Source organism: Pempheris klunzingeri, chromosome 11 (assembly GCF_042242105.1).
Source record: "Pempheris klunzingeri isolate RE-2024b chromosome 11, fPemKlu1.hap1, whole genome shotgun sequence".
In the NCBI taxonomy this organism is placed as follows: domain Eukaryota; kingdom Metazoa; phylum Chordata; class Actinopteri; order Acropomatiformes; family Pempheridae; genus Pempheris; species Pempheris klunzingeri.
In genome coordinates, this window is record NC_092022.1 from 16,308,520 (window position 1) to 16,413,783 (window position 105,264).

General features: G+C 43.4%; 2 protein-coding genes across 7 annotated transcripts; both read left to right on the plus strand.

Annotated features, from left to right (window-relative positions):
• The first annotated feature begins 2,576 nt into the window (after positions 1-2,576).
• Positions 2,577-43,698, plus strand: tmcc1a (transmembrane and coiled-coil domain family 1a). 6 transcript variants are annotated; one of them, XM_070839511.1, is made up of 8 exons: positions 2,577-2,632; positions 3,697-3,769; positions 12,608-12,678; positions 13,853-14,127; positions 36,832-37,089; positions 37,351-38,042; positions 39,749-39,884; positions 41,260-43,698. In XM_070839511.1, the coding sequence occupies exons 3-8, from the start codon at positions 12,651-12,653 to the stop codon at positions 41,572-41,574; spliced, it is 1,704 nt and encodes a 567-aa protein (XP_070695612.1). In that variant the 5' UTR covers positions 2,577-2,632; positions 3,697-3,769; positions 12,608-12,650; the 3' UTR covers positions 41,575-43,698. The 6 variants fall into 6 exon arrangements, with proteins under 6 accessions (XP_070695612.1, XP_070695613.1, XP_070695614.1 ...); XM_070839512.1 differs by lacking the exon at positions 2,577-2,632 and adding an exon at positions 2,723-2,891 and having other exon boundaries at positions 3,688-3,769; positions 12,608-12,657; XM_070839513.1 differs by lacking the exon at positions 2,577-2,632 and adding an exon at positions 2,723-2,891 and having other exon boundaries at positions 3,688-3,769; positions 12,608-12,653.
• A 1,870-nt stretch (positions 43,699-45,568) lies between these two features.
• plxnd1 (plexin D1) lies at positions 45,569-104,912 on the plus strand. Its single transcript, XM_070839886.1, has 36 exons — positions 45,569-46,939; positions 48,728-48,904; positions 52,086-52,217; positions 52,656-52,756; positions 57,085-57,214; positions 59,327-59,504; positions 59,777-59,885; positions 64,226-64,325; positions 65,798-65,896; positions 67,414-67,503; positions 67,749-67,857; positions 69,015-69,172; positions 72,870-73,015; positions 78,673-78,778; positions 80,136-80,275; positions 81,362-81,541; positions 81,918-82,002; positions 82,397-82,666; positions 85,373-85,522; positions 88,357-88,471; positions 89,018-89,125; positions 90,709-90,821; positions 91,874-91,978; positions 92,990-93,120; positions 94,265-94,463; positions 94,566-94,712; positions 94,870-95,026; positions 95,400-95,503; positions 97,325-97,388; positions 98,688-98,722; positions 99,339-99,443; positions 99,638-99,801; positions 99,892-100,039; positions 102,562-102,702; positions 102,819-102,893; positions 103,874-104,912. Exons 1-36 carry the CDS (start codon positions 45,728-45,730, stop codon positions 103,988-103,990), a joined length of 5,700 nt encoding a protein of 1,899 aa, XP_070695987.1. The 5' UTR covers positions 45,569-45,727; the 3' UTR covers positions 103,991-104,912.
• Positions 104,913-105,264: the final 352 nt, after the last annotated feature.

Below are 105,264 nucleotides of genomic sequence, written 5' to 3' on the forward strand. Positions count from 1 at the left end.
CTTGCTCAGCATGGGGTACAAAATATTGCTGAACGCCTAGTAGGCCTACAGTAATGTGCTTTAAAAGGGCATATAGGATGTGCAGAGCAATTTCTTGGACATGGGAGTATAACAGTATAACAACAAAAAAACGTATGCACCATTAACATTAACTTTAACATACAGCACATAAAACATTAAGGGCACACAGAAAACAAAATATAATTAATACAAGAACATAAAATAAAGGAGAAAAGATACATCCATGTACAATTAAAGTACAGAGCGTTCAGTTTTCATATAAGACACAATCACTGTGATATTTAAATTCTAGGTAGGAAATGTTCACAGACAGACCGCTATCAAAACACATAGGCACACAGTGCAAGTCTGTGTAAGTGCTGTCATCTAGTGGAGAAAAAGTAGAGATCAAGCATAGCAACAAATGCCAAACAAATCAGTAGTGTTGGATCACAATAATTTGAACAAATTAAACATGTTGATGAAAAGACTGTAGCTACAGCTTTAAGTTTAGGTATTTTTTGAGCAATTCTATCATAAATGTATTTTGACTGAGGGACAAACTCTTTACTCTGATGACGGCTCTTTCTGAAAACATCGAACATGATAAATTATATAAGATGTGTCTTTAGATGCTACAACAGTCTATACGGCAGACAAATGTGCTTTATCAAAAATGATTTATCTTTGACAGACAATGCATGCGTTACAAGCTGTGGACTGACATCTCAAAGGCATGGATGGAAAATATCAAAGCGTTGATACTGGAGATACATTTTACGTTGCCATAGCTACAAAAGCTATGTGAAAGAGACCTTGCACTTATTATCAAGAAATGAAACACTTCTTCCGGCACATCGTGGCATCTTCAGAGCAGATGAGAAAACAGAAATGCTGAAATCATTTCCTTTGTCATGTTTCTAGCTTCTGTCTGATTGCGTTGAATATGGGTCCCTGAATAAAGACCCCCACTGACCACTGTATGAGAAGTAGTGAAGAAGAAACGTGAGAATGGTCTTTGACAGGTAATAATCAGGGTGAACGTCCTCTGTGCTAGTTTTCACAGGATCCTCTCTGTCCTCTCTTTTGCTTCGTCAAACCCTTTCAGTCAAGACACTTTTTTCCTGTCACTGCTGACAACTGAGGACCACCTCAGGATCAGTTAGAAGTGAAGAGGAGTCTTGATGAAGGACATCTTGGTAGTGATAATTGCAGGAGGGAAGAGCAAGTCTTATGATGTTCTCTCCATTCACTCTTGCCCAGTCAGTCTTTATTAAGGCCACTTTACTGCTGCTATTTCACTAGAGCAACCCAGTGTCATGTATAATCGGTCTAAATACTTTACAAATGCATAGGAAATATGACCCCATGATATTGCATCACAGGTTTTAGTAATAGGGTTAAAATTGAATGTCCCATTTGAAAAATATGGGGAAGAATATAACATATGGGATAAAGGGGATGTTTGTATTACCTTTTTCTTACTGTGTATACAACAGTCAGTTTGGTTTAGTATTTTAGTTAAACCATCTTGTCAAGGAAGCTCACTCAGTCTAAAGGTTAATTTTAGGTGAGGAAGTCACCATTTATGATCAGGCATTGTAGAATCTCACGGATAACCTTCTTTAATACAAAATCCCTTAAGATTTCAAATAGTGCATGCTGAAAATAGAGTGAAAAGTACTAGTTATCAAACATTTAGTTTTATACATGCTAATTGCATGGTTCAGACATTCCACTGTAACTTTGAACTGCTGGTTATACTCTGTCCTAATCTACTGAAAGCTTCCTGTATTTGAAAATAGCATGTATCATGGTTTTAAAAGCCTTAAAAGATTGCCCCACCGTTCTGTTCTGCAGCACAGTTAGTTTCTCAAACTAAAGCTATTAATTATGATATGCACAATTATAAATTATTTTAAATTATATTAATTAATAATTGATTAATCTGTCAATTCTTATTTTAATAATTTTATACCATTTGATTAATCGTTTGGTCTAGCCCACATAAAATGTCTATCAGCACAAGGCGACATCCTCAGATCACTTTCCCCCGTTTTTTCCCTTTCAGATCAATAGCCCAAAGTTTTATTCAGTTTAATTTCACAAAAAGCAGAAAAGGCTGAGAACTGAGAAGATGTAACTGGGCAATGTTTGGCATTTCTATCTGATAAATAACTTGAATGATTATCAAAATAGCTGCTGATGAATTTTCTGTCCAATCCATTAACCAACACATTTTTTCCACTGTAATTGGAAACACCAACATTAATGCCATCCTAATAGATTAACACATGTGCTAATTTTTTTTTTTACTTTTTTGACACCTTTTGAACGAAATCATGCACAACTTCAAGTAACCTTGCTGGGTGAAGCTGTGTGTGTGTGATTAGCAACTGCTGAAAGTTTATTTTTCTTTTGCTAATGTACGCTGAGGTGTGGGTATCCGTTTTAAAACACACGAGCGAGTCTTCTTACAACAATACGATCTTTGACTCCTCAGCTTTAACCTACGTCGTGCGTCATGACGTCAGAGCGGGACGGGACGGCGGACAGCGGGGTGGACGGCGCTCAGAGGAGGGGTGCCGCTCGCTGGACGACTGTCAAACCCCTACAGTTTGCTATCACCCTCGTAAGTGAGAAGTATTTTCTTAGTTTGCTTTTTTTTGCGGGTGTTGTTTTACCGTCAGTTTATGCGTGTGTGTGCGGTGCGTTGCGTCCGTGTGCCGCGAAGGAAAGCTGTTAAAGTGTCGGTGCAGATATTTCATCGTATTAGCAGCTCTGGTACAATGACACACTAACGGGACTGTCAACCTGAGTCCGTTAACGCACCAAATGACAACACTGGGCAAACATTTCTGCCACTTCTCGCTTGACACGTGTTGCTCCAGGTAAGGTCACAGCATACATAAAGGCTCGACTGTTACTACTTTAATTCTATGGGACGTAAAGTATGTTGACTAACCTATGTGTTTCTCAATGGGGAATATCCAGACTTACCTTTCGTAACAGTCGCTATATTTCATCTCCTGGGGTGTCATCATAGCGTCCAAATGCGGGCGTTTTGCTGTATTACCTCAATAACAACATGAATAAAATGCTGTAGAATATCGTGGCTATGCACAACAGGTTGGTCTCTGTAGTAGGAAATAGAGAGCAAGCATTTGAATGTAATTCGTGGCATGTGGTAGAGTGACCATTTTATCTGACATTATCCTCCAGTTTTAAGGCTTTGCTGGCTTGTCATTGACTCTGAAGCAGAGTAAAAGTTGTGCAGCAGGTGTTTATTTCCAGCTGATTCATGTAACCTGCATTAACCATGATCCTGTCCATATTGATGAGGCCTATGAGATTATATATATATATATAACTTTTAATAAACCCTCAGCAGGGTTTATTTAGTCTCTGCAATGGCTAATAAAATCTGATGAGCGAAAAGGCAGTTCATGGAAAGGATGGACGTACGCAGCCTCATTAAATGTGATGCTCAGTACTCTCCACAGAGGAGCATTTTTTTTCCTGCAACCTATTACTATCAGTGTCTGGGAGACAGACAGACAGAGACATACGCACTTTCTCACGCATGGGAATACAGCAGGCAGGCAGACAGTCGCAGAGAGTACAATGTGCCAAGGAAGCATTTAGAGGATTACAGTTTCCACCTCACTTTCTCTCTTCTCTGTTGAGGACCTGCAGGCCTGATGTGGCATGTTGTCATCTCCTCTGCAATGAAGGAAATCCACTCCAGCATCAGGATTATGAACTGAAGGTGTGTTTCATCCACTTACTCATCCATCCTGATAACTGTTTCTATCCCTCTTGCTCTGTCTCTGACCATTTTTATAACCTGGTGGCTTTGATGTGACATGTACAGTAGCTACACATGCATCGCAGAGGGTTTGAAGTGTCCAGGATAACATGATGTATCTGTTCAGCATGCTCTGCTAAGTGGCTGAGAGCTTGGCTGCCCCTTCAGGGCACTGCAGATGCAGCCATTCATGTCTCACTCCGGCGGTCAGACCACCACGATGACGCTGCCCTCCTCCTCCTCCTCCTCCTCCTCCTCCTCCCGCCGCACTCACATTGTGCCTCCCCTGTTAGGAGCTGAGCTCAGAATTGAAAGTCTTTGTACGAGTGTAGTGTGTTTGTGTATATGTATGTGTGTTTGCATGCACGATGCTTACAAAACAGAACTCTGTGGTCTCTAAAGATGGAGTCACCATCTCTTCTGACTTGCGCTCAGCTTCACGCAGCTCTTCAGCATCCGACGTGGTGAAGATATGCTTATCCTAGATCAGATCACAAGATTAACACAGCTTGCTGAAGGCTCGCCTAGCTGTCACAGGGCCTGATTAATTGGCCGTGTGTACAGGAAGCCTGCATTTCTCACAGCACCGATGCAGACACTGGATCAGAAAGATGACATGAAGTGGGTCATAGTTACAGTTATACACATGATTTTTGTTATTATTTTTAGCTTTATTTATTTGCCATATTTGTAAAGACTTTTGGTTGTTTACATTAGATAATATAATATGGTATGTGTGTCTACTTGGCTATGTACAATTTAGAGTTGGCTGTAATAACACAGTGAAATTATACTTGCAAAGAAGTATTGGTCTGCATTCCAGTAATATGTCCAGAAACATCAGTGTCCAATACAGTGGTTTCATTTGTTTTAATGATCAGCATGAAACTCCTACATGAACAAATTGTTAATGATATTATGGTGTTTGTTTAAGTAATTGCATCTCCTCTGGGTGGTCTGATTTGGCTCCCTAGTTCAAAGACATGCAGGTTATGAGAACTGGTCCTAAACTGGTCTTTATTTTCCCATAGGCGAGACTGTGATTGTGTTTGCCTGTTAATAGGAATGTGTCAGACTGAGCTGTGTCCACGCTGTACTAGACTTTCTCACCCAATGTGTACCATGCAAAGGCTTCTGCCCACTGCATCCCTGAATAGTATAGAAGATGGATAAATGGATACTTTATATGGCGTTACAGAGCATTTAATAATTCATTAAGTCAAGAACATATAAAGGCCTTTTTCTCTTGCTTAGAGCCTAATGTGTGGTGGCTCCCCTCTGCTGTAAATGACAACATGATGTGTTTTGCACAGTAGAGACAGACACAGTTCTTGGCAGTCTTACGGTTCCTCAGGCAGTGTTTGTGAGTGGGAAGCTGGTGAGGGATTGTGTCTTTGTTGCTGCACTAGCCTTCCTGGTTGGCAAGGGCACATGGACGGATGTCGTGGCCATGTATACACACTTCCTGGTGAAACCGGTGGTATGGACCACAGAGGGAGGGAAATGGCCATACCAAATTGTTGGTGAGAGTGGGGTAAATACTTGATAACTTAATACTTATCAGCTCACGTAAAAGTCTGAAACCTGTTAAGTTCCTTAGATTATCAATAAATCACTGTTTAAACACCAGAACTGGCACATTTATCATCATAATTCTCCTGAGAAATGTGGCTGCATATAAACAACACTGAGGTGAAAAAACCACGTCATGACATTACGACATTAGACAACTCATCATCTAGCGGGTTGTGAAGTTTTGGATTTAATATACATAGAGTGATGGATTGCAGGTTTACTCTTGTTGTCCCTTTTCCCCCCGAACAAATGATGCAAAAATGCTCAGTAAGAGATTCAAAAGGATTCAGATAATCTGTTTTTTGCCCTTTGGACTAAAGCTCAGCATCGTTCAGGCTGTGATTTGGCTCTGTTTTGTCAACCAAAGGCCAAAGAGGAAGTTTTGTATCTCAGAGAGGAAACACTCTTTTCTCTCTTTTCCCCCCTCTTCCTCTCTGTCCCTCTCTCTTCTTCTCTCTCTCTCTCTCTCTCTCTCTCTCTCTCTCTCTCTCTCTCTCTCTGTCTCTCGTGTTCTTCCTTCTCCAGCAGGGCTTTGTTGTTTGTAGAACCAGAGTGTAGCAGAGGTGTCATAGTGCAGCTTAATTTAGATGCCACGGAGTGAAAACATTCTTTATCTCCACTACAGTGAGAGGTTTTAAAATGTTTGGTGCTGCCATCCTGCTCATCCTGTAACTGTGGACAGACTGGGTTTATTTTCTCCAGTCGGACTGACTCCCACACGTCCATGAATTAAGGTGAAATTCCTCCATAAAAGTTGCGGTTTCTAGTGGCAACGAGCTGCCTCCTTCCCTCTGATCCCTTCCTGTTTGAAGACAGAGGCAGAAAAGAAGCAAGGGTCCGGTCACAGCATTACCTAGTTTGCACTTTAAAATAACCGAGGTGCATGTTTTACCAAGTCTGTCTTAAAACGATAATGACGTGAATACTGAAAAAGACAAAATCCTGACTTCATCCGTCAAAAAATCCCTCCCTGTGTGTCCTTGTTGAGCAGCAGTGGTTGGACTGTAGCAAAAGGTTGTAACTTTGGAGGATGGCCACTAGATTTGTTTAAGCCAGGCAGCTGAGAAGGAAGAAAGACCGTGGACCAGTGTGACATTGCATTCAGCACAAATCTGCATTAGTGTGATCATCCCTTGGTTTCAGTTTAATTACATCTTCTTGCCTTAAGATGGTGGACTTTAGAAGAGTGGATATTAAAGTTTAGAGGTCTGGAGGAATATCTTCTTTAAACTTAAATCTTTTCCCACTGTGCTGACTTGATATTGCTGACCCACCGGCTACGTGTTTAGCCCAATATCCCGCTCATAGTAAAAGCCAGAGCTTGGATGTGCTGATCCACACTAACCCCCCTAGTGGGCTGTAGAAGTGTCTGGTTACCTGAGCTCAGAGATCTGACTGAGGGGTTATTTAAATAGGTGATGATGCGGATGATTTACATCTGACTGCGTAAAGTTGTTCTCGCCCGCTGGCACCACAAAGAGCCAGATGCCCTGTGGCCTGATAACCCGGCAGGTTTCTGTCCTCAGTCGCACAAAACGTGTGTTGACCCTGACACGCATTCCCTTTCCCATTGCTTATGGCTGTGTGCCTTTAACACAATCTCTGGTATGAGATTTCAGCTGGTGTGTAGGTGGTTTCCAGCATGTTGACAGTGGATGATGCCCGGCCAGAGCAGGTGGAATATGAGCTATGTCAGCTTGGGGATCTGGCCTCGGTTAAACACCTATCAGGTTAGTAAGTGAAGACCACTTTGCAGGGCTTGAAATGTATTGCATACTTTACTGATTCTCCCCTTGTCCACAAGTAACCCCTTCTTGAGAACATCTGTCCGACTAGTAAACAGCGAGAGAACGAGATCCTCTGTACCACCATCATGCTGTTGTAGTTGTAGTCAATGCGGACCAGTGTCAGTTCCATGCACACGGTGATTTATTCATGAAGGCACTTGCTGTGATGTTAAGCACAGATACAGAGGTGTTCCTTAAACAAGGCCTCTCCAGTAAATGTACAGTCCTGTCCATAAACTATATATAAAGATGGACGTCATGGTAGCCAAGCTAAAACATTGGAAGGTATGTGAACCAAACGAAAAAAAATCAGTAGTACACTTCAAATACATTTTTCCCCAAAGATGGTTTCTGTCATTTTAAGTAGTTGTTAACACGCTGATGTGTGTGCCAGTGTTCATTTTTCTGGTTTTCAAGTTTTCAAGTTTGGTTTTAATTTGTTACATGACCCTCCAACTCCTATCACCACTGCGCAGACTCTGGCTCCAAATGATGCCAGCGCAATATGGCAGCGTCCGTATCCAGGATATTTTGGCTTAATTTTCGCTCAGTGGGAGGAAGTGGAGACATGTCAGCCATCTTTATTTACGGTCCGTGGCGCTGTCCAGCATAATGTTTAACATGCAGCCTGATGACTCACCCAGTATCAGACCTCTCTGTACAACAGAGATACATGTGATACTTGCAGCCCTGCGCTACCATAGAAGATAAACACAATAGATCCTCTGTGGAGATGAAATTCGAATAAGTGAAGTTGTTGCTTTGTTTTTGCAGCTTTCTGTCTCACAGCCTCTGTTGGGTAGTCTTAGATGACTCAGGGGTGCTTAACACCCAGTATACCACCTGTTGTTCCCTTGTATCGGGAGTGTGTTGTGTGAGTGTGTGTATTGAGTATATTTGAGCACGTGTATATTGTCAGTTTGTTTTGTGTGATGAAAATTTTTATTGGTTTTCACAGAAGTCAGTGTGGGGTTGGTGATGAGGGATGAAGTTACCGATGATCCCCTGTTGCCTAAGAGACAAAGTAAAATCAGAAATATTAGGTCAGGCAGACCTCTATACTCACACTTAAAGGTTTTGCTTTACTTTAGCTAGTAGACATATATATTTAAGATTAAAACTATTTTGGAAATTGAATACTCAGGTCTAGTTTGAATATGTCTCTAATTGTATTCTTCTTGGCAGCTGAACAGGCAGACCACGTTTTTCTTTCTTCAGCTTTTGAACACAAGTCTGTGTAACATGATGTGTGGTTGCTTATGTCTGCATGTGCGAGTAAATGATTGCGTGTCTTCTGGTTTGTCTTGTTCCTGGAAAGCTGAGCACAACTTTGGCAGCGGGGCCTCCCCGTGGGTTTCATCTTGCACAATAGGGTGTTGTGCCTGCCTCTGTCAGGGAACTACCTGCCATTCACCTCCTCATTCAGACACACTCGGAGCTGAGCGCCCGAGCTGAACCCAACAGGCCAGGCGTAACACACCTTAGACAGGTGCCATTGATCCAAGTCTGGCCTTTTTCACTCCGTCTGTAACCCTCCATCTCTGTTCCCTCACTCACTCACTTTCTCACTCTCCTGTCTGATAGAAAGAGTTGTGTCTCATATCACACTCTTTGTAGTATGCTGAAGTCATCTCCTGCGCTGTCAGAACTGGCACCACTGTGTTATTCTCTGTCTCCCTGCCACACACACAAACACACACACACACACACACACATAAATACAATAACGATTGTTCCTCTTTCCTGCCTATGCTGTCATTATGCAGCTGCTGAATGAGATATGGTCCAGTTTCCATCGGTCAAAGACACATAAACACACACACGCGCACATACAGTGTGTATGTACACATATGCACATTTCCACACAATATAATTCCAGCTATCTCTCTCTTTCTCCTTCCTTTTCTGTTTTTGTCTGATGAAAACAGAAACACACTCTCCACACACACATACACACACACACACACACACACACACACACACACACACACACGTGCGTGCACTCACACAAACATCGCTGCCAGAACTCTCTGGCCTAATTCCCCTCTTATTGATGTGTGTCTGTCAGTGAAAGAGGCGCAGCACAAAGAGCAGCGATGGGCCTGTGTGTGGCTCAGAGGGAACAAAGAGTGGTCTATTCCACGCCAGCTCTCAGACTTTTCTGGAAACACTGCATGGGCTTGTTTAAGCTATGGCCATATTTTGACTTAAATGACTGTATGTTCAGCAAGGAACAACAACATGGCTGCTTCAGTGTCAAAGAGCACAGGGCAGATTGACCTCAAACTTGTTTTATATCAAGACAAGAATAGAACAGTCAAGAAGATGTTTGGTTTGTAACTACTATGGCAAAATTTGCATGAAAAGACTATAGTACTGTACACAGTAGTGATACACGATTTATCTCACGCCATGCTATATTGCAGATTGTGTGCTTTATCACTTAGCTATTTGAGCTGTCACTCTGGGGCTTAATCACCTTTTACATAATCACCTTTGATTGTCTTCTTTGTTCAATAATGATAATGGCTTCTTTGATTCTCAAACATGTCACTGTCACATCTTTCTGCCCCAATAAAGCTGCAGCTGATTTCTACCCAGAGAGCTAAAGAGGGCATTTGCAGGGAGCGGTTATATTGTGATTCATTGTTAAACACTAGCACTTGACAGTGCTTGTTTACATGAAGCAGAGGAAGCTGACTAACTATTCATCAGGATAGCTCTTTGTTGTATTAAACGAGATCGATCATATTAATTCAGACACGTATGTCACCATTTGCAAAATGACGAATAGCTAGTGTGAGCTTTTGTGTTTTTTTTTTTTTTTTCCAGTCTGCCAATGCCAGATCTCTGCTGAGCTTTAACCATCTCTCTAGTTTAGCTGGCCAAAGACAATGAGAGCAGGACTGCACGACTGGCAGCTCAGCTGAATGGAATGAGCTACAGAGCTAAGGACAAGGATGTGTGTTTGTGTCTGTGTGTGGTTGTGTATTTATACAAGGGTATAAGTGAGGGTGACACGGTTCCAGAGAGGCCATTGTCCATGTGGTTGTTTGTAATTCACCTTTGACAGTATTGTCAAATTTCTGAGAAGCATGCTGACTCACTGAGCCCGTTGACCCTGGCTGTCACTGACACATGTTAAGCACTGATAATCACTGATCTGTTTCTGCAACAGCCAGGGCTTAAATACCCCACGATACTTCGAGGAGCAAGTGAAAGTAGCGAAAGTAATTTTTTATCTTCAATACTGTGAGGGGAAAAAAGGACAGTGAACTTGAGATTTCTTACTCTCTCACATTATTCTTCAGAACTGAAGTAGTTTTAAGCTAATGGCTAATATTTTGAGAAATTAAAAGAAAATCCTGTCTCTGATACAGAAGAATACGGAGTGGCACATGTTCAGCTGTGCAGTCTTTTGCTGTAGTATTTCAGTGCACTGTCAGAGTAGTATAATGTGGTGAAATGAAGTAGTACGGGGCAGAACAGGACAGTCGTCATTCAAAGATCCATCTGGTGTTTGTTCTTTTGCGTCACCGCCTCATCAAGGTGGAACGACAAGCCTCGCTTAAATTAAACAAAGATGCAGGACCTCTCACGCATGCACAGGCATACACACCAAGTCTGACAATAAAGCTTTGTCCTCTAAAGGCTCCTGAAAGAGGATTTAGTTTGAATATAAACCGTAGGCAATCAAGAAAACATCCAGTCCAGCATTGGGATCAGCCTGGGGATGAAGGAGGGGATTTACAGACACAGAGGGAGGGATGCGAACTGGGCTCTGGACAGGGCTGCAGGTTCAGCTTCAGCTTGAGGACAGAATTAATTTAGGTTTACTGCCCTACTCACCAGCTCCGAAAACAACAGAACCTCATTGCTCCATAAGAATCAATTACACTTCATTGTCACTGCCAGAAAATGCCACGCCCTGCCTCAGTGTGAGTGTGCATGCATGCATATGCATATTACACGTGTGCATGACTGTTCGCTTTCTGTGCACATACAGGAAGTTCAAAGTAAGTTCAAGAAAGAAAGAACGATTAAATCAATGAAAAAACAGATGCTCAGTCATTTTAGATAAGAATGGTTTCACTTCATTGATGGAAATATTGACTGATGTTAATATTAAACGCTGTTTTTAAAAATTTGCATTTCTAAGTAAGAAGATTCTATTCATATATTTTTAGAGAGATCTATTTAGTTGAATGTTTGCTACAGAATTGTCTATTATGATATCTTCATGTCATTTATTTTCATCATGCTGACTGTATGAGGCACTGCCTAGCACAGTATCTTAACAACTGCAGGCAGCAGCTGGCTAGCAGGTATCTAAAGTGAACCTGTTCAACACCTGCTCCCTCCCTCTGGCAGGCAACTGTCACGTTTAACTGACAGTAAAATTCACGCACAGCCTCTGAATTAAGCACATCAGTATCTGCTGGTCTGAATCTGCTCATTGAACAGAGAAGATTAAACACAACCAGATTTAAGATCAGCTTGTACAGAAAGTATAAGCTGCTGCGAGAATGTGTTTATGTGCATCAATGTGCCTATTTTTGGCAGCGACAGTGTGGCCTTTGTGAATATTGTACCTGCAAGTAGCCTCATGCTCATTCTCCTTCTGTCTGTGGACCTAGTGTACACTGAAGAGTATTGTATTCGTAATGGTGTGAATCAGCATGGATTACATTCTTGCAGTTGTGAGAAATGTGTGTGTGTGTGTGTGTGTGTGTGTGTGAGTGTGTGTGCGTGTGTGTGCCTGTGTATCTGACGTTGTGTTATTCTTCATGACCTGACAGTTCCGCTGAAGGAATATAGTTTGAGTAACCGGCCCTCCCCAAGGCTCTGAATGTTCCTGCCTCGCTTGTTTTGCTGCCCTCAATGGGAGCAGCTATTGATGCTGCAGGGAGGCTCAGCCTGACTGCCTGTCTGTCCGTGGGTCTATCACTGAGGTGATCACTGTTCCACCAATAAGGTTCCCTCTTGAGGAAGACAGCTTGATTCTTGTCAGGTGTCTCTGTTGGGCTTGTCACTGACTTGGATTCAGCCAGGCTGTGCAAGGCTGAAGGAGGCAATCATGCACTGAGCGCTGTGTTTATGGTTCTGCACCGTATGTTGTTCCTGGTGAGGAAACCCTTGTCTCATGATACTGCCACAGGATAAGGAAAGGATGCCTTTGAGAATACTAAATGAGCTCCGTAAGGAACACAAACACATACACAAAGTTGTGTCTCACGGTATCACACATGTTCTGTTCAATATTCCCATCACATTCACAGTTCACAGTGAAAATTATTATTAATTGCAAAGAGTATGATGTTTTTGATTGTGTGAGTATATTGAGGTCAGTGAAGATTAAAGTTTTGAATAAAAAAAATGATTCTCTGTTTTTCTTTTCTCTCTCTCGGCACCCTCCATCTATCCACGCCCCTCACAGGTAATCCACAAGAGTGAGTCACACTAGGCTGACAGTTGGGCTGATGGTAGGTGGGTTTTTCCTCTTCTCATGTGAGTCATTATCTCTTCACCTCTCTCATCCCTACTCCTCTCTGCATCCTTTCCTTTATTCTCCGAGCCTCTTGTACCTTTCTGACTCCATCCTCCGGCTGGCTGTTTATTTTTTTGCCAGCATGTGCCTGCTTACTTTTGAATTAATTTATGCATCATTTTGTGATCTTTGTATCATGCTAACTTGGATCCAGCTTTTTTTTTCCTTTTATTACTTATTTGCGTATTTGCTCATGAAAAACAGGCCACAGCTGTCATTGAGGCAGCCTGTCTGATACCATCTTCAACTGGTGATATAGTATTTATCTTATATTATTTGTAAACTTCAATTACAAAGTCGCTCATTCATTTAGGTACATCAATACAGATTAATGTAGTCTAGCCTGCAGACTGTAAACACCAGTGTGGTTATTGTGCATCCACATGTTCTGCCAATTTGCATAAAATTTCAAAGATGCACAAGTGAAAATTAGTGATTGCATGTCACTGGATCTAGGCATCATTCCAGCCTCTCATAATCCATCTCTCTCTGTGTGCTAGAGCAGCATGGCTACTTGTTCCTGAATCAAAGATGCATGCTCCCTCTTTGGATTCATCCCTCTGACCTTCACTGAGCCGATCCAACCCTTCATCAGACAGTCCCATCTCCACTTCCACTTCCACTGTTCCCTACTGTGCTCTACTGTTTTCTAGTCTGTCCTCCAGTCATTGCCCCGGTCTGACCCTCTGCATGTGGAGAGGGAAGTGTTGCAGACTGTATTATTGGACAGTTTCTCCCTGCTTTTCATGAGAGGTCAGCAGGGCCATATGCAGCAGGGGGATGATAGTCAAAGGGAGCAGGAGGGGGTGGGCCCTGGAGCTAGGAGAGAGGCAGGGAGGTCACAAGGCCCAGGGTTGAAGAGGGCCTCATCCCAGTCAGAGCACCCCTCCTTCAGTAAGATGAGCCAAAACGCCAGGGAGAGCATGGGGGTTCTTGGCCAGGGACTGAAACAGCTGTTCCAGCAGCAGCGCAAACGTCTCTCCCTCTCTCGCTCCACCATCCCCTCCTCGTCTTCCTCCTCATCTTCCTCTGTAGTGTCAGCTGGTGGCGTCTCCCCCTCTTCCCCTGAGGACACCCCAGGGACCTGCTGTCCTGAATCTGACCGCCTCTCTGCTCCTGTGGTTCCCTCTGCAGCTGGGCAGGGCTCAGCCGCTGCAGGCATGATGAGGCGTGGGACCAGCCTGCAGAGCCGCCGCAGTAAGGGATCCGGGTCGGGAGACCGCGATCCTCTCCTGAGAGGTAGCCCACAGGCCCCGCACCGCCGCAACACCCACGATCCACAGCAGCATACGAGCCGCCCACGCTCCTCCTCCACCACTGACACTACGCCCAGCAGCCCCACACCTGGATACACTTGCGGCGATGTGGTGCTCTCATCGGGGTACCAGTCCACGGAGGAGACAGACAGGGTAAGTGACAGCAGTCTGGAATCATATTATCACCAGACAGTCTGATCGATGTGTCTCTCTTACCCTTTTGCTGGTGTCAGGCCTTGTTTGTAAGTGAACTGTCAATCAAAAGCTGAGGTTCACCTTGCTGCTGATGTAACATTCAGCAACCTGCTGCATGAGCTATGAATGCAGGGAGAGCGTCTTTACTGCTGTCTCATTTTACCCAGTGCTGACTATTGATCAAGTATAACGATACTTTTTATGACCAAACATCATTAATCCTGGTTGAGGCCAGATATCCTTGATGCAGCTTGCTGGTAAAGCAAACACACAAACACATGCATGCACACTCGTACAGATACACAGTATTACATACCAGAATCTGTCTTATAATAATAGTCAGATGCTCATATAAACATTAAAATTGGTTTTGCGTTCCATAATAATTCTTGTTCATATCAGCCATGAAGAGGTCCCCTCCTAAACTTGCTTCTGAAGCCTCATAATAACTTCAGATAAGCTTTGGAATATATTTTTGCATCAAACAAAGATTGGACTCTCATCACATCCTTTAGAAGCACATTAGGAAAGGATTTTTGTTTGGCCAGAATAAACTGGAGGAATGAAAATTGTTTTATTATAGGTATGGACACCTGACTATGGTGAAAAAAACATTTCTTTTATTTGTGTTCTGCTCTGACAGTGATCCAGTCATGTATTATTCTATTTGAAATATATTTGATTGGAGATCAGTCTTTCACAATCTTTTACCTCAAGTACAAATTTTTAACCACCTTGGGCATCTCAGACATCAGTGTGTCCTGTCTGCCACCAGGGGTCACTGTCAGACCAGCTAACCTGCTGTGAGGGCGCTGGGCTTGGTTCATATGGAGGCTGTGTTTGCATTATGAGCTAATGTTGGTATAGAGTAGACTGATCTTTGGGTTAATGAAATAAGCTTTGCTCAGTGTCAGTGTGTCACAGATGGAGTGATGGCTGGCCGTCAATCCAGTGGCGGGCAGTACGTCTAGACCAGTGGGTGTTGATATTCATGTTAACTGACAGCTTTAATCTCTGAGCTAAATTTGATATACCCCTTTCCCTCTTACTTCATCTGGAAAATCAAGTATCCTGTGTGAATGACCTCACCTGAGATGACGGAGCGGGGCTGAGAGCCAGACATCTGTGCTCCATTAGTCTTGCAGCTTTGATTGACGACCATCAACCTTGCTGTGGTCTGTTGCTCGCCCTGGGCGGAGATGATAACCTGCCTCTCGTCTCGTCACATCTCGGCCCTGTCTCCATGCAGCAGCTCAGCAATGTCATTCAGGTCATGAGAGCGGTCGCCGTGGTTACCCTGAAACTTGCTGCAAGCTGCCTAGAACTACGCCCTGCTTGGGTTGCCATAGTAACAGCAAGGTCGACCTTGGAGGTGTGTGACACCCTGCTGTTACTGGAGGTCTAGGGTTGCATAGCTTGTAAATTTGAGTTTGTATCAGGAGTTATGAATCTTTTTGTCTTTCTTCCTTTTCAATTCCTTTTTTTTCTCTTCTCAACAATTGCCCTCCTGCTCTCCCCTTGCCTTTTCTTCCTCTTTTTTTCTCTCTTTCCCTCCATGTCCCCCTCCCAGTGTCCCTGGAGAGAGTTAGTATAGACAGTCAGCTGGTCCTTCCTCCTCCCCCATCTCTACCACCACCCCCTCCTCACCCCACCCTTCGGCTCACTGACAGGAAGCAGGAGGCAACCTTGCCTCGTCCTAGATAAGTGAGAGCTGAGCAGTAGCTGTGTGTGATGTGTGCTGTGTGAATGTGTTTAGAGGGAGGATGTGGCAGGGTGTGTATGTGTGTAAGACCTCATTTTTGTCTTCTCACTGTGTGTGTGTTTGTGTGTGCTGGTAATCATTTGTGTGTTGACGGCCATGTGGTGTGAGCATCTTGTGTGAGTGACTGTGTCTGTGCGAGAAAGAGACAGAACTCCGGGGATCACTGTGAATATGTGTAGAGGGCAACACAGCTGAGCTCCCTTTATTTCTGCTTGCTCTCCCTCCCTTTTTCACCTCCCTCTCTCTCTCTCTCTCTCTCTCTCTCTTCACTTGTGTTTGCATTGTAGACGAAAGCGGCGTGGACTTGAAATGTGTGTGCACATGGATGTTTGGAGAGGGGAAGACGGTGTGTGTGTGCCTTCAGTGTGTGTGTGTGTGAATGTAGAGTTCACTATGTGAGGCAGTGTGTACTTTAGAGGGATATCAGTGCAGAGGAGTAGAACAGGGGTTCCAGCTGTGGGTACATTAGTCAGTCAGTCAGGATGGTGCAGCGCTTCAGTCTTCGTAGACAGTACTCCAAGGTAAGCTTGAAACACACAGGCTTGTTCAGTCATTAAAGCCATGTCTGTGTCTTCCCATCTCCAGTTACCTTAATTGCTACTGCCTTGTGAGATGGTTTTGCATCTTTTTCCACCTGTCTGTCTTTCTTTTTTCCAGGCTTTTAATTTTGCGTCAAGAACTTGTGTTTTAGCTGCTTGATCAGTGAAAATGTGAAAAACGGACTCTGTTTTCAGTTGCAGAAACAATGTGTACACTAATATATTAGCCAGCTGGCAACTTGGGAGAAAGCATTGTTTGCACTTTGTTTGCATATTAACTTTTTTTGATATACAGAGATTTTTCATTCACCTTGAGGTGCTTCGATCCATACTGTAACTGAGTGGTCTGTCTGTGCCCTTTATCTTAACTCTTGTTAAACAGTAACTCGTCCTACAGCAGTAATAGCGGCAACCTATAAGGTTGATCGGAGCCGTTGCCAAGGGATGTAACAATTGTAAATGTCATGTTTGATTATTGCTGATTGGGGAGCATTTATGACTCATTTGCTATAACAGCCTAGTTTACTGTGCTTTACTGTCCATGATTTTGATACATCTGTCCCCTGGTGGTCATGCTGCTAAAGACACCAGAGGGGCTGTATTCGAACTCTGGATTAGGTCTGTTAAGAGTCCTCTGTTCTGCAGCTGGTGCCCAGCCTGTGTGATTAATGACTAGTAGCAGCTGATTAATTGATTGACCACATTTTCCCTATTCATCTTAAGCTCTGTGTAATGGTGTTGATGGATGTTGATATGCCTGGAAGCATCAACATGTACATGAACAAATGCGCACACATGGGCAGACAGAGAGTCACAGTCTCACTCTGAGACTGGAAGGCCTGATCCTAGACTGATGATGGGCGATCCAGTCTGGACTTTTTCTTCTCTCTCCACTGGGATGGGTGAGATAAAAAGACAGAGGAAGTGAAGGGCTGCAAGGTGCAAAATGTTTAGTGTCAGGATGGGAGACTTGTTTAAGAAAGGAGCTGGGAAAGAGCCAGGAAGTTGGCTCTGGTGGGATCTGTGCTACTGAGTTGAGATAAAACAGACGCCAAGTCTTGAGGCTAGTCCTCTCATGCAATTTTTTTTGGTATGAGAGAGACTAAAGCTTTGTTTGTTTTTGGAGAGCATATCCTCCTCTAGGGCCTGTCTACAAATGTTCACTAACCTCGTCTCCCTTATGTAGTTGACCCCGTCTCTTTACCTCGGGCCACGTCCACCTGTCTTCCTGTTCATCCTTTGTCTTCTTGTTTTGGCTCATATTTGGATTTCTATATCAGAGATAACTTCCTGCTGTTCTCCAGCACCAATCCATAACCAGCTCAAGAGGAGCAACATCCAGCTGAACTGGCATCATGCAGCTGTACGCAGACTGAAAATGCTCTCAGCGATGTGGCTTCAAGTTAAATGCTTTTGGAATTTTTAAAACTTATTTTATTTATTCTGAGCTGAGCATCCTATACATTGCAAAACAATATCTCATCTAAACATGTACATTTTTCTTTATCCTGTCTTCAGCTGATTTCATGTAGTTGTAACTTCTTAAAATCAAATAATAACATCTGTATCGTTGCGTTACAATCTGGACAAAGGACAGGAGACCACACATGAAGTGTAACTAAAAACAAGCTTATTTTACATAGCTAAAAACAAAAAAAAAAAGGTAAAGACAAACTAAATACTACAAAACCAAACAGAGGGAAAGTCAGGAGAGAGAGAGAGAAAGAGAGAGACTGGGTGCTGCCAGGTTAAATAGTCAGACCAGGTGAGAGGAATCTCCCAGACGACCCAACCCCACCCACCAGGCTCCTGCAGGGAGGGGCCTGCTCAGAGAGGCTTGCCACAGTTAACTCGATTATGTTTGTTATGGCCTTTGGATTGAACGCATTAAAGATTGGAACTAATGAATTGTAATTTGGGCTGATGAATTGTAATTGGGATGAATTAGAGAAAAATTAAAAACACTGTCCATAATGACATAATAATTATTATTTTCAAGAGAGAACAAAAAAGAAATGTAATTGCTTAATTCTCTGTCATAAAATAGGAAGAAAACACATTGTTTAAATAGATAAATTGTATTTACACGAAGTTGGGATTTTTAGGCCTTTAATCAAACGATGTTTGCTTTATAAGGCCATGTTTTGTACGAGGGATTTGCTTTTTACTATCAGATTTTAACCATGTATTTATACTACACTTGCCACAAATAGGATTTGTAACAAAAGTAATTAATTTTCAGTTCTACAGTTTGGAGTTTTGTTCCTCTTTTGTAATTTCACCAGTGCTGTCCTGTAAGAGAGCAGTGAGGAGAAGTGTCAGTGGGTGGCGGCGCACATCACCTGGTCCCCTGGGGCTTGTTCCGTCCCTGCTAGTTTAACATCCTCATCACTGCGCTCTCGTCGTCTCTCACCTCCCCAGGCTACTGGCACTGTGTTGATGAAAGCGTTTTTGCCCTTTGCAGCAGGACACCGCGGCTCGTGTGGGAACTATTTTAGTGACACTGAGTTGTTTGAAAAGCAGCAAAAGACAAGCGGGGTGTATCGCTAGGTCACATTCACTGATGCACAACCAGGGCTGGACATGCATTTGATAACTATCAAGTCATATCAAAACACTGCCACGGCAGATTGCCCTCTGGTCATAGTTAACACTGTCACACCTGTGTATAATCAAACAACTGAGTTTCGATTGACTGTCAGCAGTGAGAGAGAGTTGCTGTGTTTACCAACTACCAGCCCGTAGCAAAGTGTCTTTCAGAAACAGTGTGTGTTGCTGTTGTCAGGGCACCATCATGGCTGTCTGTGGCCTAGAGTTATTGAGAACTTATTACAGTGTTACAGTCATGAGGAAGCATCGTAAAGCTGCTAATGGGTTTCGCTAACTTGTGGCTTGCGGTTTATACTGAAAATTTTGCTCTTCTCAAATATTTTAATCTCCTCTCTCTACTGAGTAACCTTCCCCCCTCTCTTGTCCTTGCCTCTTTATCTACCCTTTAGTCGTTTTCCCTCCCTGTCTTTTCACACATCGTCTATCCCTCGTCTCAGACAAAGGAGAAACTCCTCGTCTTTCGTTCACCTTTTTCATTATAAGTTCAAATACTACCTTGCCTACTTCTCTCCCTACAGCCAGTTGGTCCAATAAACCACAGTGGTGTGTTTGTGTGGTAGTCAATGTGTATTCTATAGAGAGGGTACACGTGTGGGTGTATGTGTGACGGGGCCAGTCATTGATCAGAAGAACAAACACCAGTATTGACTGTGAATTAAACACAATGGATCTCCTGTTCTGGCCCTTCATCATGCCCCATTCTCTGCTCTCTCTATCATATTACTTGTTTCCAGTGGGTTTGTGTGTGAGCTCTGTGTGTTTGGACTCAGATGTGTGGTAAGTCAAGCAAGGTGTTGGGCCACCATGAGGCACCACCTTTTGTTTGCAATTGTTTTTATGATGGTGGTGTTAGAGAGCACATGTGCATTTGCTCTACACACATTACATCATGTTTTTCCTTCAGTTTGTCACCTGCCTGTATGTATTTGTGTTAATACTGTTGCATATGTTTGTACATTTGTGAGAGAGCATATGCGGCTTCACCCAGGATCTGAAATCAAACAGGACGTTTTTTTTTCTCACTGAACAAGGATCTCAATCGGTCCCTCTCTTCTTCAACTCTGTCTTCCTTCTCTCTACCCTTAACCTTCCCACTGTTTGTCTTACTTCACGTCTTAGACACAGTCTTTCTTCATCTCTCACCCTCTCTTCATCTCTCTCCCTCTCATCTGTGTCCAGTGCTCAGACAGTGGAGCTGGTCGCCCATCTCCATGGTAACAGGGTGATGTTCAAAGAGGGCCGTGGCGGCTTTACCCAGCTGAATGCTCGCAGGTTCAGCGTCTGATGTCGCAGCCACCTCATCAGCCTATCTGGTGGAATAGCAACCTTTTAGATAGGGGAGAGTGTCTTTTAAAATCATACTCCTGTGCAATTTGCCGCGTATGTGCGAAATAGTCTTTGTCCTAAACCTTGTAATTAATCTTTCTCTTTCGTCAAAGTATTTGCAATTCCAGTGCCACACAGGAAACATGCAGGAATGACACCCCCATAGCTTAGATCTCAATGCTGAAGTCACACCGCTGTTTCCTGTTCCTCTTGTGACGCATATTTAAATCACTCAAAGACCTCTGAATGACATACAAAGAGAGTTGTGAACTGTGTGGCAGTGTCAGTAAAGCAAAGTTTGTGCTTGATAGTTAACAGACCTCAGGGGTATTCTTGTCTTCCACTTCAAAGAGAGTGAACAAAACAAATAGATGCAATGTAAATGTTTTGTTGTAGCATGTAAAATCTGGAGAGTAGCCTTGAATCAGATGCTTATCATTTGTGTGCAGGTGTGCTTGTGTGTGTGTGTGTGTGTGTGTGTGTGTGTGTGTGTGTGTGTGTGTGTGTGTGCGTGCGTCTTTGTGTGTGCTTGAACTCTCCACCCAACTGTTTGTGCTCCCTTTGAAGCTTAGCCCTTGCCTGTTTAATTAGGCTGTTGAATATTCATATGTGATTATACATATAGGCCAACGCCCTTATCCAGTGCTAGTTGCTATTAGCATTCACAACAGTGGGAGCACGTTATGCTACTCCACACACATTCATACAAACACACATCACGGCTTCACAGCAACTGGGCGTGATTGTGTGAAAGGAAGGACTAAGACAAGGGCTCAGAAGAAAGATGGGGCAGAGGAATGTTTGAAAGATAAATGTAGGTGTGTGTATATGTATGTAAGGGTTGGTGGGTGGGTGTTGATCAGCAGGAGGGATGGAGTCATGGCGAAAGAGAGGAAGAAAAAAAACTGCAATTTGGATTTCATTCTTCCCTCTCTGCCAAGTTTTATAGGTTTCTAATCTGGGTCTGAATGAGGAAGCGAGTCTGCTGCAGTTCACTGCCTGCTATTAATAGACAGATGTCTGAACCAGTGCTGGTCAAGTTCGCTTTTCAAGGGCATTTACATGTATTAATATATCTTGGGAAAAGGAGAAGTAATAGGTTTCAGCTGATCGATTTTTCCGGGAAATAACTTAAAACTATTGTGGTTATGCTTTAAGTGGTTATTATAACAGATACAGGGGGTTGCACTTGTAGCCTGAATGCATATTTTTAAGTTTGTGTTGCACGTCTGTGCAAGAGGTCATGTGCATTTATGTGTTCATGTCAGCAGTGAGTCACTATGGGTCGTCCTTTGTGTATTTATTTTTGGCCTGCAGCTGGTCCTTCCTCTTTAGACTGATGTGTGTGAAAGAGGACATTAGTGTGGGCATGCACGTGTATCTGTGCTGTTTTCTCAGCCGTTGCAGGATTGCCACATACTTGGTTACTCAGTCACTGAGGATGTTCTTGTCAACCTTGACCCACATGTCTGTTCCTCAGACACTTTCCTCTGACTGGGTTTTGTCGGTCTACAGTGCGTGATTTTACTGAGGCAGCTGTCACTATCTGGCCTGAAATTAACCTCCTTTACGTGTGCTGTAATAATACACAACTGTGCACCTTTTATGAAATTGATGTATTTGGTTTTCCTCTCTTTACTCATGCTGATCAGTAGATTGTTGTCAACGGGAAATTGCTCATTCTGAGAGAGGGAGAGGAGAAAACAGGCAGACAGACTCAGAGAGGGCATGCGCTGCATCCCTGCCACTCCCTGCTCAGTCTCTATCAATTGTATGACTGATGAATTATGGATGAGGCTATAGATCGCTGAGCTCAGCTCTGCTCCACTGACCCACTTACAACACACATGCACACACAATTCAAATCTGATTCCAACCTCTTGGGAAATATCATCATATTTTCTCTCCACTAATAACCAAAGCCATTACTCTCATTCTCATGTGTGTCAGCCAGCAGGAATCCCAGGAATCTTTTTTTTTTTTCAAACTTTTTCCATACCATCGGAAAGGCTCACCTCCATCCATCCATTATCTATATCGCTTATCCTTCAGGGTCACAGGGGGGCTGGAGCCAAGGAAAGGCTCACTTCCACTATGGAAATGTACCTCTTTAGCACTTAAACAACATTGTAATGTTTGTGTTGTTGTTCAGGCAAATAATACAATCCACACATAGGGTTTTTTTTTTAAACACAGACATAACTGCACTTCCTTCATGATTTAACATTATCTGCCCTTAACTGCCGCTTTTCTAATCTCTTCCTATGAACTCCTGTCTTGGAGTATTAAATAACCACAAGGGTTGCACCATTTTGCCCTCACTCTCGTCATTTCTGGTGTTCGTCTACGTGACATATCCCCCCTTCCTCCCTTTTCAGCCCAAAAAGCACCTGTGTGCCTTGATGCGGCTGCCACATCAGGTCTGAATTATGTTACGCAAAGGGCTGCATGTCTGTCTGTAGGAGGAGTGATAATGAAAGAATGCTGTACAAAATAAAGGTTATTGACAGGAAACCTGTCAGGAAATGGTTGCAGTGAAAAACAGACCAGTAACAGAGTCAGTTGTCTATACAGCAGATGACAGGTATTGTGTAGCATGTTATGTGCTCTAGCTCCCCCTTGTGGATTCAGGCTGTAGTTGGTTGTAATAATTGTAGACTCAGTAAATTGGCTGGTTGTATTTTTGTAATAGTCTCTACGCTTCACTGAGCCTTGTGCAAGAGAATGTGATATGGACTGTGACAATTTCGTATCGTTATAAGGACCATTGATCCGGCCTCAACTCATCAATGAGGTTGATTCTATGGGGTGAAGCCCAAGAATAAACCCGTGTGTATGTCTTAAGCCAGTATAATTGTGAGTAGTAAATAGCTTTTGAAGTTACTGAGTACATGAGAGAGTCTCCTTTGCACTGTTAGATAATCTGAATGAGAGAATGTTCACAAAGATTTTCATTAGATAAAAGCCATCAAACACTGATGAGCACTATTAGCCAAATGTCAGTCTTCATTATCTGTCCTCCTGTTATGAAATCTCCTGCTTCCCATTGGCCTGATTCACACAGTGGCATTGCTAAAACGTCCCAAACGGTACCCATCCAGTAAGTCTGTTTCAAAGTGGGTAGGGAGGTCAACGTGGGGCCACAATGTGTGCTATGGGGTTTGGAGAGAACAAGAAAACTGAGAGGGGGCCAGACCAAATAATCTTTCAGGGCCAAAAAGCTGGGACTGTTTGTTCTAGATTGTTCATCTTCCTGCTTATGAATAGGCTGGCACTGTGTTTAGGCCCGCATACTGCCCCATGGTACTCTGGGTATTGTACAGCGTCCAGCCAGACCAACTCTGCATTTTTGGTCCAGCGTCTTTTCTATGTCCATGTTGCATAACCAGGATGGGCTGAGTGTAAACAGAAGCAGCTTTAACAAATACCAACTACCACAAATGGACAAACATTGTTTCTCCTTCACGTACCCACACGCTGCTTTGCTGCATATACACACTTTGTCCCACCCTGTGTGCTCTCACTGTTTACATGCATATCACACATATAACTCCATCACATTAGCACATTATAGTCGCAGTTCTAGCTACTGTTACATTATAGATCATTTTCACACAAGAAAATAACAGAAACAAACACATTATCCATTGGTTTCTTTATTTAGATAACTGTGATCATGACGCATGTGGAGTGAGACATAAATAACCTCTAAATTACTCCAAATCTTTCTTTGGCATTTCTGCACTTGACGTTGTTGTTATTTTATAGCCAATATGTAAGATTTATTGGCTCTACTAGCTCTGTTGTAGGAAAATTAGCAGGTCGTATGGATGTGCCTTCCGCTACCCTTTCAAAACATACAGGCAGTAACATTATTTTTTACCTTAGCAAATATTCATACTGTACATGTGCTGTATATTCATGAACACTGACATGCAAACAGCTGTACTTGCTATAGATCAGCTGTGGGGTTTTTACACTGTCTATTTGTTTAGTAGAAAGTGGTGTGAAAACAGTTTACGCCAAGCTTTTTGGATTCTCCAGGGTGACCTGGCATATTTTTTTTTCTAGAAAGGCATATTGCCGTCAAGTTATACAAATGTCGTTCTTTAATGCTTTGAGCACCAAAAATGAAAATCCAAGTCAGCAAATTGGACAGAATCTATCTGCATAGCCAGATACCACAAGTGGTGAGTGAGAAAATATGTTTTTTCATGATTTGGGTGAACCAACATTTTAAATATATGAATACTTATCAATGGCGCAGACATCCTTACTTCTCTGACGTAGAACTAGAGCTGTTCATCGTTATCTAGGCATCCAGACAGGCAATAAGACCAACAACAATTAATTGTTTGGGTTGTTGGTATTGTCGTTTGTTTGTTTTCCTTCCTGCCTGGCTCTTGGAGATGCCAGTATTGGGCTGGCTACTAAGATTTTTCACACTCTATGACCTCGTCAGTCATAATGGCCCCTGTGTATAAAGTGCCCAGTAATTTATGTAACAGCTAATAGGGCCATTGATCATACCAGAGCTTAGACTAGGGAGGACAGGACAGCCAGAGTTGGACAGGGGGCTTCTTTTTATGGGGAAAGTGTTGTTCAACTAGGCCTGAGGCCCGAGTCATGGTTGTCTCCCCTCTCAGGCTTGAATTACCCCTGGTCCGTGCAGACAAAGCTCTCGCTCTTCTGCCTTTACGTAACCTCTCACACCCCCAAACCATGCCACAGCATAACCCAAAGCAATTTACGATCACATGGAGGGGACTGTGGCGTCAGCACAGGAAACTCATGGTTTAGTTAAATCTACACTTACATGTATAATCTTAAACCTTATAACATCATGAAGTCCCAATTTTAAAAGCTCTCACACTTAACTTAGCTTCAAGTTTTATTGTGTTACTCTCACGATCTATATGGCTCCCTGTTTATAATGCTTAATTCATTCTTTCTCCGTCCGTCGTTATGTCAAATCCAGTCTCTTCCCTTTCTCTTCTGGATGCTTCCAGAACTTTTTTGGCTGTGCAGCACCCGCCTGGCCTCAGTTCAGCACCAGGCACTGTCCTCCGAATGACAATGAGTATTATGTATTATGAGAATCTTGCTGCCTCTGTCCACGGACTGAGGAAACATCTCTGTACAAGTTGTTCTCTGAGCCTTCTTGTGTGAGCTCATTAGTCAGACCACTGTCCACTTTAACACTGCCCATTCAATAAGTACATCTGTTATCTAACCAGAAACAAGAAAGATATTATCTGTAAAACATCTGATTTTTGATTAACTTTACTGCAGTAGTTTGATGCAAAAGGATGGCAACACGTATAGAGTGTAGAAGCGCTCATATTTAATGGGATGGGCAATGGGTGAAGCTCGCCGCTGTCATAGAAATAAGTAAACTGCCACATTCTGATAGCCGGGAGCAGTCGACGTTGGAAGCAGCTATAATTGAAATAATGCTCACATTAGCATCCTTAACAAGTGCCATGCATTCTCTAAAATGTATATTTACTGTATCTTAATTTGAGCTCTCTATTCAAAATACATGGTTTTCATCAGTATTTGGATTTTTTTTTGCATCTTCCCACACATAAAATAGACAGGCACAGAAATGATTAAAAACACATTAGTTCAGGTCCGTCACTCTTAATTTTCCATAACAATATTGAAGCTGTACAACTGATGCATCATTGTCCTCTTCTTAGGTGCATTGTTAGTTGTTTTAGTGCATATTGTAGGGTAAGTATGTGTATGTTCTCATGTAAAATAATGACATTGTTTTGTTCCAAAATGTTCAAAGTAAAATGCAGGTGAACTGGACCTTAGAATTGCAATTTATTACGAGAGTGGGTGAGTAGGTGCCTAAAGCTATTTATCATAATTGTTTGTACTCAAGCATATATACTTCATCTATGTCTTATAGAAAAATGCAGAGATGAGAATGAGATGGAAACATTTCCAACAAATTGAATAAGAATAATGAAGCGCGCTTATGAGTAACTGGCCTTCAAAGTTTAATGTTACTCCAAAAAAATGTTTAATGCAATACTGTGCAAGTGGTGTTTTAAACAGTGATTTTTACGTGGATATCATATACATTCTGTCTTCTTATCATTGTCGTAGGAGCTATAAACTATAGATTATTTGATACAATAAAAGTCTACTAAGCCTAATAAGTCCTACCGCAGGGTGTGTCTGACTGTATAACTAGATAAGCATGCCTGCTCCGGATTGGCCACATACATCACCAGTTCAGCAGGTCATGTCCTCTTAACGCATGCGTAAAGTGTAAGTGGGAGAGAGAGACAGACAGACAAAGAGAGAGAGGGGGAGAGAGAGAGATTGTAATGTCATGTATTCATCAAACTGGGTCATTGTTTTGTCTGCAAAGCACATCTGTCTCAAACCCATTAAATGAGACACTACCAAAGGATCTCAAATATTCTTGATATTCTCACATACTCGCACATAAATACTCCTCTATTGTAAATGCTAAAAACGAACTTAATTGCCAGTGCAATGCAATTCTTATTCGAATGTTTTCAGGACTGGGACACAATTGAAATCCCAGATGTGTCGCTGTAGAAAATTTCTCCATTCACCTCTGTTGTCACAAAACATGACATCTAATAATAATGTGGTCAGTAACAGAATGCATAGTCACTCCAAATCTTGTATTAGAAAATGGGCCGCTGTGTCTGAGAAATCGCATTTCATTTGTGTTGAATTTCTATTTTAATTTTCTGATTTAATTTGCATACCACATTGCAGCAATAAATCATTTTGCCAATAAATTCAGTTACCATCTTAGTTAAGATGTAGCCAACATTAATATCAGCTGATGTAAATAACACTTCCGAGAGGTCACAGCTGTTACCCCAGCTTTGACCAGCTAATGTGGCACTAATAATGTAAAACAGCCCTTGAAGCCAACATATCCATTTTCTATTTTGTTTTTGAGCATCAGTCACTTGTCAGGGCATGAATATACCCCTCTCTGTGAATGTGTCATTGCGGAGCCACTATGCTATTTGAGGTATGTTATTAAGGCATGCTACCAGAGAGGGTGTAAAGATGCCTTGAGTCACCCTGAGTATCGCTGGACTGACAGGAGCTGCTGGAGGCCACAAAGCCTCCATGGGAGACTTGGACCTCAGGCTGGAATGACACTTAGAGCAAGGCAAAGAATGAATGTAATGCTTTCATGTCTGAAAGGGACCTGTTAGTCAGAAGATCCAGTGTGGGAAGTGACTACTGATTGACAGTTGGGTCATCTGTAAAAAAAAAAAAATACCGTATGATGATTTTAGCTTTGTTAGTTAACTGTATTATAACTCCAGTCCAGGAACTAGTCGTGCCAGCTGTTCTTATGGTTAAACATAACTTTATTATAATTGAAGTGTTCGTTAAGTGGAGATTTACCCATCTCTAAATTGATAACAGCTTGCACCACACAAACTAGTTCATACATAGAGGTTAATTGTTACTAAATATTTACCCCTACTAACTGCCAAGTTTACCTAGCTATATGAAATCGCTTTATAGATTAGCTGACAAAAATACATCTGACGTTGCTAATTTTGTTTTCAGTGTAGATTGTAAAAAAGAGGTGTCATGGTCAACATTTCGGACCCAAATTGTTAACCTAAATTCTGTTTAACAATGACGTAAACTCGGAAGACTTTAAATTACACATGACAACCTCTGTATTTCAGAATATAATACCAGTGACATTAGATTAAGCTAAATGCCAAATGGCGTTTGTAAAATTAGCTTCCCATTAATTAAATGTTTCTCTTTCACGAATAGCACAAACTGAAATACACATATTTTATACATGCATACATGTGTATGCAGCAAAGGTATACCTACAGTTACAGAGGATTGGCTCTTAGGTTTAAAATATTGTTTGCACTCTAAAACTTGATTTTCAGCAGTTATGTTTCAGCTTGCGATTCTAGATTGACTTCCTGTTTCATGTAGTTGATTGCTTTTGATTAGATGATGCTGCATGTTTTCTAGCAACTAAGATACCAGATAAGCCATTTGGTAAATGCTAATGGAGTAACCTGATTCATAAAATCACTAGTTTGAAACTAGCCAGTCGCTACTAAGATCTGAGAAAGGAATGTAGCTTTAGTGATGTGCAGCTTTGGAATAACGGACTTTCTTTTGGAATACAACTGGGCTCAGACTTTAAACTGAGGCTGCCATGTGTCCCTTTGATTCAGTACTGGGGTCAAAACTACATGTCACACACTTCCACTTCCAAGCAAGCTGGGTTTATTCTTATATAAGCAGCCTTTTCCCTAAATCCTACCCTCTCTTTCCCGGTCCCCTAACTCCTCCTGCTCTCTCATTAAAGCCTGTATTCATGCTCCCCTCTCCCCCTCCCTCCTGTCGGCTTCTGCACAGAAGTCCTTGATAGCCCCTGTCCTGCCTTACCCCCTACACTCCCTGCTTTGCTTTTTCTCCCTAATTGGTTTGTACACTTTTGGAAGTGATGGCTCACAAACACCAAGACTCTATCATGGAGAACAAAAGAGAAAATGGTGTTTGTGTGAGCATTTGAATATGAATTTGCAATGAAGGTGATCAAGGTCAGACTGTTAACCACTGAGTTTTGATAGTGACCTCAGGTAAAATGAAAATATCCAATGGATTGTTTAATTAGATGATTTCCATCTGAAATTTTGAAAATCTTTAGTGACTAGAGATAATGGTGCCTATGAACTGTTTTCTGTAAACACGATTCACTCTTTTAATTCATCTGTGATCTCAGTGCTGTGAAATTGCAATTTATTACCAAAACATTGTTGAAGCACTTTAGTCAGTGGATAAATAACGCATGGATGAGGCCGTTGGCGATAGTCATATGTGCACACATATGCACAGCTTTGAATAGTAGCTTTGTAATCATCATATGACTGTGTAATCTGTGTAATCTAGTTTTTTTTTTCTTACTTGGGTAAGTTTGTTCTCCACCTTAAACCAAAGCTGTCCACTCCTTTGCATGTGCATTTTTCATTTTATACAACTGAAGGGGAAAAAAAAAACACCACGTTAAGCACAGTTCAGGCAGTTCATTATGTGTTATTAGTCAGAAGCAAACCTTGGTCTAACCCTGTTTTTTAGCACACACTGGCAGTAAAAGGTGATTCATTACAGCATGATCCCTCAGGGAACTGATTGGCTGCGACAATCAAACTGTGTGATAATTGAAAGGCGGGAGTGCAAAATCTTTCTCCCTTTCTTTCTGCCTGAGCTAGCCACTGTTTTGGAGCTGAGCTGGCCTAGAAACTCCAACAGAAGAAAAGCCGCCCCCCCCTCAGCTCCCTTCACAAAGCTTTCTCACAACCCCTCTCTCCTTTGCTCCCTCTCGCTCCGTCTCCCTCTCAGTGACAGCTCCTGGTGGGCTCTTTTTTTCCTGTCTGCTCCCTCGCTCCCCTCACATCCGTCCTCTGGGTCTCTGCCTCTCTTTTCTCCCTCTGAGGATTTTATCCCAGACCGACTCTTTGAACACTTAACTTCACAGTAAACTCTTCCTTCTTTTAACCCTGCCTCCCTCCAAACCTGCGAGTCTTCATCCGATTAACCTCCTCGGCTCTGTCACCCTAAACCTGCATCAGACGGACCCGTTGCTCTAGAGGAGTCCCACTGATGCACGCTGTCTGTGGGATGTCATGCTTGGCGAAGCGCAAATATGTATGTTCCATAGGCTCTCTGCCAGTTGCTGTGCACTACGGAGCGTGTGTTAGCACTGAAGCGTGGTCACGGGCTTTGAGCAGCGGTCGCTCTGTGAACCAGCAGCGCAACAGTCTGCCTAGATTCTGCGGCTATCAATAGTCACGATGCGTTGCTGGAGGGACTGAGCACTCTATGGATTCTGGATATACAACCAAGCCAACAGTAATTCTCAAGAGGCTCTGCTTCTTCATTGTCAAGTGGAGCCTTTGTCCAGTGGACTTTGAGTCAAGTGGACTTTGTTTTGGAGAAGTATCCTGAGTGATGAGGGCTATCCCAGGGCCACGCTCTTCCCCTCTCTCCCGGCTGTGGTTGTCTCCCGAGGGACGCACAAACAGATAGACAGACAGACCAAACAAAATTCCAGTCAAAGCCGTGCGCATGCGTCTCCCCGCCATGGAGGTCATCCTCAACCTGGTAACCGCTGACACCTCTCCACTCCCTAGTCCCACCACTGTGAGTCTCCACCTGTGTGTATAGTGTGTGATGTGTGCGTTCATAGTCATCGTTTTACATGTTTTTTAGGCTTTGACTCATTTTATTCACTTCCTCGATGGTTCAGGCCAATCCAGTGCATGTGTTTACATTGCTGTGGTGTTTATGTGGCTCCTCACCTGTTGAAATGGTATGCTACGTTCCTTGTGTTTTTTAAACAAACATGATACTGTGTTGACCATAAAAGGCGTTTCAGAGGTTAAGAAACCAAAAAATTGGGTAGGAGAACAATCTCTTTGTGTAAAAAGGATTTTGTCTTGAAATCACAGGGATTGAAAGTCTTTGTTGTGATAGTGGGCCCTAGAAAAGCCTCTGTTTTTGTTTTTTTTTCTTCCCCCCTCTGTCTCCCCAGACCTGCACTCAGCTGCTTATGTGTGTTTCTTTTAGATGTGAGCATGAAGTGCTTTTCTCACACTCTCTAAATTCCTCAAGAAATGCGCTGACAGGCATCGGCTCTGTGCGCATGCGTGCATACGTGCATGTGTGTGTGTATTTTAGTGCAACTTCATGTTGCGTGCTAATTCATGAGTGCATGTGTTGAGTAAACTGCTTCTTGTCCAGCATCACATGGAGTTATGTAATTTTCCATATCTGGTGAATGGGGTCCATTGTTGCCACATTGGATCCCCTTAAAGGAAACCAAAAGAGGATTTCCATTAAGAACATCTCTTTTGTGTCAATATCAGCGCTGCTTAATTTGGCATTCCTGAGTGGGAACTGAAACCATTAGGAAATGAGAAGGGGATGGCAAAAACAGATTTAGGGTTAGATATGTCACTGACACGCACTGATGTTTTTGATAGCTAAAACAATAAATAACTAAGAGCTGCTACACACAACATGGGGCCACGGGCTTCTCCCTGCATGCTTATGCCATCTTTGCTCTACCACCCCAACCACACAAAAACAAACACCATCAGGTGCATACTAAATTTGTATCTATTTATTGAAGACGGGGATCTGGACCAATAAGTACTGTCACATTGTTGCTATGACAACCACTTCCTGATCCCCAGACTGCAGGGTTAAAGATCAGACCAACTAATCAGGAGTGTGAGGTTCAGTCAGTCAGAGATGATTGGCTTGGACACCTGGTGAGTGATGAGGTCAGAGAGATACAAATGATATAAATGCAGAGAAGACGGCTGTAAAATGCAAAATGACTCTTTACAGGTGGATGGATCACAGGCATCATTTAGGCACAGCACAAAGCATGAACCTAAAACCCCTGTTTCTTATGTCCACCATGGATCTAAGGTCCAGTCTCTCATGGATATTGGACTCTGTAGATAAGCAGGATCTGAGAGCCTGCTAACACCCACAACTGCTTAAACTCTGATGTGCCATGATATATCGGCACTGCACTTTCTCCATACTTTAGAGTATGCGGTACTAGGAGAGGTGTAGAGCAGAACAGATTCTCCAGAAAGAAACTTTACAGTATCCCGGTATTATCACTCATGTATCTTGGAACGTGCCTCACAAGAAACACAAGCTCACATCACAGGAAGCTCACAACCACGCTGCAGGAATGCGAGGCATAACAACCAACAAGGTACTGTACTTTTGCACTCACACATACAAATAGCAAAAACCTGACCTTGACCACAGAAAACATTTTTTTTAATGTATGATAGAAGAAAAAAAGGGTAAGTTAACTTGGGCGTTTCAGACCAGAATGTTTATATACAAAACAACCAGCACAGCTCAATGCTGTGGTTTACGATTAGCGTATTTATTCTAAATAGTGTATTTAAGACCATTATATAAGTTAGTAGTCTGAAACCCAACATGATCATTTTATTTCATTCTTAAACATGTTGTGTAAAAACCTGTACATCTTAAAACAATAAGCAGTAGTCAAGGGTGAAAGTGGGGTTTGAATTCCACTCTACCCTGGTCATGGTACAGATTTCAATCGATGTGTGGAAAGAAGCTTAAGATTGTGTCTGTTTCCACTCTTTGGTCATCAAAACATCTCAACTTAAACTGAACCTGAACTCACCTGAGGCATCTGACAAAACAATAAACTCATATAACAGGACCTGGAGGAGAGGGAAACAGAGGATGGCACGTCTGAAGTTATGGGGTAGAGAGAAAAGGATAACTGGGAGATTGCCTTCTAAAAAATCGGGTTGTATGACAGCAGCAGTCCATTTCTCTGCTCTATGACCTACATTGAGCAGGCAGGAATTTGGGGCATATGTGTGTCCTGTGTGGCTGAGAGACATTGAGATGGGGCAGTACAAGATGTTCTTGTTGCGTGTATCTAATTATGTGTGATGCATATCTAACAACATTACCCGGTAATGCTCTCTAAATGCCTGTTTGTGTGAGACGTATGGCTGGAGGTCTGAGTGTTTTGCTGAGCTTTTCCCAGGCCTCTGATGGATCTGAGGTAAGTCAGGGATGCCCTTTCACGGCTGTAACCAGCTTTACGTGGATCAGAGGTTGTTGCACAATCAGCCCACCAGCAGGCGGACCCAGTCTTGGGACATGGGTGGAGTGAGAACAGACTCCTGTGTGTGTGTGTGTGTGTGTGTGTGTGTGTGTGTGCGCGTGTGTGCGTGTGTGCAAGGAGCCATACTGCAAGGGACATGTCCACGCAGACCCTTTTGTCTTTCTTACTGATAAAGTCTAATCAGAGTGGGATCAGGCAGCACCCTAATTACACACACACACATACACAGCTTCCCTTATTAGGCTACACAAACTCCAGTGATGCAGTGCCTATCGCTTCTTGCTTCAGTGGCTCAGCGCATCAACATGTTTGGCTCTGTTAACCCTGGGAAATTAGCCTAATCCTTCAGCTCACCATCTTTAATTACATGCATGATTAGTCACAGAAAAAGTCGACCATTTGGGGATGACACTGATCGCACAGACAGTTTGTTCGGTAACTGGAACTCTTCATCAGAAAGCTGGGGATGAAGCATTGCTTTGCTACGCGTGGTAGCATAGCAGTAAGAGTGTGTAATAAATGAGATCATAACTGCATTGACCAGTCGTTGAGCACACATGAGCTGTAGAAGAGGACACAACTATGTAGACCTCCTGACCAATCACCTGTGTGTGGTTCCCTCACTTTACATAACTGAAGAACTCTGCTGACAGTGATTTTTGATCAATTAAAGGGTGCTGATTTGGCGCCAGTGTGTACAGGTCACCCTCTTATCACTCTATCTAAAACACCTATCTGCTCTGTATTGCAGGGTACTCCAGTTCAGGGTCCAGCTGACTCGTCCTTTGCCCTCTTTATCTGTATCTATAGTCAGAGGGTACATGTTTGATGATTCAGATAACTGTGTCATCTGTTAGACAAGAGCAAACTGTGGAATCTTTCCATTTACTCCATGGAGTGTTCACGTGGATGAAATGGGCACTTCATTCATGCTTGCCTTCATAAAGCTATTAATACTGTTTTGTTTATAGACAAGAACAGAGCAGGTGCTGCTCTGAAACGTTACCTCTTAGTTCTCAGCTGTGCCAGCCCAGCAGGCCATTCTTGTTCTCTGATTCATTAGATCGCCTTGGCTTCCCGACAAGAGGATTTGATAATGATTAGGTTTACTGTACACAACATTTGTCAGGTAAATTGACTCATGGATGTGGCCCTTCTTGTATTTAATGCTGGCGTACAGTAATTAACACAATGCAAATCAATGCCATTTTAAAGTCAAATCACCTAAAGCTTAAGGCACCTAAAACTTTTATGCCAAAGCACCTGAAAATTGCAAATGACTTGCCAAATCTGTGGTGTTTCCCAGTGCCCAGAGGAATGTGCCCTTGGCTAAGTGTCTGTGTGTGAGTAGTGATGGGATGTCAGACTGGTTTTTCTTGCCCTCCCTCTATTGGCTGGCACAGACAAAGACAGAGAGACTTTGAGTTGATGTGGTCTCAGATTGGAGAACCAGCCTCCAAGTCTAACTGTTTGATTGCAAAAAAAGAGATCAATTACTAATGATAGTCCCTGCTAATAATTACTTTGTTGCACTTCATGCACTATGACCAGGTACATAAAGTACATGATAATCGTATACAGATAATTTGCTTTTATGTAATAGCAGTATATTTTAAGTTAGCTGCTCTGTTTAGTTTGATATCTTAGTTGTATGTATGTAAATTTCCTGTAAGTGTGTCCACTTTGCTTATGGTGGAAGAAGTAAAGTAGCAATGCGGCAATGTAAACATCCTTGATAATAAAAGCCCTGCATTTATAACGTCACTTAAGTAAATGTACTATTATCTGCAAAATGTACTGAAAGTATCAAGAGTAAAAGTATTTATAATTCAGAAAAATGGCCCCTGTGAGTGTTATATGTAAGTAGCATTTTAGTTTGGTCGTTAGTTAGTGTTAGTATAATCTACAACAATTCGTCATATGTTATAAACCAATCATATATTGTGTATGTTAAATATTAATCTGAAACTTTACGAACTATAAGAGATAACTGACAATGTTACATGTCACCACTGCTCTGCCGTGTGTGTACATAGTACTTTATTCTAATGACAGTGGAGGCACACTTCACAGTTGTAGCTGAGTAATATCACTAGTTAGGTGTTGTATTATTAGTCCTGTTTGTCTGTGATTTTTTTCCTCTTAGTGAACCTTATATCGTAAAAGCAAAAAGTCCCTGACTGGCGAGCTATTTCTGCTCGTGGTCAGGATGACAGACGGCTGCCTGCAGCGCAGCTCAGAGGATGATGTCATCCTTCAGCTCTGAGGGGTGAGGAGGGGTGAGGAGGGGGCGGAGCCTCTCGGGCTGCCCAGTTGACTGGAGTTTCAGGTGCGCTTCAACTTTCACAACAAGCCCGGCGAGTTGGAGCGACAGGACCGTCCGGCGAAACCTCAAGGAGCCGGCTTCAGGGGGCTGGGATGTAACTGCGTGAGTCCAACAGAGTGTCAGGACAGATGAAAATAGTCAGCTCGGCTTCACTCTCGGCACAATGCACTGGGAACAACTTCTCCGTTTGACGAATGGAAAGGTGAGCCGCTTTTTGCGCATGTTAAGGTCGCTGTTATGACAGAAGATGACTTATCAGAGAGAGGCAGAGTACTTTGGACTGATCTCTCCGTGCTTGAAATCACTTGGCACAAAGTTTTAGTTTCCCCCGGATGCGTTGTGGTTTCTGTTGTTGACTGTGGTGCCTGTCATCAATTAGTCACGCTTTCGCGCGTGCAGGTGAGCCTCTGGTGCTTTTGGTTTTTCCCTCTTATGGATTGATCGTGATGACAAGCCTACTTCAGACGCCGAGTGGTGTGTGAGTGGTGGACGCCAAGGTGGATATCTGTCACCGTGCCCTCCGCTCTCTCGTCCTGTGCTTTCCGTTTTTCTGGGTGGCCTCTGACCCCCCCCACCCCACGGTGTTCTGTCAGGTTCTGCTTATTTTGCGTGCATGCTCGGTGATGAGAGGAAGATTTTGATCACAGTCGCTCCCTGAAACTCATAGCTCCATCAGTGACACAACAGTGTTCTATGTGTGCTTCCCCTGAGGAAATGAATCACATCGGCTGGGTGTGATTGAAGGTGCTAGGTTCATCATCTTCTCAGGTAGAGTTTATCCACTCTTAGGAAAATACAGGAAAAGCCCAATTTAGATAGCTCTTTGATTTTTACACAAATGCTCTGTGGCCTATTGACAAAATCAGGTCAGTATCTAGAAAAAGCAACACAGACAAATATCCTTAATCTGTGAAACTGTTGTAAACAAAAATCTAATATCCTGTCATTCTTGTCCTATATTGTCGCTCCCTGCACAAACAAAAATAGAGATTAGGCTGATACTCTTTTCATTCTGTTCTTCTCTGTTTAACCAAAGAAACAGAGACTTTGGATAGCTCTTGATTCACACCTGGAAGTGTCCAGTTTCGTATGGTTGCGCTGAGTATTTGCAAAACTTACTGTGTTCCTCCACTTTCTTTTCTTTGTAAATCACTAAATGAAAAAAATCTATTTTGCATCTTCCTCTTCAGACGCTCTGACCGCAAGTGGCCCTTTCAACTGACTCAGTTTGCCCTCCTTCCAGGCAACTGACTGCAGAAATGCAGACGCCTCTGTTTTTACTATGTGTCAGCAAAATGACCAAAACCCCTCAATATGCAATTCACACTTTTTCTTCCCTATTTTTTTTATTTCCCTCATTTCCTCTTCTGACCCTTTGCCTGCCCCGATCTCTTCACTTCAGATCGACCGGCTGGAGGTGAGCGGGCTGGGACAGACTCCCCTGGCCGTCTCATGTGGGGCGGACAGTTCGTTCCCGGGAGGTGAGGATAGCACCCCAGATCCTCAGCGCACTAAGCAGGCCATCGCCCAGCTGCAGCAGAAAATCCTTAAGCTCACAGAGCAGATAAAGATCGAGCAGACAGCCCGGGATGACAACGTCGCAGAGTACCTCAAGCTGGCCAACAATGCCGACAAACAACAAAGCACACGCATCAAACAGGTAGAATGAGGAGTCGTTGCACTCTACATAACTATTAACATGTATATTCAAAGATTAAAGATTAATCCAGGGGACTACTTGTGTTACTTTGTAACAGGCTGTTAAGCTTATATGACAATTTGTGCATTAACACTAAACTTGTTTGTACAGGTTCTTTGTTCAGAGACTTAGGGAGGAGACTTACTAAATATACTGAACAGGAGTGAGTTATTGTAGCGTAATGTTTATTGCACTAATGAAAACCTGCTCTGTGGCTGTCAGGTGTTTGAGAAAAAGAACCAGAAGTCAGCGCAGACCATCCAGCAGTTACAAAGGAAACTGGAGCACTACCACCGGAAGCTGCGTGAAGTGGAGCACAACGGCATCCCACGCCAGCCTAAAGATGTTCTGCGGGACATGCAGCAGGGCCTGAAGGACGTCGGAGCCAAAGTCACGGGCTTCAGTGAAGGCGTGGTGGACAGCGTAAAGGGAGGCCTCTCCAGCTTCTCCCAGGCCACCCACTCTGCTGCCGGGGCCGTCGTCTCCAAACCCCGGGAGATTGCTTCGCTGTTTCGCAACAAATTTGGCAGCGCTGACAACATCCCCTCGCTCAAAGACTCTTTGGACGACCCCTCAGTGGAAGACGGTGTGACAGGGGCTGGCGGACGTTCGCTGGGAAGCACTGGGCATCACCTCCAGCCCAGTCCCAAGTACGGCAGTGAGGACGACTGCTCTAGTGCCACGTCAGGCTCAGCGGGGGCCAACAGCACCACAGGGGCCCCTGGAGGTCCCCCCAGTTCCAAGGGCAACACACTGGAGAGGAGCCAGAGCTCCAGCCTGGACATGCTGCTGCAGGAGGTCCAGGAGCTGAGGGAGGGCCAGGCAAGGCTCGAGGAGAGCCTTGATGGTTTGAAGAGCCACTATCAGAGAGACTACACAGTTGTTATGCAAGCACTGCAGGAGGAACGCTTCAGGTACAGACAGACAGAACATACGAGAATGTGTGTATTATACATTCCAGAACCAGTTCAGCACGAGAAATCCCATAAAAGTCCTGCAACACATACTGGTCATTCGTATCGCTGTGCAGTATGATCACAGACAGCACTCGCTCTGCTGGTGCTCCAGAGAGCTCTTTCATCAAAGCTGGCACGCAGTAGATAACAAAACAAAGCCATGATCTGGACCTCCTCTACATAAAATGTGTGAAGTCTGCAGGAAGGTGCTGTCCTTATTAACCCAGTGTCAAAGCCTATGTGCCATGCTAAATACATTATGCAGATCTTGATTGGCAGTCTTATTATTTCCCGTGTGTCTTCCATAAACAGCACTGTTATTAATACTAACTCTTTTGCCCTAACAAGTTACTTTAACATTTAGACTGAACTGTATATTAAAATGCTTCTAGCCTTCAGCCCTGCATATAAGAAAATTAGTTTTGTTGTTTGAGACAGCAGCTGATATTTAAATGGGGCACTTCGCCTAAGTGACAGACACACCTGCACAGTCCACAAGTGTCCTCTAAGTAGAAAGACCTTTGGCAGTATTTCAGCCCTTGTCTAAGCCCGTGTATCTCATCTTAGACTTAGACGTCTCGGTGCAGCTTTTGTTTTGGTCTGTCTGTGGGCAGTTGGCTTTAAAAAACACACTCGCATTCCTCCAGAATGTTTTGACAAGAGGGCACAAAGATTAAGACACCGGCAAGGAGGGGAGATATAGTGAGCAGCGTAAATAGTGAGAGAAACATGAGCATTTTTCTTCCTAAAATGTCCATCTGAGTCCAGAGCGGTTTGTGTTTGTCCTTTAAGGCCAAAATAATAGCAAACAGAACAGAACAGAGCTCTTTTTAGCCTCCCCTCAGGGAGTGATCATTAATAAACTAAGCATATTGCTAAATAGCTTTTCAGGGACTGAATCCATCCATTAATCATAAGAAAGAAATAGTGAACATTTGACTTTCTTAACTTGGGCTGCAAATAATGATTATTTTAATTTTGATGAATGTAGAGCTGAAATGATTAACCGACTGACAAAATTAATCAGCAACAATTTTGATCATTGAATGATTAATTTATTCCAGCCTCATTCTAGCCTCTAAAATGTGAACACTTTCTGGTTTCCTTCGTCTTCTGTAGTAGTAATCTGAATATCTATGGGTTACAAAGACATCGCCATGGGCTCTGGCAAAAACAAGATTTTTGTAATTCCTTATTTTCTTACATTTTATTGGCCAAACAAATAATCAATTATATGTAGATTAATTGATAATTTAAATAATCAGTTGTTACAGTGATGGATTAATGTCTTCAGTTTTTCACAAGTACTGAATCACTCAGTTCAGTAAAATTCTATTCAGCAGGAAACACAACATACACAGGGGCTGCCTATTCTTGTCCTATGTTTTCCATCTAACTGTGTGGGCCGGCCAAAATAAACAGCAGTATAGATCCCTCTCCTCCTGCTGGGTGCCTCCCATTGGCCAGGCGCGTACTGCCAACTCTCTCTGATTGGCCAGTTGAATCAGCAGATGAGCAAGCATGTCCTAATCTTGTCAGGGCGAGTCATCAGTTCAGTCAGATGCCGTATGGTCAGATGCCTTCAGGGTGTGTTTTTACTAATTCCTGCGCGTGTTTCTTTGTCTAAGCTAATTACACCTCTAATTACTCTCACATGTGTTCAGGTGCGAACGTCTGGAGGAACAGCTGAACGACCTGACGGAACTTCACCAGAATGAGATCCTCAACCTCAAACAGGAGCTGGCCAGCATGGAGGAGAAGATCGCCTACCAGTCCTATGAGAGAGCCAGAGACATACAGGTCTGTCCGTCAGGCCGGCGTCCACAAGCACGACATGTCAGACATAAATCCATGGCTGTAAAAATCAGCTCAGTTCAGACATGTTCTTATTCTCTCATTGTACTGGAAATTGGCTGTCTCCAAAATGTAAAAATGAATGGTCAGAAAAGGGTGATAATAAGTTTTAGAGGATAAGGCAAAGTGTCCAATTAAATGGCCAGCTCTGGTCCTCAAGTCTGGCTGATTGAGTCAGTGAAAGCCGCTGAAAAATATGTGATAAACATACAGAAGTAACTGCCTCACATTTTATATGGAGTTGACATTATAATTTCTTAGCCTCTGTTTTTTTAACTGGTATATATTCATGGGAAAAAAGTCAAATCAGTATTATGAAATATTAATTTGTCTTTTGTTTTTGCCCATATGTAGTAGCTTTTATTTCAGTATGTCACCATCAGAAGTGTTCTGTCACAGTGATGCTTTTGTTGTCATAATGTCACTTAGTGGCATTACTAATCGCTGCTCCCTGGCCCGGCAGACGGCGTCATGCTCCCAACCTCTTTGCACATCTAGCAACTGCTACTAATTTAAGCCAGTTGACTCCTGTTAGCTAAGCCAACAACAGGGCCAAGGTAATACTGAACTGCTGTCAAACTGTGACTTAAATGACATTTCATAAGCACTTTAAATGTTGTCACAAATTAATGTAGTTTTCTGTAACTATTCTTATCTTTGTAATATAAGGCCAGATTTATTTAATTTGGGAATTTGCACTTCCACATGAAGAGGTCTTCCTGATTTATTTAAGTAATAAGCTGATATGGCAGCTTAGACTAGACGTCATGGTGTCAGTGTTAAGTGAGCTGAAAGTTTAAGGTGGTCACACAGTTAAAGGCATTATGTCACTGTGAGTGTAGACACTGTAAACAGGAAGGTGAAGCAGAGAATCCAGTCTGTCCTTCGTCTTTTCTGCTTCTTCATAACATAAACATTTCCTTGTAAATGACTCATATTACTCCTGTCCTTTCCTGTGAGGGCTGTGTGTGTGTGTGTCTGAATGGAGTGTATTTACAGTTCAAGTTGCCCCTTGAGTGCATTTATGTTCCCTTGCAGCAGGGGGCGATAAAGGTCCATGAAATCCATGCTTATTGGCCGCTCTTTCAGGGACATCTGTTGAATCTAATGCAATCCGATACAACAAAACCAGAAGGGCACAAATGTCAGAAACACATTTCAAAATAACATAGTCTAGTGCAGTAAAGCGGCCACGGAGTGTAATTTTATATTTAGGGTTGATGCAGTAAGTTCTTGTTGATGCTTACATGTTTATCTTTGAAGAAGGTGACTTTGCTGAGTGATTTTTCTTTTTTTTCTGTCCTCTGCGTGTCCTCTGCAGGAGGCACTGGAGGCATGTCAGACCAGGATCTCTAAGATGGAGCTCCAGCAGCAGCAACAGCAGGTTGTCCAGTTGGAGGGGCTGGAAAATGCCACCGCCCGGACCCTCCTGGGAAAACTTATCAATGTGCTGCTGGCCCTTATGGCTGTCCTTCTGGTCTTTGTCTCAACTGTGGCCAACTGTGTGGTTCCCCTGATGAAGACGCGCTCTCGCTCGCTCTCCACCCTCCTCCTCATCCTCCTTCTGGCCTTCTTGTGGAGAAACTGGGACGCTCTCTCTGGGTACACGCACCGCGCCCTGCAGCCACCAGGATGACCAGATTGAAGCCAGCACTTGTTGCTTTGTTGACACCAGGCAAATGTAACTGTAGCTGCAGTCATGCAGGAAGTTTGAAGAACGTGATTGCCGTTAGGATGACTGTGCGGCCGGGCACTGAAAGTCCGGCTGAGCACATCCGGACACGGCCTAGAATCAAGAAAAGGAGGAGGAAACAGTAAAGTTGAGAACACTCATGATTGTCATTTAGGAAGGACGAGACTGTTTACATTTTTGAAAATGAACTGTTGTGTTGCTATCCCTCACAGAACGCAGCATTGTACTGTTTTTAGAGTTTAATCAATTATAATGTTATTTCTAATAATATTATTTTTTATTTTCAGCGTTATTTTATTCAGTACCATGTAGCATTACGCTCCTCTCACTCTACCTGAAGGGGAGTTTAGTCAGGAAACTGGGTTGGCTATTCGCCCAAAAGGCCCAGTCTAATTGTAGACATGCAAATGTGAAAATGTGGTTGATTGCCTTTAGGAAGAGAACTCTTACCTAGCTGTGATTGGTAGATTTGAACCGTGGCTGAAAACCTTCCTGGGAGTTGCTCCTTTTTTTTTCCTGCTGTGATGAAATTTGTTCAGACAGAACATTTTGAAAGGACTGACCATGACCTTTTGAGTGTCATGATAACTAGAGACGTTTTGTGCTTCCTCACCATTACTAATAGGAACGATCACATGCTTTTACTTATTTCCTTTTTTAAGTAAAACAAGAAAAACCGTGTTAAACATGAGAGGTTATCAGTGAAACAAAGACCGTATGGGCCAGCTTCAGAAGGAAAAGTTACTGTGGGCGGCTCACTGTAGAAGCAGCACATAAACACACAGAGAACGTCTGGTTTTTGTTAAGTGTCTGCCATATTTGCAACATGTAAACATAAACGATGCTGCATGTTTTCATTAAGAAAATTACAAAGGAACCAACTTTGCTTTTAAAAGCAATGACAAAAGGCCTTTGTCCAAGTAAAATCAATTTGCCAGGACAATTGCTTCCCCCTGCCACATTTGATGTGATCAGGCTAGGAGAGAGAGAGAGACAGAGACCACTGGTGCTTATCCAGCTCCATCTCAGTTGGATCAGGAATGCTGCTGCTGCTTCATATCTACAGTGCGTGTCGTCTCCACTGCCATGCCAGTCAAATGCACACTGCCTGTACGTAATATTGTACCATTCATCTGACTTTCTCCCTGCATATTATCTCTGTAGCTGTCCTTCTTTTTCTACAAGTACACTATCTTATGGTGTAATCACCCAGTGCCAAACCTTAGTCTGCCCAGGGGGACACGTGAGTACCCAAAGGATCCAAGCTGAGAGGAAAGAAAGGGGAGGTGGCTCAGCAGCTCTTGCTTCTATTCAGATATGTCACGAATGTCTTGCCTGGATGTAAGGGGTGTATCTTTTTGGGGAGACGTCACTCTTGCAATGGAAAATCTATTAGAGAATTCACAATCTGAACATGAACTTGGCTCCAGGTCATCGGTTGTGTGTTTCTGCACCTTGCCTGCTTGAGTACAGTTCCTTGGCTCAGCGTTCTTGTCTTTCTTATAGTCTTTCTCTCTTTTCAAGGACACAACAAGATGACCTAGCACATTAAATATAGTTCACCCTGCATTTCATGCTGAGAAGCTGATTTCCTAACAGATAGTGAGATCATTTGAACTGTACAGTTGCACTTTAGCACACGGAAAGATAACACACACAGGTCGGGCTGAGGCTCGGAAAACCCTTGAGAGAGAGGCTTCAAAGGTTGCCGCTCTTAAGACAGCAGTCCTCTGTGGGACAAGAGGAGTTGACTCGGGTCAGGATCACTGTCACCCTTGTCTAAAGATAAAACTCACAGAGGGGAATTTAACTCATTTCTTGTCACAACATCGATAAACTCGATTCCTCTGAAGTCGAACATGCAATTAAAACGGCAGTGAGTAGATATAAGGATCTGTTTCAGTTCTGCCGTCGCACATGTATCAGACGAGTTGAGAGTGAGCTGACCTTTGACCTTAGCTTGACCTTGCAGTAACACCTATGATGTAGGTTGTGTGCTAAACCACTCCAGTGCCTTCTGATGTCCTTTTTCTAAGTGTGGAATAAATAAAGTGCATTCCTGACTTACTTGCCACCCGTGTTTTTTAAAAATGACTCGCTTTAATTAATGTCTGTGTCGTTGATGTATTTTTTATTTTTTTTATTTTGCCTGCGCACTCTCGGGATTTACCTCACACGTCCTGCAGGTTCGTCATGTAGCCACTAGATGGAGATCTTTTGCCTTGTGTGTCTCTAAATTCATCTGTATTATCTCCATAGCTGTGGAAGGTTGTGTTTAGTTTGTGAATGGTCTGTTGTAAGGGATGTGGGGCTCTGAGGGCAAGGAGGTGTCACCCCTTATCGGGAAGGAAACAGGTTGGGAGGAAGGCCCCTTTAACCGCAGTCTTACTGCTAGACAGTGGGCCACCAGGGACAATATTTACTTAGTTTCTCTGTCTCACACACACACAGCTTAATTCCGTTGAATGCTGTGTGTGATTGTGCAGCACCAAACAGCAGCACTCAGTCGCACCTCGCCGGTGATATCTGATGCTGACAGCTCTGACCCACTCTTCTCCCTGCAGGACCTCATGTACGCCTCCTCCCTGCCTGCTGAGGCTCGCGCTCACTTGCACGCACACAGTGTGGACACTGGAGGTGGCTCAGGCATTGTTCTTTGCAGTTGGGGGTCATTTTGCTGCACTTTATCGCAGCGCTTTCCTCCTTTCCTACGCTGCCTGATTTGATGCGCATGGCTGTGCGCCAAGGTAAACACGGGGCGCACTTATCAGCCCTGCTGAAACCCGCAGGTGGTGACGGAGAGAGCCGCGAGGGGAGAGAGTGAGTTTGTCCCCAGAGGAGCCCACAGTAAATTGGCACAAGCGATTGCGCACGATTTAGAATCAACTTTAATTATCGCATGTATTCAGAGATAACACTTCTCGGGCTCGCCTGCAAACTGATTTATGCAGCGTCTGACACGTTGCTGGTCGTTTCCCTACTAGAGATCATTCATTTCTATTCAGAGATGTGAGCATATGCATACTCCATCCAGAGACAAAAAATGCAAACCACATTCGTGCATTTTTGAGTGGGGGCGCATGTGTTGTGCTTGAATATTTATGAGGTAAAGCGCGCACGAAAGCTATGTTGGATAGATGTGAATGTCAAAACCCGGAAAGGTGCGCTGATGTGCCCATCTGGTAGCACTTTCACGGTGCTTACCGTGCCGTATGCGCCCAAAAACAGAACCCTCCGGATCTGCAGAACTAATCTGAGAGTCGAGGGACTGGGGAGCACAGGAGGTGGACGGTGACCCGTCATTAACCCCGTGATCAGTGGAACCACGCTGAGGTGGGGATTCATCAAATGGCCCATCTTGAAAGGAAGAGTTCATGGTCATTACAACTTCAAATGGCAGAATGAGCTCACATTACAGCTTAAATGAGCTCACATATGAATTAAGTTAATACTAGAAATAGCGAATATTTGACCCTGATAATGCTTCAGATCAAGTTAGTTTTAAGTGACTCTGGACAAAAGGAAATTTGGGATAAATTAGTTCTACTAATTTAGTGAGCTAAGTCTAATAATGGTACAATGATCAATCACAGCAGAGTGACTGACTGACTGAGCGCTTTAATGTGAAGTGGCAGTGCCACTCCTCGGGGTTAATGAGCAGACGCCCTTAAGCGATAGGATTTTACTTAAATCTACACTTTATTCATGCGAATTTATGAATAAGCCGGACCATCACATGACTGTAAACACCCCTTTGTGCGGGCATGCCACTGCCCAGAAATTGTTCCTCAATAAATCAACTTTAACTGTTTGTCTCTAATAGGCTGCTGCTTAAAGATCATAAAAATCTCTCCGTGGTATTGTGGCTCAGTGTGCCTCGGGAGAGAGGCTGCTGAGCTGCTCAGTGGGCAGAGAGGGACAGAGGAGGCAGCCTGAAAAGGAAGCACGACTCGCTTATCGCGTCATTCTGGGTTTAGGCGTTGAGCAGGAAACAGCCTTTCCTCTCGGATTGTCGCAGTAGGAACAAACACACAATTTTGTCTTTGCTCAATGCACCCCTCGGCACAGAACACGCGGAAGCCGGTCAGAAGGAAAAATGCCTCCTTCGATAGAGATAGCTGTTCTGCTCCTCGGCGTCCTGGCTTTGGAGACGCGCCGGAGTGCCAGCGCGCTGCACATCCAACAGGCATTCGCGTCTCCAAATGAGACCAACAACTTCGTGGTAGACCCGGTGTCCAGAAAGGTCTACCTGGCCACCGTCAACACACTCTACCAGCTGAACGGGACCTTGACCATGGAGATGGAGAAGAGGACCGGGCCGGTGGAGGACAACCTGTTGTGCCATGCGCCACAGCTGCCCCAGGCTCCGTGCGAGCATCCCAAATCCCTCACTGACAACCACAACAAGCTCCTGAAGCTGGACCGAGAGCAAGGGGTCCTGGTGGTGTGCGGATCCGTGTACCAAGGCTTCTGTGAGCTCAGAAGAATGGAGAACATCTCGGAGATAGCGGTGGAGTTCCCACCCCAGGGCGAGAAGACAGTTTTCCCCAGCATGCTCAACATCGCCGCCAATCATCCAAACGCATCCACCGTCGGGCTCATCTTCAAGAGCCACGGGGGAAACACCCGGCTTCTTGTCGGGGCCACTTACACAGGGGCGGGTACCCAGTTTTTCCCCAAGAACCACAGCAAGGAGGACCTGCGCTTTGAAAACACCCCGGAGATCGCCATCCGCTCCCTGAACATTAAGGATTTATCCCGACTTTTCACCTATGACATTAACCCTTCAGAGGATAATGTATTCAAGATCAAGCAGGAGGTTAAAACCAAAAATAAGCTGAACTTCGTTCACGCTTTCATCCAGAAGACTTATTCCTACATCGCCTTCAATAATGATGCGAAAATGGGGCACAAGGAGAGCCAGCCCAACAGCATCCTCTCCAGGATATGTCTGGATACAGAGAGCCCCCGAAAACCCTCCGGGCCGGAGAGCAGGAAGCTCACTGAATCCTACATCCAGATGCCTCTGCAGTGTGGATTTAACGGGAACATTTACAACCGGATGCTGTCCGTTTACCCCGCGGAGATCCAGACAGACGACGGGAAGGGCTCCGAGCCCTACCTGTTTGGGGTCTTCTCCAAGGGGGACAGAAAGTCCGCCCTGTGCGCCTTCAAGTTTGGAGACATCGAGGAGGAGATCCGACAAGGCCGCAGGAACTGCTCCAACTCCCCCAGCAGCGACGTTCAGGTGCTGGACAGCGTTATCCAGGGATCCGGAGCAGCCTGCATCCAAAAAGGAAACCTGGTGGTGAGGGCTCATACCTCTCTCTTCTATTAGTCTGCGTACTGCGTAGAACTGGGACATTAGTTTAATTTGACTTCATGTGGGCATGTTATGTACATTTGATAGAGTAGCACACATCTAAAAGTCTAACTTAATGAACAAAAAGTTTCACTTTGACTTTTTGAGTTTTCCATAAACTAGTGTCAGTGTGTTGATGGGACAGAATTGAGTGACAGCATTTACAACAAAACAGACAAATTATTGACCTCACAAAAAGATTTTTTTCCACTTTACTGATAAAACTCAAATGCTTGATTGTTTTATCATTTAATTAATGTTTTGTTTTCTTATCCGAGCCTTATTTTGTGAGCATTATTGAATTCTTATATCCCCTTTGGACATGGGAGGCGATGAAAACTGGAGCTCCAGTGTAATTATTTGCCCACAAAATAAAACAAACTCGCTCATGACTGCTGTGTCTCTCCTAGGCAGTTTGCGTTTTTGCCTACAGTAGTCATCCTCTTTAGCCCCGAGGCTCATGAGTGTGAGAGAGGATCTCCCATGTCACGGGCAGAGGTCATGATAGCTGGAAAGATGCTCCAGAGACGCTCTGGGGGTTATGGGAAGGGTGAGATTCTTGTCACATCCAGCAGCTCCCTATCTTCTCAAATATGAGGAGGAAAAGGGGGGTCAGTAGGTTTTCAGTGAAACCCCATTCTTTATTTCATTGAGAGGACACTGCTAACTATAACTCAACCACAAATTTAACATGATGTCAGTGAATCAATGGCGACTTTGTTATAAACACATGGTGTGATGTTATATTATGTTTGTAACTGCATGCTTTCCGCTTGCATACTAAACAAAATATTTGCCCTTGAGAAAACTTAAGCAAAGCACACTGTATTTGCCCGTTGTGTGCGTTCCCTCTGTGTTGATGGTGTCTGATAATAAAGGCAGAGAAAGCTTTGCACAGTTTCAGTGGAATGTGGTGAAATCCCAGCTTTTCATTGTGGTGGTTTTGATTGACAGGCCTGAGGTCAGAGCAGGTTGTCCCATGACCGCTGTGCTGTCAGGTCACAAAGTTGCCCTCCTCCCTGGCACTGTCTTGTCAGCTGTGGCCCCGGGGCTACTTCTCCCGTGACTAGTTTTCTGAATATTATCTCAATTGGCCCACAAACCTTCCTGAGACAGACGACTGCTCAGTTCAAAGTGGTTTTGTGTGTTTTTATTCTCTCGCTGTAATCCAGCCTCTCAGAATAAAGTTAGTCTTTCTTAAGTTTTACATTTATGTTGCCATGGCCACTGAAATGTGATCTTTTTGTAGTCGACAGTCTGAAGGCCGGCATTGAGGGAAAGCCAGACACAATTTATGATAAGAGAGACGAGGCCGCGAGCAGAAGGGCCCGTGGGAAACGACTCTACAAATATCCACTGTGCTTAATTCTTTTTTTTTTTGCCTCTGCGTGCTCTAAAATATTCAAAGAATTCCCAACAGATCCTGGTGCTCATCCAAGCATGGCACTAATGTTTTATCATTGCCCGCTGAGGATTTGACAAAAGCAGAGTCTTATGAGTGTTGAAGACCCTTGTAAGCCCTGTTCAAGCATTCACTGAGATGTCTAAAAAGTGATTTAGAAGAATGAGCAGCACCGTCGTGATAGCGACTATCAGCTCTTGTTTTCCACTTCACTTTCATCATGAGGCGCTCTTTTTTTTGGCTCTGCTCTCTCCTGTTTTCTAATCTCTGTGTGTGCTTCCATATGAGAGCTAATGAGCATTGATCTCGATTTCATTTTGTCTGTACTCTAGTTGCAGCCCGAGCAGCTGGACTGCGGTGCGGCCCACCTACAGCACCCTCTGGCCCTACGGAGGCCCCTGAGGGCCATTCCTCTGGTTGAATACTCAGGTCTCACTTCAGTCTCTGTGGACAATGTGCACAACCACACTGTGGTTTTTCTGGGAACCAGTAATGGACGTCTTCGTAAGGTGAGACTCATAATAATGACTACAAGCACACACACACGCACACACACACGCACACACACACACACACACACACACACAACTTTCTAAGCTAACATAACCTCGGGTCAAAGCACAGTTGCAGAAGATAATAGTCACCACTGAATGGAGTTGATATTTTTAATGTGATCAAGCCCTTAAGCTTGGAAAAACTATAACAGTTACGTAGTGCTGCTCTGATGTGGCCGCCGAGTATTTCAATAAACCAAACTTAGGTGAGTGATGAAACACTCAGAGCTGTAGCAACACCAGCAGGAATGTCTGCTTTCATCTTGCAGGTTCTCAGCACTGTCACCCTCTCAACCCCCTCGCTCCATTCATCCATGACCTATCATGGCCCATTAAGTAGCCCTAATCATGTGCTCTAATGTTCCTCAGACCTGGTTATTGTCTGAGAGATCACCAGAAAGCTCTTTAACAAGATCGGCTGACGACATATGACTCAGTCCTGCTGCGTGTTGGTGTGCGACCTCAGCTTTAGAACATCTGCAGAGAGTCCGGCTTGTGAAAACTTTTTCCCGTCCAATTAACAGCATTCCTTAATTCTGTCTCACCAAATTCCTAGTCACCCCTGACTGAGCTAAGCAGCAGCGTGCCTGCAAGGGCCACAAGCTGCCTCTCAGCTGTCTGCGGAAACAACATAAACTGACTGTGAAAGCTCTCTGACCCTATTGTTTTGCATTAAGCTGGTACCTTTTACAACATTAAATCCATTCTGCTAGAGGGGTGTCTCATTTTGGGCCCACTGAAAGAGCTCCTTGTTTTCCTCCCCAGATGAAGGCACTGCTGTAACCTCGTCAGAATATGCAGTAATTGGTTTTTGGGTGGTTTATACTGGATGCACAATGTTGGTTGGGATGGAATAAGTAACTGTGTATAAGAGTGTGTTTGTGTCTGTTTGCTTGATTGCAGGTTTGACTGTGTTTTTAGGTGTTTGACTTTGTCTGTAGTCCAGTGCGAGTGGTTTAGTGATTTCATGTGTTTACTCCGATGAATGTTTACCCTGTGATTATGTGCTATATGTGTGTTCTCTCAGCATGCGCGTCAGTATTGTTATATAGGGACCATTTTTTTTGTGACCTTGGGCAACAACATGCACTGTGCTTTTTAGCTTTATGTGTCTTTTAATGGTTGTGTATGTGTCTGTGTGTGTGGCAGCGTCTTTCTATGTGTGTGTGTGTGTGTGTGTGTACCTCTGCGTGTGTGTGTGTGTGTGTGTGCCCTGAGGATAGAGCTGTTACAGAGGTTAATGGTGCTGTTAGTGTGTGTAATGTGATTCTGACTGTGAGTTTGGCTCAGACTAAACACAGGGGAACAGTGGTTGAGATTAAGTTAGGCCTCTTTTACTGTCTTTGAGAGAGCCCTCAGTGAAGTAATTTGTAATTACATGCATTTTTTAATGAAGTCTCTCCCTCCCCATTACCGCTGACTTCCATTTTCTGCCTCTCCGCCTTTATCTCACTCACTCCCGTCCAATTTTTCTCCCTCAGTCAGTCCACCCCTCCACTTCTCAGTTCATCGCTTCATTGTCTCCTCTCTCTGTTCCTCTCCTTCTCCATCTCAAATATAAAAGGCCCTTTGATTCATTTTGCAAACAAACAAAGTTTATCTCTTCTTCTTTCTTCTTCTGTCTCTGCTGACCCACCTCCATCTTTCTTTATTCTCTCTCCTGTACTCCCAGGTACACATCCACACAAGCACACACACACACACACACACACACACACACACACACTCATGTAGAGAATGAGTGCACAACAGCGGAGCACTCCTTGGATGAATAGGGTCTTTCATCTGCAGGCAGATAGACAGAGAATAGAGTCAGAGCGACCTGCCAGTACGGCAGGTGTTTTGTTGCTTGACCTGGTGGTGCACTGTGTTACAGCTCTCCTCACTTCTCTGCTCCTATTCTGTTCCCCGTCCAGGTGTGTGGGCTGCTGTTTACTCACTCTTCGCATTGTCACTCTGCATATGTGTTTGTAGTCACTGGGGTGTGGGGTGAAGGCATAGCACAGCTGCTTACTATCACCAAGGCAGAGGAGCATGTGTGTGTGCAGATGGGTGGGTGGTGTTATAAAAAAGACAGTGATATTTAGAGGCTTAGATAATGCCTCTCATCACAGGTTAAGCCAGTTTACTAAGCTTCTGTCTGCTCTGGTTTAACATTAACCAGTGCGTCTCAGTGGGTGGTGATGGTTTTGTGTGTGTGTTTGTGTGTACGTTAGAGAGAGAGAGAGAGAGAGGGTGTTTGTGTGCTCAGCAGATGGAGAAGTGACACAGCCCGTGCTTGTCAGCAGATGCCGGTCAGTTGGCCGGGATGGCAGGATGTCTCCATTGAAGGGAGACCCAACAAATCGCAGGAATAAGAGCTTTCACTGTCTGCGTGACAGGAAGTCTCACTCAGCACAGTTTGTTTTCCTATGCAGCTCAGTCTGTGTGTCTATGTGTGTGCGTATATTTGTGCGTACGTGAGAACATGTCACCCATTTTACTATCTTGAGCTGTAGCAAGGCCAGTGTGTAGATAAATCACTGTTCGGAAAAACAAGATTAGGCACGCCTCCTGAACAAAGGGCCTCCTAAAATACATTTGATGTTTGAACATATAAAGACATTTTGAAATAACAGATAGGAATATCTGTGATTAAAAAATATACTCAATTAAATCTTGCAGTTTTTGTTTCTACATACAAACATTCATTTATTAAATAATTACATTTTTTTGTGCTGTCCTGCATATCTCAGTCAGGTTCAGAGGAGCAAAAGTTTCCATTAAAAAGAATGAAAAATGTATCTTGCTGAAACAAGTTCTTGCATCCTTCGAGTGATTGTGATCGCTGATGTAAATCCTCCCCTGCACACAGGTGGAGGAAGTGAATAAAAAAACATGTTTCTTCTGAGGTGTTGCTGAGCAAAACACCTGGATTTGCACTAACTGAGCTGTTTGATCAACAGAAAACCACTGTGGTTGCTTTGAGCATTTCTCACTGTTTGAGGAGTTCTTTTATATGAATGTGAAGCAAAATGTTGCTCAGTTGACCTTTCCAAGTTGAATTAAGCTTGAGAAAGTATTTATTGCACCGTTCTGCACCTTTTCCAGCTCTGCGATTCAACCTGTGTCCTTTGCTCTGATGTCTTTTTCACAGCTGACCCTCTTGGCGAACATGACTTTGGCCAATCAGTGGACACTGAAGCTGCCAGCCAGTGAAGCAGTCCACCACATCATGACCTTCGACCCCAACGACAGCAACTTCCTTTATCTCATGACCTCTCACCATGTAAGAATGTGGCTGCATCTGAGGTTATGGTTTCAAGACGTCTGTGTTAATTTTCGTGACTTCTGTCACTGATCTATTCACGTCAGCATGAAGAAGACTCATAATAACAACAATCAGACCGCATTTCACATCCTGACAATCCTCCTCAGCTCAGGTTAGCTGAACACTTACATATGTGTGGCCACGTATACGGATGTTTCTGTGCTGCATTTCTAAACCCGTAGGTTTCATATGAGCTATATGATGTGACAGGATGTATGACAGGATGTGGCTGCACCTCCAGCACTTGAGTTTGTTTAACCACAAGGCAGAAAAATCTTCGATATCAGTTATCAAAATTGCTGTTTCAGCACTAGTTCTCTGTCAAGGCCTGCATGAATTTTGAAAAATCTGTTGTATTCACCTGATTCATTCTTTTGTTTGTGCTGTGTTGTGCAGATGCTCAGGGTGAAAGTGGCAGAATGTGACCAGTGGAGGAGCTGCAGTGACTGCTTGCGAGCAGGCGACGCCCACTGTGGCTGGTGTACTCTGGAGAACCGGTAAAAAACCTCACACATGCTGTTTGTTTTTGTCTGTGTTCCCTCTATTGGTTCTCCTTCTCTCCAGCTATCTGTCCCCCTCAGACTCCTCTGTCCCTCTCACCCTGTCTTCTACTGCCAGCTACAAATATAATTCAATCAAATTATCATATGCTTTGGTGTCACGCACATACCACATGCTTTTTTAATGTAATCTGTTGAGAAAATGTGGAAATGTCCACTGTTCGTATTTGAGCAGCGACCCAGCTGTAGCTGTTTATATGAGTTATTGACTTAAGTTAATGCTCATTCTAAAACACCAAAGATCAGATTTAAGGCATAATGAAATGATCTGAGCTTGTTGCTTTGATACTTCTAGCGTTTGAATCAATAAAACCACTGGGACTTGTTTGCTGGTTTTCATCATCCTCATTCTTAATCTCAAAATGTCGCCCGGCTGAATGAGTCTTGGCAGTAACAGAGTGTGTTTTTGGGTTGGAAAGCTGTTGCTGGATCGAGCAGAATTGATTTGCTTTTCATTAGGCCTCAGACTGGGGAGTAACATCATTGTTTACAGCGGTCCCCTGGTTCCTTGGTAGTGTGGGGAGGGAGTGACGGGCTGGGAGCGCCCAGCGAGGAGTGACTTGGCTGAAGTGTTACTGTGAGCGAGCGAGAGTACACTGTGATTAATGTGGCTCTGTCAGGACCAGCTCTCTGGCTCTGTGCTCACTGGCTTTCGGGGAGAATGCGGGTGGTGTCGAGCCCTGTTTGTTTGCGTGTAGTTGTGTGCGTGTGTGTGAGTCGGTTGGTTGCTTGGTGATTAAAGCAGATCAGACGAGATAGTGAATTTTGTGATGAGTTGTGCTGCAGCTCTGAAGGCTCTGGCATTGCCAGGGGCCATTCAGAGCTAGAAGAGTGGAACTGATGAGAGAGAGAGAGAGGGAGAGAGAGGGAGAAAGTGTGCTTGTGTGTGTGTGGTCAGACTGTCTCGCTGTCATCTCCCTGTCTCCTCTACTTATTTATCTATCTGTCGTCTCTTTATCCCAGTCCCTTTCTCGCTTCACTGCATTTTTTTTTACCCTCGTGATTCTCTCTCCGTCTTCGGCTTCCCTTTTTTTTCCCCCTTTCTTGCACTCGTATTTTCCAGTAGCTTTGAGAATTTAGCCATCCCTCTCTCAACCTCTCTCTCTGTCTTACTAGTCCTTGTCTCCTCCTCCCCCAGTGCCCTTGTCCTGCTCTCTATCCCTCTACAAAGGAGCGTTGATTGTGATGATGGTGGTGGGAGGGAGAGTGCACACTGGTTCTTTTGACAAGGAAATGTCAAAGTGTGTAAGCCTGTGTGTAAGTGTCAGCGTGAGTGTGTGTCGCTGTCTGGCTGTCGGAGGCCAGGGAGCTGATGTCATGAGTGTGTGTGTGTGTTTGATGCACTGTTTGGCCAGTCATGCCAGCCGCTGGGTTGGTCCTGTGGCCTCAGAGCCCAGGGGATCAGGGGTTGATGTGTGGGGGTGGATGGGCTCCTCCATCACTTCACTGTCTGATACAACTACATGGGAGAGGGGAAAAAAGGACAACTAGAGAACTATCTTGCAATCTGTGAAGCCACAACTGTCTCTGTGGGTGTCTGTTTGATTTTATGCATGGCTCTCTGACGTCTCTCAACACGTCTGCGAGCATGAAAACATGTCTGTTCGCTTGTTGGAGTCGGCATTGTTGTCTGAAAAAGAGAGAGCTAGTTTCTCTGCCAGAGATAAAGCTTAGTCCTTGATCACTCTTTTCATGTTGGAGCTGGTTTAATCTGCCACATGTCACAAGAAAGCACTTAAATATCTTTATTTGAATCAAATTATGCGTCATGTGCAGTCTTTGCTATTCACAAATTATCAAGCTTATCTGCATGTGCTTGTCTCACAGAGGCTTTGTGTGTGTCAGTGTGTGTTTCTGTGTCTGTGTGTGCCGTTAGAAACTCATATGTTCTCCTGCTGTGTAACAGTCTCACTGGTTTCCCACTTTGGAGGTGAAGACTTTTCTCAGGTCATATTTTAGCTGCATATGTTGGAGAGTTTATTTTAAGCAGGTGTTTGAAAACATTTTAAATAAGCATGCTGTCAGGAGACAGGTAAAGAGTGTATTTGCGCGCGCGCGTGTGTGTGTGTGTCCACTGTATGTTTATTGTATGTAAATGAGTTGTCCCAGCTTTTTAAAGAAGAGACAAGTGCTTTGAGTTTATCTCTCCTCGACGCTACACTTGATCACACTGTTGTTTGAATTATCAGGCAAGTCATGAGTGTATTTTAAGAAAGAATTGGAAAAAAATAGAGAAAGGAAAAGATATAATGTGAGTGACTTGGTGAGTTTCTGGACAGTTCTTACAAATCACTCGCTGTTTGTTGATCTTCATCTCAGACTGCATGTCTTTTTCTTTTGAGATTGTAAAATGACGTTTCCTGGCTGCCTGCTTTAGTTTATACCAAGTGGCATCCATGAGGTAACCGGTACTTAAAGATAAAATCTGGAGTTTACTTGATAATCTAAATATATTCTTCTAGATGGAAAACAAGGAAGGCACTTTTTATCCAATGTAACTGAAGAGGAAGCTGTGTTTTACTCTGTGATTTCAAAATGAAGTCCAAATGAATCTCAAAAACGTACCATAATTCATGGTTAGCTGCTGGGATATCGAACCTCACTGCTTTGTGAGTAGTGACCGAAATGTCATAGTAGCATTTAGTACTGAAAGTTGGCACTGAACGACTTGTCAGGTCTTGTTTATGCACTCAGATATGTCTTGATATGTTTTAAGCCATAACTTTATGCTATTTTGTTCTTGCCCTAGAAGTTTGACACGGAATTGCTGTAGTTAAATTAAAGGTCTTGACATGATGATGGCGTTCGATGAAAAGTTAGAAGGTCATCAAAGTTATAAGAGGATGAGATATTTCAGTCTGGACCAAAGGGTGAACCGACCAGTGGACAAGACTTTATATTCCTCACAGAAAGGTGTCAAAAAAAAGGATCATAATGTATCTGTACAGAAACTCAGGTGTCATACTGGTAGCAGTATCAAAAAAATTCAAGCAGTACTGAGTTGCACTCAAAGAACAACTTTCAGAATGAAATTTAAATCAATAGCCGAACATTTCCAGTGTTAGTTAGTTTATCTGTAACTCAATTTTAGTGTGACTGTTGAGTTTACTGAGAATGTGGTCAGAGATGAGAGAGAGAGATATGAGTTTGTTTGCGTCTAGGTGTTTTTTTTTTTGGGGGGGGGGGGCATTTAGCTCTATTTTTAGTTCAGCAGCTGACCTCATGGCCCCTCTCAGTCGCTCATGTGCCAATGGGACTGAGAATCTGGACATTCGCTTTCCGGACACAAATACTCACACTTACAGGGCACACAGACACACACTTTATTTTAAAGCAACCATGAACGTGTGAGAGGGAAGTGGGATGTGCCAAACTCATTATGTGGCGTGTTAGGACGTTGCTAAATGGGGCCTCTTTGGTTTCTCCTTACTCTAAGGTCACATTGTCCTTCCACTGTGCACTGCAGATAAACTGAGCTCTGTGCCAACGGACAGTGAAGTTCATTAGTGAGGCAGAAGTCAGAGTATGAGGCCACCTTGCTTGTTGAATGCCCTCTTACAATTCTTCTGTCCTACACATTCATTATACTCACAGATGGGGACACTGTGTGCTCTGTGCATGTTCACACAAACAAGCACGTTTATGGGTGCACCGTTGGTCCACGTAGATTAAAAATCAGTGGCGTGTTTATTCAACTATCTGTAACTGGCCTCTGATCTTAGTGCCTGCCGGACAGGTTGCCATAGCAATTTGTGTGACCTGTAGTCAAGTAGTCTCTTGGTGTTGAGCCAGACAAACTGACAACCGAGGTCTGAATGTGGCATTACGGGGACCACAGCACCTCATAAATCTGTGGGAAGCAGACCATGAAACCCAACAGTGAGAATTCGTCAAGTCCTGGAATGAAATAGAAACTCAAAAACTCTGTCTTCTCCTCACGAAGGATAACATTTTGACCTTAAAGCTCTGCATTCACACATCAGTCTGGTTGTCCAGACTGATGGAAAATCTAACCCCAAAATGTTACGCCAACCTGTCAACTGTAGCCAATCTTTCTGTGCCAGCTAACAAGAAAATGTGTTGATGAAATTCTGGATTTCAGTTTCTTGAGTTTCTTTCTTTCTTTTTTTGTCATGTCATCATAACTTTTCTATGAAATATTCACTCCACGAAATCTCCAAATCTCTTTGTGCTGTAATCTAATCTGCACCTAAATATCTCATAATGCATATGATTACAACATTTCTGTCTGTCACTTTGTCCAGATGTACCATCCAGAAGGAGTGTGCTAATGAGCTGTTGCAACGCTCGTGGATCAGCATGGGTGAAGGTCCCCAGCAGTGTCCGTCAATGACCCTGACACCTCCAGAGATCAGCATCTCTGCAGACATCAAGGTAACATTAACTCCCTCCATATTCTTGTTCTGTTTCACCAACAAATCAAATAGAAGTTAATGTTCTTCTTCATCGGGTTATGTAATGAGGCCAGTGTATTTAAAGCTGGTGAAATGTCTCATGACCACGGATAAAACCTGACACCTCTCACTATTATTATGCTCACTATTATTATTACTCTGCTGATAATGTCATGCCATGTCATGCCATGCTGCAGCAGCTCCATCCACCACCCCTTCTGTTACAGTATGTGCAAAGTTGACTCAGATGTAATGCTAAAGCGGCCGTATTCAACACTTTTTTTAAAAACAATCTGTGAAATGGCAATGTGAAATGGCAATGTGAAGACAATGTGACAACAATGTGACAACAATGTTTACTGGTTCATTCTTACTGCTCTCATTGCTGGTCAGATTCTTTGAGAACTCAAAGAGCAAAACCACTTCATCCAAATCTAACTGTATAACCACTGACTTTTAATGTTTAGTCCATTGATTCCCAGTAGTGTCTCTGACTGAGAAACATTAATTGGTCTGATGGGCTGCAGTATTGGCATCTGTTGTTGTACCCTGAATCGACTCTACACAGTTCTAAATAACTGGGTTTTGAGTATATCTGAAAAAAAGACCAAAGCATGAGCAGAATGTCAATATGCATACCAAATTTGATGTTGATGGACACTATTGTCGCTCAAAGAAAATGGAGGCTCTATGCATACCTGGAAAAAATTACAGCAAATTTATGACAGTGACAAGACAGCTTTGAAATTAAAAAAGAAACTTAATCTGATGAAAAACATTTTGCTTTGTCCTTTTCTAGATTTGATTTGCAGTGGCTTTCCAAAGTGGCAATTTGATTGCCGTCTGTTGTTGCTGATGCTCTTTCATTTTCCATAAAGTCATGTTTTAGTGGAGTAATTCATTATATTGGAACTGCAGAAATGTACGGAAAAGTACGTACTTGTATTGTCCTCTCATTTGCAGCAACAAACCAAACTCAACAAGTAAAAATATTGTGGAAATTGATATTAACGAGATAAGTAATACTATCAAGAAGATAAATGATTGATACTTTACATTAGTTTCTGTTGTGAAAATGAACAAACTTCTTTACTTCCATGATGAGCACCATCTTTAAAATTTCTCATCATATACACTTCACCTCTATCTTGTAGTGTTTGGATTTGGGACATGGTCTGATAATGAGCGCAACATATCACCACCAGTGTGACTGTAATCCAACCTGGCAGGGTAATAAACTCTGGGTTGAATCATATGTGGGGTATGACATGTAAACTGTTGTTTTCAATAATTCCTTCCAGTCAGTATATCATGTAACAGAAGCATAATAACAATATGATAATTAGCTGACAGAATTTTGACACTTGGAATGTATTTGACCTTTAATTACAGCTCATAATTAGACGAGGCTGAGAGACGACAGGTCATTAATTGGTTCATTAACTGTGGATATTTGCTTGTTATGTAGGTCAGTTTGGCTGAGCTCTAATAGATCTAGCAGCTGCCCGATGCACAGGCACCGTTCAGAGCCACAGGAAGCTCGGCTCAAGGTTGTCTCTACAAACAGGAAGCAGCAGGCAGGAAGTCGCAGCTTTAGCCAGGAAATGATCAATTCCAGCGAACAATGGAACAGATTTTTAAGACATGTTAGCACATGTCGCTGGCCACTTCAGCTCCTCTCTGCTGAGCTGCAGAATATATCAACCTTCTCTTCCCCTCTGCTTGACAATCTTCGCCCCCCTCCTCTAATTTTTCTCTCACATTGAAATCATTTAGCTGAAATTCAGTCACGTCAGCAAGGTGTTATGTTTCTCATTATACGTCTGTCATACTTTATCACATAGCCAGATTTAGATGTGAATGTAACACACTGCCATCTGTTTCTTCATTGCACATTAGTTTCTCTATTTGTCTGCCTGAGCTCCTGAACAAACTTGAAGTAATGCCGGTACCCTTTGCCCTCTACCAAAGACTGCACATTCTCTTGATTTCAGTATATGTGTGTGGGCATGTGGAAATTGAATTTGTAATTCATTTTTGTTAAGATGGACAGTTATTTATATTTATACGTTTAAATTTATTTCTGTCATAGGACGTCGGCATTCTGATAAATGGCAGTGTTCCTGATCTGGTCGGCTCCCGGGTGGAGTGTGAATATGGGCCGGGGGTTTCTACAGCTGCCACAGTGCACCTGGACTACGGTCCCGCTCAGATCCAGACCTGTCCCCTGCTCCCTCGAGAAAGCTACCAACCAATCCTCCCTGGAACAGGTGAGACTGAGAACAGGCGTCCATTTGGCTGTTTGCCCATGCTGCCAGGCATATCTCTCCACACAAAAACGAGTACAGTTACAGTTTTTTTTTTTTTATTTACAAGATCTTGAGCTGTATTAGAACAAATGTAATTTCCCCTCTCGTCTTTCAAAATGCAGCAAAGTCAGTGTAGCATGAGCATGTCTCGCTGTCTAGTTCGTGTTATGACTGCGATACCATCTCGAATGCTTGACACAAGCAGCATTGTTTACATGGCTTTGTTTATCCAGATCATCTGACTGTTTCTGTGGCGATAAAAGTGAATGGCACATCTGTGGTATCTGGGAGCTTCATCATCTTTGACTGTGAGAGGACCGGAGCAATACACCCCAAGACGTCGTGAGTCACACATCCATTGTCACAGCCGTTTATCTCAAATCCTGGATTTGTTGAGGGTTGGTGATGCTTGGCCCACTTACAGCATCATTCTGATCCCTCATGTCCAGATTCATTCATTAGATATGATGGTAGAAAGTAACCACATTTTAATACACTTTTAAGGTACTTGTGCTTTACTTGAGTCACATTTATATTACTTTGTGCCTATTCTCCACCCCATTCCACAGGGTAATGTTTAATTTGTTCCATCATTATGTTAATTACCACTACGTCACACCACATTTAAAGATTAAACCAGTGCCTCCCAACCTTTTTGGCTTGTAACCCCGTACAAAAAGCCATTGTTTGGTTAGGGCTCCCTGTCATGTTTCAGATGTCTTTAAGTTGTTAGCAGTTCTGCCAAAGAGCGAGTTCCCTTCTTAACTTTTCAAGAGGAAACAAAAAGCATATATACAAATATAAGTTTGTGCAGCAGATGACATCCCCCAGGTTGTTTTCGTGATCCAGTATTTTTGTACTTTAAAAGCAAGATTTTGAATGCAGGACATGTACTTATAATAGATTATTTTTACATTGTTTTATTTGTATTTCTACTTAAGTACAGAATCTGTGTATTTCACTTCTTAGACCTTCATCCGCTGACAACTTAATTTGCAAGTGATCCCTCAAAATAAACCTTCCTAAAGGAGACCTAAATACCAATGATCTACAATTAACAGATGGCTCTGTCAGGCTATAGCATAATTCATATGTCATCGTGTGTCTCTATGGTTTAGTAGCATGTAGCTGGATGCAGAAGGGACAGCAAAGCTTCTCCACTCTGTCTCTCGAAGGCCTTTCCACTTTGTCCCTAACCTCTTCCTCTCGTGTTTTTTTCCCTGCTTCCTATTTAGGCCTCAGCGAGTAAATATTGCCGACACGTCCTTTTGGAGGGCTTATTGTGTGTTTGGCTTGCTCAAGGTTTTTCAGTGTAGGATCAAATGCGGGATTAATATGCTGTAAACCTTAAGCCAAAGGAAATTGGATATGTATGTCTGGCTGGTCATGTTGATATTTGTCTTTGTGAAGGACTGCGACTTGTATGGCGGCAATCCAGCTGGCTTCCTCTCGCATGTTGGACCATGTCAGGAGATCCACTTTATCTGATGGGCAGATCTTAGGCTTAGAGGGGCATCAGTGTGTGTGTGTGTGTGTGTGTGTGTGTGTGTGTGTGTGCGCGCGCGTGTTTGACTGATTCACTTAGATTGAAATCGTTTGGGTGTGTCCCTTTTGTTCACTTTTTGAAAACAGCCTGTAGGTGTGAACACAGCTGTTGCAGGTATATGTGTGCAAGACTGCACCCAATATGTGCACGTGGCCTCGGTGCTCGGCGAGGTCCAGGAGTGTGAAATTAGACGGTGGTTTGTTGAAGGTGATAATGAGGAAAGTGCCATTCTCACAGGATGAGCATTGGGCTGCAAACTGCGGAGCTGCTGTACTCTATCTGATTTTAATCACTTCAAGCTGTTTTTTTTTTTTAATAATCCCTAAAGAGAATCTCATGAGCCACTTCTCCTCAATGCAACTAGATAGTGGGGTCTTTTTGTTTTGTGGATTATGAAAAAAATACATTATAAAGCAGAAATCATTTTTTATGGCACCTGCATGATTGAGTGTTAAGAGACAGTGATGGCTAATGTCATAAACTATCAATGTCACATGGGAATTATCATAATCAGCTACTGCAAAGTTATTGTTATAGTAGAATATTTGTCATCCCATGCTACTTTAATGAGTGTCAATTACATAGCTGTTAAAAGTACAAAGGTTATTGCTACTAATAAATCAGGATAAATTATTAGCAATGAGTCAACAGGAGGAAATATCACCCACTGATGTACTAAAAACTCATCGTTAGATTTGTCATTATCAAGTTAAATGTGACAAAATATCACAGTTGTTTTTGGTGGAAGTTTGAACGGTACCGTTCCAACGCAGGAGAAAGTTTGGATTTCAGCTTTAAGAGGTCTTTATTCATGATATGACATTTATGTGTTGAATCTGTTTGTGTGTTTTTCAAAGAATCTGTGTGGCTGTGTTTGTGTGTGAGAGAGTGTTTAGACAGCTCTCCCATGACCCATTCAAAGTGGTCACTAGGCAGAGTGTTAATGACAACCAGACGATAGCATTCCTGTCTCACCAAGCAGCCCAGTAAGACAACCACTGAACCTGCCCTCTCACTCCGCTTCTCTCCCTCTCTTTATGTCTCTCAGACACACACACACACACACACTTTCTCTGTTTTATTTGCTTTTTATGTCTCTCCTTGTGTCTCAAGTTTTGGCACTTCTCTTCTCTTTTTACCCCTTTCCCTCGTCTGTCTCCATCCTTTCTGCGTTCCTCTCAGTCGTTCCCCCCTGAAACTGGTCTTTTCTTCTGGACGTATTTCTCTTTGACAGAGACGTGATTGAGGATGTGTGTTTAACCGCTGTGTCCACTGAGAGGCCCTGAGAGTGCGAGCCTGATTGTGTATTTAGTGTGTGTGCCTATGTGTGTGTGTGTGCATGGTCATAATGACTCGGGGTGGGCAGTGTCACAGGGTATTTACTGTCAGTGTTAGGTCAAGCAGAGAGAGAGAGAGAGAGTGTGTGTGTGTGTGTGTGAGTGTGAACATCTGTGTGTGTGGTAGTGTATAGGTGTTTTAGTAGGACAGAAAGGGAGTCAGGGAAAACAGAAAAGCTGCAGCTGATAAGAGCCTTGAGGGGGCCGTCTGCTTCTAATCAGAACACACACACACACACACATGTTTCGATTACATTTCTACACCCATCCCACTCCACGTCCCCCAGTCTAAAGACCCCCTCAGAGTGCTGCTATCACCGGAGGCGCTATCAGTCCTAGTGTGGGACATCTGTCTCTTCCCGGAGGCAATACAGTGACACACACTCGACTCACACACATACTGCACCGTGGACGTGTTCTACTTAAGGTAGTTTATCTGGAAGACACACACACACACACACATTTGCACTCCATCCACAGCGTGGACGAATAGAGCACGGTCCATATCCACAAACACTCCACTTTATCTCCTCAATTACACGTGTAACCTTAACTCATAGGCCATCTCAGAGGGTAGTTCACTTAAATCACAACAAAGCAATAAATTGAGGTGGGAGAATAAATCTCAGAGATTGATATCTCAAAAGCTCAGGAAACAACACCAAAACAATACTATAAAACTATAAACTATACTTAATATGGCTAGACAGTGCTAGGGATGAACCAGCTCTCCCAAGCTTGACTCTAAGCTTAAAACGCAATGATATAACTTCTGCTAAATAACTGCCACTGTGTCAATTATGAAATAATGTCTAGTTTCATTCCTTAGAAATAACCAAAAACAGCTCAGTGCTGTACTTTATAGCAAACATTACTCAAACAGGAGTAAACAGTGCACTAACTGGGGATTATTTTTAGGTGTAGAGTTTGTGAAGTAGTGAGTATTAATGCCAGAGGCACAGTGGGATAGACTCAAAATAATCTACAGTGCCCATGTTATGGGTAATGAAGGAATATATCACCCAGTGCAATGGTGTCTGATGTATTTTGTGATGTATTTGAGGTTTTAACAACAATGCAGCTCTACGACACAGAGGAATAATCTAAATCAGGCCTTGAATACACAGACAATACTTGTTTTAGCTGGATGATTTTTTGACAATTACAGATTGAAGATAAGATAAAATAAGATAAGATCAACTTTATTAATCCCGAAGGAAATTAGATTTGCCAATAGATGAAAGGATTTGCCATAAGTCACTCTTAATAGCAGTTTCAAAGGGGGTGTATTTTTAACCTGCATATGTGGGTGTTTCTTGGAAAAATACATTTTAAGAAGTCTACAAGCTGCTGAGGGAACTACTTGCCAAAATGTCCTCACTTAGGTGGTGTAAAAGTCAAAATGGTCCTCACGAGGATAGAAATACAGGAGGCAGCGCTCACACACACATCATCATTTACCAGCCTGAGTTTATAGTGTTTATAGAGAAGTGCTTTGTTTCATCTCAGCAGATTTGGCCCACTTTGACCTCCTGGCTGGCTGTGGAATGAATGTGTCTACTACTGAGACTAATCATTGCTTCCTTTTATTAGAGCTAAACTTTAATGGCTGTAATCAGTTCAGCCTCTCGGTTGCGTTACACTCGAAATGAATCAGAGTTGGTCACATACTCAGATTTTCAAAAGACTGTATTGACCACATCGGAACAGATCAGAAAGAGTAACCAGACAGATTTGGCCACTTTTTTTTTCTTCTTGTCTCTAAACTCTTTCCATGTGTGTGTGCCTATCTGTGTCAGATGTGTGAGCTGCTTGAGCACCAGGTGGAAGTGTTATTGGGACCCCGATCAGCACCTTTGTGTCTCCAATAAAGATGAGTCAGCGCACAACCTGCTAGAGGTGAGTAATTCTCCTTTTTCTTAATCCGCCAACCAAACAGGCGCCTGAAGGATCTCATAATATTAACCCCCCCCTAGTCAGAGCCTCAAAACATAATCCAGACTCTTCTGTCCACCCACTACAAGTGTGCTGTAATGATCCGAGTCCAGACAGGTTAGGCAAGAGCAATCATGTGGTGATTCAGTGTGAGGTTTCAAGTGTCTCAACTACAGTATGTAGAAATGAAGAGACCCACTATAAAATCTCAGGAGGTTCTGGTTTAACAGACTCCTTCCAGGGTAATGCACCATTTAAAGCTCCTCAGACCTCCTCTAAAGTTCCTCTTTTTGGCAGTTTAGCTCCATATCCCAGCATGTGGAAGAGTATATTCACTGTGTCCCTATTACAGGGAATTATTACTAAATGTTAAGAAAGCTTGTTGCCAGCAAGGAGAATAAATCTACACCTACATTTTCACTATGGTTTTATATCCATGCCCTTATTTTACGTAGGTGACTGTACAAATGGATTATCTAGATGTGTATTTGGCAATGTAAACCCCCATGAGGGTGTCGACTACTCAAACAAACCGAGTAGTGTAAAAGGCTTGGCACGAACGTGTGAAAAGGCTGTGAAACTGGGAAAATTAACCCAAACTAGAATCCATCCATCCATCCATTTTCTGTACCGCTTATCTGTCAGGGTCGCGGGGAACTAGAATAGCCTCATTGAAACTAATCACAGATCGCCAGATAATAATTGTTTTAGTTTTATTGCCCAGCCAGGTCCCATGGCTCATGTCAGGATGCATCCTCCCCACAGACTTTGGCCCTGAGGGCGCGGGTGTCTGAGTGTGTCCAGTCACAGAACAGGTCCCTGTTAGAGGGGAGAGGATGTGACTCACAGTCCTGTGGTCAGGCGCTAGTCAACAGTCTTGTTCTGGCGTTTAAGTGTTTAATTGCTGTAAGTGTTTAATGTGTAATATCACAAGACCCCCTGAAAAGGGAAAGAGCTGTTTATGTTAAACAACTGAAGTAACAGAGACATCATTGCATTTTTCTAAGCAAACGCAGTAAATCCTAGTCAGGCGTGCTGTTTCAGATCCCAAGATACACAAAAATAAACATATTTAAGCACGAGAGGCTTGTGCTCTGTATGTCACTTTTAGTTATTTAAATTTAGGGTACTTTTTAAGCATGAAAGAACTTGATTAGTTCTTTGTAATGTAGGCCATAAGGAGATGTGTATGTGTGGGGGGGTTTCCTGTTCTGCTGAGCAAATCACAGTGTCCGGTGGGTCTGTTTTTCTAATCCCTCATCATCTCTCTATTTGAAGCTATTGTTGTTTCCCTCTGAGCAGGACTTTACCCTGTCATTTCCTCCTCTTCCAGATAAACAGGACAGGTATTTTGGGTTGCGGATGTGTGCTGGGGAGCCATTGTTTTTTTTAACTCCTATATGTCACTTCCTCTCCCTAAACCCCCCTCACCATAGAATGCAGCTTCCTGTCCCAGCCTGGTTGCCTCAGAGGTTCCTCCATCACCATCAGGAATGGCCCAGGACTTCACCTTATCCCTCAGCAACATCCAGGAGGTACGACAGACAAACTCCAGTTATGGAGCCTGACTTGGACTTTGTCCAAAATGCATGTTGTGAAAATGATAGAAATAAAACTGAAGCATATGGTGTGCTTGCTTCAAACTGAGTTGAACACAGATGGATATTTGTGTGCTCTGTTTTGGGTCAATAAATGAATGAAAACCTGAGTTTTCCATATTGTAAGAAAGATATGAAAATGACAAATGAGAGAGTATCATCATGCTTATGTTGCTCACTACTCAGCTGTCTGGGCCTGCCATGCGTCTGGTATCAAACTGTGACTAGCTGAGTTGTGCCTTCATCAGCACTGTGTACAATGTGCAGTCGGTCTGAGGCAGCACACACGGCGGGAGCTTTATTTCACTCGTGTTCATTTTAAATTCGGCTAGTCCTTCCAGATCAGTTTTTTAAACTCCTATTCTCATCCTTAATCCACGCTGAGCGAGTCAGACGCTGATCCTGCATCACTGATAAGGACACATATGGGACCTTCTAAAAATTCCAGTGCTGACTAGTTGCCAGGCTTGATCAGTCACACGACTAACCCTGGCTGGCCTTTAGAGGCCTCTCCCGGTGTGTTGCTATGGTGACAGACGTTGAATCACACACACACACACTTCCTCATGGCAGCCTGAATGTGGTTGGCTATTCATACTACTCTTTATTATGAAAGTTTATACAAACTGATGTGATGAATAACGTCTTCATCTTGTCAGCAAGTCAATACAGGAGGAAATGTGGTGTCACTCATATGCGTGTTCTCCAAAGAGCATCGCCATCACTCAGACCCCAGAAATTTAGATTTGGTTCTCACACTTCTTTGACAAACCTAAAATAAATAGTTTTTACTTAGCTTTAATAAACAGTCATACCAAAACCTTTAGTTTGTGCTCTAGCAGCTTTTAGTTCTCAGACTGAACAGACTGTAAGTCCAGGGTGCGTTTCATTGTGTGGTCTGCTAGAGTTTTCTGGGGGAAAAGAATCTGCCAGATGCCAAAAATAATCAAGCTTCTCTCGTGTCAAAAAGCACAGAGAAATAGCAAAGTCCTCGAGAAGGCGATCAAAGTAGACCAATTTAAGCTGGCTGGATTCACAGACAAATGATTTCTTCCACTTAAAGTACTTATCTTTCATTGCTACCTTAGCTTCTTTATGGTCTTACCCTCACATAGTGTGGCTCATTTAAACTCTGGCTGTGATTTTGTAAAGTATTCATATTCATTACTCTGGCCCACAGATGACTAGCCGAGGTGTGGGAGTCCAGATGTTTATGAATATGAATTTTGAATAGATTGCATCTTTTCCTGGCAGGGACAATTATTGTGGGTTATTTCGGTTTCCTGATACTCTTTCGGAGATGTCAATTGTTACCAGACATGTTTGAGAGAGCATTTCTATGCAGATTTTATTTGGGGTATTTAAGCAGCGATTATCTCATTCTGAGAACAGTTTGTTTGCTTGTTATTTTTGAAATACTACTTGCTGTTGAATATAAGTGCTTTGCATGACAGGGGGAGGAGCTGGAGTGTGACTTTGGGACAGATCAGCGATATGAGGCCACATGGCTGAACAGCTCGACAGTCAAGTGCAGTGGAGTAACAGTAAGTATAGCAGCGAGTTACCAGAAATTTCCAAAGCTGAATAAAGATTAGTTAGGTTGAATGTGCTAATTATTGTTAGGTTTAGGGCTTGTTTGTAAGCTGTTTTTATCACAGTTATTTCAAACCCTTGTTTATAATTTGACTAAGAACCCATTATTATCTAGAGGAGGCATAATGACAATACACACACATTCGCACTGAGGAGATGCTCAGCACAACCTGTTTTATTGTTACGTCCCATACAGCTGTCCACTAATCAGAGGAGTCAGGTTTACCACCTAAACCTGAGGAGGGGAAGCTATTTCAGTGGACAGGGATCGGATGTTTTTGTCGACAGCCCTCAGCCAATGAGAGGTAAGACACTCAGGGTTATGTGGACGTGAAAAAAATATAAATGAAGAATGTATTTGCCATCTTCTACGCTTCAGTTGTTTGTTCAGCTCGCCTGTATTTCCAGCATAATTATACACTTGCAAAAACAAAACAAAAATCTGACATAGCTGCCACTGTTCCTCCCAGAATGCATTTCACCTGTGTACAAATGTTTTCTGATGAGATTGGTGGATTTAATTAAACCTGGAAAAAAATAAAGAATCGCTCACAGGGACAAACAGTGTTAGACCGCCTTTCATTGACAATAATAGTGGTCCGTGTATTACAACACATAATTTGCCAACAGCTAGTAATTTACCATAATATCATATTCTGCTACCGTCTAATTACGCATAATGGCTATAAAAACATAGGGAGCTGCAATTTAAGGTGTTATCAATCCCTGTTACAAGCCACGTCCGCATCTATTGTTGAAAATACAGTTTGAGCTCCATGACAACAGTGAGATGATGAAAAGTGACGTACGTGTTGTTGAACTTGGCGTGTTGTCTGTAGTGCAGCTACAAGCCAATCCTTGACTAGCTCAGTCCCAGATGTGCTGTTCACAGTCCATGTGGCGACCATGTGAACAACAGCCCTGGGCCGCTGCCAGACGCTCTGCACTGTCGACGGACATGATGGTTGCTTCATAACATGCAGAGTCATCAAATTTTGAAAAAACACACACTTTATCTCACACATGCAGGCACACACACACACACACACACACACACACACACACACACACACACACACACACACACACACACACACACACACACTGTAATGTACGGACAAATGCATGCACAGATGCACATGCAGTGATACAAATGGGACTTCTCTCTGGGAGGCACATTGGAACATGAACATAATCATCTGTTTCTCACCGGCTTTGTTCTCCTCAACTCCACTAGCTCTCTTTTTCCCTGATTTTTTTTATAGCCATGAATGGATCATCCCACTAATGCTTATGCTGTTTATTTAAAGCATGCAGCCCATATGGTTTATATGAGCTATAAAAGAAACTTAGGAATTTAAAGTACTTTAACTTAACCAGACAAGGCAAACACAATTCAGTTAAGCTGTATTGCAATTGTAATTGCCTCTCTGTCTCTCCCCAACCTCCCATATCCCTCTAGTGGAGGTATACAACTGTAAAGTGGGTAGTTCAGACTGTTCCCAGTGCTGGGGCCGGGAGGACCAGGGCCACCTCTGCGGCTGGTGTGAAAACAGCTGTAGGCCGAGGGATGACTGCCAGCCAATCAGGGATCAATGTCCGGCTCCTGAAATCCACAGGGTAAGATTACGCGTTAAACATGCATGGCAGGCTAAAAACATTCACATTCATCCTCACACGCTCCCCACCTCCTTTCTTTAGCCTCCAGTTTCTATTTTCAGGCCATAAAATGGTGAATCCTGGGGTCACTCACATGGTGCGGTGCCCCCATGACCTGCCTGTCCAGTGTCAGCTGCTGAGGGAGCGTTCAAATAAAGTCTCATTAAAGCAGTTCATTCAGTAATAACACTAACACCCACTTAGCCACAGTTCTCAGGGGACACGGCGGGTTCAATCTGCAATCACTCAGAAGGGCTTGGGAACACCTTCTGCCCTGTGCTACTACAGTATGTGTGTAAACTGTGTGGATGGTGTACGAAAGCTATATTGGACTCTTTGTGTAGAAAAACCACAAAAAACTAAAAGAAAGCAAACAAGAACCATTAGGGGGTTTTAGAGTTGAGACCATATTAAGAGCAAAACCACACTGGTAAAATTAGTTCAGGAGTGTTTATCTTACACAGGATCTGACCGCAGTCACGTCAAAATGGTGATCGCGATTACCGGCAGAGCCTTTTTCAAAACTGTTTAGGGGGTTCATTTGCATGATCATATTCATTTGTTTGTCCGACCGTAATGGGAGTGTGTTTAGAGCTATCATCTAGGCCTTTTCTGCCGCTGTCGAACGTTGTATATCAGCACAGCCACGGTAGGCGGTCATGGGAAGCACGGCTCACATGAGACCCAGTCGGCCTGAACTTCCTGTAGATAAAACCAGGAGAATAAGCAAGCAGAACAAAGCAGGCGAACTCACACACATACACACACACACACTCTCACACTCACACACACACTCTCACACTCACTCTCTCTCTCTCACACACACACACACACACAGGCCCGCAGTATGTCACACAAATAGGCCATATTGAAGCATTCACGATTATCCCTCATTCTTTGTAGCTGTCAGCATACTGTGACTAACAGGATGCTCTGCGAGAGTCTAACTTATGTGGACTTCTTACGTGACTGAAGTTGGGCTAAGACACCGTATGCGTGGGTAGACCATTGTTGCAATACTCTCTCTCCCTCTTCCCCTCTCCCTCTCTCTGCCTGTCTCTCTCTGTCATGCGCACACACACTCATGCACAGACACAGGCACGCACACATACACACAAACTCCCACTGGCTCTCTCAGGAGAGCGGGTTGCAGAAAGGATACTGGGGCTGTGGTTCTGTGGGGTGTGTGATGCAATGCTTTGGCAGCCATGTTTTCCCAGAGAATCCACAGGGGTCTGAGCCTGAGTACTCCGGCTTACAGAGGAAACGATCCGCTCTCCCTAAACATTCACACACATACTGCAACAGCTCTTTGTTGTATAGAACTTTCAAATGTGTGTACAGCTAAGATAATGAAATTAGTTTTTTTTCTTGGGCCGCTTTGTCACACGCAATCATCTATCACACTATACTTACACCAAAATATCAATAATATGGAGGATTTCATTACTTCTTAAACTTGACCGTCGGCCACCTAATTGTGAAAGATCTCTCTCTCTCTATCTCTCTATTCAAAGCAGTGACGTAAGACAATGGAGACATTTATTATCTCAGCAGGCCCTTTATTCTCATGTCATGTGTGGGCTGGTTCACTGTTTCTTAAAAAAAACATTGATTAGAAGTAGTTTGGCGTCCAAAACAGGAACTGCCAAACACAGTTTATCCACAACATGAAAAGAAAGAGAGACCAGAAAGATCTGGGTGAGACATAAATGGTTTGGTAGAGAGGATAGAGCGCTATTTGGACAAAGAAAGGGTGGAGAAAGGGTGCAGTATAGTGAGAAGTCTTTTCCTGTTTTTGTCCTCATGTCCTCCTTGATTAGTGTGAAGCTGAAGAACTGGAGTGAGGAGAGGAAGATGAAAGCCCTGACCTCAAAACGATCTATTCACAACAAGAAATGACAAGAAGAAAACATATGGATTTTATCAGTTAGGTAGTTTATCTGGTACAGGGTGGATATCTGCATGTACATTTGGAATATCTGTGAATTTACAAGGATTTGGAATAGTTTAGTCCTCAAATGCGTTTAATAGCACCAGCATTCCTTGTGAAGGTCTTTTGCATTTTGAGACATTCATACTGCAGGTTCTCCCTGGGGGCTTGGCAGAGTATGTGCTGTAAATCAAGACTCACAGACTTGTAAGAGGTGTAAATGAACAGCATGCCAGCTGATGTTGATGTCAATGCTCAATGGCACCGCAGAGACACACTAGGTGCTATAAGACGCATAGTGATAATAAATAACTGCTTACTGCTGAGCTCTGTAGAGAGGGTGGGTACTTGTGTGTGTTTGTGTGCAGTATGTTTGCATACATGCACACACACATACATGTATATGGTGCTTGTACATTACATGTGTATGAAACAATGTGGGGTGTGTGTTTTTGTCAAAAGAAGTATATATATGGGGTGTAAGTAGGCACAGGGTGGTCACAGTTAATACCCAAAAGTGTAATATAACCACAAAAACATTTGCATCATTTCCTGTGGTGTAGATCCCCCAGAAATACTGTAAGTAATAGGTTGGGTTCCAACAGTTTGTTTTCACAGTATATTAAAAGTAATACACTCTTTCTTAACTGCCTCCCGCTTTTAGCAGGGAAATATATGGTTTATTTATCTGTGCTGTCACTCCAGCGGGCTTCAAATCATCTGAATGCAAAGCCAAACCTTGTCCTCTCACCTAGACCAAATAGAAGAGCTGTTTTCATTCTTAAGCTCGGTTCCTGTTAGAGCCGGAGCCAGGCTAATAACAGAGAGGGTCACACTGACCTCGGCTCAGCCATGGGGTCATTCAGGAAAGCACGCATGCTGCTGGGCTAGCCATGCTACAGTGGCAAGATGATGGTAGATTGCTTCTGTCTGGGTGTCGGAGATGCTATCTCCAAAGCTGTGTTTCCGTGGTGATCTGGGGGGGGGGGGGGGGGGGGGGGGCAGTCGGTCCTCTCTTCTCTTTCCACGGCTCCTGAGTGGAAAGTTAAGAGACCAAAGGCGAGAGCTGAAATGATGTGTTAGAGTACGCCTCTGAACAACAGCAGAAATGGGACTAAGGAATTTGACAGAGCAGACACAGGAAAACAGATGAAAGGGAATAGCACAGTGCATTAATTCCCCTGTTGAGGCTTTGCTCTCTCTCCACCACCATCAGCATTCACTCTCCTCTCGACACTCAGTTCCCTAAATTGCCTCCCCACTCATCCACCTTTCTGCTGTGCTCTCCACCTCGCCTCTCCAGCCCTCTCTCTCTCACTCTGTCTGTCTCTTGTGGGATGTGAAGGAGGCTCTTAGCGTGCTCTTTATTTGCATGTGCTGTAGGGGATTAGAGGCTGAAGAGTCTCAGACTGGCACAGTTAAGAGTCTGCTTTGTGTGTGTGTATATACCTAAACCGTGTGTCTATTCTATTAGACCTTAGTCTTCAGCAGAAGAACACTTACATGGCCCACTTGTCCTTATCGCTCTGTGCGACACACTCCACGACAACATCAGAGACGGCATCTCCATTCTCTTAATTCTCTGTCATATTCATTATCACATGTCATTAGTTGAACATTTCTAAGGAGGTAATCTACTTATGAGCTCTAACTTTTTGTGCACATTACAGGGTTTTCACTGGATGTTCTTTCTCCCTGTTCATTACTTTGTTCTGTCTTTGTCAGATCTCTCCCCTGAGGGGTCCAGTGGAAGGAGGCACCCTGCTGACAGTACAGGGCAGGAACCTGGGCCGGAGGGCCGAAGCAGTAAAGGTCTCTATTGGAGATGTGCCATGTACTCTCCTGCCTGAGTACTACACTGTCTCTGTAGAGTAAGTACTGTAACATATGGCTGAATTATGATTCACAAATTTGGGCATTAAGGCTTATGTCAACTCAGTGTTTGCTGAAGCATAGCGCTGTGCAGGCACTTTTTTTTCTTTTGATTTCCATTACCTCATACTTGTTTAATTACAGTTTACATCATCTAGATTGTCAAAATGACAAGATGGAAGAAATAAGAGCATGTCCTAAACATCAATATCATTATCTCCTTTTGTGTGTGTGTGTGTGTGTGTGTGTGTGTGTATATGTCTATGCTAACTTCAAAAAGTACTGGACCATTCAGCCTAATATTTTTTTGTACACATTTATGCCTGTATGGTGAATGACCCCTCGCAGTTTCTGTGATTCACGTGTTTTCACACACATTGACAAGTCATCAACAACTGCTCTGTTTTCACAGAGTAAAAGGCATTCAGCTAGGCTAAAAACAATCTATACAAGCCATATTTTGGCCTTCATTAAAGCACAGGAACTGACATTTGTAGAAACGTTGGTCTCATTTTGAACCAAAGCATTCAAGCATTTTGAACCAAAGCATCTGTAGATTAAAAACCCTACCCGACATGATCCACTAATGTTACAAATGGTGTGACTAAATCTCTGTTTCTGTTACATTTGTCACCATCTTTGTTTATTGAAACCGTTACAGTATACAGTATACACAGCTACAATCTACAATTACAAACATGCTCTAATAAAAAAGATTAAACAGAAGTTAAAGTGGTTAAAGGTTTAGGTTAGGCAGAGATCTGTGCTCCTCTGAGTGCACTTTTCTAGTTTATATTTCAAACCCCGCTAAAGGGGACTGGTGAGATGATAGCTAATAATTACCCATTGTCATAGTAACCTGGCATGCTCTCAGGCAGGTGATTGGTCAGATGGACGGCAGAAATAGACACTATCAGAGCAAGTGATGGACAGATTTGTCACAGTTAATATACCACAGAGAAATCCTGACATGTCCATCTCAGCCGTGAACAGAGTGTGAAACCAGACTTGAACCAGAACTCAGATCAGACAGTACAGTGAGAGCTACCTGACTTATTACATTTAATGGATAGAGGAAGCTGGGTGTCCCACACTGGAAATCTTTAAGTGCAAAAAAAAAAAAAAAAAGACATGTACAAAATTAAAGGGTGCCAAATGTGTGAAAAACAGTTTAGAAAGTAATATATTTAAAGGAGACCTATTATATGTGAAAAATGTTGTATAGGGAGCTGTGCAAAATCTCATGGATTTACTCAAGTGATGTGTTACAACCCTGGCTCACGGGTTGCAACAAAGGAGAAAGTCCACACCAAAAAGTAGCAGGGAGATATTTATTAACTTAGATTGTTTGTTCACTTACACTTGTTTGTTTCAGTGAACTTTGTAAAGCACTGTGAGACAACTCTGTTGTGATATTGGGCTATACAAATAAATTGAATTGAATTGAATTGAATTAACTCTACATAAGTCAACAGAAATATGAACAATGTAGCTTGTCAGTGGTGTAGGATGTGGATGGGTGAAAGAAATGAGTGTGGGTGTGTGTAAACAAAGAACAAAACTAAACAGCAGAGGTTTTCTGGCCATGTGGTCAGCCAGCAGCTCAGCCCCAGAGAGAGCAGAAGGACTGAGACGGCCTTTTATAAGGTGGGACCACACCTACAGGTGTGGCCAGGCAACTCTGACGCCCATTTCTCCAGACTCAGGAAGGAGAACTGCAGGGTAGCAGACACAAATCAATAAGGCCGTCACAGATGTCACTCGAGTCAGCAACCAGAAATGAAAAACAATTACACAAATCTGGAGCCGTGGAGTTTCAAAGAAGTGATTTTACCAGACGTCTGTAGCTCACTACTCATCTCTAGGCTACATTAGCTGCTACTGGTTTAACACACCTGAACCTCCAACTGAACTATTGGAAGTTGAGTTGCATTGTGGGTAGTGTAAGCACCCAGTTTTAACAAGGAAGGAGAATGCGTAGACTAAATAAGACTGTCTCTGGTTGTGCTGCATTAACAGTAAACCTGTCCATTGTGAGTCTGACAATGCTGAATCAGTGGAGTAGTCTTTTCACTCAGAGCCTATTAAATGGTTGCACTTGCCATATATTACAATCCTGGCAACAAATAATATAATAATAATTCCAAACTTTAACTTATTTGACCAGATCAACATCAAACTAATACCCAGAAGGATGAGTGGTAAGAGATCTTAGTTACTTACTTCTGCACTAGAAGAGAAAGGTAAAGTAAATTTAAATGGTGCTTTTGTGAGCCAGTGAGTCCAGTTTGTAATTGACAAGCTTTTGTTTAAATAACAAAGAAAAACCTTTAAATGTGTTACTAAACTTCCACATATAAATCACGATCTTAGACCATTAGGAGAATCCACCTCTTACATGTTTATGTCCACCAGTCGTGAAAGTAGAACATCAGCCATCCCTTCATGGTTTAGTTTTCATGTATTCATGAGGCTAATTTTCACAAATATTATTATGCAGCACGCTTCTCATCTAACTGACTCCATCGCCATCCCTCTGTAGCTCAGGGACCATCACACTGTCACCATGGAGACAGCAGGACCCCACTTTGACGCCGGCATAACGGAGCTCAGTGGAAGTCAGTAACTCTACAGTTACATCCAAACAGTCATTCAGTATCTGTAATGTTCCTTGAATGGAACTGTTTATGTGGTCTTGCTCCACTGAAGCCAATCATTGTATTAAGACCAGTTCGAGGGTGACCTGTGGGTCTTACCTGTCACTACAGATGCCTGACACATTCCCCAAAACCGCACATGTCGAAAAACAGCGAATCGTATTTCACTCCTGGGGCGTTCTCATCTTGTGTCGTCATTCCTCATTGGCTCCCGAGGTTGGTTGTTATGACAGCAAAGCATATCATCGTTGCTGGAAGTGGCACTGACAAATCATAACACGTCAGTGCATCTGACAATGTCAGCACATTTGACTTGCACACGCAAGGACCCCCGTAAATCTTTATATTTCTATCTTTGTGGGGACCTGCTATTGATTTGATCCTATCCTGTCCCCTTAACTTAAACCCTTTACAGTTAACCTTAACATTTAATCCTACCCGATTATACAACGACTCATTTACCTTATCGTTAAAATAACCCTGTTTCTCAAAATATCCTCATTCAGATATAAAATTCAAAGTGGCTCTTGAGAAATGCCACAGTACCAACACACTCACCAGCACACGCACATCTGCACATGACCTCATTTACCAGGGCTGTTGAGACAGGTGTCTGCTCGTGTGCTGAGAGGTGAAAGTTCACATCTGTGTGCCAAAAGGAAAATGTGCAGCAGCGGTGAGACTGTGCTCCACTCACTTGGTGTCAACATTTTAATTAATGGCACAGTCAGTCTAGGCACACCTCATTTACTGGAGTACTTATCTGGAGTCTTGGCTCAGGCACTCCATGCTGCCCTCCCTATCATTTTCATATGAGCCTTGAGTGGCCCTCGCCCTGCCCATTTAGCTGCACCGCAAACAACACTCACATCCAAGCATGCACAGGCTTGATTGTTGATGGGTTTCATCATCCACTCGAGGGAAATAATCAGAGACATCTTCAAAACTGGCCAAAATATTGTCCTCTGAAGCCCATAATATCTCCACTGTTGGGCGGTGCTGGAATTTGGAGCAGGGGTCAGTCCAGGCCTTGTCTGCTCTTTGTCCTTTAACTGAGGTCACTGGGGTCACTGTGGAGTGTCAGTCAGCACCATCAGACCTGTAGGACGTGCTGTCATTACTGCCAGCTGCAGTAGTTTAAGGAAGTTATTTGTCCCATAACAGGAAAGTGTCGTATTTAGCAGAAACCGCATTTTAAATTGGTCAATCCATCAATCCATTTTCTGATGGTTTTCCGGGTCCAGGTCACATTCATTTAACCAATATTATGTCATTAGGAACTATTATGCTGCAACTATTAGTCGATTAATCAACCAGTTAATAAACAGAAACCTAGTTGGCATCTATTTTGATCATTGTTTAATTCATTTTTTTAAGTCAACCATTTTCTGGTTCTGCTTCTCCAATGTGAGGATTTTCTGCTTTTCAATGTTTTATGACATTATACAGATCCAACTCTTAATCAGGAGAATGATTGTCAGAATAATTGATAATGAAATTAATCATTAGTTGCAGCCCTAACTGCAGAGAATTACTGAAATAGATGAATAACTCCATATCATCCCCATTGGGTTTCCCTCATACTTTTATACTTTGGCTGTTATCACTGTGAAACAGGTATTCAGCTGCATTCAATCTGGTACTAAAAAGGTCTTAAATTTGAGTTGGAAAACCCTGCAGGAACCCAGCGTATGTGTTTAAATGCTACAGGCTGACTTCCTAACATCTCTCTGGTAATAAGCTTTGTCTGTAGCCTTAAAGAAATATTAGTTTAATGTTTGTCTTTTTTCACAGAATAATCCTCAACAGATACCATGTAATGTGATGTACTGTTGTATAAGAGTTTGATCCTCAACCTGAATCCAGTAAGGCCTGAAGCCTCCTCTAAAGTTTCGGGTTGATTCAGGCTCGAATTTCTCATGTGAAACATGTGAAATGATGCATTTTCTTTAAGCAGATGCGCTTCCGCCCTCATAGCATTTAACTGACAGGAGTGTAATTTGAGTGTAATGACATTCTTTATCTGATGCTCCTGTAATTAATGAGAAGACGTGTAGACCCGTCTATTAACAGGTGGCTGGTATTGCAGGTTATTTTAGAACATTTCTAACAGTTATTCAGGCTCGCAAGGAAAAAACACATGTTTTAATTGGGCTCATTGAACACTGCAGTGGCTAGTGGTCAAAGTATAAAGCCTGACACTTAGATGCAGCTTTCTTTGTGGTGTGTGGCCTGACAGGCTGACCTCAGCCAAGCCCAAATCTGTCCAGCCCAGCCTCATCTTCCCATTTGTCCTGCCAGGTCCTCCTACACACAAAACACAGATCCTCCGCTCATGTAAATTCCCACAATTCCTCTGTCAATCATCTGATCGCTAGCTGAGAATTTATAACCACTGTAGCACCAGGCACCTGACTAAATAAACCGCAAGGGTGTTAAGCTGGAGGGGGATCATGTGAGTTGATAAAGGTTGCGCCCTCCCCCCAGCGCATTTATCCCAGTGAGGCCCCAGAACAGTAGATCCCTTTGCCTCGGTACACCACCGTGTCATTAATATGAGACGTCCCTGTAGAGGCTTAATCACAGCCAGGAGGCGAGAGAACAAGCCATAGCAGCCCCTTAATCTCCTCTGTGGTTCGACACATCTGGTCTGAGGAGCTTTGAACTTTACATCTCCTTGTATCTGATATCTCCAGGCTTTATTGGATTCCATATGTAAATGTATTAGGGTTTGATGAATTAGTTCATAACCACCATTCTCCAAGATTAATCATGTGTCTTTAGCAGTCATGATCAAGATCTCTTTCTACGTCTCTATACTGGTTCGCTTGCAATTTGAGTTGAGCAACCCCTTCTTTAAAATTAGCTTATTGAATTAAAGTTATAAGCTGCATATGTGAGCGTTCATATCCATTGTCATTGTTGTTTTATTAACTGTTGTCTGATTATGGTGTTTTGACAACCAAACAAGGAGGTCACTCTCTTTTTAAATTCCCCAGGCTGCTGTGTGTCACTGGGCGGTCTGCACATGAGAGGACAGATATTGTCCAAGTGGATGTGGATCAGAGTGGGATGGGGACGTCAAAGGAGAGCTTCTCATACTTAGTGAGTATTCTCTAGGCATCAACCCTCCTGCTGATCTTTGCTGTCTGCTCTGTCCGTCTCTCCCTCCACATTCTTCTTCTTGTACGCTCTCTAGTTCCTTGTTCCCCACTGGGAAAGCCTTCCCAAGTGTGTCAGTTGAGTGTTAGCAGATGCGTTTTATGATTCAGAGGAATGCAAGTGTGTGGGAATCTTCAAACGTTCATCTGAGCTGCGACTAAGCACCATTGTCATTCCGCACTCGCTGCCAGCAAAAACAAATATGGCGATTGTTGGAGTGTCCCTTTGCTGTGAATTCATCACTGGTCAGGGCGAGCTTGCCAGCTTTGTGTTAATTGACCTCGACCCACACAGTCTCCCATTGGATTTAGAGTATTCAGCCTGTGGAAATGCACATGCTAGCCCTTTGTTGTTTTTTTTTGGTTGTAGACAAAGAGTTTTTCATAAGTCAGTGCTGGAACGATCTATCATAAGAACAGCTCAGCCTGCAAGTCATCCAACAATGAAATCATTCCAATCTTGAAGCCCCTTCATGATACATGAGGATAAAGAAAATCCAGAACAACAAACATTATGCTGTGCTGTTGTGAGAACTCCTCCCAGGCTTCCTTATCCAACTCTGAGATGCTGAGTATGAGAGAGGGGCTTTTTACTGCAGGGTGTTGAGGGGAAGATGCGGGAGAAAGGGAAAGCTGTTTTGGAGACAGGATATGCCCTCTACTGCATCTCCCTCCTCGAACTTTTAGACGGAAACATCTGCCTCCTTACACCCACCCTGACACACACAAACACACAATAGGTCTCCCCCATCCGTGCACACTGAGGAAGTGAATCCTGTCAGTGAGGATAAGAGGTTTTCCTGGAGGCGAGGTTCATGGCAGGGATAGAAAGTTCGGAAAAAGCAGGAATGCTGATGCTGGTAGCTGCCGAGCTGGACAGGGATATTCATCTTCGCTCGAAGACCCTCTGTGTGTATGTGTGTGTACATGCGTGCGGATGTGTATATCTGTTTGCATGTGCATATGACTGTGCATGCATGCATTTTATTTATAGTATAGCTGTCCTGCAAGCTTGGGCCCAAAGGCCTGTTAGCTTCAGCAGCACTTTAACATACTGCAGCATGGGCTGTCTTTGCAGCTTTCTTCACTAATTTATTATTATAGTCAGCAGCTGTCTGAGCCAATATGTTAAGACAGGATATATGAACCTCAAAGGATGAGGAGATATTTTACTCTGTGTCAAGAAAAGCATCAAAACACAGTTTGAGTAAGCCTGTCTTTTCCAGTGACAGAGGCTGTCAAATGTCTAGTGATAAATTTGATGTTGCGTTCGTCGTGAGCTGAGTCTCGTCTGTATTCAGGTCCCAAAGCTGCTGTCCATGAAGCCAAGGAGGGGCTCTCGTGCTGGAGGAACCATAGTGGTCATCAAGGGGGAGCACCTGGACATCGGCTCTCAGATCAGAGTCATGGTCAACAACACCCTGGAATGTTTCATCACAGAGTGAGTGCTGATTATTTTGAATTGTTTGTAGCCAGAGTTGTTTTTAAATCTGTGAGACAAGTCTAGGTCAGTACTTAAGTCTGTCAGAGCAGGTCCAAAGTCTTCATGTCTCTCAATGGTGACCATTAGATTGCACCGCATTCGAAGCTGGCAGCCAAGAACGGGCAGCAACAGCCTGTAATGGCTCCAATGTTATCGTTTAGGAAAATTGTGCCCAAGTATGTCCACTAAAAGTGCTTTGACTGACAGGCTCAGATTGTTATACTGATCATTATGGAAAAGGATCCCTTCAGAGATAGATCTTTTTTATTAACCAGAAACAGCCATTGTAGCGCGCTATTCAACGCCACCAGACTCTGTTGACAAAAAGATTTAGTTTACTTCAGAGAACACAGGAGTGGCTGATCTATTGCCACCTTGATCAGTTAGTTTGTTTGTGTTATTTTGTGTTACACAAATATAGCGTTGGATCTGAACTAACCCTTTAAAACACCAAAGTCACACTAAAACAAAACAAACTAAGTGATCAAAACAGCCATAGATCAGCATCTTCCTTATAAAATTACTGCTTTTGTCTGTGGAGTCTGGTGGCTTTGAACTGAGCAAAATAACAGCTATTTTTGGTTTAACAAAGGGATCTCACAGGATCGTTTTGTTTCCTTTAGGGATCCTTTCTATAATTTTGTCAGACACAAATAAAAATCTGAGCCTGTCAGTGGCAAAAACGAGCACTTTTAGTGGGCGTACTTTGATCCAGCACAATTGCACCAAAGGATTGCATTACAGTCATTGTAGCTGGTTTTCAGCAACACGAGGGAATCTACTGGACCGATTCCAAGAGTACCTCCCAGTCATTATGAACACAAAATATGTAAAAATAGGGCCCAGGTTTAAGGTATATGTCCTTTGATATATTTTTAAAATAGCTGGCACCAAGTGCTATGTATATATAGGCTTGATTAAATGCACTGTATGTGTGTCTTTGCAAGGCCTACATGAATCTTTTTTTGTAACTGTACAAAACATAATTTTAATTTTTACTCTTTTGAGTTTGAGACATCAGACGATATTTCCTCCCTTTTTTAGGCAAACAGACGAAACCATTGAGTGCACCATGCCTCCAGCCTTACAGCCACACACTGAGTCAGTGACAGTGTGTGTGGAGTTTGAAAACCTTCCCTGTCAAAGCACAGACCTCACCACTACTTTCACCTACGAGAAGAACCCCACCATCAGCCTCATCCGCCCCAAAAAGAGTTACCTCAGGTAAGCAGACTGCAAGACGCACCACAAGCATTAAAACCAAAATGTCTTAAACATCTCAAGCTGGATAACTCTGCGGTTCCCCTCCCAGAGTTACTGACATAAGTCATTACTTTAATGTCGTCCTGATGTGCAGCATTTTCTTCCTATTGTGCTCTAAATAGCACAGCATGTGTGTGACATGGGAGCGGCATGTCTTTGATGACGTGTGTGGATTTTCGCTGCAGTCGAACTGTTTTGCATTATTATCTGGTCCCCTGTTTCTCTCTTGATGTGGCGCAATGTCCCAAAGCATTTGCATACCAGTATGAAGTTAACACATTTCTGTCATGACTGAGATGTTACTCTCTGTCCGTGTGTGTCTGTTTGTGTGTCACAGTGGTGGCAGGACCATCACAGTGACAGGCCAGGGTTTTGAGCTGGTGCAGAGCGTCACCATGCAGGTGCTGGGAATTGGACAAACGGTGAGTGGTCAGCTTAATTGTCTCCCTTTATCTTGATAAAGCACTTTCATCTATATAATCAGACTTGTGGGAATTTATAATGAGATACAACAGCATAATAAAATAAAGTTTCTATTTCTAGCAACTCAAAAAAAGGACTAGTTGTAGGTGATGACCTTTAGAGGTGCTCGTAGGGGATCTTACCTTTGGTATTTACCTTCTCATGTAGCTCTTGACAAGAAAGCGAATGAATGTATTTCCTAAAATGTCAAACTATTCCTAAGAAACAATGCACACATCAGTAGTTTAATTTGAATTATGTTACAGGTAGATGAAATCATTAACCATCTGATAGGAAACTGGAAAAATGAAATACATTGTAATACCTACCTTTGCTTCTCTGGTCCTTCTGCAGCGCTGCTCTGTGGTCTCCCCTTCAATGATCACCTGCCCATCCCATGCGTCCAGCCAATCCCAGCAAACCTCGGTGCAATTCTTGCTGAATGGAGTCCTCTACACGGGTGACAGCCCCTCCTCCTCTGACAGCGAGGCAGAGGAAGAGGAGGGGGAGCCTCATAAAGGTCAATTCCAGTTGGAGTACGTGGAGGACCCTCAATTCTTCACTGCCAACAAGGAGAAGCTGATTAAACACCACCCCGGAGAGCCACTGACACTCATCATCAATGTGAGTGACACTGCTGAGATAGGAAGTCCTATTATGTTTGTTTCCAGATAAGTCAAGCAAATGTTCACCTTCTTTCATAAAATGGATGGTTTCGAGTCCATGTTGTCCACCTCTAATTGGATGGGTATAGGATGCTTTGTATGGGATGTTTTACACACTATATTTTGCATGGTTGGTAAAAGCAGTAGTCAGAGTCAACACAATTGAACAGCAATACTTTGCAAGAGCTCCGGGGTTTCATCATAAATTAATCAAGAATTCAATCTAAATATCAAATCTGAATCCTTTTTGAATTACTTAACTGTTCAGTTAAGCTTTTTTTCTAAACAACAGCAATACAAATAGACTAGTTAACAAATATAAGATCAACAAATAAAAAATCTGGACCAAAGAGGTGAACAGACCAGCCGACCAAACTGGCACTGCCTTCGCTAGAGTGACTCCACTAACTGACTCCGCTGGCCAGCATGCATTGAATTTTTTATGATAGAACAGTCAAACTTAAATATACTCGCAGCAGAAAACATTGGCACTTGATGATATCGGCTTTCAAGAGCCTATATTACAATTCTAAGTGGAGCAGGTGATGATGTTTTCTAAAGGTTGCTTGTTTCTTGGCTCAAAAGTGCCACTGCTGTAAACTGACTGCTCCCACTGTGAACAGCAGACAAGGCTGAACATTCCTTTATTCATATTCACACAAACCAGAGGCACATAAAACACATCAAAGGCCTCGTCCACTAAAACGTGTTGATTTCTGTTGGGAGTCTGAGGAGGGGGAAGGGTGCAGTGGCAGCTTAGTGGGAGGCCCCTTGTTCCTGTGGCCTGGCTGATCCAAACACCTGTCTGCATGGATTCATCACCCTTAAGGGCTGCAGGCTGTGACTCTGTGCGACATGCACATGCTAACAGCACAGATGGGGAAGTTTGAACATGTTGCAGTTTCCTCTTTATGTATTTGTGTCGGGATGAGGCCCCTGCAGGAATCGCTGCTTCAGCTTGTCTACATGGGCGACTCGTCTGTTGTTTCCTGTTTTGTTTAGGAAGGTGGATTCCACCCGTGGTGGACCTGAAGGGGGGAGAGAGACCGTGTGTGTTTGTTTAATAGGGAGCCTGTTAGTCATCCTGATCCTATATTAAGGACCTGAGCTGGAATGTGGGTGGGTTTTGTTTGCTTTCATCCTGTTTTGGCCTTAAGAATCCATTGTTTTGGTCCAATGAGTTTAAGTGTGAAAATGTAGTGTTGTATATGGAGGTTATACAGTATATTTCACAATATGTCCAAACATATTTTGTAGGGCAATTTAATGCTTCTTGTCTTTGTGTATTAGGAATGTTTGTGTGTGTGTTTCTGTGTGTGTGTTATGTCTGTGTTAGGAAGTATTTGTTGACAGAGACCCGGGGGGTGGCATCCTGCAGTAGGGACAGGACCGGGCCCTAAGGGTGTAATCAAAGCAAGGAAGCACACTGGGGATAAACACACGCACGCACACACACACACACACACACACACACACACATACACTCTCTCTCTCACACACGCTTCCTCAATTGTCATTTATATATTAAAAGGAAATTGCAGTTTCATACAAATTGGGTCGTACTGTTGTATTCCTATACATTAATAAGTTAATCTCAGAGATCTAGGAATGCTGCGACATCACTAAAACAAAGTCTGATGGCAATAAACGAGGGTAGTCAGATGATCACAGATGTTTTAAACAAATCCTAGGTTAGCTAAACACATTTAGGAGAGAAAACAAAGGGGAATGGTAAATCCATGTTTGAAAAATCCATCTTAGTTTACAGACTGACCTCCTGGTTCGGTTTTTAAGCGTTTTAGATATGAGGCTTTTAGATATGTAGTGTTGGCTGGTTTGCAACCTGTCTGATCATCTGTCCACTCATGTTGTTGCGCTCCCTGATCTCAGCAGGCACATTGGGGAGTACAATGATGGCCAACTTCTGAAAATAAGAACCGCGTTGCTTAGTAGCATCTTTCATTAAACCCTCCCTGTGTTTGTCCACACTGCACAGGCTCTTTTTATAAATCTGTCATCTCCAAGCCCAAGCTGAGATAACCCTGATGACGTCGCTATGATATCAGGGTTATTTTTCAGACTTTGAAAGACTCCCACCAAAGCCACAGAAGACATTGTACAACTGTTTTGTTGTTTGTTTCTGTTTTGACATTTGTACAACAGGTGTAGTAGGGCTCCACTTGGCTAGTGAACTGGATTTAAATTCAGTGAAGTGCCACTTTAATCAAAGTAGAATTTAACATTGAGAGGCAGGCATTGATTGATAAAAAAAAAAGGTTGTGCAGTGCTTTCCAGTGGGCTCCCGTAAAGGCCATGAGAATGTTATTTTGGGCAGAGGCAGAGATGACTGTCAGCGGGTTTGTTTGCAGAAACTTCCCTGGCCATGTGAGAGAGGCAGCGGGAATGTTTGCTGCTTTAAGCTGAACTCTATCCCAAACTGGATGAGTTTTCTGCTGGCTTCCTCTGTGTGACAGCTGCGTGACAGCCCTGCCGCAGCTCGGTTTTCTATGTGTGTGCCCATAAGAGAGTGCGCATGTGTCTGCACGTATGTGTAAGCTGAAGCTACTATGGCTTTATGAATGTTATCTGTGCCTGTTCAAACCAGGCCCCTCTGGTCTCTTCCCACTGACCAGCTGACGGCTGTTTTTGTTCGTTTCTGGCGCAGAAAGGGCCGAGCGATCTGGAACTGGCGCCGGAGGAATACTCTGTGATGATTGGCTCCTATCCCTGTAACATCAGCTTCCATAACGACCAGCTGTTCCACTGCACCATCAACGGACTGCTGAGCTCCAGCGAGAGCGAGCTGCCTGTCACCGTAAGTATGCAACCATGTAAAACACCACAATAAAATATATATACCCACATAACCTCATGTTGAAAATATAGACCCTGATAGACCCCAATAATTTGAGGATATCACTCATCTGTCACACAGCACAGCACAACAAGTAGTCAGAATCCAGACCATCTGTGATGTTCATTGAAGCAGATTTGATCTGCACAGGTCCACTGTGATATGTTTGTGTCTCTCCCCATGCATTATGAATGGTTTGTAGTCTCTGAGCGTGCCACCATGAATCAGCAGTTAGTGGGGGTGGTGAGCCATCACTCTGTGCCACAATGCCACAGCAGAACAGTGAAATGTTTGTCACTTCTCTTTTATCTCTTTAATCTTTTATCAGTCCGTCTATCATCACCAACACAATCACCTATCACACAGATAGCTCACATACCTGCTCACAGCGAGACCCCAGTCTTCTGACTCAGGGATGATCTCACTCATCGTCTGTGCTTTTGTTTTGACTCTGAGTTCTCTCCATCACAATTAAAGGTCTTAATCAAGACTCGGTGGAGCCCTGCGCAATCTTGATAAAACCAGACACTCTCTCTCCTCTACCCACGTTTCCCATCTGTTCTTGCCCATTCTGCTCTGTTTTAATGGGGCTTTATTAAGTGGGGGAAGCATTCATCTATATTTAAATATGAGCCAGACTGTGAGTGGTTGCCGAAATAGCTCAGAAACATATGTTTGTCTGTCTCTGTCTGTCGGTTAAGTTGTACTATAAGACACATTTCCCCACTCTGACACAGAAATAGAAGGAAAGCTCTCCCCCCCCCGCCCCCTCCCCCTGTCCCCCCCGTCTCTCTCCTTCTCTCCTTGTGTACCTGTGTCTCGCTCTCCACCCCACCCACCCCAATCTGTCTCTCAGGATGCCTTAGAATAAACACAGGCAATTAGAGGAGACATAAAGGCAGGGCAAGGGTCAAATGAGATGTCATAACACAAATGGGTGGGCTGCATGCATATGAGCAGTGAGGATGATTAGTGTGCACATTCGACAGAGGCATAAACAGAGTGCATGCACATTTTTCTGTTTTTGTCTAGGCACATTTGAATAAATGCATACATGTTGGGCTGCTGTATAGCTTATGGCCATTTATGTCTTTTCACTTACTTTCGGTGGCAGATCTATTTTTACATGCCCGTGTTGTGCTTGGCTCTGAAGTGGAGCTGAGCTGCAGAAGTGGATGTGGGGAGGCAGTGTTTTTGTACCCTGAGCGAAACAGGAACATGGAACAATGGCATTTTCCCCTCCATTACACCAGGCCTGGCTGCAGTCTCTGGAAGAAGGCCTTCTCTTGCTGGTCTGGGTAAATAACCGCCTGGACCAGAAAGAGAAAGAGGGAATGAGAAAAGAGGGAGGGAGCCCAGTGAGCCAGTTTCCCCCTCAGAGTAAGACCAGTGTAAGGGGGATTTGGTCTGAGGATTGGAGGCTTTTTTATCTGAGGCTCTTTTTATGAAGTATGTTCGGATTGGGGAAGGAGAGGGAAAGATGTGAGGAGGGACCACAGAGACCCTGCTGACTAATCAGAAGGCAGAAGTGAAAGTCCTTTTCTTGTCACATCTGGGTTACTCTGAACTGAGTGACTCCTCCTGCTCGTTGCAGCAAGAGACCATTTTTCAAAATCTACTGTGTGTAATTTTTTTCTGTGTCTGCACCTGTGACCATGAAGAAAATGTTGTCTCAGTGCAAATGTGCATGTGTGCTTGTGTTCCCATTAAAAGCTGCCCATGTTACACTGCCTATTATTACAAAGAAAGTACTAAACGCGCCGACTTTCTGTGCTCAAACAAATGCACTTTATTGGCTGATCATGATTGAGAACAGTTAGCCATAGCAGATGTACAATGTTTACAACGGAATAGTGGCGACTCTTTATGAAAAAAATACAACCAAGTATTCAGGAAAGCAGAAGTCTGTGCCTTTCTTTCATCTCACTTGTACTGCTCTAATTCTCTTTACTGCTGCTATAAATCAGTGGCTCACCTCCAGCTTATCCAAAATGCTGCTGCATGGGTTTTAAAAAACTTTAGAAAAACAGATCACATCACTCAGATTTTCACATCATTGCACAGCTTTGGTGTAGACTTGTCTGAACAGCAGCTCAACAGACAGATCTTATAATTGGGGTATTTCATAAGGGTGTCTCAGACAAGTTGAGGTTTAATCTTTATTTTATATGATATATCTTATTTATTATCACAGTGTTAAATAGTATTCATAAAAATGCAAATGTTTCTGCTGAGGTACGGCATAAATCTGAATTATTATCTCATTTTTAAAAAACCTGTAAAATCAAAACTGACAATAAAACTATAATATCAAACGTTATGCGAGGCACAAATTGATTTTATTGTTCAGGTGCAGTACTATTAGTTATAGGCAGAGTTAGTTTAATGTTGTTCCTGAAGAAGAAAGGCTTTGTTGTTTATGTTATTTGGTGAGTTTTATTGCTCTTTATATGGTGATTTAATTGCCATAATAAATTGTCCTTCATCTCTTATGACTTCCTGTTGTTTGATGATTATAAAAGACTAGGGGGAACAGAATAAGGTTTTTGTTAACAACATATGGTTTTATGTAAGTGTTATTTATTCTGACAGATTTAACTCCTGAAACGGTATGTTTGATATCCACGTGGGTCGCACCCATATAAACGACTATGATTAAAATGAAATAAAAGAATATATATGACATGATGAGATACACAGCAGCAAATAAGGGTAATGGCGACAAAAGGAAACCAAAAAAGAGGCAGGTTTTGGAGGAGCTCAGCTTCATGTGTTGTTCCTCTTTCACTTTCTAGGTGCAAGTTGGGAACTTTCGCCGCACCATCGCCAAAGTGCAGCTTGGCAGCAGCGAGCTGGCCATCGTGGTATCCATTGTGGTGTGCTGCGTGCTGCTGTTGCTGTGTACCGTGGGTAGGTTGTGTATACATACTTACCAGCAGATGATGGATGTGTGCCTGCTGTTGCAATGGATGCTCCAGATGTGGAACAGATAAAAGGAATTCAGGGGTCATAGATTCCCGCACTTTCTTCATCCCTCCTCAGTACCCGAAGCACAAAGCCCTGACTGTTCCCCTCTCTGTCTGCTCAGTCTGTGTGCCTATGTGTGTCTTTGTGTGTGCGAGATGTCTTCTGTAATTTTTGTCTGTGCAGGGCAGGTGTAGGGGTGAAAATTGTGCCAGTATAAATTTTCACACTGCTTCCTGCTTTGAATCTAATATTTGCAGAACACTTTTTTTTTCTCGTTAGGCTAAAACACTTATATTTACAAATATTCATAGAATTGAATTTCTGAGAAAATGCACACTTCCATAATCTCACAGTTAGAAACAATGTTTTTCTTGTAGACACATTTTTGATCCTGTTCATTATGTTCTGATTTACTGGAAGCACTCAGCGTGTGATAACAGTCTCTGAGTTGAAACAGGCTGTACATAAACTGCATTTTGTCTGTCTCAGCTCTTGTAGTGTACTGCACAAAGAGCCGAAGGGCGGAACGCTACTGGCAGAAAACTCTACTCCAAATGGAGGAGATGGAGTCCCAGATCAGAGAGGAGATCCGTAAAGGTGTGTTTCCACAAGAGCCCACTCATGCACAGACACGCACTCACATCCTCTGCTATTGTACAGGCTCTGCTATTGGAGTTGTTTATACCACAAATGACGCTTTGTGTTGACTGACATGAAAAAAGAGCTTGTGGGAAGACAGAAATATTGACCACATATATTTGTGTGTTTGTCAGTTTGTGCATGTCCGTGTGTGTGTGTGTGTGTGTGAGTGTGTGTGTGAGCATGCAACATGTGAGTTTGTTAGAGATTTTTTCTAGGTTAAAGTGGGAGGGAGATACAACAGTTGACAGATTTGTGCCTAGTAAGCGTGACTCATAAAACACAGAGTCTGACAAATGATCAGTCACACACAAGATGCACTGAGTGGCTGCATTACCTCTACTGTGTCAGCCCTATGGGAACACAACGCCTGTGTGTGCATGTTGAGTGTGTGTGTGTGTGTGTGTGTGTGTGTGTCTAGGGCATTAGAGTAAAGCAGTGTGAAGGCCACTCCGTGTCTGTGCACCCAGATTTATGGTGTAGAGATGGGGGGACGGATAGAGAAAAAGAAGCGGAGGGAGGAAGAGATAGGAGCGGGAGTCAGGGCTGGGGAGAAGCCGAGGCGTGGGAGGAGCAGGGGAGGAAAGGTTATTTAGTCAGAGGACGCAGATAGATTTGTGGCCGAGTTCAGGGTGAGTGTGCATAAAGTGAGGGATAGACGAAAGATGTGATAAAAGCCGAAGAAGAGGGAGTGGAGGAAGACGGGAAATTGACACATTCCAGGTTACAGGATCAAGAAGGTTTTGGTATTTGTCTGAAAAGTGAAGCGTAGGGGAGGTTTGGTATTCAGGCATGCTGCGTCTAATCAGGAGTTGGTGGTGTGAACTGACGGGTGGTTTCGTGGACGCTTTAGTGAGCAGGAGGATAAATAACCTGGAGGAGTAATGAAATACATTTTAAATCCCTCAGGTGTTGTATTCCCTTCTTTCTACACAAACACGGTATGAAGAAGCTGGCATTGTAACCCAAATACATCTCTCATCCTGTGTCAGGAAGAGCTTTTCCATAAAGGGATCTCCAGCGTCTCATTAGAGGAGAACATTATCCTCTCCTAGAACAAGCTATCCAATAAAGTGGCTACAATATTAGCATGCAGATTCAAGTCAGTGTCTGGACATGCTGATACTGTTTGCAGCATGTAAACCCCAGCCTGCACACATGTTTTGGATAAGGGCCTCAGACTGGATTTGGCTGCACTGATTGTTGTTTGGTAAATATTTGCCTGCATGCCACACTGGGCTGCACAATCTGGCAAAGAGAGAAAAAGAGAGGAAAAAAAATCAGCGGATCAGCATTTGGTATATTTTGGTATATGTGACATTAGATCTAGGAAATTAAATGATAACATTTCTGCGTCTGATTCTCACAGATCCCACAGCAGCCTGGGAGAGATGATTATTGCATTAGCCTGTGAACAGATTTCGGACTCATTTTGCTTAGCAACAAATGAAGTTCAAGAGGCCAGAAACAGGACTGAGGTTTCAGAACACTCCCGGGAGTCAAGCCCTTTTCTATTTTTTTTTTTTCTTTTGTCCTTTCAGGGTTTGCAGAGCTGCAGACGGACATGACAGACCTGACCAAGGAGCTGAATCGCAGCCAGGGCATCCCCTTTTTGGAGTACAAACAGTTCGTCACGCGCACATTCTTCCCCAAGGTGAGAAAGCCTATTTTTCCCAGCTATCTGATTTCAGCTGGCACACTGACAATACCATTTGTCTCAATGGGGTTTTAATATTTGTTTCCTTTCGTGTCCCATTTCACATGTCGCACTGCTTGTAATATGCAGGATAAAAATTCACCTTGGAACTTTAAAACGTACCCTAGATGGCGAGCGCTGTGTAGCTCTGTTAAGCACCCTGCAGGAGAGTTAATGTGTTCTCTGTAGGTAAGCATTTTTCTGATGGGTGATCCACCCTGAAGGTAGACTGTTGGTGGGTGTTTTTCCCCACTAATACAGACAGACACAACTCAGCGGGCTTTGTCTTCCAACCACAGGCATGGACCTTCAAGGAGACAGAACAATGGTGGGCACTGAGACAAGGAAACTTTCCCCCTGATTTCTCAAAACACACTCCTCACTCAGCTCACACACCCACACTGTTTTGCAAGGCTACATGCTTTTGCGCAACGGCAGCCGCGCCGGTTTGTTGCAGTGGACACTGGACACTGTTTTCTGTTGTGAAGGAAGTGAGTGGGGAGAGTGTTGAAAGCCTGCATGAAGCGGAACATAAATTCAAGCGTTGCTGCTTAAGTATCGTCTCTCCATATTTTTCCGCTAAGACTGCGAACACTCCACTCACGACCTTTTGTGCTCTTGTTTCTCCACGAGAGCTTCTGCTTCTCTTAGATTACACACACACACACAAAATAATGTTAGACACAGACACAGTTAGAATGCAAGCCAAACTTAGCTCTCCTGAAATGACTGTGTTGAAAGGCGGCCTCTTGGCTCTGGGTCAGTTTGTTTCTAAAGCCATTAAGGCACATGACATTTTGTGTCACGGTGTCATGTTTCCTTTTCATGGTCAGTCAGGGCCCATTCAGGGCCTCATCAAGAAATTCTGCCTGTTGGTTCCAGACTGCAAAATTACCACCAAAGTCTCCTGGCTGGCTCTTTTTGTTTTCCCTGTCTATCCATCTTCCTGTGTTTACAACTAGAGCTGACTTTGTATTACAGTTTTCTGTGTGTGTTTATGTGTGTTTCAGATGTGCTCCGATTACGAGAAGAGTCTGGTTCAGCCCGCCTACGAGAATGACGGTCTGGGCCCTCGAGCGCTGCCAGAGACCCACCCGCTGCTGCAGGACTGGCAGGTGAAGGGTTAAGCCATTAGGGTGTTAGGTTAGGTTGTGCCTTCTTCTGCCAGAGTGCCTTGATTTAGGCCCTTTTTCACTCCCTTGCCTCTCAACTGGGTCACACTGAAGCACATTAAGGTTTCACAGTGGGGTTGTTGTTGATTAGGAGTAAAGAAAAGCATATTGTGCATTTCTGCCTTTGTGTGCTTTTTATAATGTGTGTGTGTGGAGTGTGTCGGTGTGCTGTATGTGTTTGTGCGAACTCTTGTGTGATTGCATCTGAATACTAATGCATGTCAGTCAGTGGTTTCTAGAGAGCGAGACACAAAAAAACACGCTGCCCACCAAGTTGATGGCAGGTTGTTGACACACTTCCCACTGGCTCTTGGATAGCCGGACAGTACGCTTTTCATAGAAATCCATCTCCAGTTGGTGTGTGTGTGTGTGTGTGTGTTTGCGTGAATGCGTGCTGTGCTGAAAGTGAAGCACGTGCATGTGTGTGTGCACTTCGTTAGGAAGAGAGAAAGTAACGATTGCAGTGCTAGTTTTGGGTCGGCAGCCGGGGGAGCCTGTCTTACTGTGATGAAGTGCCTTGGATCCACATCGTCTTCCCAGGAAGTGTTTTCCAGGTCACAGCAAATAAATCTCACAGGCGGGCATTTATCTTAATGGACACCCCTGTTCTCCTTCTGTCAGGCAGCAAACCACACCATATGGCTGTAGTCCAGAGGGAAGACTTCATCACACTGCTGCTTAGTCGCACCTATAGATAGACCATACTCATTAAGTCGACTCGGCACATTTAGAGACAATCACACACAGTCAGGGACCGGAGCGGGAGATACAGATTCTGTAGAGAGAACCAGAGAGGGGGATGCCTAAAGAGGCGGAAAGAAGAGCTGTGATTGAGCGTGGGTCACTCGAGACAAGAGGTGGTGAAATAGATTAGGGAGGGAGCAGCAGGTGTGTAATGCATTTTAGCTGAAATCACACAGAGAGATAACTGTTTGATCCTCCCTCTGTCATCAGGCCAACAACACAACAAGGCCGAATGTAGAGGAGGGCATCACTCTGTTCTCCACTCTTCTCAATAACAAGCACTTCCTGGTCACCTTTGTCCACGCCTTGGAACAGCAGAAGGACTTTGCTGTACGAGACAGGTAAATGCATCAACTCGTGTATGTTTGGCAAGGACTGACTTTAGATTTTACAGATTTACTGGCACAGATTTAATTGCACTATACCAGTACCAGTGGATTTTTAATTGGTATCGCATCATATCTTGAGGTATTTTTAAAGCTGCTATAATCAATACTTTGTAATTAACAATGGATCTAATGACTACATGTACGTGAAAGGCATCGCCTGACTCTGCAGTTCCCCTCAGCTCTGCAGAGTATTTCAACACCTTTCAGCTCATTGTTTTGGTTTTATGGCCATGACTAGTTGACTCTCTCTCTCTCTGAGTCGCAGCTGACAGCTGTTCCTCTGAAAACCCACAGTCCACTACCTGCACAGCACCAAACAGCAAACAGACTATATTTGCAACTAGCAAAGTGACCAAAATGCAGTGGCCAGAAAATCAGTTCATGAAGGTTTAACTCTATAAAAAAATTGTAAATTAAGTGGAAAAATGATTTGAAATGCATTTCAATACAACTATAGCACCATCACTTAGATGACCAAAGTAGTAGTCTAAAAGAAAGCTATGAAAAACACTTTTGGTTGTGTTTATTGTGTATCTGTTATATTGCATTGCATCATACTGTATACAGTAGGTGTCTCTATTTTTAGTGTTTGCCAGAAGAGCTTCTTGTGGTTGAAATTGTCTGTAGCTGCTACACACAGCACAAAATATCTCAACAGTTCAGAAAAGTGTTTGCTTCAGCTTTATGATTACTCGGTCATTCCTCTGTGAAGCTGTTTTGGTCCTGATGTCCTAAAACTAGCAAGTCATTGTGGAGAATTAGAGAAAAATTCCAGAGGCAAGACCACATCCCCGTCCCCGTCCCTGTCCCCGCTCAGCGTCAGCACTTACTGACTGATGTGGCCCCCTTCTCCTGGATTAAAGGGGCTTTGTTGGGGAAATCCCCTGCACCTCTGGACTTACTCACCCAGACACTCACCACATTAGATCAGGCCTTTATTCGGCTGTGCAGTCACAGGTGCTGACAAAACCTTGTTGTTGTTTCTGTAATGTAGTTATTTTTAAATCTCCACTGACCACACACTGACAGGGCATGTTTGCAAGATCATGTTTTTGCTCATCTGTCTCCTCTCCTAATCTGTTTCCTCACCGCTCAGATGCAGCCTGGCGTCTCTGCTCACCATCGCCCTTCATGGTAAACTGGAGTACTACACCAGCATTATGAAAGATCTACTTGTTGACCTGATTGATGCTTCGGCTTCCAAGAACCCCAAACTGATGCTGCGCCGCACTGAGTCTGTCGTGGAGAAAATGCTGACCAACTGGATGTCCATCTGCATGTACAGCTACCTCAAGGTAAGGATGGAGAAGAAGGAGGCTCAGTTATAAAGCAGGCTTGAGTAAAAATCATTACCACCGCCCTGATGTTTGACTTCAACTCTCTGGTATGTTCTTCAGGAAACAGTGGGTGAGCCTTTCTTCCTGCTGCTGTGTGCGATCAAGCAGCAGATTAACAAGGGCTCCATAGACGCCATCACGGGGAAGGCCCGCTACACCCTCAATGAGGAGTGGCTGCTCCGCGAGAATGTGGAGGCCAAGCCGCAGGTCTGATTCTTCATCTTCACTCTGTTCTGCTTTATAGAGCTCAGAGGTCAATGTCAAACTCACGCCTTTAATTCAGTTGACTGCCAGGAAGTTTCAGTCATACTCAACATTTTTTTTTCAAAGTTTGAAATGTATTGCTGTCTGTTTGCTTTTGCAGAACATCAATGTGTCCTTCCAGGGCTGTGGCATGGACTCGCTGTCTGTCAGGGTCATGAATACAGACACAATCTGCCAGGTCAAGGAAAAAATCCTTGAGGCCTTTTATAAAAACCTGCCATTCTCCCAGTGGCCCCGAGCAGAGGATGTAGACCTGGGTAAGAGCATATTTTCTCTGATTATTTTCATCCTTTCCCCATCCAAACTCTCCGCGATATAGTAATCTCCTTTGCAAAAGGTCAGTTCCTCTCATGAAGCTCAGCTAACCTGAGGCTGCAATATAATAAATGACAGAATGCATCGAGGAGAGTGTACGGTCATAATCACAAAGAGTTATTGCTTTCAAAAGCTGCGGAGCCTGCAGAGCTGATTTGATTAATGGCCCAAGAATATTTCCACAGGTCGTGACACAGAAAGTTAGAGCACTGTCTCACATATTATTTTCCAAATTTAGGATGAAATTGTTTAATATCGCTCTCCTCCCTTCTGCTGTATCCTTCCTGTTCCCTCACCCACCCGTCCTTCCTTCAGAGTGGTTTGACTCTGGCAGCAACAGTAAGCTGCTGCAGGACCTGGATAACTCCTCAGTGATGGAGGATGGCAGGAAGAAGCTCAACACGGTCTTCCATTACCAGGTGTGTGTGTGTGTGTGTGTGTGTGTGTGTTTGTGTGAGGCCACTGTGGTGAGTGCTGTCATGGCGTACCTGTATATCCCTGATATTGTAACAGCAACAGCGGGGGTGTTGAAGGTGAGAACTCCTTATAAATGGTGTCACTGGCTGTCCATGGGTGGGAGGATACTCTGGGTTTGTACTGTAGGCTGTACACAGTTGGTCAGTGCTTCTTTTGGTGTTCATCTGCTGTTATATGATGTTATGCAGAGGTTATTTAAAGCAGCATAGATGTAGCAGAGCTGCTGCTTTTATACTGTTCCTATGCAGTGTCTGAATGTAGACCCAGAGTGTATGATATTACAGTAGTTAGGTAAAATCATGTTATTTTACCATACATGATTTATGCTCATGATTTTATTACTTGTCACAACATTTTAATCTCAACTTAAAGATCCCCTCCAAACATGTTTTAAAACTTGGAACAGTAATTTGTGCCTAATGTGTTTTTCTCGACAAAGAAGATAACCCGCCTTATTAAAAATTCCTCACATTATATTCCTACTGCTTTTACCTAATTGAAAAACCCAGAATCTATGAATATGCAAATATTGTTCATTTCAAAAGTTTCAAGAGAAATTGAATAGATGCTCCCAAAAAGACCATTTATTAAGAACAATTATTTATTATTCGTAAACAACTTAACAGATGAGATTCAAGGTGAGCAGAGAGAAACTTTCCCTGTTCAGCAGCTCAGCGTCAAAACAAACTCTGCACATATGTCATTCAGCACAGTGAAGGTCAAGCATCACACAAGTGAGAAACATGTTTTTGAGATGAGGGGGGCTTAAATGAATTAAATCTTGTATTAACTGTAAAAGACAAAGTCATTAATGATTGAAGTTGTTAGCGAGACAGCTTGACACTTGGCTGAGTACTTGTAAATGAGAAACTAATGACTTTGCAAAATGTTTATTCAGAAGTTGGATGTTTGACCTTCACTGTGCAAAGTTTGACACTAGAACTCACCTCATATCTCAGCTGAACGTGTTTAAGTACCAACAAGATCTTGTGATATCAAAACTAGTTTGGAAACTGAGTCTGATGATAAACTAACACAGGTGTGATGTGGAAACATTATTATTATCATTACACACATCAGGTATTACAAATATATTCATCAAAGTACATCATATAATTTACTTTTACTTACACAATAATGCAGGAAATGTAAGAATTGTGAATTACATTTGCAACAAATGTATTGTAAATAAGGAAAGAATACAGATGCGTTATTTTTAATGGTCATAATAAAGTTTTAGCAAACTTTTCTTATAAAGAAAAATCACTAAGAAATAAGGACGGTGTTATATGTGGTATCCCAGTAAGACTTTCTTTATGTGTGTATGTGTGTTTGCTTATGTCCAAGTTCATTTGTGCGTGAGTAAACAGTCGTTCAGTGACCCTCGGCCTTTGACTTTTTACCTGTACTTGTTAAGTGCTCTGTTTAGTTTTTGCTGAGCCATGGGGACAGAGCTGTGAAAGCAGTGAGCTGCAGCGTGTACTAACAGTCCGGGTTCACTGGCAAGGCTGTTCAATCCATTTCACTGCGGGTTGACTTTAATGAGCCCGGCCAGGCTCCTGCAGACTTGCCACCACTCTAGATGCACGCAAGACTGACACACATGCACACACACAAACATACGCACCTCTCAACACCACAATCCCTCGAGGGCATGCTTAATGATGCTTTTCTGGTGCACCCGAGCTCACCCCTGACCCTGTGCCCCCTGTCCTCTCTCTCGTCGTCGTCCCCCCCCCCCCTCTCCTTCTCTCCCTTCACAGATCCCGGAGGGGGCATCACTGGCCATGAGCATGAAAGACAAGAAAGAGAACACCCTGGGGAGAGGTACGTCACCTTCAAACACACCCACTCCCTGTTGCTTTGTCACACACACTCACCCACGCTTCTTGGATAAATACACACACTCACTCGATCACAGGAAACAGCACATGCTTAGCTGATCACGAGAACATGATACGGTCATGTAAACATGCATGAAACTACACACCCTCTGGTCCCCAAAAAGACACAGCGGATATAAATCACAACACCTACCCTCCTGCTTTGCACAGGAGTTATGCTACCGCTTCATTCAGACCTGTTTTTCTGTGTTATGGATGTATTCCATTAGCGAATGTCAGCTTATGGGAATAAATGCGACGCAAGTTGGCCTATTGTCCAGCCTCAACACACAATATTACGACTGCCCTGCCTGTTGACAGATGAGTTTACATGCAGCCTTTAATGGGCTTGTCCATTTGTTGTCCAGGGTCTACCTTACATAATCAGTACCAGACCAGAGCTCAGTTCTGCTCAGGCTCTGTCCATCAAAGCCTCTCCTCTCATTCATTCTGGGCCAAAAATAGGCTTATGTGGACCAAACCTGGCTCTGGCTTCAAAGCGTCAAGGGGGTGTTATGAGCCTGTAGTGCTCCCTGGCTAATATAAAACACTGTCCTGCCTGCCTGTGATCAGTGTTGAGGGTCTGGACTGAGGCCCGCTGGGCAGGAGCATCTCTGGCAGAGCAGTCTGTAATGAGAACACATTCACTATGCTTTTGTGTGTGCGTTTGTGTGTGTATTTGCACAAATGCCTGCCTTTGTTTTTGCTGGTGTGTGTGTGTGTGTGTGTATAGTCATTAACTGTATTTGTGTCTGCTTTGAGTTCATATTTGGACATGTGTCTACATGTTTTCACAAATTCATACCTGTTCCTGCGTTTGTATGACCGCGTTGTGTTTACATCTATATATAAACCGGCAAGATTTAATGCTCTTTCCCAGCGTTGGCCGAGCATTACCATCTCATTACACCGGCTCCAGAACCAATCACAGACTCCGTGTGTCTGTCTCCCCTAATCTCTCTCCTTTCTCTCTCCTTTCGCTCGTAATCTTTCTCTTTCATTCTCTCAGACAGCTCCCCTCCCCTACCGGCCCACAGTCCACCTTAATCACTTTCTCCTCTCGCATGTACTCTATCTCCCTTGCTCTCCTGTCAATCTCCCAGTGGTTTTTTTTTCCCTCCTATCTGTCACACTCCTCTGTGCCCCCTCCTCCTGTCTCCTCTCATTCTCTCAGGTCTCCACCTTGCTGATTGCACATTGTTTCATTCTGTACGTTTCTTTTTTTGTCTCTCTCTCTCCGTAGTTAAAGATCTGGATACAGAAAAGTATGTACACTTGGTGAGTATCTCCTCATAGATAATCAGCGTGACTCTCTATAAGTGTGCGTTTCCTGTGTGCGCCCCTGTTGTCAGCCCAGAGCCGGCCAGGCAACACAGAGAATGGGGGTGAATGGAGGTGAAAAGGAAAGGTGCTGAGAGGACATGACAGCACTAATTCCGCTTAAGCTCTTTTATAAACGTCAGCCAAGATATGGGCCCTTTGACTTTAAAATAATGAGTTCCTTGGAACACAATTTGCCGGGTGAATAGTTAGTTTTAAGGACAGTTCTGTAGCCATTTTTTGACACAACTAGGTGGATTTTGACTGCTTCTTTCTTCTCTCCACCTTATGTAGACCTGTATGAGCAAGACAGAAACATGATCCAGCACACAGCAACCAAAGAAAATCATGAAAATTTCCAAACTGCCATCACTTCCTCAATTCTGTATATTATGTACCGTCTCAAAATACCCTGATGTGGTCTCAGGATCATGTGTCTAATGCAAGAAACAGAAAATTCCCCTCTGACAACTGAGACAGCAGAGACAGTAGAGCATTCATTTAGTTGCTTGTGAGGGGGTTTATTACTTCAGTGTGTGTGCAGTGTGTTGACCTTTGGCCTCTGCTTTTCCAGGTCCTACCTCATGATGAGCTAATGGAGACCAAGAAGTCACACAGGCACAGCCACCGCAAGAAGGTCCTGCCTGAAATCTACCTGACGCGCCTGCTGTCTACCAAGGTAAACACCAGCAACAAGAGGCTGTTTGTCTCCACTACAAAGAGGCTTATGTTACAGCTCGATATTTAAGCCCTCTTTCTATTTCTTGGTTTTATGTCCCATATTAGCCTCAGGAGCCGTCTAGAAATTCCAACATCCCATGAAACCACGTCTCTGCGTATGTATGAGCAGCCTTTTTTTCTTTGCCTCCGCAGGGAACTCTTCAGAAGTTCTTGGATGACCTCTTTCAAGCCATCCTCAGCATCCCTCCGGACCGCCCCCCTCTGGCTGTCAAATATTTCTTTGACTTCTTGGAGGAGCAGGCTGACAAACGGGGCATCACGGACCCAGACACCCTGCACATCTGGAAAACCAACAGGTCGACTAAACTCTGTGATTTAAGTCCCTTTTGGTCACCTCCCAGTGCAAGTGCAAGGTTTTAAAAGCTTATTTCTGCCTCTCTACACAGTTTACCTCTGCGTTTCTGGGTAAATATCCTGAAGAATCCTCAGTTTGTGTTTGACATCGATAAGACGGATCACATGGACGCCTGTCTGTCTGTCATCGCCCAGGCCTTCATAGATGCCTGCTCTATTTCTGACCTGCAGCTTGGCAAGGTGAGATTATTTATCCATTTACCTACTGTATATATCTATTTAAATGCTCCCGTCCCTGAGACAAAATTCTAACCTATGTTTCTTTATGTATTTGGCAAACTGGCACCATAAGAGTAAGCAGAATTAGCTACGTGCAGTTGTCTGCAATGTACCCATGGATGCACAGGCAACTATCCCTGGTTTACTTTGGTATTGAAGAATGTGAAAGTGAAAAATGTAATGATTCTCAGGAAAGTCCTTACATGGAGCATCTTTGTCTATGATTTCTATTCATATGATTATGGACATTTGTTCATGATGTACATTGGCAATGATATTATCATTGGGAAGTGTACACTGACTCAAAAAAGATATGTGCCTCAGCTCTGCCTGTTAAGTTATGATTCCAACAAGCAGCACACATTTTTATGCACTTTTTCCTTTTACCTCATATGGTATCTTTGCCTCATGTCTTTCCCTCCGCATCCTTCTGAGAAGGTTTTCAAACTGTGAGGTTTGAAAACCTCTAATCTACCGTGCAACATCTATGTATCATATCTACCTGATTATTACTGATTACTGGTTATTTAATACATAGAAACATGTATTTATGTATCAGATTTGTTCAGTTGTCTATGAATGTATCTACCAAACGCACACATGTGTACACAATTCCCAAGTTCCCCTGTGAAGCCTTCAGACTGTCAGCTCCATCTACCTCTCCTCATGTTATTTCAGCAGAGTTGGCTGATCCAAGGTCATGAGCACCAGGGATCTCCTCTTTGGCTGTGTGTGGGTGCATGTGTGTCTGTGTGTGTGTAGGCGTGCATATGACTGTCTGTCTGTCTGCGTCTGTGTATGCGTGTGTGTGTGTGTGCGTGCTTGCATGTCAATGTCCTCACTGCTCACAAATCCGTCTCATCCCTCAGACACCGTGACCCTGACCATGCTCTGCTTCCTGTCTCTCTCTGACTGGCTTCCTCCCTGGAGGGAGCCGAGGACTCATCAAATAATGCTCCTCTTTCACTAAGAAATAGTCTGATTTATATACTTCAGTTCAGTGCCAAAGAGCCAGTGCACTCATGGCAGCAGTATTCACATGTACATGCAGGCAGGTACATACATATGGATGCAAAGAAATGCATAAATCCTTGCACAGAGTGTGTCTGCAGCCTCCTCATTAACATATCGCATCTGGCTCTGCATGTATTGTGGAGTCACTAGGTTCAAGGATATGGCTGCATTTTGTCCTGTAGGTCAAGGAGACTGACATGACACACCTCTACATTTTCCTCTGGTGTTTACAGTCGCTTGTTTGTGCATGTGCATGTGCACGAGCGTGAGTGATGGCCTCGGGACAGGGCAGTGAAGGGGCATGGATTAGCAGGAGCATAGCAGGGGTGAGAGAGAGGGGTAGGAAACTAAGCAATGCTTGCTGTTTCCACGGAAACCTTCTTATCTGGCAAGATGCAGACATGGAGGGCCACGAGGTCACTGGGGGGTTACCAGGCAGATGGGTGAACAGCAGGAAGTGACCTTGCGGACAGGAAGAGAGAGGGTTCCCTATCAGAAGGACCGACCATGGCCACTCTGCCAGCACCTTAAACACGCAAACAAACGCACGTATTAGGTGACACAAATAACTCATGACACATAGAAATATTAAGGTGCACTGTAAGCACATTCACTGATGCTGAAAGCTGTAGCTGGCCGTCTCTTTTTCCCTGTCCTAGTTTCTCTCCGTCCCTTTCTCTCTCGCACACACACAGCTCACAAAGGCCTACACACACTCGCTTGCAACAGTAGTCACCACTAATACCTGAGTATGCCCACAACCTCTTAGCCCCGCTACTTTTATTCCCGCTTGAATAAGCACCAGTGCGAGAGCTTGAAGTGACTGTGGAGAGAGTGGCAGAGGTATGAAGGAATATTGTTTATACTGGAATTTTCCTTCTCTGGCTCTGAGTGTTTGAGTCTTCTGTTGTGTAGAAAGGAAACTGTTCCCTCCCCCTATTGTCTCACTTAAGGCTGGTGTAGATTGGCCCATTAACAAATACCATCAAGTCTCACTGAACAGCTCCTTATTAGGATGTTAGCAGCTGATTACAGACTGAAAAAAAAACTGAGGTCCAGTACTTAATTATTAATACACAAATTAATACCCTCAGAGTAGCGTTAAAGGTTAAAGTTGGACCATGAGAATCGCAGTGGTTATAGTCACATGTTCCATACACCCTCCAGTCATGCCTATGACAACAACTGACCTCTGCATCCTTGCTGCTACAGTGCTTTCAGCCTCCTCCTGTTTTAGCATTTAGTTGTACATGACTTCTGAACATTTTTAACATGTGTTCATGTTCATCAAATGTTGTGTATCTCAGGCTCTGCCAGTGGGGTTTGCGGAGCTCAGGGACAATCACTGTTAAGCTTGCTCAGATTTGCTCCTTTGCATCACATGAACACAGCCACACTGGCCCACTAAAAATGCATGTAGCTGCAATAAATAGTTAACTCTTTCCCGACTGAAATGTGTTTTTTTTCAGGACTCCCCTACCAACAAGCTGCTGTATGCCAAGGAGATTCCTGAGTATAAGAAGAGAGTGCAGTGCTACTACCAGCAGATACAGGAAATGTCACCTCTCAGCGAGCAGGAGATGAATGCTCACCTGGCTGAGGAGTCAAGAGTGAGTAAAGTGTTAAGAACATCCTTGTGTGTTAGTCATCTGGTTTAGCAAAACACTGTAATTACATGCATGTTTATTTGGGAACTGAATCTAACAGTTTGTTTTCCGCCTTGTAGAAATACAGAAACGATTTCAACACCAACTTGGCCTTGACTGAAATCTACAAATATGCCAAGAGATACAGAAACCAGGTAAGACAAGAGATTCTAACGTTCCTTGTCTGACTTTCTGATTCAGATTAGATATGTTACTCATGTTTGAACTGGCCCTTTTCTACCACCTCAGCCGATCCCTCTTGCTGTTTCACAGACGGGTATCAGACCATGACGTATCGGCGTGGAATATCATGTGCATGTCGAGAGATGTAGCACACTGTAAACAACATTACACCATGTCTCTCAGTGGCCTGATCAAATATCTGCACTCATAACTATTTGCTGCTCTTAGAGCAGAAATAATCAGATATGAACTATTTTTCCCGCAGCAGCCACCATTTTATGTGTCCAATCCTCCCATCCAGCCCACATATACCTTTCACTTTATGCAAACAATGCGCTGTTTACCCCCTCTTCAGCCGCTGCCCGTATCTGTTTGATGATGCAGTGAAGTTGCTGCCTCATATCTCCTGTTTCTCTTTGAACTACCCCCCCATGTTTCCTTGCTGTGACTATTCTCAGGAGAGGCTTAGTCAGTGATGACTGTGCCTTAATGGAGCACCCTCATGATAATACCATTTAGCTGCTCTCCTCTGTCATGCTACTGTACTGACGTGGGCCAAGGGCTTAGACTCTGATTCACAGAGCCGTGTGAATGGCCCCTGATTGCCTATTCTCTCGCCCCAGCTCAGTTCGCTCTGCCTGGTAGCGCACTGCTGCTAAGAGCCCATAAATCCCACTGACACGGTGACAACTATTGGGCATGAATAACAGAGCAGATGTGGGTTTTGTAAATATGTGAAGAGCAAACGCTTTTGTGGTGTGGAGGCATGCGTGAAGGCATGAGAAGAGGCTGAAGCACTTCAGTTGTTCCTCTGTTGCCCTCCCTTTCTCTCGTTTGTCTTTCTATGTCCAGACAGGTGCCTCTTTTTTCCTAGTTAGATAGATGCATGAATGCTCAGAAGCCACTGAATGTCATCTTTGTTGTGTTTTTCTTTTCTGCCTCCCTCGGTCAGGTGGTGAGTGCTCTGGAGTCTAACCCCACTGCACGTCGCACTCAGCTGCACCACAAGTTCGAGCAGGTCATTGCCCTTGTGGAGGACAACATCTACGAGTGCTGCAGTGAAGCCTGAACCTGCCAGTGTCTTTTCTACTAGCCATCTCTTTCTCCTGCTGACAGCTGCCTTTCTCCTACCTACATACTTACATGGGAACATCGGCCACTGAGGAGTTAGCCTTCATAAGTGTCGTTATTGTTCCCGCCAACTGTAAGAAGCATGAAAAGCGGCAGAGCAAAAGACTTAAACCTGCCTTTCAAGCATCATACATTTGCAAGGTATTCCTCCTCTCATCTGGGAATACCAAGCAATTTTCCCAAATCATTCCCCATCACAGGGGCAGAATTCCAGTCTGGCTCAGCTATGCTTTAGAGGGAAGGTGTGGGAGCTTGGATATGAAGCTTTCTCTGGATGTCTTTACAGTTACTGGGACCTACAGTAAGCCCTGGCGGCAATCTTAACGCACTGAACCCTTTTCTTAAGGGAACGAGCCAATGATGCACTGTACTGTATTATAATGTCCATAGCAATATTTATAGATGTGTTATAATGCTTTCAGTGGCCTGTTCATCAGGATGAGTAGCAAGGACTGTGATAAGCTCCTCCAATCTCCTAAAACCTGCAACGGTCTCAGGTGTGACTGGTGAAGACCATCGGTCCCATCGGTGCTTTGAACAATATGTCCCAATGTGCTTTGCAGGTTGATGATGGGTTGAGGAGGAGTGGTGAAGAGGACAATAAATGACTGAAATGTATTAAATCAGACGTAATGTAGTTCACTGGGAAGAGCTGCATCAGTATAGAAGTGTTGATCAGTGTGCTTGTAAACGAATGATTTTCATGTTGGTTCCAAACCAATGTAAAAGAGGGAAATTTACATTTATGAGAAAAAAAATCAAGCTCAATATAATCTGAGGAGAGACTGTATTTGTGATGCCAAATGACTTGTCAGAGTTTGTGAAATAAATTACAGTATTTAGGATTTTAATGTGTCCAATGATGACAATGTTTCAATGTCTCAAAGTGCTTCATTTGTAAGTGCATTACAGCGTTGCCGATTCTAACAACATTTGAAAACCATTAAAATTTGGCTTGCCACCCAAAAGGCCGCAAACAAGCATCTGGAACTTCTCAGAAAGCCTTGTAAAGGTTCTCATGAAAAAGCGAATGAGGAAAAAGTCGTGCAGACATTTAGCTTTGTTTTTATTGCAGTACACAAAACAACTTCCACAAGATCCTAGCCTTTACACAATGAACAGTATGATATATCTTTAATAAACACACTGACATTCCGACATACATTCAAACACATAAACATCCACCACACGTACACACACGCACTCGCGCAC

Bases quoted from the DNA above. Each gene is read 5' to 3' on its own strand.
- tmcc1a (XM_070839509.1), top strand. From the start codon at position 13,465: ATGAGAGGTCAGCAGGGCCATATGCAGCAGGGGGATGATAGTCAAAGG. The intron at 37,090-37,350 runs GTAGAATGAGGA...TGTGGCTGTCAG, and splicing joins AAAGCACACGCATCAAACAG to GTGTTTGAGAAAAAGAACCA. The intron at 39,885-41,259 runs GTCTGTCCGTCA...TGTCCTCTGCAG, and splicing joins AGAGAGCCAGAGACATACAG to GAGGCACTGGAGGCATGTCA.
- plxnd1 (XM_070839886.1), top strand. From the start codon at position 45,728: ATGCCTCCTTCGATAGAGATAGCTGTTCTGCTCCTCGGCGTCCTGGCT. The intron at 59,886-64,225 runs GTGAGTCACACA...TATCTGTGTCAG, and splicing joins GCAATACACCCCAAGACGTC to ATGTGTGAGCTGCTTGAGCA. The intron at 89,126-90,708 runs GTGTGTTTCCAC...TTGTCCTTTCAG, and splicing joins CAGAGAGGAGATCCGTAAAG to GGTTTGCAGAGCTGCAGACG.